Raw genomic sequence first — 144,179 nt, forward strand, 5'->3', positions numbered from 1 at the left:
GGCAAACCCTTTCCCGGCCCGGAAACGCAGCCAAAGGGCTTCTAAACCTCAAAATCATACTAGCGTGACTTGATTGGCAGCTTATTGACCAATAACAAGCCCCGTGCCACTAAAAACCCGTTTTGGCCCACTTCCTTTGGCCCGATCGCTCCCAAAAATTTTCTGTGTCCGTTTGGTAACTGTCCCCCGCTACATGCCAAATTTCGTCTCGATCCGCCCGCCAGTTGTCTGGGAAATGGTAACTCGAGTGGTCTGCCCTACCTATCTTCGACTAGCCCTTTCCGACTTACGCGCAAAGATTTCTGACCATTACTGTGCATACGCACTAAAGTGCTCTGTGTTGCCTGACCATCGAGAATTACGACCGACAACAGAGGCGAAACGATTATCAAAAGAGTTCGCCCCAAAAATACAACAATTCGTGACCTCTTACTGATAGCCGTCACCTCTATAATGGTCCGCCTTTTCGACGAGATGACGTCCCATAAATTAATACTTCTCGAGCAAACCCGGAAGTAAAGCAAATGAGCAAGACACTACCGCAACGACCAACCAGAAACACCCGATTCGGAAGACGTCGAAGTTGGCGACGAAAATGACGAAGTCGCTGATATGCCAGTAATATTTCAGAAGCTAGTAACAAAGCTCACTTTGACTCAAACGTTTAACTTGTACCAAACCTTTCAACTTGTTTTTAACCTTTTTAAGACGACTCGTTTCCGACACGTTCGTTGCGAATTGTATATAGTGTGTATCTTGCAATGTATCGCCTTGCATTTTTTATTAATCGTCTTGTAATTTATTTCGTTTTCTTTCAACTTATTATTGTTCGATTATAGAAAAAAAAAAACTTACTAAAACAATTAAAAAAAAGTAAAAACCATGCAGAAAAAGTGTGTAGTGTAAGTACTTTTTATGTGTGAATATTTGTTAATAATCAATGTATTGTTTTTAGAAACCATGATTTCATTTGCTTCATACAGAATTTGATACATGTTCAATCTCAAATATTCAACGTTTCAATAACCTATCAATCCATTCATTATTCAATTTTACAGGATTCGCTATTACTTTATTATTTAGCTTCAAAGTTGTCTCCAGCATCAATTTGGTCATTTTTACAGCTTGAGCATCAAAACAATTTTAAATTTAAATTCTAAGTAACGAATCCTCCATTTTGTTTTTATTAAAAGTCCCTTCCTTTAATTAAACGTGATCGCAATTTTGACTTAACTTCATGTCCCTTCCTTTAAGTGTGGTCGACATTTTGTTTCAATATTTCGTTGCCATTTCACTTTTACAATAACAAGATTTTAAGGCAGCTCATAGACTTCTTTGAAATATTTTTTCTCGTATTTTATTTCTCACGTAACCGATTTAGCTTCACTCGTTCGACTACGCCATTATTTACGATATCGTACCAATGTCTTTTTATTATAAATATTAATTCGTTTTTTTCCTTGTTTTTAGATTTCCACTCTCGGATACCGGGCCTCACAAAATTTAAATATTAGCAACCTACTTTTTTACTGTCAGTGGGGAGGGTGAATTGGGAGCGAATGTGGATTGTGACTATGAATTTAATGTAGTTAACCCCTTCATATTAATAGTATGACGTGTGCTCCCGGCCTTCGTTCGGGAGTTGAAAAAAAAAGTGTGTTTTTCATGTTCTCATGATACTGACTGCTTTGGATTCGACAATATAACTGTATCAAGGTTTTAGGCGTATATTTCAATATATCTGTATTTGGATTTAATAGGATTGTGCACCTTTACGATATATGGACATTTGGCATTACAGCACATTGTGTGCTTATTGACTTCTGAGGAGTTCAGATTGAAGTTATATTCTATTAAACATGTGTCAACCCAATAACACGTGAGTTGACACGCAGACAGACCATTGTCTCCTATATACTCCACCACCAATCATCACCCAGGTCGTTCAACCACCAAAACGCTATGGTTTTTAAATATAGACGGGGAGAATGATATGAGAATTAAATTCAGGTATTCCTGTTGCATTGTGCTACACTTTGTGATCCTTTCGTTTATATTCCACCATTATTGCATTATCCTTCTTTGTAATGTGATCACTGATTATCGTCAAGCAACAACAGACTGCACCCGCCTTACTGCATTAGGAGCTCTTACAAGTACAACTACTAGATTATACGATGTTCCGATTGAGGTTGGCTATACTTAGTGATCAATGTTATTATGCTGTATGTTCTCGTGTTTAGGTTAAGATGCATTTTTAGTTTCTTAAGCTATAATTTTGTTTATAATAAATAAACTGTCACAACACATTTTGATATACGAAAACGGAACCAGTGTAGAAGTACAGAAAGCATGAGTCGAGAAGAATGGTTACAATATTTCGTAAACAATAAATGCTAACATCAGAACTAAAATCAGAGCTTGCAGATACTCGCAACCCGACTACGAAAAACGTTCAGCAACTTTAAAAGTCGGTGTATTATATTTAATTATCTCAATGGGAACAATGTGCCTGTATATCGATCGCAAGTGAACAGTGGACATTGGAATAAAATAAATGAACGAGTCCGGCAATGCGCCGGGAAAACGGGGAATCATTAAAAGATCGGATAACACATGCCATCGTATGAAAACCACGGTGTAAAAATCTATGAGATCAGAATTTCTACTTTTCCTTGGCAAAACATAGACAGACTTGATAAAACGTTGTAGATTGTATGAAAGCGTGCAACACTTTGGAAACAGTATGATTGCTTCTATTGGTATATTCCAACAGTGTCTTTTTTATTTCTAGTTCAATGTTAACATATTACAGATTGCATAAGATTCTCTCTTATTAAGTGCTTTTTTTGGTTTAGCCTGCAGTCACTCATGAATGGAAAAATAAGGACCAAAGTCAACCGCTTTTCGGGTGTAACTATAAAAAGGAAAATATTCTTGGCGCTCGTAGCACTGTCCTCAATTCCATTTACAAATACCCGCCGACCAACACAACTTTCAAATCCTAGTGTGTACGAGTTTAAAATAAATTAGGCGATCCCGGAAAATCTTCACGCAACTTCACCCTACTCGGGTTCGTGACCCACAGTTCGGGAACCACTGCTATGGGCAATTCAATCTCGGTGATGGAGGGTGGACTCTACCGCCAGAAAAGAAACTAAATGACACAATATTTATGCGTGATACAATACATTGCAAAATAAACGGAGTAGTCACATTTCATTTGTAAGTAAAATAGTTTTAATACCAATTTTTTTTGAATAATTTACTGAGCTTTCATAAGTACCCAGAAGGTGTCGATTCAGTCACTCGTTAGGACTGTAGATGGTGACCTATCGCGCCCCAGAAAACTATGAAACGCCATATGTCAATATTTTGTGGAGTCTATATAAAAGAATAAATAAACAGTTTGTATTATTTTTTGTTATAGCCGACAATTATGGTTTTAGCAAATGACAAAATGAAGAAAGCATATTACAGAGAAATGCTACAATCTTTGGCGTCAAATAAATTGTTGCTATTCTAGGTCATTTGGGACATGGAGCTCCGACAATAATGCTGTGTTGTCAAACGCACCCTACAAATTTTAGTAAATTTGAATTCGCTGTAACACAAAAATTCAACCGTTATATAGCCGAGATATAGCCTTATAGATGACAAAATAAAACATTTTTATAATTTCAGTAATAAATGTAAAAAATAGCGTGGATTATAAATGATATTTCAGAAATAAGGTCATCAGAAAATTTCTAGTCACTGAATTTTGGAGGAAAATTTGAAACATAAATTTTATAATGACATCAATATCTAATGTTAACATTCATTGTGATTTTCACAAATGGGATAGACAAACAGGTGTGCTACAGAAAAATGTTTTATTTGTAGTGTCAAATGAATTGCAACTAATTTATGCAATTCGCCAAAATGAAAATCTAGCAATCTAGCATGGACACTCGGAAAATGATCAGTTTCACGGCGTTTTATTTCAAGAAAAAATACAAAGGATACAGAAAACATTCGATTCAAAACAAGCCCTTGTTTTAAAACAGCGTGTTTTTCAGAATTGATACAAACAAAACCTTAGCCGCCTAACTATATTCTGAAGAATATTCTTCATTATGGTATTATTTAAAGCACTTGTTTGCCAAATTTAGATGGTGAGTTGTCCCCTAATACGACTGCCTTTGGATTGTGGCAGGATCGTGAGCTATGTTTTGTGATTTTTTTTACTATTTTTTACTCAAAGCGTCTCCTTGAAATATCGGGTGAACAATCCTGTTAAACTCTTACGGCTTTGGTGTAGATATGCCTACTGGTGCGATGGAGGTAAAAGTTAAAGCAATACTTTTTTCTTAATTATTATTCCGACAGCGTGCGCAATTGCCAGAACGCAACATTGCGGCCCAGTTTCACTGCGATGTAAGGGGTATTTCATAAAAGATACAAAAAGAATTTGATATAAAACAAGCCCATATTTTTGAAAAAAAATAGTAATGTATAGGCCTAAGTGTTCTTTCGTGTTCTATTACTTAGAATTATGCCATTCGATTGTGAAACTTGATAAGGTATACATAGACAATTACCAACTCAATATCTGAATGGCTTAGGTTGAATATATGTCAAATCGTGCAAAGGGAGAAGAGACTCCTAACATAGGAATCCTGCATCAGTTATAAATCAGAGTTTGTGGATAATATGGTGGTTAATAGTAACTTCTGTTGAAATTACATTGGGACGCAATTTAGAAACATAGACGCTGCCGTCTTTCGCCTACGACAAGAAAGACCGGAGACAAATTACAATCACCGTGGGTTCGAGTTCATGTAAAGGCATTTGAAAAGTTTTCAATTAGAGAGTGATATGTTAGACAGCAAACACCGTTGTAATTAGAAACTACTTACACTACGTGATGGTAATTTTGTTTGATTATCCGGGGCAATGTTCCAAATCCTCTTCCCTAACAATTTCTTCAGGCATTTGTTATTTTAATTCGACGCTCAGTCGGATTCTTTGGTCTCGAAATGGATGAGAATATGTTACAACATGTGAAATTTGTGCGGGACAGATGGACAGTAAAACGAAGGAGCGGCGATGTGCTTTCAGACGACCGTGCGGTGAGTTCGGTTGAAGTGTGTGTTTATCTTTTCCCTTCGTATTTTGCGTGAAACTTACCTTTTTTATTGGCTGAAAAAATAAACTTGACTTGACTAGACAGCGAAGTAAATCTTTGGGGAATTGAATTGCCTGAAGGCATTCACTATAAAAGTGAGAACCGGCATTTGTCCTGAGAGCAAAATGATACCAGACAACAGAATGAAGAATTATGGTTGCATGTAAGTGGTATATGAAGGTTCATTTTGTTCATGGTGGTTCGGGCCTCACTCGCTGTCACACTGTTTTAGAAACGTTGAGATTTTCATGCTCTCCAGCAAAGCTCATAACACATTATGGACGTATTACTTTTTGTGTATATACTTTGCACTAAGATTCAATTTACTACGCTCAACAGCGTTACTTTATTAAATACCTATTAGTTCTCTTATTTCCTAGTTTGGTAACGTCTAGCACGCGTTTCTTGTACTAGGTTATATAATGCCTCTGGTCTCATCACGAAAGCCCACCCGAATCCTGGCTCTATTTACGAGTTCATGATTCCGTAAAATGGCCACTAGAGACAGCCCCCCTAATATTTTTCAGAAATAAACGGACTTATCTGCAGATGGATATATTTCTGTTTCCTGGGCTTATGAAGGAATTTTTATGCTCAACCATGTTTTATGTTTATTTTACATATTTTCGTTATGTTTTTTCTAAAAAATATTTATAATAAATGATACAATATATTTCTTTGTTAAAGTCAGCAGTTTACATTCTAAACATAATCAGCGGGAGGAGCATCGCCACACTGCGCGACGTACTGGCGCATTGTTGACCTGTTGCCTGTATTCTGGTATTGCTGTATCGCCACTATCGCGGTGTTGTTGCCGGTCTCTCCCCCGACTTTTTGGAAAATTGGTTCTTCATCCGATAGTTAAATTATTTTACTCAGGTTTATCTAATATTTTTCTTGAATGTGACTTAACAATATTGCTTGTAGACGTGGGATCTTGGCAACAGCTACCGTAACGTTCAGACGTTAGATAGCTTTCGGCCCTTCGGTAGACCATTCCAGTCAGCCGGTACCGGTATAGGCTAAGTTAACAACACAATGGATGAATTGTATCCCAGCTTAACACGTGCAAGTTTGGATCAGAATTACCTTCATGCAAACTCGTAAGTACCGATTTATCATTAAATACCGAAATATGCTAGTTGCTATGTTTTTTTACACTTTTACTTTGTTTGAGGTGGATTTTTGATGCTACTTTTTAAATTGGAATCTCATTAGTTCGTGACAGTGGGATTCAGAGATTCAAGATATGTTCTTTTAATTCTAGCCATTACATAGATGTACTGCCATATTTCAGTAGGGCATAGTTCTCCGATTCCAAGATGCCCACCCATTTGGTTTATTGAAACAAACTCTACTTGGATCTGCTTTGAGGGCATCTAGCATAGCGGCAGGTCACCAAATCGCGCGAGATGATTGTCTCAATAATAATTTGAAATCGATCATGTGACCAGAATTGTCTCGAAGGTTAAGATAAAATTTCAGAATTTTTTTCTTCAGAGTGCGATATTTTATTCCGAGATTCCGATGGTGACTTGTTTTGATCGCCTACTTTTAGTTTGTTGTGCAGTGCCGTTTTGAACCGATTCGAAGACACAGACTGCTTTGTAAAGGGTTGATCTGCACTTACTGTTATATTTGATGTCTTTCAATGTTAGAATGTGGGGGCTATTCTTGGAATGTCAGAACTGTGCCGTACTGTATTTAGATCATTCGTTTCATTTTGATTTTCTTACAGCCTTATGAATCCAATGCATCATTGAAAATTTCAATTTTTTTCAGGACAACTCATGAGTTTCTTTTTGGGGCACTTGCTGAGCTAGTAGATAATGCAAGAGATGCGGACGCTACAAAAATAAATGTTTTCACAACAAAAAATGAAGATGTTCGAGGTGGATTCACTCTCAATTTTCTCGATGACGGAGAAGGTATTTCTAATCGTTTTTATTTTCAAACTACAAACTGAAAAATAATGAACTGAAATACAAAATAAATTTTATTCCTTTTTCATGCTTTGAAGCTTCACTTTTTCTTTTATCATGCAGCAGTTCTTTGCCCTACCATACGTTACTAGTGTAGATAAATATGTTTGGTAACTATTTCAAACATGATGTAATTTAACATTCGGAGCTGAATAGAAACTCAAAAGGCATTAATTCTCAACCAACAAAGAAAGGTTGCGTATGGCAAATATTTTGTCATCCAAATTTGGATCCTTCAATTTTTTTTCAATCAGTGGCCATTAAGTTTGAAAAAGTCAGACATAAAGTTTCCTTGACTACACAATGATATTAAATTGTATTCAGTAATACCAGACCCAATATTCATGAACAAATATGTTTTCACTTTAGATAGGATTTTTAGATATCTTCTGGCTTTGAATAGGCCATTATTTTTGGTTATGCTTGGTTTTCAATATGCAATATTGCTAATCTTACTGTATTATATTTTTCAACATTAGGAATGGATTCAAATGATGTTGCGAACATAGTACAATTCGGTCGTTCTTCAAAACGACTTTCCAGTGATAACATGATTGGGCAATATGGAAATGGTCTCAAGTCGTGAGTGTTTTTATTAGATTTTTCCTCGAAATTATGCAGTATGTTACAGAGTCAGCCTTGAAACAGTTGTTGTAGCAAATAAGAGGCATCAGTCATTTATTCAGAGCAAGATCATAATTATGCAATGCCGAACAAAAAAGATTTCAGTCCTCCAAAAAAATCTAGCTCTTTACATATCATTATTTGCTTGTATAGAGCCTTATTCGGCACCATGAACACCATAAAAAAATCAACATCTTTGTTTTGAACTCTATATATGGAGATATGGATTTTTATTCTGCATACTGAGTATTTCATTCTAGCATAACTATCAAATTATTTACATGTTGCATGGTTTGATGAACAGTGATTGAGCAATGTTCGTATTAACCAGTACTCTATTCTGAGACATACAGCCTCTATGCTTATTTATATAAAACATCTCTCCATTTCTCTACTTACAGAGGTTCTATGAGGATTGGAAACGATTTTATGTTATTTTCGAAACGGGGAAGATCGTGCACTTGCTTGATGTTGTCAAGAACATTTCTCAACAGAGAAAGAATTTCAAACATTATTGTTCCAATGCCAGTATGGGATGCTGACAGTAGGAAACCTATTTATGATACCGGAGGAAAAGCTAAGGTTTGGAATTGGATATTCCATTTTTGGGCAAGAAGTTGAAGTTGACCCACAAATCATTTTGCAAAATGGTTTTTGTTCTTGTTAGGGTTGTGTGGGGGAAAAAACTGCTCTTCCCATCAGCTAAAGGTGCAATTAATTTTCAATTTTCAGTATATAGAGATGGAACAATGTGCTAAACAGCGGTGTGCAACCTGCGGCCTGTGGGCCAAATGCGGCCCACAAGAAAAAATTGTGCGGCCCGCCTGCAACTATCAGAAATCATTTATTAAATAAAGGTGCAGCCTGCAGTTTCACCCTGTTATTTGTATCTGGCCCTCCTTTATTGAAGGTTGCACACCCCTGTGCTAGAAGGCTGTTACCGTACTTTTTTTTTCAAATATTCTTAGACATATGGTATTTTATCTCAAGTTTTGTTAGTTCTGGATATATTGCTCTAACCATGAGTAATTTTATCAAGCTATTTTGCCCGCTTTTTTTTACAAACCCAGTGATCAGCTATGTAAATTGCTGCTTCGAATAGATTTTTTTCAACTTTGAATTCTGCTCTAGTTATCTTTTTCTTCTGATTACAATCTTTCTATTCTCAGTACGACATGGAGATAGAATTGATCAAAAAATATTCACCATTTAAAACAGAGAGAGAAGTCATCAAACAGTTTGACAGTATTAAAGACAGAACAGGTGAACTGAGGCAATTACATGGTATTCTGGATAAGGTCTGGGGTTGAAATTTTGATTCATCAGAACCCAAATTTCGAATAGAATCTCAAAGAGTTGACCAAACATTCTAAACAACGGATCAAAGAAAACATACAATCTACAAAGGCTTTGTCATCACAATTTGTTTTTTGATATCATGAGTTGGAGTCGGATCCAAATTTTTATCAGTGTGATGTCCTGATCTGATGTGGAATTTTTAGTCAGCCCTAAGCTGGAGTCCTTCTATAAATATTAGTATAGAAATTTATCCAGTTCCCACGTCAGTGTTGCGGACAAATCCTTGAAAATTGATCACTGTAATTAAGTGATATTTTGTAACAAGCGGTCTCTCGTATGTTTTATTAATTACCAAGTGATTTTTGCACGTACTCTCTGAATAAGGCACTGTACAGTCAGTCACTATTATATGGTAAGGATCTTAACTTTATGAATTGTGTTCAATTAGGAACTCCCGTAGTGTGTGTACCAGGTTAGGATTAGGCCTTAATTTTATTATGATTTTCCTTATTTTAGTTCTATTACGAGTTCGGGGTCTGTCTGTGTTAGCCAAGTGAATATACTCTCCGTCCATAGGCTTCCGGTCCCTTTACACAACTTAATGTAAAATAGGCGAACAAAATAGTTATCTTCATATTGGTACACATACTTCTGGAGCGCCCCCAATTATACCCTGGGTGAGGATACTGAGAAATAATACAGATATCCAATTAGTTACTGGTTGCCATTGGACTTGAAAAGACCAAGTTAGCACTGTCAAGGAAACAGTTTGTCAGTTATGTTCACTAAAAAATGACAAACAATCTGGATATCAAATATATTTCGTAATGATTTTCACAGGTACATTGATTGTTCTCTACAATGTGAAACTTCTTGATTCTGGAAATCCAGAACTTGATGTTTTAACTGATCCAACAGACATAAGAATGGCAGAGATAGATGAAGAAGACAAAAGGTGACTTTTTACGTCTGACTTTGATAAGGTCTTTGTAGTTGAGGGTTTGTCAAACCCCACCATTGGTCCCCTTGGGGGGCCACATAGCCCATGACCAAACAAAGTCCTTCTATTTCGATGACTATATCAATTTAAACTGCACTGACTGTGATTAAATGTGATGAATAAAATGCTGAAAATGCGTTAAAGACAAAACTAAGTGTTATTATGGAAGGTCAGAGCAGACTGAATTTCCAAGTTTCCATTTTATCCGCTTTGTAAAATTTTATAAATGAAATAATCTTTGTTAATTTTCAATTAATACATTTATTCTGAAGCAAAATTTTTTACAAAAGTTTATGCAAAAAGTTTGCTTCTTTACTTTTGCTAATTCGAATCTTTAGAAAACCTTAATTTCTGGACATTCATTTTAAAATTGTAATTGATGCTTTTTGAGTATTTGAATTCTGCCCTTTCAGGTTTGGTTCTACGACAGACACAAAACAATAAATTAATTTAAAATACTGGTGAATTGGTAATCATCTCTTTTCTATGACTAAGCTATAATTGTCTTTCCATCCAGCAATTGGCCTGAAAGAGTATCTTTCAAAGCATACGTATCAATATTATATCTCGATCCGAGGATGAAAGTTTATATCCAGGGAAAGAAAGTTCGAACGAAACGTTTGGCAAACTGTCTATATAAACCCAAGTAAGTTCTGTTAGATTGCTTCTCGGTTGGTAAGATAGGAATGTCTAGAATATTTTTTTGTATTTTTCAAGTTATGCACGCTATTCAATTACTACTACTAGTCTCACTATATTTATTGGACATGACTGGAATCATATTCAATATTATTGTTGCTGGTAAAAAATTGTTTTTCTTCGTAACCAATGGGCTGTTCAATTTCAAATTATCAGTTTTCAAGGATGGATCAGTTTTCAAGGCAACACTTTTTTCCCTAAAGATTTTGTTTTAATTGTGCTATTTTTGTATATATTGTGCCATTTTTAGTTTGCCAGTGTGCCATCTTATTGGTAAAAATTGGTGTTAAGCTTAGACCTTACTTGGTACTGATGTAAATTGCTATGATGATGGGACTTGATTTGAAATTTTAATTTGAATTTTTGCCTTTTATGATAACTAATCAGAAAAAATTTGATGAAAAATTTCTATTGTTTCCTAATAGATCGTACAAATACTCTTCAACAAGATTTAAGAAAAGGTCAGAAGATGAAGTTAGAAAAGCTGAAAATGAATTTAAATTAGGTTTGTTTTTAATATAGGCATGTTGTTTAATTGTTGTTAAATTTGGATTTGAATCGTGTGCCTTATCAGTTCAGTTCTGTGAAGTCAGAGTTTGACCTGATCTCATTTTCATTGGAAATGGAGGTATTCCGGATTTGAGGTTTCACCACAGCCTTGTTGAAATTAAGTATCGATTGATAGGTTGTTGAGGAAGAATTCCTTTGCGTGGTAAATTTTTTGGTACTCCGGTAGTGTTTGTACCAGGTTAGGGTTAGGCCATGATTTTATTCCGATTTTTTCTATTTTATTTAAGGTTCGGGGACTGCCTGTGTTAGCCAAGTGAATATACCCCCTGCCCATAGGTTACATTCCTTTACACAACCTGATGTAAAGCAGGCGAACAAAATTAGTTATCTCCATATTGGTATACATACTTCTGGAACGCCAATTTTTCTTTATGGCATGTATATGCAACTATCAGATTATCTTATCAAAATTTATCTTATGTCACATTCATAATTTTGAAATTGTATCTCTTTTTAGCTGAAGAAAGATGGAGAGAGGCAGAAAGTGACAGTAAAGACAAAGAAAAGAAAGTAAGTCAGTAGTGTGCCAATACATTGAACACCGTTCATATCATTTCTGTATGATTGAAGACTTGTGTAATAATAAAATGAAAATTTTGGAATTGATAATTGCCCGAAATTTTTCTCGATTTGAACTGGTCCAATTGGCATTATGCTGGATTATATATTTTCATACACTTTGTCAGGTGTCAATCAAAGCCAATCCTAAGAAAGCCGAACTTGCCGAATTAAGAAATAAGCAAGAAAAATCTAGACTTTTGAAAAATGAGGTTAATCAATTGAGGGATGATTGGACAAAGAAAAAAGCGTAAGTTGGATTTAAATTAAGAAAACAATAAGAAAAATTATTCTCAAATATATGGACACGATTTATGTCGTATGAAATGTTTAAAAAAATGCTTGAACATCGTATGAATTTTTGCCTGTGAAATATAAACACCTACGAAATTTAGGGGGAAATATCAGCCCCTGTACAGTCAGCAAAATCGCAAAAATAGCATCCTTATTGTGACTTTTTTCATCGATTGGTTCATTCATGTGAAAGCACAATGATCCATCCACTTTTTGCTTGCTATATCATTTTCTCAATACTCCAGAGATTCAGTGAATCTGACTTTTTAGAGGAGCGATTCCCAGAAGGTGTGCTGTGCAGCAAGTTGTCAGGTTTGTCGTGAAAATTCGTGTTAAACATAACTAAAATATGATTTGAAATTTTACGTATTGTCTTTATTATAAAAGTTTTATTGCTTCCATTCTTAAATGTTGTGTATAGGAATCAATAAATTCATTCCATGTTGTTTATTTTCTGTCACATAGTGTCTGTCTGTCTCTGTTACGTAACAATAGATGTAAACACCACTTGCTGCAGTTTATTTATCTGCTTAAAATAAGGAAAAAGATATGAACTTTATTTTCATTCCTGAGGTATACATGTTTACTAACGTTAAAGGACATGAACTACGCAGTGATGATTACAATAGAGTAGCATATCTTTTTCATGCAAGTGAGCTGCGAGTATTTTCCCCTGATAATTTGGCGCCCCAAAAGTTTGGGAACCGCTGTCTTAGGGGGTGTTAACAGTGTGATACATCTACATGGAAGAAGAAAATTAATTTATTTTTCCGATAGGCCTGTGCGTGCTTGTTTGGAGCTTCATTCCTAGAACACAATACAGTAATGTGCATTGTCATTTTTTCAGGTCACTAAAAGAACCAAAGACGTTGGATTTTATATTTGGTTTCAACATTACAAATCGAAAATATTACGGAATGTTTATTTACAACTGCAACAGACTGATACGAATGTACGAGAGGGTCGGACCACAGATTGATGGAGGAGTGTGAGTGTTTAAACCTGACATAGGCAAACTCCGCCCCGCGTACCATTGGGTGATTCAGTCTTGCCTGATGACGCTGCCATAAATTTTTCCTTTGGTGCAATAGGCTTGTTAGAATATGTTCGTAGTCTGTGAAAGTTGTATTTCAGATTGCCACAGACTTTCTTGTTATGGGGACAAAACTAAGTTTCAAATTTTGTTGTTTTGGCTAAAAAATAGCTTAAGGAATTTGAGATTGCGATTAAATTAAGTTTTGGCACGAGGCTTATCGTTTTTCACTTTTGCTCTTGTAACACTAAATATTGTTCATAAAATTTAACTTTTTACGTCGCACTTACATGGCCCGCCAGTTTAGATGGGCAAAATTGGGCAAGATGGGCAAAGAACCTTGCCACCAAGTTTAGGTTCAAATCTTAGCTTCAAACCCCATGTACACCACCTCGTCCAGGGTGTAATAATTTGAGTAGGCAATGTCAAGTTGGATAGTTTGAGAGCTTTATCAATGAATTCATAAAGAATATTTTGGTTTTGTTGCAAGCTATTTTTCCATATCGTTCCACAAGGTCGTACACTTCAGCTCAAACATGCTAGTTTTTATCATTTTCGCCTTGATATAACATTTGTTCTTTAAAGATTTTCCTGCGAAAGTTGATACTTTTTATTCATGTTACGACCGAGGATCTTTACAACCAGCCACTATTATGTTCGATTCATGTGGCCATCTTATTATATCTCATGTTCATATGTTTTACCATTGTTCTTTTGATTTTTGTAGAAATTGTTCCGGTGTTATCGGAGTCGTCAATGTTCCATATCTTGTCCTGGAACCAACTCATAATAAACAAAATTTTGCCGACAACAAAGAGTACATGCATATGTTGAAGGCTATGGGTGAGTTTTTTTGAACATTTTTTAACAGCGAAGTATGTGACGAACGATGTGCTTGTATTAGATACTGGAGTTTGAGTCTGATTTGTATTTCCAAATGCCAAACAATCGGGAGTGAAGTTTTGAATACTATGAGGTCTGATTTCAAACTTCCTATTGTGGTAGTCAAATTTCAAATTCCAGACAGGAAACGAAAAAGCTTTCATGTTTTCTTAGCATCACAACATAAAAAAAAAAGATATACTCTAGATTTGTTGTCAAAAGACATTTGTTTGAGTTATTTATACAGTTTGGAAGTAGGGTAAATTTCAGCTGACTTTGCATTCCTAATTCAAACTTACCTGTTGGAATGTTGAATGTAATATAAATTAAGACTTTCTATATTTTAGAGATTTCCCAACCTTAAAAGAAGTCCTTTTTGTTTGCGCAGTGAATTCTTCGAAATTTTTCATTAAACCATTTTACATTATTCCTAAAATCAAGAATTCATAATTAATAATACCTTATAAAAAAGTGGAAATGGTTTGAATATTCAATAGGTTTGCCCGCTTTCCAGTTTTTGATTTTTATCCAAGCGTTTATCATTTTTAGGTGATCATCTGCAATGCTATTGGAGAGAATCAAAAGTAAGCGAGGGAAAAGGTGTAATGAGTTTTTGGGAAAATTTTGGATATTTGTCCTCATCTTGGTCTGATGAACCATCGAATGATCCCAGATATTTACGAGCGAGAGCGATGCACATTCCCAAAGTTATTCAATGCGGTAAGCAAAAGGTTTAATACTTATTTTTAGAGGTCTTTGTATTTATAGTATGTGAACCTTTTTGCCTTAATATATAGTTAATTAACGAAACTGTCAGTATCAGCATCAGAGAGAGAAATACTATTTCACTGCAACATATTATTACATATTTCATCACGAACCGAATTATGTACAAGTAAACATGAATATGTAAGGAACTGCTTCACAGTTTGTCATTGTTCACCCAATTTATTGCGCTTTGGTCATCTTTCAAGTTCTTTGAAAACAAGAACTCCCTGCATATTACTGTCTGCTTTGTGAGAGCCTTGCTTAGATTGAATGCATGAAAAACACTTAATAATAAGATTTATGAAATATTCAGTTGATAAATGAATTATATTTAAATGAATTTCCTTGTTGCTTTTTAAATAAAATACTCTATTTTTTGAATTAATATTTTTCTCATAGATGGGTGTCGAAAGTGGAGGGTATTGCCATTTCAGTCCAGTGCAATTGGAAAGGAACCTCCTGAGAACTGGATTTGTTCAATGAATCCTGACTTAAAACGTAATAAATGTCAATGCGCAGAAGAAAAACCTTCCATTCCTGTAGGCGAATTTAAAAAAGAAACCAAATCCATTGAACAAAAACGAGCGGAAAAAGAAGAAAAATTACTCAAAATGCAGAAAGAAATTAATAAAATATCAGTAAGTTTTACAGATTGTCTGTCTATCTATTCTACAAATTTCATTGCTACTTGACTCTTCTCCAGCCGATTTCTTGATCCCATTTTGTATGATCATTTTCAAAAAACTTTTACTACTCAGCCATTAGACTCACCCAATTTGCAGTTAAGTTCATATGTGTCTAGTGGAGGGTTAGTTACTATTTTTTTTTTGTTTATCTTCAGAACGTTTATTTGTCTTTAGAACATTTATTTTGTCTTCAAAATTTTTTTTTTAACAAAACGATACCATAATATTATTGTAGCCCAAATATGTTGTGAATACCAAATTTCATTCTTGGTGGTGTTCGTGGAGTTTCTAGAAATTAACTTTTATTTTTATTGTTTGGACTCCAATTGCTTCAAGATAACTTGTATGTCTTGGCATCTTTTTGATAAAAATAAATGCACATATTGGTCCTAGCATGCAAAGCCCTAATGACAGTGTTTCTCAAAGTAAGTGTCCCAAGATAATTTTGTGTGCATCACAATATATCAATCCACTTTCTATATAATTTCTTATTTTCTTGTATTCATAAAACGGTAAAGTTTTAAAAATTTATGTTGTCAGCAAAAACTGGTTGGGTATATTGGACAATCAGCTGAATTATGATCATTTATGTTCACAAACAACAATCTCACCCAACTGATTTTAAATTTTTTCTTTCCATCATTTTAACTACAGGAAGAAAATATATCGTCAGTATGAAAAGTTTGGGAACATCTTGCTTCAGCATTAAACTAATAATTGTGTCAGTTGTTTCAAATTATATTTCTTTTTTACAATTCACAGAAACTTCAAACCGTATCCAGTTCACGAGATGCTCAACGTAAACTTTCAGATGTCTCGTTTTCTCCTCCTAGAAGACAGTCAAGCAGATCTAGTCGTAGGTCGCAGGAATCTTCCGAAAGTGAAGAAGAAGAAGAAGAGGAATACAGAGCACCATCGAGAAGAAGAATCAAGAATGAGGAATATGATGACGATGATGAGGTTCGTTGTTTTCCATTTTTTAATTTCAGAACAGCAAAGTAGGGCGGGAGACGTAGATGAAATCGGGCCTTTCGACTACGAATTAAGAACAATTCGACGATGGTTTCAGGTTGATAAATGTCCTGAGTCCGACTTCAGCTCCAAATTCAGAGAAAATTAAAATTTTATGATAAGTCTCCTATAATAATTGACTGCAAAGAATGCTTGTTAAGCTTGATGCCTTTTTGGTTTCAAATTAATGGAAGTTTATTATCAGTTATCACCATTCAAAGCATGAAATTCCGACAACTACTTCTTACTGGGAATTAAATATTCACTCTTGCCTCCAGGCATGCCATACTCCGCAGCCCCGAGTGGAGTACTGGGTTAGGGCAGGGATTCTCAACTTGTATTTTCTCTTTTTCTCCCCTGGCAAATTCCCAAAGTAAAATTGGACCACACAAATTTCTTTTTATGAAAGAACTGCCACCTGGCTGGAAGGTCTCCCTAGCAGAACTGAGAAGTCTGTAATAATGTGCAATCTACTTTAACTGGGTTTAAAAAAAATGGATTTGACTTCCGACTCCAGTTCTGAACACAGAGAAAATATAGTTTTGATAATAATAAGATTGAGTATACAATTTCCCTTAGTAATCTTAATGCTTTTCCAATTTCTGAAGAAAATTTTCATTCCTTCTCACCATTGAAATTATAAAATTTGGACTCCTACATCTCCGAGGAATTCAAAATTTCGACTTTTGACCCCAGTAAAAACATGTCGAACTCTTGCTCAAACCCTGCAGTCTTGGGTGAACAATGTGTCAGAACAGGGATTCTCAACTTTCATTTATAGGAATCATATAAAAGCGTTACGGCCTTATTTAACCTTTTACAGCCTCCTCCACCACCATCTCGACGTGGGGACTCAGCCATAAAGAGAAAACTTCCTCCTCCTGCTCCCACGAGTAATTACAAAACCCCGCCAAGAAAACTTTCTGCAGTTATATCAACTCCTAATCATGTTTCTTCATCAACATCAAGACAAAGTAAAGAATATATGCCGGCAAGAAAGAAAGTCAGTACATCTTGGGTTCAAACCCCATTGTTATAAGCTGTGACAAAACAAAAAGTTTTGGTTCATTCAAAATATTTCAGTTGCCCAAGTTTCTTGCTTGCTTGGAGTGGAGATGTGATACACATAAAAGACCCTTTTTATTTATCTTTTGGTATTATTTTGATTTGGATCTTTGTGGAAAATTGTGCATATCATGATATTGGTTGATATTGGTACAAATTTTATGTATTTAAAAAACTACACCAACTTTACGGTTCTTTAAAACAGTTCAGATTATATCCGAACAGAAATAGAATATTTTTATGAATTTATTACAAAGCTTTATATAACGTTTTATTCTATTTTATATTCAATTCACTTTGTTCAGGCTGCCATCGAACAAGATGAAGAATCAGAAGATGAAGATCTGGAGGATGAAGATGATGACGCTCCAAGTAAAGTTATTTTCTGATTTTTTATAAATATTCTTTTAAGATATTCACAGAATTAATTTACTAAATGTTTTTTCTACCAGTAATTGATATTTTTGAACCACTGAGGTGTAATAACGAGCATGCTCGTGTTTCTTGACACGACATGCAAACAATTAAATTAATCATTACGTTGTTATACTTCCAACAAATGTCCAAAAATTTAATTATATACTGATCATTGTGATCAACTATTCACCATATCATATTTTGTGTGAAGACGTTTTTTTCCTTTCTGACACCGAGAGTTGATTACAAATAAATAACTTATGGAAGGCATCATTCATCAAATTTGCATTTTTTGATTCCTTTAGTTCAAACAGTTATCGGACAAATGGTTGAAGTTGATATCAGTGGGAAATGGAGGGCTGGTCGTATCGTTTCAGCGAAAATTACTAAATCAGAACCTACAAAATGGAGAATTAAGTTTGATCAACATCCACAGGTATGCTTTTTTATGTTTTAGCTATTTCTGAAATTCAACAATATCAAACACTGTAAATAAGATCATTCTTTGATCAATGACTTTTTATAATGCAGTGGAGCTGAAATAACAGTTCCATCGTTCCTTCGAAATAATGTGAAAAATTAATGTAATCAAGAACCTAAATGAAATATTCTGTTCAATTTTGACAGCCTGGTTGCAAAGTGGGGCCAAGTGTATTTAATTTTTTATTCAGGACCGATTTGACAAGTGGTTGGAAGAAGGGTCAGATCATCTACGTTTTGTGAATGACGTCAAACTAGCTAATGGTATGACATTGCATAATGACAATCAAGAAGCTTCTGGGACAGCATGTGAGTAAGAAGTATAGATTAGGGTTTTTTTAAACTGGACCATCTAACCTCCAAGTACCAGTAATATAATTTGATAAGTTTATCGAATTCATTATAAGGGTAAATAGAATAAAAGATAAACTGGAATTCCATTCTTATTTTTTATTCGTCACCTCTAACTCAGGGTTTCTCAAACTGGGGTTCGTGATTACTGCACAGGGGACCGCAACGATATTATGAGAGACATATAAATTATAATCTTATCGCATTGCCGTAAGCCATCCAGTATTTACCATCAGTATGTATTGATTCAGACTTTAATGCGTTTTATTTCATCAAAAGGTATCCTTTTTCGTAGGTCAGGCACAGAAATTGATACGACATAGGATGGGGGTCCATCAAAGATGAGATTCACGAACAGGGGTCCACGCCCCAAAAAATTGGGGAAACCCTGCTTTAACTCATCTGGTAGGGACCCAAACTACCAATGCAATTAAAATATTTACAACGGAGATCAACGGGGCCACATGAAAAGTCTTGGGAACGGGCCACAGATCAACAATTGTTCTTTCCTTGACCTATGACCTATTAAGCTCTTTTGTCTTTGTGGTTCGCAATTAACATGTCTGAACATATTTTATTCCAGCAAATGAACAGCTTCCTCACTCATCAACAGATTCTGGAAACATACCAGCTGGTGGTCAACTTGTTACCGAGCAACATGAAAATGCTTTAGGAAAACTGAGGTTCCGTTTTACTCTTTTTAATATTGAGTTTAGAAATGGGTTGTGTCATTTGCACCATAATAATTGAAGTGATTCAAGAGTCTTCCTGCACACTAACACAAATGTATTTTCATAGCTTTTTGTCAGACAAAGATAACACCTCCCCGGACATTAATGCAAGCAAAATTCTTCAATCATTTATAATTGTTATATTTATTCTTGCTAAGTGTCCTTGCATGCATTTATGCATCCGAATCCACTGGTGCGAAAACATAAAGAAGAATAAGTAGTTTGTCCCGCTGAAACCCAATCGGTATCATTATTAGGACAATCTAATATTGCATAAACTGGAATTGGCTATGAATGCTGTGACCTGTGATCATGAAAACTTTTTAGGCTAATGTACCATTGCAATTGCCTGGCCTTTTGTCTGGATATATCGCGGCTCTCATTCTTTACATCAGTGGTGACGTAACTGTGGCCCGCCAAAGAATTTTGTGTGGCCCGCGAAGCATTCAGGCGATTCGGTGTATGTTTGCCATGAAGTCATAAACTTTTGAAAACTGTACACAGAAAACAGGACCGCCAGTATTAATATTATTCCTGCAATGCTATTTCCAATCCATCTATTTTTGTTGGACTGGTAAAATGGCCCGTGATAGCAAATAGATTCGTCACCCCTGCTCTAAATCCTTGTTGAATTGCAGTTTAGTTTGTTTGCATAGTCATACCCTCCAATTAAATTTCGCAGTGGGATTTCCTAATTTTTTGTACAAACCTCATGTTTATGCAGCATTTTATATTTGTTTCAGAACTTGCCTTCGTTATTTCCTCCCTCCTCAGTGGAAAATGCCAAAAGAGGAAATCAACAATTTATCTCTTCAAGAACTCGTCGATTTTCCAATGGTAAATTAACAGCTCAATAAAAAATTCATTACTTCTTATATCAGAAGCTTCATTGTAGTTTCTTTATGCGTACTCAGGGTGGGGGGAATTGTTGAAAGTTGGAACCCCCTTTTTGAAATGTGTAAAAACAAAAATTTCTTTTTGTTTCATACATAGCAATTTTTTGTAGCTTCAACGCTTTTTAGACCCATTAGCTGTTACCGTCTATTTTAACAATTAGAAATTTTAGAAATATATAATTAGAAATATTGTGATCTTTTCCAGTAATAAAATGTGGCTTAGCTCTACTGTAAATATTATACCAGGATTTCTTTGTTGACGGTTTAAAGGTTTAGAGATTCCCACTTGTCAATGATTTTTTTTCCAGTGCTTCCATTCTCATAAATTACATTCAACTCAAGCTATTTCCCAGGCAATATTTTCCTGAAATTTTTCAAGTCTTCTAAACTTATTGATAAATTAGTAAAACTTGACTGATTTTTACAGGATGATTTCTTTGATCATTACGAAAAAGGTCTTCGAAAACTTGTCAGTAATTTTCGCACACAAGCTGATCAGCAAAGATCAATAGCAGCCAATGCTAAAAAGGAATTGGAAACTGCCAGAAAATTACTGCTCAATGTCTTGAAGAAAGTTGATTCAGTATGTATTGTTGTTCTCATCACCATTCCTAGCTTGCCGATTAGGATATGTATTGTAGAATTTTTTTGATTACGGTTATTCAAATTAATGATTTTCTTAATTACGATTAGGCAATTTTCTAAGTTATACAAGGTGTCCTGTGAGGGCCAAAACAATATATGGTATCAATAAATTCCCTTTGCAATTTCAAAAAATGTTAAGACTTTATGGACAGCCTATATATTGTTGGAAAATTAGTAAAAACATGTTACAAAATACAAATATTCATATGTCTTTTTATTTAAAAATAATGTATCTTGAATCATGGGTTTATTTCTTCTCAAGTATTTGTTTCCCAAGTATTATACCGAAGCCAGTACTGATGTGTTTTAAATACAGGAATCTCTTACCCTACTTTTCCAATTTGTCCTTATTTTGGGGATTTGTGTCTATTAAAATGAATTTGTCTATGTTTTTCAGATTAGCCCAGATCATTAGTGGTGATAAATATAACTGAATGCGCTCGTTTTTGGTCTCAGGCAAATAGAATAAAGATGTTAATTAGAGTTCATCATTGAATTTGCGGAATTTTACTTCAATGTTATTTAGGAATTAAAAATTTAATTCTCACAAGGCCATTTTCCCATTTTCAGAATACTCCTGAATTAGAAGGTGAAGCGTTGATGTCTCATGCTCAACAGTTCGTTGATGATCATACATGACCGGTCCTCTGATCTGCTCTCTACCTATATTCTGGCCCAGCAAGAAGAAAAAAATCAATATGCTAGCCATTCTACTTTGTTGTAGTCGTACTACATAGCTGCTATACAATCAGCTTCTATTTCATCATGAAACATTCATTTTTTTGTTCATCATCAAGTTTGACCAACCATGTTTTTAAATGTTTCAGGCTTAAATTAGAAAAGTCCATTAGCGGCTTAATCGTTTTAGTTTTGAATGGAGATTATGTGAAACAAAATTGGGTTCTTCCAGATTCGGGTCTTACAAATTCTGAATCTTCACAATATTTGGACGTCGGAAAGCAGAGGCCGGTTTCGGAGTTAAGTTCCATTCAATGCTCTATTTTTAACAATGGGTAACAAAACTTTACTTAAAAAAGATGAAAAAAAATTGGCTTCAAAAACTCTCCCTTAGGCAAGCCTGTTCCAGTTCATAACTTTGACCATGAAGTGTGGAATTCCGACCCCCGAATGTTCAAATAAAAGTAGGACTCCTCGTAAGACAAGTGATATACTCCAGACCAAGGTGCTGGAATCTAAATTCCTGGGATTGGGGTCTGAATTCCTAACAGTCAATTTTGGAATGCTTGCATACAGTTTTTTCAAATTTAAATTTCTTGTGGTTTGGAGCTGGAGTCAAAACGTCCTTGAAATGGGAGACCAAGTCAAAGTACTTGTTAAATAGAAGTTGTTTATGCTATAATTGTGTTTATGGCTCATTATGGTATTTTCGTTAAAATTTCTGTGGTTTATATTCGTTCTGCACCATTCTGTCTTAGTTTATTTCTCTTCCGATTCTCCACCAATCAGGGAACTAGAAGTATACAAATACTAATTGCAACATTCGAATATTATATTATCTGGTATCCCCAATTCCTATAGCATACAACATATCATGTTTTTTTGCAACAAACTAGGTTTTTAAGATGTTAACAAAGATTGTATACTTCTTGATCAACACGTCTCAGTCCATAGGTTCGTGTTCAATATTTCTTTGAAACTAGCATTTCTTGGTATGAAAAATATTTTCTCATGTGTGAATACCTTTAGCTGATTTTAGCATCGGTTAATAAGAGTGTACAAAAGTTGCCTTTTGTATATTTTATGTAATGTTTTTAATAAACAAACCCAACATATACCAGTCTCGATATTCAAACTGCGGAAGACATTGAAAGATTAGCTGGTGTATACCCGTACATAATACTTAAAATCCCAATCAGCAGCCTGTTTTTCTGAATAAGGTAACCGAATGCAGGTGGTGTGGCTCCCTAAACTGCTGTTGTAAATGCTAGCGAGTGTGAGGTTGCGAAAATATACACCTGGTGATTCTCAATTTGGATCTTAGCTTGTTTCTGCTGCAGTCCAATTTTGATGAATGAAATTAAGACTTTCAATGATGATGAAATGAGTCAAGGCTTGCTTGCATACACAAGTTTTCATTTTGCTGGAGTCAAAATTTTTTACGATCTGCAGAATCAAAAGAGTCTATTGTAAATTTTTTTAATCCAACTCCCCTCCCCCAAAGTCAGTATTATTATCCTACTGACCCAACACGAGTCTATTTCTGGCCAAGTCATCTCACTCGATGGGTTGCTGCTATAACATATTCTTGCCCCCATAAAACATCCGATTATTCTTATCTACTCAGCCCTACAAAAATTTGGGAAAACCAGGTTTAACAGTTTTTTATTGTTGTCTCGTAATGACAGAAAAAATAATAGATAAAGTTAATATCTATTTCTTCTGTTGAGCTTTCAATACTCTGACAACAATCTTCTGTTCTTCGACCAAGAAAGCACGAACAATTCTTTCACGAAGTGCTTTTGAACACAAGCATCCACCGTATGTCCTGTAATAAGTGTAAATTATTAGCTTATATAAATTTTATTAGCTGTTGGTATTTCAGTGATCGACCAGAGTTTGGAGATGCGACTCCTTCACTTCGGAGTGCTTTTTTATTTGCATTGATCAAATTCTCACATAAAAAAATAGTTGACAATCAGTTTTTAATTTAAACAATATTTACAATTTGATTACGAAAGGTGGATATACCTCAAGAACCTGAGAAAATTTTGTCTGAAATCATTACCACAAGCAAAAGGATGTCGCATGAACTCAATTGTCAATAAAAACATGCCAGTTCCAACTGCTGATAGCAACATCTTTAAAAAAAGTGTTTGAAAGTCCAGTCTGTCATCTTTTTGTTGATGACAATTACCAGTCATTGCATTTAGATGACACAAAAAATAAGTAGTGCCTTAAGTTAAACTAGATTTGAGCACTGAATTATTGAAAACAAATTTCCACCTAGTAACGGTCTTGAGACGACGTGTTCTTGACATCAACTGCTTGGGCCTGCCTGGTTTGATTCCAAATAATTTTCTTTTTGTTTCACCACATTTTGGAATTGTGCCAACCTGAAATGAGCAGAGTTGATTTGTTAACTCTTTTGTTCCGTATGACGAATATATTCGTACTACCATCCTTGTTCATAATAGTTATTTTCGGACTATTTTATGTTCATGTTTTGTGAAGTATTCCGCACTAACTAAATCATTTTGAGCATCCAACTATGATCCGTGCTTGATCTGTCAACATTTTTTTTTTGTAAATTTTTTATTTTACTACTAAGTGAATTTTATTTGTGTAGGTATTTCAAAGCTTAGAGATACACGAAAGTATTTGTCATTACTTCAAAAATAAGTCATTTGAACAAGCGGGAAACAATTTCGCGCACATAATAAACAAACAAAGATTCCAGACAACTATCGTGGACATGCTCTCACATATCATTGATTGCTTCGCTTGCGAAGCTGAGTCTAGTTTTTCTGCAAAGGTGACGTAACGCTCTTTCAGAAGAGCGCTTGGAATTTCGTTTCTTTGTAACATGTTTCTTTGTTTTTTAAAGAGATATTGGGGGTGTTCCTTGTACGTTTGGTTAACTGGTCATTACATATTATAAAATGGTACAAAAAGTCGATTGTATACAGCGGAAAAAAAGGGTTGATAAACTGGGAAAATTAAACAAAGAAGATCTTTATTGTAAATTCTGAAGATCCAGATTGTGACCCTTACATATACTTATGGAAATTAATGCTACTATATTGTTGCTAATAATAAGGTTCAATTCATATGGTTTATTCATATATACTGCTCAAACTGTCAAATGATTTCATAACCATTTTTCTTCTGTATAATTTTTACAATGAAATCCATGTCGAAGTTCGGAATAGAATTTAAATTTATAACAAAATACACCAATTAGACCGCTCAAAATACAGAATTCTATAATAAAAATATCTACAAACAATTATTATAGTATAGAATTGACATTACTTTCATTGCCCAAATTTTCAGACCACTCAAAAATTATTATTCCATAAAAAAAATCTTTGATGAAATTTACCTTCTTTGTTCGTAAATATACTAGACGTCCACCAGGTGTTTTAGAGATTCTTCTTGTATTTGAAGTTGTGTTGTACGGGTTACGCCTACGATATCTCAATCGTTGAACCATTGTGCCTGTAACGAGTGCATAAAATATGTAATATAAGAATTAAATACCGGGGCATTTGTGGGATACTAATACTGTAATATTGATGCATATATAAATGTTTCACTCGTACAAGTTTTTGTAGAAAAAATTGACAAGGATAAAATGAATGAAATGTAAAAAATTGAAAATGTAATATAAACCCTAAGCCTGTACTCATTGAAGCATGACAAGTCAGAATAACCTTACCTAAAATACTGACTTAAAAACTGTTATTTCAAGATATTTTGCGTCGTTTTTTGGCAAAATTAGTTCGAGGTCAAAAAGCACTTGACAGCTTTAGCTAGCTAGGCACATCATGCTCATACACCAGGGGCAGGGCAACATCCCCTGAACTGGTCCAGTGATCTAGCTAAAATTGGAGATGATTGCTTCTGCTGTTCTCAAGCCTTTTGTTTTATCGACTATTGCTGTTAGCCTAGTCTTTTTTTGTAATAAAATAGATCGACAAAAACATTCTAAACAAGTGTATCAATACAGTCTGGTCATTCTTCTTTGATTTAACAGTGAAAATGAATTAAGTAAGGCTGGAATGTTTTATTGACAGGGCAGCCCGAGAGAAAACATAAAATTCAAAGCTTATTGAAGCAGTACAGCGATTTAATATGATGAAATACGATCCTATCAGGACGTTTTCACATTGTGGACAAAAAATACTCATAAATTCCATGTTTAAACCCACCTTTTCAACTGTTTTTTCATCAACAGAAAAACCAGCAACACAGTATCAGCGAACGCCTAGGAAAAGAGGCATGACACGATTGTTGATTAGTGGCGCCACCACGCGGTGCCGTTGGAACACGGAAGCTGCCTTGTGTATTTCTACGATGCCACATCTATTTGTAATTATCGTGAACGGCGTCGTTTAGAGATTTCAAGAATCTAATTGGATAGGATAGGATTTACAAATTTATCCCGGAGGAGAGGAAAGCCGATAAGACGGCTTAATATGGCAAACCACGGCCTCTCGTCCGGTTACCAGTCCAGGTTGGGTATGGGAATAGTTAGCCAATTATTTGTTTTTTCGGAAGCATGGGCTTGATGGTAGAGGAAGCTGTAATCGACCAGCGGTTACGTGAACCACCCTACGGCGGCGAGGAGTCCAGCAATCTTCTCGCACATGATCATTCGTGGAGATGTTTCTAATTCTCGAGTTCCTTGAATCCTGGTTATTACCTGTTTTATCCATGTATTTTATGCTATCTTATCCTATTCCTACCCGGCCGTCGTCGGGTGCGGACGTGTCTGCTTGAAAAGACTAGACTAAGACACTAGAGAATGCCGCGCGCTATATGTTTCGGTATTTGTATGGGGTGGTGTCGGCATGAGCAAAGCACATTCACCGGAATTAGGGAAGTTTATGGATATAAGATTGGTTTTGAAGTTGGATGGTGGACGATCTGTTACGGATCTGGTTGTGGATGATGGAGGAGAGCGCAGACAAGATGGGACCACTGCGACTGTTCGAATGGTGGTCGTGGAAATTCGATATTGATGTTGGAGGTATTGGAACGGATACAGTGATTTTAAACTGAGCTAATCGAGAGCGACAGAGGAACCCGATGACCCAGTTCATGATTTGTGCATCGCGTGTGATGGAACATTCAATCTATTTGCCGAGCTTGTTTTTTAGTAACAATTTTTTGTCACTGTGTTATTTTTGCAATGAAATTGAACTAGGCCTACAACACCACCATTTTACGTCAGCGAGTGTTTTTTATTCTATAGTTTTGCAGAAAAAGCACTGTTGTGTTACACATACACGTCTCACATTTTAAATTTAATTCAAAAGTATTGCCCGATTTTATATCGTGTTTTTGTTTTAGTGTGTTTTGACTGGTTTTGGTGAACGGGCACGTACGTTTTTAACTTTTCTATTAAGTTATGCCCGTCCTCTAGGTCTCTGTATTTTGTTTGTCCGTTTGTTGTTGTTTTGTTTCTTCAGATTCTGTTTATCCGCGCTCTGTTCTGCGGGAAAAGCAGATGTGCGTGGAGTCTGACTTTCTGAGAATCAAATTTTTAATTGCTTGCTTACGCCATGCCAGTGATCAGGACAATGGCTGATCCCGTTTGAGTAATTAATACAGTATATTATTTTATATTTATTTTCCTTTCTATATATATATCTGATGAATTTCTACAATAAGTTGCATCGTTGGTCGTGGATTTTAAGAAACATGCTCATAATCGGAATGTTTTGCTTTTACAAACCACTCATTAAACATATATATTTGTTAATATTTTGTTTTCCGAAAATACTACTTTTTTTTCTTATAATATTTTTTGAAGTGTTTTGGTGTTTCATTAACTTTTTGTGCTCACTAACCTGAATCAGCGAGTTTTTAAGGTATCGCTGCCTGAAGACCTTATAAAGTCACACAACCTAAGTTAAATTCAATGTTTTTTTCTTATGATACGTTTATTTTGTGCTGACGAATAAAATTATGATTGATTGATTTGTAAATTTAATATTTTAATTCTTTTGAAATCGTGCTTCCCTTTATCATGAAAACAATATACCCTGCCACCCATACAGCTATCTGTAGTTTGTCAGAGTTTACTAATGCAGTTTACTTAAGTATTTTGAGACATAAATATTTGAATCTTCATCCAAAATTGCTCATTTAGGTTAGTAAAGTATAGATTTTTTCCACTTTGGCCTGTAAATAATCTCTGAGTATAATAATAATTAGTGTCACCCAGTTTTGTTTGTTTTCGAAATAATCCACAGATTTATACATATTCTCAATGAAGATATGTTATAGCTCCATGAAATTTAAATTGACTCCCTTAAATATATTATTTTCATACCGTATCCAGAAGTGGGGATAAACGCCGGATTAACAATCTTACATAAACTAATGCTGAGGATTTTGCACCTCGAAAGCAAATTTCATTCCCAATTGACACTATTTACGAACAACTCGAGACGTTCACGCCTTCACTAGAGCAATCACTACATTACTTGAAACTGACATCAAAATGTTTCATTCATGAAAGTATTTGAACATCTCCAAGCTCATGCGAAACGACGAATAAATATACTAATAACAAAGTTTATTTAATATCGTAAAATATATATGAGATATTTTTGAGGTTCTGTATCTGTAATGGCATACTTTTCAGAAAAAGAAGTTTATCAAATTGATTTCAAATACATGAATCTTCACTGGCACTGGACGACATTGCCGCAGCCAGGTGACAATTGAGTAACATGAGTTGTTATAATTGTTTATTTGATTTAGGCTGGTCTTCCACGGAAAACATCGTTGTTACCGATGGACGTCTCACTACACTCAGAGCAGCTTCCAACTGTCTGACTGTGGTAAAGTGAACAATCTAAAATGGATATAATAAATCATTTAAAGCGGGAAATTTGAATAATTGAACAATCCCAAGAAAAACTAATTCAACTCTGCGAGAACGCCTATTGTGAGGTGATCTAGTTTCGAACAAGGTTATACAACTATTTTACTATGATATTTCTATTCTTATGTTTTTATAATATGTACATCTGACTTCCCGAATACTTGCCTCTATTAATGCCAGTAAAATGGCCATTGCAGTAACAACAAGCAAGTTTTCGTTTATAAATGATTCCACTTTATCTCTGCATCCCTGCACAAAAGAATCTTAACGTCAGTTTTTGGTTATCACAAAAAAGTTCCAAAATAAAACGTAAATCAAAATAAAAAAACAATCCACTGTATTTCCGAAGTCGAGCATTGTATCAATTATTCTTTGTGAACAATATTACGACAGCATGTCATTTATTGTGTTTATGGTCAAAATCAATTGATTTGAACACTGAGCGTTGGTCATATAAATTCAGCAATACTGGACAAAAGCACTAGTTTAACGGAAAGACAAAAGTCGGCTTTAGAAATCGAAAAGCAGAGACAGGAAATAAGCATTTTGCGCGCTCGCATCGTAGCGCCGCTCTCTGCAATGATTTTAAACAATTGGCAATACTCAATTTTACAAAACCTTTGTGTAAATAACATCCTCAGGTTTAGATGTGTCAAGGTGACATTTTATTCGATCTTCATTCGAAAAAAAACTATGGCGATTGATACAACAACTGTCTGGCCACCTGTCTGAAAGGAAATTTATTTTAGTTCTGTTTTGTTCTTCCCGCCGCGATAAGTTTTACCCTGGCGCTGTCAAATCAGAAGAATCTTAACTGGGTCAACATACAACCCAAATTGGGCATTTCCTTTTTTTCTTCAAAAATAACGTAGTTCAATGGGAGATTTTTCGAGATAAACATATATAAATTAAACGTATTTATTATAATATATTTTGTTAGAACCAGCATGTTGCGATCACAGTCTTACTAGGGTTAACAAATTTCTCAAATAATTCTACTAAAATGAAGAAAATTAACCCTTAAACTTCTGTTTGTTTATGATTGTGGCCGAAAGTTTCAGCAATCTTTTTTTTCAATAATCTTTTTGTCACACTGTAATAACGGTTTTATGCGTACCTTTTTTAGGATTGTTGGTTTGCAAAATCCACCATTTTGATCCATCGGGATATTTTTCAGAAACATTTGAAAAATCTTTGTATCCTTCGATCGAGTTGAAACCACAACATTTCAACTGAAATTTAAAAAAAAAAACATACAAATAGATCAGATTTGTAAGGTAACAGATGAACGTACCTTTTTATTTTAAATATAAATTTCATTCATTCAACCTTGCCCTAAAGTCACTTACCCCACTTTGAACTGACTTCCAAGCAACAGATTGCTGATTGACAGCGTTGTCACCCAAATACATTTCCATTAACGATTTCTTCATATAATAATCGATATCAGCTTTGACCTAAAAAAAAACAATATCCACTAGTAGGTATTCATAAATTTGTGGCTGTCAGGTTCCATAGCAAATATTTAAAGAAAAAAAAAACGAAATCTTCTCACCTCAAATCTCAACCAGACGCTCAAAGCCCCGACAGTTACAAGCTGAACGAAGAGTACAACCAAGAAGAGGAAAAACTAAATAACAAAAAATAGAATACTATTAAAAATATATATAGGGAATTGGAATATGATTCAGATTTAATTTAAGAAGAGAACAGACGTGCCATACTCCATGGCGTGCCAGATTTGTCCCACAATTTTCATTGATATATTTTTTGTACTCGAATGCCAAATTTAATAATATATACTCATTTTCTGCAATAACGTACACTCGTACAGTATGTCGTTATTAAACGATGGTGTTTTCCCTCGACATTTGAAAAGGTCCGCCCTGAATGTTCAAATATTTCTAAGGGAATATGCAGATAAACATATAAATTTTATATGTAATATAACAGTCACGTTTATATATCAAATTGAAATTGTGACTTCATTTAATCGTAAATATGATTTAATTGACGATCATCAATTCCTTTGCAAGGCAAAGAAAAATAATGTTCTTGTCACTATAATCATGACTTACCAATCCCAAAATATACTTGTTATTTGAAACTGCAGCACAACACCCAAGATAGGCCAGAAGAACTGTACACACGCCAGTAGCTCCAATTATATACATACAAATTTCTATATTATTTCGAGTCATACCAGATGCAACGATCGACATGAGATTTTGGTTTGCTGGTACAAAAGTAAACCAAACTGAGTAGCATACCAGGAAAGCTCCCAGAATCTTTAACAAAAAATTTAACTGATTATGAAAAATATATGCATGACTAAAACTATATCATCAGTTGCCAGGTGTAGGAAACGACTATCTGCCTAAATGGTAATATCTACCGAGGCCATATCAACTAAGGTGATTTATGCCAAAGTGATTCTAAAACAACAGAAAACTTCCCCCGATTTAATGCGTAACTGAGAGACAAAAGACGTTCAGGTAAACACCCCTATATACTAAAAAACGTTAGAAACAAATATAGGCTACTTTTATTGTGGAACGATACAAAACCTTATATATATTTATATATCAACTTTTGCTGAATCATGAAACTTGTTAGAGTGATATAAATTGTTATAAATGGAATTTAAATTTAATATTGGAAAGAATCGATTGTGTCATTCTGTTCTCGACTCTTCTATCCCATTCATGCCTGCTCGAGACAGCTGTTACATATGCGTTACAAGCATAACTTCATTACACGACGTTCTATACTAGACACTTGACCTAGGCGAGCTAAGAGATATTTGTTACTTACGAAAAATAACATATTGAAGACTACTAACGCATATCTTCCGCAACTTATCCATCCCTCTTGTCCCTGGGTAAGATTTTCATTTTTTTCGAGCCATATAATGCTAAAAAAGAATTACTGCCGTTAGCTAACGCTAACCATATTCTAGTATATAGTACGAAACTCACCTTGCCGAACCCTTTTTGTCCATCCTTCGAGACAATCCATTATTTTCATCCCCGTTATTCATGATTGAATATAAACGGTAGAAAAGACGTAAGAACGATTGAACTTAGCCTAGCGCAGAAGTGCGCATACATGCAGGAGCACGACTCGTTTATTCAAGTATCTTCGAATACACGACGTCACAAGAGCACTTGTTTCATTTTGTCTGTGATATAACAATCTGACAAGACACTTATAATATGCTGTCGCGCTTGACAAGCCGTAATCGTCATATTTCACGATTTCTATAGTCAAAAAGAAATAGATGTTTTAATTTTTTTGTATGTTGTTGGTATGAGTTTAAAACGGAGTTATAGGCAATTCAATTGATATCAGTTACTGCTATAGTTTTGACTTTTTGCTCGAAAGTGGTCAAAATCTAAAGTTGGGAACAGTATTACAAAGAAAGGCGACTACCTGAGATAAGATGAGGCGAAGTTAACTAGATTTCTTTAGCAACAGACCGAGCCTTACAATGTTTAATGGTCTGGTTATTTCGAATAAAATTAAAATAAAAATGTAGTTCAGAGCCGTAAATAATGTGATCCGCCATTCCGATCTGTTGGTACGCATTTTTCTGATTATGCGGTACCAGATACTAGTCTCAATTTTATAGTTCTTAGACCGACAAAGGACCCAATAACCCTTTCTGCAGCACTAAGAACTATATAATTGAGACGGTACTCCTGAAGTATGCGCACCAAGATGTCGCATAACCTGAACCCTAACCTGGTACACAACCTGAGTTCAGGCTGTGCGCCATCTTGGTGCGCATACTTCAGGAGGTCCCCTTTGTCTATCACGAGGCTATTTAGATAGCATACTTTGTCATACCTAGCAATGGTTGGCTTTTTTTTAATTTGAAACATCGACCAAGCATTTTTATATTAGCTTTTGCGTTTTTTGAGAAAATTCGCACGAAGAGGGGTCACCCACACTTACTCGGAAAAAAGGAGAATCCCCCCGAGCAAAGTTACGGAACGACTAAGATGCCAAGAGCTTCTGCATAGATTCAATTTTTATTGCAAAATTACTAAAAATTGATGGCAATTAAAACATTAGTAACGGTATTGAAGAATTGTCGATTGGTAAAAATGAAGACACTTTTTAAAGTCTTGCACGCGTGTCGTCATTTTCATGTTTCTTCGTGATCGCAGGTATCTTTTCCATCCAAAATTTCACGTTATTTGGTAACAAATTTTCTTTGGTTCTCATTTCATGGTCTAGTTCGATGTATTTTCCGGGAGTGGAATACATCGGCCAGTGAACATCAACAGTCTCACCAACGTTTGGGTTTCTGAATGTGAATACCAGAATTTACAATTGAAAATTATTTCTAACTTGCAAGTTGTGGAGAAAGCACTGTGAGGCAAGTTTAAAGATAACAAGATACTATTTTGGTGCAAGCTGGTCTATTCTACGCACTCCAGAAATAATAACAATTATTTGGTCGGGTTCGGGCATCAATTTTCGGGCTCAGACTTCAAAGATCGATCTTCAAAACCTACAACCTTGAAGCTAGTATAAATATACTACACGTCATTCTTTGAACTACTCACCCCGTTTTTGCAAAATTTGTTATATATCTCATGCATTTTTTACTCAGTTCCTTCTCTTCCTCCGTAAATCTCGCGCCTCTACTTATTCCACCAGGAACTAGCGGCGCTCCCCACATCATGTAAATGTCGTCAGAGTGATCGCAAAAACACCAATCTGGTTTTTGTGCAACATTTGGCCCATATTCAGTATCATGATTAAATTTCACTTGATACGTTGCGTAGTAGAAATAGACTGGACAACCCGCTTCTGTTGAAAGTATCAAAAATATTTCAGATAAGGTGAACAGTGATTGCGAACTTAACCGAGTGGTACTCTGCCGTGAATAGACTCGAAGCGGCGGTAAACCAAGTAAACAAAATTTGTACTCCCGTGGTATATGCACCAGGTTAGGGTAATTAAATTTCCAATTTTCCTTATTTTAGTTCTATTACGAGTTCAGGGACTGTCTGTGTTGGCCAAGTGAATATACCCCCTGCCCATAGGTTTCAGTCCCTTTACACAACTTGATGTAAGTAGGCGAACAAAATTAGTTACCTCCATATTGGTACACATACTTCTGGAGCGCCAATGTTTCTGCAAATGGCAGTAACTATTTTATTTAAACATGCACGATAGTCTTTTAAATCAAAGGATGCCGACGACAGATATGCACAAAAATATCAATCACAGTCAGTTTCATAAATTGACACAATTTCATAATTAGAGTACTTGAGTATAGTATGTGAAAAGTTTGGTGTGAATAGGGTGTGCTTGATATAAACAAAATAGAAATTAAATAACGTAGAACCTAATATGCTATAGTTAATATTAATTTATAGATAGTCAATTCATAAACATGTAATAAAATACTAAGAGAAATTTACGGATATTTCATTTTTTTGTTTGTACAGAAGAATTACTGAACTAGGGCTTAAACTTTTTGCGGATGTGTTTGTTGATAACGCAGAATGATGTGCAATATTTTTCAAGTTGTCATTTAACGTTTTATTCATTTAACGCCGACTGCTATTTCCAGTAAAATCAAACTGATGGAAAAAAAACGTTACTCTATGCTGGACTAATTTTTTTAACACAATTGTGTCAATTACCTGTGTGGGCTTTCGCCGTAGTCACTGCTGGCGCAACAAACATCGAGTCGGTGTAAATATCACCATACACTTTACTGTATCGAAATTTATCGTTTGGATCTTTTTCATAGAAATCAATGCACGCATCTTGGCATTCCTCCAAAGACGAAGGCTGAAAATTACAGAATATTAGTCGAGAAAAGATGAGGATTTTTGTTTGGTATTAGACTGCCGCTACTAACCAGTTGACAATGTGCGATTAAGGAAAAAGGAAAGGGTAATCATGCCACCAAAGAGTGTGAGGATAGCAAACGACGGGATATTAGGTGTGCTATATTCCATCAGATTTTATTTAAGTTTGAACTGAACAGTTTCAGGCAGCCCATCATAACCCAAACACTTTTTTATGATACAATGCCACAAAGGAAACTCATAAAAAAATGAGTGGAAATGTAGACATTGTGACTTAACGTTTTCATCAGTGTTTTACGAGATACAATATTAGTCGAAGCTTCATTATATAAACAATGAATGTATCTTATAAATAAAAGATATATATCGTTTACTTGCTTTGTGCCAAAACTTAGACAATACGGAAACCCGTTGCCTTTTTATATCTTTGCGCAAATATTGGCCAGATAGACGCCATTTACCGATATGTTGAATTGGACACGCATACGCCGGTATGTTTATAATATATAATCACACAATTTAACGGCATTTAATAAATGGGCGTGCAATAATAACGTTTTATCGCTACGTACCATAAATAACGTCACAATTGACCTACTTACGCTCATTCTTGGCAAGAAGTTTGTCAACATAACCTTCGCGGCTTGTTTTGTCATTCCCTCGACAAACCCAGGCACTCGAGCTAACAAAGTAAGCATGCCTTGTCCTTCAGAATTATTACATCCAATAATGTATGGCAGTTTATTAGCCGGTCCATACGCCAGCGATTTCAAAGGGTCTTCATGTACAAAAACCCCATCTATTGTGGGATTAAAAGCCATAAATCTCTGAAACAAATACACAAATGTTAAACTTCATTACAAGTACGTCATTCGACTTTTGTATTAAATGCCTAATCCAACTTTACCATCCTCATGTTGAAGTCCGCTTTTACTAGTTTTTCCGCTGGTATATTCTGCAGTTTGTTTAAACGTTCCATCGGATCAGTTTCATTGATGTCTAAAATCTCCAGAAGATTTTCTCGCGCCCTGGTCAGATCACGTTTGAATATTTCTGAATATGAGTGAAACTATTTTTTAATTTTCCTTTGGTGCGGGGGCATGACCCGAGATAGATGAAAATGCGCACTTATATGATAACTTCGACAGCGGAGTACGTCTGTAGAGCGAAGATATTGTTAGATATATATCTAACGCTACGTTTATCTGGCTTTGCTTGGAGCAAATAGCACGAGTGAGCGTCTTATTACTTATTGATCTCGATCGGAAAGTATGTTGATAGGTATTTGTTTATCTGTTAGACACTTTCGTATGTTACGCGATATCTCACGAAAGCGAGGTTGCATCTGCTCCAAATTTCGCATGTGCATTCATCATATCTCGGCCTGTTGATTTTAGATGAATTATGTCGTATAATTAGCGAGTTATTACTTGATTAGTGATAGGACACGCGGTTAGAAGTTTTACATACTTGCTAATGTGGATTGACCGCTATGGCTTATTGCCTTGTGAAACAGACCACTTGACATTGATGAATTTACGTGGTGATTGACGGAGCACCCTCCAGCACTTTCTCCAAATATTGTCACATTGTTTTTGTCGCCTCCAAAAGCTTCAATATTATTCTGTACCCACCTGAAATGCCGCACATTTATTTTAGTTTTTGTTTTTCAGTTTATTGCCAAGCCTGAAGTTAATAAGTTCGTACAACAAGCACAGTGAAAAAATATAATAAGTATCATAAACAAACAAAAGTACAATAACTCACTGCAGTGCCATTCTCTGATCCAGTAGTCCAGCGTTTCCAGTACACGGTGAATTCCTACCCAAGGAAAAGAATCCGAAAACTCCGACTCTGTAATTGGGAATAACAACAACCACATCATGAAGAGCAGAGAGCACTGTTCCGTCGAACATATCTGCAAATCCCATTTGGAAAGCTCCACCATAAAACCATACCATAACCTAAAAATATTATTAAGTAGTTCAGTAATCAGTAGTTTATTTTTTCACAACACATGAAATACACTAAATGCATACGGAATGTAAAAGGAAGCAAAAACGGATAATTGGAGGTGAAAGGAGTCGCGAAAACCAAAATTGGTTATCGAGCAGCGACACCTGAGCTAAAGTCTAATAAATGAATCATAAGATTCATTTCAATTTCTATAGTGCTGACTGAACTCTATAGATTCTTTTATCGGCGCTCCAGAAGTATGTGTACCAATTTTACATCAAGTCGTGTAAAGAGAAACCTATAGGCAGGGGGGTATATTAACTTTGCTAACACAGACAGTCTCCGAAATCGTGGTAGGCTAGAACTAAAATACGTAAAATCGGAATAAAATTATACTCTAAGCTTATACTCTAAATTATACTCTATTAGCCTGGTACGCATACTACGGGAGTAGTTATTATATTATTTTGTTAGTTGTCTAATTTTGACTACCCTTTTATCCATATAAAATATATAGTTACACGAAACTTACCGGGTGCTTACCATCTTGAAAATCTACAGGCGTATAAATTGAAAGACGAAGACAATCTTCTGTCAATCTTTCTTCCATTTTACCGATTCCATCAAACAGACTTGGAGTGTAATATTGCATCTCTTCAGTTTCAAATGCAGTTTGCATAGGGATGTTGGTCCTCATTGTGCAATCTTGTATTCCGCTCCATGGCAGTGCTCTAATAGGTAATTTTTAGAATCGATGGAAATTACTCGCATTGAGCGATTTGACCAAAAATGTCCAATGGTTTGACTCAACGTTGTCCCATCGTATAGTTTTATTGGGTTATCAAGTACTTGGGTATAGTTTACTCCACTCGAACCTTAGTACAATTCATTAGGACAAAAGGAAAGAGATCTCAAAAACATTTTAGGTCGGCGCTAGATTCCTATACACCAGCGGTTCCCAAACGGTGCGAGTTGCCAAGTGCACCGCGAAAATCAACAGAATTGTATTAAACATAACTAAAATATGATAGAAAATTTTACATATTGTGTTTATTATAAATTACTTCATTTTTTTCTTAATACTGTGTATTTGAATCAATAAATTCATTTCAAATTTCTATGCGTTTTACTTTCTGTTACGCAGTATCTTCCTCTATTGTTACGTAACAATAGAGATAGACACTACTTGCTGTATCTGCTGAACTGAGTTTAGCGAACATGAGTGATTTTCTAGCATTTAGCATAGCAAAATCAGGCAGTGATGAGGAAAAATTTTGACTTTTTGCCTTTATTTCTTACATGCCTACATGTTTACAAACTTTAAAAATCATAAAGTACAAGACATTAACTATCGCAAAATTTAGTTTTATTAAAAAGCGGCATTTTTTCGTGTAAGTGCGCCCTGGGCTTTTTCTGATGATTTGGCGCCGCGCGAACAAAAAGTTTGGTAACCGCTGCCATACACTATACCAAATTGGTATTCTTTAGTTGTCGGGAACGAAAATGTCATTTCATTCAACCTCTGCAATATCTCGAATACGTCATAACATACTTGTTAGTGTGCTACTTACTTTTCCGGGGGCATAAAGCGGCGTTTTCCTGTAGGTGGTCTTCCATATGGAAGATTTCGATATGAAAAGATAGCTTTGGATGTAAATATCTTGCTTGCAGAACCGCGAACTTTGCCAGCTTCAGTATCAACGACAGGGCAATCCATTCTTACCGCACTCGAATGCCAGCGAATTTTCGACAACACATCGACGGCTAGTAAACAACGACCGCGGTTTATGTACAAAGTTGCTAGTCTCATATTCTGCGGAATCAGCACAAACGGCATCTTTGTAAGCATATAATGCCGCACTGAGTTTACTTGGTATTTATGGTTTCGTCAGAGAATTAGCAAATAGAAATTGGTGAAATATTAACTTTTGTCGCGGATGCAGACATGGAGGAAAGCTAGGTACCGTACACAGTAAACACAAATACCGTTTCTGTCAAAAAATATACAGCTTAGATATTTTAGTATGTTTTCAGAATAAAATTTCCGACAGCTTCAGAGTCGTATCATTTAAATTGTATGCATTATTTATGTGTAGACAACTTTGTCAACGAGTTCGCATTCTGCTAATTGCCATAACTTGATCATTGGCGATCCTAACCGCACAACGCAGGTTTCGAAATGAACATCCCATCAATGTTAGCCGATCATAATTTTGTCGTAAATGCGTCTGTGAATTTACAAGTGTGAAGAGAAATCGTATTCGGGCTTTATTTCATTAATATCAATTCGATTTAGTTTATCTCATCTTTCAAAGACGAATCTGCAACTGTTCGTAATATTCTGTAATAAGTGTCATTTTAGAGAATTGTAAATTGCAATGAGTTTTGTTCCGGCGATTACTTCACAGAATTACAAAGACAGTAATACAATTTTGTTGATCATCGTTTACAAACATATCGCGCTGAGAATGCTTAATCTAATGTATAAAATGGTAGACATAACTTAGTCCTACTACAACCTGAGGTCTACCACAATATGTCGTTTACCCGTGTGCAGATTCAGATCCTTCCTCGGCCTTGTTAACATCGATTAAGGGCAATTCAGAATGTTAAAGAAGTAGTTTTTCACTCTCACTTTAGTACAAGCTTGGGGTAGAATTTACGCTATAATCTTGTTCTCTATTTTCACGTATTTGTAGCTATTTATTAGTTTATTCGTCGTAAAACAATGGTTGATAATAGTGCTTTTGATCGCGACAATGCTGTAAATAAGTTTCGAGACTATTTAAGAATAAAGTCTGTCCATCCGGATCCCGATTACGCATCTGCGGTTGACTTTTTGGTGGAATATGCGAAAGAATTACAGTTAGAATTCAAGCGCGTTGAGGTTGGAAAAAATCGGAAAATTATCGTAATTATGACACTACCAGGAAATAATCCGAATCTGTCTTCCATTCTTCTGAATTCCCATATGGACGTAGTCCCGGTGTTTTTGGAAAATTGGAAGTGTGATCCTTGGGCTGCAATAAAAGATGATAATGGCGATATTTACGGCAGGGGTGCTCAAGATATGAAAAGCGTCGGTATACAGTATTTAGAGGCAATTAGAATTTTGACCAAAATCAACAAAATGTCATTTGAACGAACAATTCATCTCACATTTGTTCCAGACGAAGAAATTGGTGGCGGACAGGGGATGGGTATGTTTTTGGACACTCCAGAATTTGAAGCGATGAACGTTGGATTAGCATTAGACGAAGGACTTGCAAATCCTGGCAGCAATTACTCCGTTTATTACGGAGAACGAAGCCCGTGGTGGACTCGTGTTATATGTAGAGGAAATCCTGGACACGGATCCAGATTTATACAAAATACAGCTGCAGAAAAGTTGCAGAAAGTGATGGATAGTTTCTTGGAATTTCGTAAAACCGAGGAGAAACGACTGAATTGTACCACTTGCATGTGCCTTGGTGACGTCACATCAGTAAATCTAACAATGCTCCAGGGAGGTGTACAACCTAATGTCGTTCCAGAAGAATTCGCTGCTACTTTTGACATACGTATTCCGCCGACCGTAGACTTGAAAGATTTTGAAAATAAAATTTCAAAATGGTGTGAACAAGCTGGGAAAGACGTAACATTTGAATTTTTACAGAAAAGTACGATTCAGTCAATAACAAAAGCCGATGATTCAAATCCGTGGTGGAAAGCATTCACCTCAACTTTAAAAAAGAGAGGAGTTGAGGTTACGAAGGAAATATTTTCCGGAGCTACTGATGGCCGTTATCTGAGAGAACGAGGATATCCAGTAATTGGATTTAGTCCGATGCGGAATACGCCGGTGTTGCTTCATGACAACAACGAATTTCTCAACGAGAATGTGCTCATTGAAGGAATAGATGTATATTGTGACATCATTCCAGCGATTGCGAATTTGAAATTCTAATGTTGGTTAGAAATATTTGCCAATTTTTCGAGACAATCTATCTGAAGATTTGCAAGTGCATTTCATCCATCATTTCATAAAATGTAACGATTAACAATCTTGTTTTTTGAATATTTCGATTTATTGTTAATACCTCCTCAATTTTCCTTTACTCCATCTTTTATTTAAAAACTCATGTCCACCGCATCAATCAGTGTTTAACATTTCAGCCAAGGACAAACTGGAAATTTTATAAGACAAAGTAATGTCTTACGGATCGGCTGTTGCTTGTCTGAATTCTTATTCACAGGGAAAGTGTGAAAATACCCATGCAAAGTTAGCAAATGAATTGCTCTGTGTATTTGTACAAATGTTTTATGGTCGCTACATATTTCCGATTGTATTTTGCTGTCTGTCTGTAGCAGTTTTGCTGTGGTCAGTCATAGAAAACACCAAGATGAGAATACATTTGTTTCATTCTTAAAATTCTGTTTATACAGAAACGACGTTTAATTATTACTATATAATGCATTGTGGTGAATTTGACAAAGATTTAGCTGTTCAAAAATTTCAAGAATATTTGAAAATAAAGTCTGTTCATCCTGATCCCGATTATGCTTCAGCTGTGACGTTCTTGGAAAGATATGCGAAGGAGTTGCGACTAGATGTAAAGCGAATTGAGGTTGGAGCTAATCGCAGGGAAATAATCGTTATGACGATACCAGGAAAGGATCCTAGTCTTCCTTCCATTTTGCTAAATTCTCATACTGATGTTGTACCGGTATTTCTTGAACACTGGAAGTACGATCCATGGGCGGCTGTGAAAGATGACAAAAGAGATATATATGGACGTGGCGCACAAGATATGAAATGTGTTGGCATACAATATTTGGAGGCAATCAGAGTGTTGAAGGTTATTAGAAAGGAATCTTTCCAAAGAACAATACACATTTCATTTGTACCTGATGAGGAAATCAATGGCGGCCAATTGGGAATGAAACTATTTTTGGACACGGCAGAATTCAAAGCTTTGAATATTGGTTTTGCCTTGGACGAAGGACTAGCGAACCCGGACAATAAATATTCCGTCTTCTATGGAGAAAGGAGTCCGTGGTGGGTGCGGGTCAAATGTCACGGAAACCCTGGTCACGGTTCTAGATTTATTTCGAACACCGCCGCGGAAAAGGTACAAAAAGTCATCAATTCGTTTTTATCTTTCAGAAGCTCGGAAGAATCTCGTTTAAATGGCGATTCGTGCATGTTTCTCGGGGATGTGACTTCGGTAAATCTCACTATGCTAGAAGGTGGTGTGCAACCAAACGTCGTGCCTGAAGAGTTTATAGCAACTTTCGATATTAGGATTCCCCCTTCGGTTGACTTGAATGCATTTGAAGATAAAATTACGAGTTGGTGTAAAGAGGCTGGTGATGACGTCACCTTCGAATTTTTGAGTAAAAACAAGAACCAGAAAACTACCAGTACAAAAGAGGATAACCCATGGTGGGCTGCGTTTGCCGGAGTACTACAACGTAGAGGTGTTGGAATAGTAAAAGAAATATTTCCTGCAGCTACCGACGGTCGTTTTCTACGAGAAATTGGCTACCCAGTGATTGGTTTCAGTCCAATGCGGAATACTCCAATATTGCTACACGATAACAACGAGTTTCTTAATGAAGAAATATTCTTGGAGGGAATTGAGGTGTACTGTGAATTGTTGCCTGCTCTTGCTAATTTGAAAATGTAAATTTGTTTTTAATTTTCAGTTGTGTGACACAACGACAAATCTGTCTTCATATCCTTAATTGACAATAATTTATGCAAAATTAAAATATTCGAATTAAAATATGTATTTTGTTTAATAATGTTGTTTTCTTTTCGTAGAGGTCTAAAGTTGGTCACCCTTCGGAAATTCAAAATCTGTGATTAAGGGTACACAAGCGACTGCATACCCAATCCAGATGCAAAACTGGAACATATATTTGGTTAGATGCTTTCGCTCTGTCGTTCGACGTCAAACTTACACATAGTGCAGTACTTTCACCATTCTGCCTCAAAAGATTGCTAAATCATAGTGTGACTGCGGCACGCATGACAAATTTATTCGTTACAATTAATAATTCGGCCATGATTGTAAAGAATATCATGTTGCAATTTTCCACATCGAAATTGAATTACTCATATACAATTATTTAATTATCAAGTTGTCATTGTTTCGAAGGTTTCAACTCTTGACTCGAATAAGTGTCGTGCGAAAATACCCACTAAACTCAAGGCGTTTTTAGATGGCTATATTCGCGAATTAAAATTTCCAGATGGGCAATGTGGTTGACTTTACATCAGCTTGGCTGCCGTCCGAGACGTTGGTATGATTATTAATTACCAATTACGGTAATTAGGGATTATCGGAATGTTGATTGGTCGATAGCGTCGTCGGTTTTGGGCGGGAAAGCCAAGAAGGCAACGTGCTATCTTCCCACAGTCACAGCATGACGAAGAGCGGGAAGGTTGTTTTGTTCCTCAGCTACGTCGTTTCTCCTAAGAGGGTGAGTGTAATGTTTCTATTATCTTGCGCCAATTTAGCGATCTAATTTTTAACCTTTTTTAAATGATCAACTTCCAGTAGGATTGTTAATGTGTCAACATTTCGCAACCGCCTTTATTTAGGAAATTTTAATCATCTTATGGGTTAGATTTTAACAGACTGACTGCCCAATTACTCATCATTTTTTATATAATTTACATTTGAAACGAGAATAGTTACTTAGTTGACACGAACTATCTATCTGAATACTCCCAATAAATATGTAAATAGACGTACTTTTCTCTTGGAATAAACACTTATTGCAACAAGTCTTTCTATTGTTGGGTAAATTTTGTGAATTGCTTGCAAAATGCAGAGGGCGCATAAATTCTCTGCTACAGGTAAAAGAGTTGAGAAGAGCGTTACCAAATCACTGTTGAGCTGTATTTGTTATCGGATTGTGTAAATCGAGTTTCGCTTCAATTTATTTTATGTTCTTGCTACTTTAGGGCAGCTAAAGACAGTCCGCCAATATTTAAATTACTACATCAAAATTTTATGATTGGCTTCACATGCTGCCGTTACGTTTAATTGTACGCTCTTGTACAAAATTCTATCCAATTGAACTCGTCCAATCAAATATAAACGAGAATCGATAATTAAAATAAAGATTTGAACAAGCCAAAATAAAAGCATGAAAGCAGTATTATCGAATTTCATTTTAAACTTATAAGTAAGTATAAATTCCTCTCCTGTTAGTTATAAAGAACAAAATATATTCAGCCTCAATATACTTCGTGAAGGGGCTGATGGACGCATGCGTAATAGTTATGAATATGAAGTTAACAAAGTTCGTAAATTTTGTTGTGTTGCATGTCTCTTCGTACATGTAGTCTTATTTAGTAGACGCTAAACCTAAATTTAACATTTTTTCTTGAATTCTATTCCAATAGGAATCCCATGTGATGGGATGGGACAGAAAACTATGTCCCATGGACAAGCCTGATAAATTCTATATAGCGAATAATATACGAAGAAACTCAAGATAAGAACCTACCCCCTTTGTGCTATTTTCTAATTGTCACTGCTATGGTATATATTCAAAAAAAAAAACGCGAGCAGCAAGAAATTTGAATCCACGATCTTAAATCAAAATATTGTATATCTTTCTGTTACATACATACTTTCATTCAGGATTCCATAGTATTTCAAGAGGAAGAATATATTCAAGGACACGAACCTGACCAACAAAAGTAAAATATAACATTTCCTTGTATCATCCATATCAACATTATTCTGGTTATCAAGTTGGAACATGGCATATTTTTGTCTGTTTTGAAAAGAGAAGATTTCGTGAGTTGCCCATCAACATCATTATTTTATGGGAAAACATTATAATAAATAATAGGATAAATTGAAGAAAAGAAGTAATGTGTTCTGCATTTCATGCAACTATATCACACGCTAACTCATATATTCTAAAAATACCTACTTAATATTAATTAGGGTTCATTCTTGTAATGCAGGCTTTGTTAAAATAGTTTGCCCGATTGTGCGCGATTTTCACTTCTAAATTATGTGTTCGGGCACAGTTTTTATGCAGATTTTTTTGTAGTCTTAAATATCTCTCCTCCACATTGTGAAAAATGCTAAATAACAGTTAAAACATATTTTGCTAGAATGACTTGCTGCGGTTCGTAACTTGTTTCTCATTTTCATGATTGAAAATAACTTTTCTTGCAATTGAAATAATCTTTCTTGCTTGAATTTTAGAAATTGGAAGATTATTCAGTTCGAGTCATAAGGAAAGATATCATGGACATATATATATATATATACATATATATTCATGTATGAATACAGAAAAGTGAAGACGCAGTTTCTCAGCGAACAAGTATGTTGAAAGAAAACCTTTTTATGTACAATTTGGGTTTTATTATTATTTATTGTTTTATGTTTTTTGAAATATTGCTTATTCTATGACGTATGTTTGATTGAAAGTTCTGGCATTGTGGCACAAACTATAGAATAAGGATTATTCGCGACTGAGCTAATATCTAACGCTTTCTTTGTACGAACAAAACCTCCATCGTTTCCCATGAATAGATATCTGAAGTTAATTCTAAATGCATTATACGTTATTGTTGATTTTCTTTAAAATTAGAAAGTTTGACTCACTTTATTCCTATTTTTCCAATTTCTGTCAATACTATGATAAGTTGGTCACATTTGGAACAAACGATGTAAACTATAAACGGCTACCTGAACATGAGTGCAATGTTTAACTCAAATATATATATAGACACACTGACTAAACGCGGTACCGGTATGCAACTTACACTGAAATCCGTTATCTGATAATTTAAAAGCTTCAAATCCATTTGCAAATATGTCCCACTGGCGCACCAATGTACATCGATGAAACCGCATAACGGAAGCCGTCCAGCACGGTGAAATAAAGTTGTTGTTTATTTAAAAAAAAAAAATTAGGAATTTCAGACCCATTAGGAGACTTATATTAATATTACGCGATCCAATCCAGCATCGATATACTATATGTTATATGGAACGTTATCACACACTGGTTTTTAAATAATCCCACGCTTTTCTTAATCTTAATCAAGTTTCTTAATCAAACCAACAACGCAATCGTATTATTATTATTATTTACGTTTCCGTCCAACTTGACTATAGATATTATTTATACATTTTCACTAATAATATTCTCTGTACTCCGTATTGGCCTGGTTACAATCCATCTGGCACTGATCAATTACGAAAATAAATCAATGACAGGGAGCCTGTTTTTATTGATGCTTACCCACGCGCTTAGTAACAAAATAATGAATTGATAGAAAAGAATACTCGTAAGACTTAGGTAGAAACCATTTTGTTCTGGGAAACGTCAAGCATATTTTTACCATATGAAAAACATCAATTAACGTCAACTAATATGACAACGCTAAATTTAATATTAGTTACCCACCCAAAGTCTGATTGCGTAAGAATATTTCCATGTCTGATAAAATATAATGAACGTTAATTTGGCATAGACTTAAACAGCATTTACTACAATCTGGAATCGCAGATTCTCAGATATTCGAAATTACTACTTCCAGCTCTGTAGGAATTCCGTATACGTAGCCAGCCCAAAGTTTTGGTGGGGGACAAATATCGTAATTTTAAGCAATGACATTGGGTTTGGGACACCACTTGAAGCAGAAAAAGATCACATTTGATCGTCATGTCTTCATCCGTTTCATACAGGAAGAGGAGGCTCAGTCTCGGCAGTTGTCGCTTGTGGCATCATAGCGATCAATTGTTTTACTACGATTTATTCTCACTTTACTGCAGGTTTTTCAAGAACTTTATAATTCAGAATTTTCTCTCGCTTTGAAATAGATTGAAGAGAAACAAAGTAAGTACGACTATGTTTTCATATTGTTTGCTATCCGTGTTGAAACACACAAAAGCGCAAAGTATCGACAGAAAAATTGATAAAACATAACTTTGCATTTTAAATATATATTTTCAGTTATTTTCTTTATATATATATATCTATACATTTGATAAAAGACTTTTATTGGTCATAACAGTAAAAAAATTATTTCTTCGCATAACATATTTGTCAGCAAAGCTACTGGTCGCAAAATATTATTAATAATAAATAATTGTTAGATATATATATTTGCCTTCAGCGTTCGAAAGATAATTTAAGCAAGTCTGTTAGCTCAGATCTACATGGGTACCGTGAATAAAGTAGGCCCACTGTATTGCTATCAAATTTAAGATTTTACAGGTAAAATATACTCTTAATAATTTAATAACTGCTTTATAATTTTGGTGGCAGGAGAACAATGACACAATTACAACGACAGAAAAGAAGAAGCGTCAAAAGCATTTATTTTTGATTCACATATATATTGGTTTCTGTGTTTTCTTGTTTTGTATTGGTTTACTTCTTTATATTGTTGCGCATGCTGCGTTGGCGGCTCGCTTATTTTGGCTAGGATGAAGTTTTGTCTCGGTTCCCGCACCGCCATCATTACGAGTTTTGAACTCCATCCTTGCTCCCCTCAAAGGTATTGCACTGTTTGACGTTTTTACCATTTTTGTCTTGTGGGGGAATGTGAGAATTAGAGGTCTGGCCCCGAGGCATTTAAAAAGCACTCGCTCTTAGACTTTCGGTGGAGGGAATTTCAACTTCCGAATTAACTCACCCGAAGACCGAATTTTGACTTGAAACATGAAAGCTTTAAGGACGCTCAGTTAGTGATAACCTCTGTCTAGACCAGAGGTTTCGACTTTGTTTACCGCCGTTAGGAAAGTTTGGAATTGTAGACTCTCATATATTCAACATTACTACTCACAGCTCCCTAGAGATTCCGCATACGTAGCATCCTTGGGATGAGGGACAAATATCGTAATTTTAAGCAATGATATTGAGTTTGAGACACCACTTCTTTGGGCAGAAAACTACCACATTTGATAAACGAGAGAGCTGTGCTCAAATATATGGACACGTCCCAAGGTGTCGCTATTTTTTATTCTGACACATAAAAAACAAATCTCTTGAAGTCCACAGAAATTTTTGAAATAAGTAAAAGTAATAGCCTTCTGGCAAAAAAACTATCTTTAACCACTGAAAATTCCAAAGAAATTGGTCCAGTATTCAAAGAGAAAAGCGATTTCATCATGACGAAAGAGGAGACTAACAAGAACAACAACATGATATTGAAACGATCGTTATGCACACTGACGTGTCCAATAAGCAAACCAATTAGACAACTACTCTGCTCCATATTTCCAAAAATAGACCTAGCCACAGTTTGAAGCCCCACTATTCTCCTCGGTTACCAATTCACGATGACGGTGCAGCACACATAAATCAGAAAGGCAAGCTGAACCGATTAGAGCAGCTCAAGCCGTTGACATTCGCACAGACGTCGTCTCGTTTAACAACTCTGCTACTCTGGTCTCTGAGCATCGTTAGATTTTTCAAGCCATCTGTGTTCCTAGGTTTCCTGTAAATGAAGTGTGCCCGCGAGTGGTTCCATTAGTGCCGAATACACTTTAAAAAAAAATAACAGAAGAATCTTTTTCCAGAGTAGATTTCAGAAGGGAAATACTTCGCCCTCGTCTCACTGTTGGCATCTCTCACCCAGAAATCAAGAGACTCAAGTAGCCTACTCGTTTGAAGTCGCATTTGAAGATTCGGATACTCTTGTACTTTCCCAGATTATCTGGCGAGGGAGAAAAGGAGATGGTAAACTCGCGCCTTTCAGGCTCCTCGCAATGCGTGCCATTGTTGTTGCGTCTGTCCAAAGCTTCTGCAAATCGTATGCCAGAGAGGTGGCAAAAGATATTTGATTAAATTGTTTTTTAAATTAAATAAATTAATTTAAATTAAATTTCATTATGTATTAAAATGAGTATGCATGAGTGGGCGATTTAACAATATAATAGTTCGCGCCAATGGAACATTTGTTAGGTTAATTGCGAAACTTTTATTTTTTTTCAATGGACATTGTGCAAAGTCGTGATGGGAGATTTGCTCTGCGGAAGCACATTGAAACAGTTTTCCGTGAGACTTTTTGTAACAGAACCGGCTGAAAAATATGACTTTTGTGATGAAACTGGCTGACAAAAAAAAAAATTGAATCCCACCACTGACTGAAATCAATTTTATTTATCTTAATTATTTTTGTACAATGTGTACTTTCGGTTTGTGATAAAATAAACTACTGACTGACTGGGCTATATTATATATTTGGGTAATTTACAGTTTAATCAACACGCATGAGGTGAACGATTGGTTGATGGTGTTAGCGTGGAAAGATTCTTCCTATACTTAATGAGCATATATGCTATGTTCATTGCTATACTTTATCCTTGCAAAATTTTCAACGCTGATTTTGAGAGTGTTTCGGAAAGTTAGCGCTTACAAATTGGCTCACAATTCAAAACAATAAACCACGTGGCGCTTATAGGTACTTATAGCTAAGTTTGGACTAGTCTATCGTAGCGTTCGCGGTATCAAAATTGATTATTGCACCTAAACTAAAGGTCATGAGAAGACATATTGACAATTAAGTTATTTATTTACAACTATATTTTGGATAAATAACTAAAAACAGACGAATAACTCGCAAAACTTTCAAAAATATCGAATGTTTACAATCAGGCTCGAATATCTGTCTGAGCGAAAGAAGTTGCTGAGCGGCGGCATAAGTTTCAATTGTTACACCTTTGTAAACTTATTGCTGATTTGCAATTGTTATGGAAATGAACAAGGAAATCGGTGCTCGGGGAAACGACTGAAATATGTGTTAGATTTTACATTCACTAGGTCGCGCAAAATGTTATTTTTAAATGGTGGTTCCCCGCGAAGACGCGTCCGTTGATTTCACTGGCGAATGGCATGAATCGTTGCAAGATATCTGTAGCAAGAATACGAGTAACTTCGAAACTGTACCGGTACGGTTGCTGCAGTACCACGGTATACAAAAACTACAGGTAACTTACAGGTAATCAAATCAAACACATGGAATTATTTTTAATTAGGCACAGTCTATTTGCAATGCCACTCCCTCCTAACTTTAGCATAGAATAATATATACAGATATAATAAAATAATAGTAAATAATTTGAAGAGTTGTGATAAAAAAGTGTTTCTTCAGATCTTAGAGATGGTAGTTCGAGAGGAGCTTGTTCAGACATACATTGTAATATTGGCTAATACTGTAACAATACAAAAACTTTTAATTATAAACCAACGCAGCAATGTCTGAATGCTGGAATGTGGGACATTCTATCAATAAAAGTTAAACCAAGGATTAGACATATTACTGGATATGATTTATGTGTACCAGAATTTATATCTCATTTATTTCAAAACTGTGCTTTTACACAAAATGTGTATGATTATGTTTTTTCTGTTGTATTACTGTATTCAAAATAAATGCAGTTATTTTTAAAAGTGTCATAGCAAGAATTAGAAAATCCTTTTAGGCAAGGAGAAATATAGAACAATTGAGACAACAACCTAATTTCATAGAAGAGCTTGACATAATATGTAACAACCTATGACTTTTTCTGCTATCTATAATTAAAAAACATGAAAAAATAATTTAAATATACTGATAAACATGGTGAATTTCATCTGGAATCAACAATGGAACACTATGGATTACTTGACAATACTGAATGAACATATAGAATAACTGAGATCTTTGTTCATGTATATATTTGTTTGTTTTTTGTATGTAACTTTATGTATATAATTTATTTATCATTATCATTTATTTATTTGAAAATAATATAAATACTGAAAAAACAGACAGAAAGATTTATATGTCACTAATTCGTAGTTAGGAATATTATTTAGTTTTTCTAGCCAAAATGAACCAATCATTAGTGTTGCCTGATAACAAAGCGACTCAGTTTCTCGATATACTCAATTCACTTGGTTGTCCATACACACAAGATGTGGAAGCTTCGTATATGAGTGAACTTCTTCTGAGTCAAGGAGAGCACAGGATTCATCTACTTCTATGGATATTTGGTGGAATTCATCCAAATGTTGAAAAGATTGTTGGAGCTCAGGATATCATTATGAGACAACAATCTGATCTTGGAGTGGATAAAAGGATTCAGTTGTTAACAAGTTTAGCATCATTTTTCGGCTTATGTAGACCGGAAGATTTGGATCTTATCAGAGGTCGTGCAACATTAAACAAACAGGTTTCCTTTTGGAATAAATTGTTTGACATAACCAGACCTTGTACGAAGGGTACTCATGAAGCTGACAATGAGATCATGGATATTTTAACAAACCCAAATCAAAATATGATAGTACAGTCGACATCCAAACAACTCGATCTCTTGCCTCATAACCTCAAAAAAGAAATGTCAATGGTTTTAACAACTCAAAAGAAGTCAAAACCTGGATTTCAAGAGATTGAAAAGCATTTTGAAAAAGTACAAGAAAATCTTGAACACTACGAAAATAAATTGTCAGGATTATTGAAAGATGTAAAATATACGAATCCTGATGATAAAACAGCTCAAAGCAGTATAGCTTGTACCCTTAGTCTTACTTTGAATGATTTGGATCAAATGTTAACAACATTTGAACAAGTTTTTGCCAATAATTATCTTCCTTACTGCAATAAACACAAAGAACAATTTGGAAATCTAGGATCTGTTGTACAGATTGTCAATAAACAACTAATTTATGTTGTTCAGACCTTTGAGAATCTCCAAAGCATACAACAATCAATTGACGCCACTGTAGAATGTTTCAAAAACTGGCCGAAAATGAAAGAAAAAGTTGCAGGATTTACGTCAACAATTGAATCATTTTTGTATGATTCACTTCAATGTCTAGATAAATTATCACAAACTGGGAATATAGAATCTATGTTGGAGAACGGCTCAAATACACACATTCATGCAGAAAGCAATTCAGTATCGAAATTGCATGATACCATATCTGAAATATCTACAATAAAGTGATTTGTTTGATTCATTCTGCTTGCTGATTGTAAATTCTCATAAAAATTTGATAATACTTGTCTTTCAATATGAAGTTATTGTCGAATTGCTATTATTGATAAGTGAGAATGCTGTTTGGTCTATATTCATTTAATATTCTGACTATGTTTCCCATACAATTTACCCTTTCGAAATCTGTCATTGGTTTTCTTGTCAAAATAGAATTGTTTATGGTTCGATATTTCATATATAAATAGCCATTATTAACCTTAGGCTTAGAGTGCTCTATATATGTATACGTATTCTGTATATATATTGTGTGGACAAAATCAATGTAGGCTATTTACTTTTTGATATTTTTTAAGGTTATTAAGTCAACTGCTGCTTACAATGTTAAGTTTGTTTAAAAATCTTACACAATGTCAGTATACAAAAATTGGTTGCATATGTAATGCTATAATTACCTCCAAGCTCAATTTGGGTACTGCACAATCTATGTTTTCATCACAAGAAGAACGCCATGTAAAAAAAATCAATTTGAATAACAAACAATTCAAAGATTGGTCTCAGGAAGATTTGGCAATGATGACAGAGACAGAGAACTGTATTCCACTAGTAGAGGCAATTATGAGCAGTCCTCTTTTTATAGAAGATTGGGAGAAAATGCCAAAAAGTAATCTAGATAAATATGCAATAATGTCTGATGCGTTTTCTCATGAAAGCATCCAGAGTGTGAACGTTATTTTGAAGAACACTGTAGATCCGATGAGAGAAGTAATTTTGAATCAATGGAAAAAGAAAATGATAAACAAATTGGGAGAAAATGGATTTTCGGACTACCAAAATAATAGCATGAAAGGGGGACGTTGTTTTCACAAATTGCTCCAAGATTATTTAAGGAAAGAAATCTCAATAGAAGGTATGTGTAACTAAGTTTATCTTAATTGCTGCTTCATATATGAATAAACATACAGAGTTGTTATGCCTCTTTTCATGTTTTTTTTTACTGCCTTGTATAGCTGAACTTAATTTGTCACCAGCATTGCAATTTTAAAAAGGCTCCTGTTTGTCGATTTCTGTCTGCCTTTGAGTGAGTCGAATCCTCTGTGGAGTGGCTTTTTACTAATTGATGTCTCAACTCTTCATTGTCCAGGGTGGTTCGCATAAGCACGGCTTTCATTCAAATCTTTCTTCTGCCATCTTATCACCATAACATCCCAGAAAAAATCTATTCTATTCATTTTTGTCTCGTGAAGGTGGTTAACAGCTTGAGATATGTCTGGGATTTTTTCCTAACACATTATTATATTTTTTGAAATTTTAAAGTAAAAGAATAAATGTGTATCACACTGAAATAAAGCAGTGTTATACTGTGTGATGAATCAGGCAGAACCATTTAATATGTAGGTATTTGAGGTCAACAATATTATAATTGTTAACTACTACTGTATTTTGCCATTTCAAACCATTATCTGGCTAGTCTGGGAGAGGTGACCAGAGTTCATATCATTAAGTGTCTTATTCAACTGAATTATGTGCGAGAGAAATAATGGATTTTTCACTGCCATAGGGTGGTATAAATAACTGCTGATCGGTTACAGCACAGTCAAGTCTGTGCATCTGAAACGAATAACTGGCTAGCTAATCCTTACCTGACATGGACTGGTAAGCGGAGAAGATACCGTGGTACGCCACATGATTAAGCCGTCTTATCGGCTTTTCTCTTGCCCAGGATAAAAATGATATCTTGTCCTATTTTTTAAGGTGATGGATCGGATGAGTGGAACAGTGTGAAACCAATTCTGCATGAAATTCCTCCTGAGAGTGCTCATAGTGTGGAAGCCAATGTGATTCATCCAAAGTTGTTCTACAGTGGAAGATTGGATTGTGTCGTAGAATATAAAAACAAACTATGCATTATAGACTGGAAATTAGCTTCCAAGCGAAAGGACAATTTGAAGGATTTATATGACGTTCCCTATCAGGTTGCGGCATATGTTGGGGCCTTCAATATACTTAACGACTCTTCTACACAAGTTTCTAATGCAATCATTGTTAGAGGTTATCGGAATGGATCGCCAGCCAGCGTTCACTATTTAAATGACTTTGCAATAGAATTTTATTGGAAAGGGTGGCTGAGAAAGCTTGCCAGAAACCATGCAAGACAACTTAGTGCTCAATTGTCACAAGATAGTTGATGATACTTTACGAAAATTTTTGTTTTGAGATTCAATGGTTGAAATATTCTACGTTTTTTTATCGAATTTTAATAAGAAGTCCTGCAAACTGGCACAAACTTATGTTGAGGAGCAACGATGGATTTCTAACATATCATGCACTGCTGGGTGGAGTTATCAAAACTAAGTCAATTTGTTTAGAACAATAATAACCTTATCAGTTAATATATTTCTAATTACAAATATTAACCTGAATTTGAGAGTCTAGTTACCGCCATGTTTTGCAATTTAAGAGCCTTGATGCCAAGACCACCCTGTGCTCATGTTCACCTGATATTGATTGCAATGTGATCAAATAGCTGAATAACAGCCTACTGTGATTTGCTCATGAATCTGCCATCTTCATCTTTTATATTATAATGAAGGTTTCTTAAAAAGTTTTTGATAACAAAGTATGAAATTGTGTAAGTTGGATCAGGATGGATGGATTTGTTATATCCAGTGGTGGGATTCATACGGTTCTATAGAAACGTCTCACAGAATTTTAAGAGATCAGCGAACCAGTTAGAATTAATGGTTACTGTCAATGTTCTATTTATAACAGAACCGGCTGACAAAAAACTTGAATCCCACCACTGGTTATATCCCCCAACAGTGGGCGGTTAATTTATCCTTGGGGAGAGAAGGTAATAAAACGATGAATATTGCATAAGCACTGGTAGTAGTCCCAGGGTGAGGGTGGTTGAGGGTCGGAACCTCATAGTAATTCTTCGTAGCTTGGAACACCTTTTTGGATTCCAAGACTTGTGAACACCCACTTTTTCCAGCCGGACTAGCTAGCTGTTGTGGTCGGACTTGGCAATTTCAGAACCTTACTTTAAAGATTCCGAGCTACACCTCTGCCCGAATCCATGATGGAAGAAGCTCTATTATCAGTGATAACCTATACTAAATATGATTTGAAAAAGTTCGTCCATGTGAGTAGGCGTTAAGGTAATAATGACCCGCTGACGCCATAACAATTTGTTAAGCATAAGGTGGAACAGTATAAGTTGGAAACTCTCTAATTGGCTTGTGACAGTACAACCAACTGGGCCTTATTTGCGCAGCAACCGGTCCAGATTATATAACGTGGTTGCTGTTCAGGAGGATTATATGAGCACGGATTGAAATCCAGACTTTGAAAACGGTTAAAGATATGAAGGTTTCTATAAGTCAGACCAAACTCTTGCCACTTTTTTAACACTATTTTACTACAGAACATCCACAAAAATTCGAAAAATATTCTTTATTTAGAAAGAAAAGAATAGAAACCTTTTTTAAGTAGAACTTCTAACATTTTCAAACATATCAACAACATTGATCAAGGCTTTACTTAACTCTTCGGAAAGTATTTCAGTGAAGTTGACGCAATCCTTAGAAATACTTGCAAACACCTTACCGTGGCATTCATGATTATGGTTGAAAAAACATGGACGAAGAAGATTGCTGACAAAATCATGTGTTATATCTGTAAAATTATGATTGATAGCAAAAAGAAAAAATGAGGCATTGGATGAAGTACCGTGAGGTTGTGCGGACAACTTGCTAGAATTTTGGCAAAAATCATTTTTAGGAATTGCAAATGATACGTCTTCCTCAAGGATCTGGCTTGTGGCCACTCCTGTTATATCATAATTTTGATTTTCTTTTTGGCTCTTGAGAACAGCAATTTCTCTTTCCATGTAATGTTTATTGAAAAATCCTTTATATTTTTTGTAAAATTCAGTTCTTTTGTCCTGAAGAAGCCAAGCATCCAGCACTTTTAATATTTCTATTTCAACTGGAAGTTGTTGTCCCGCATTGCAACTTTTGCCAATGAAGTTGCTATATCTGGAATCTGATGATGATATAACCTGAAGAAAAATTTTCACTCAATGATTTTCACCAATAACATAACTAAAAAAAGAGACCACAGAAACGAGATTTGACATTTTTTTGCGCTTCTCGAAGTCGGAGCCTAAATATATTTTTTCGTCTGAAACCGCAGCGTTTGTGTTCCATTCCCAATTCCAGATGTCGGATAAGACATTAGCGCGACTTCACGGCCATGCATCAACTCATGTTATATTATTGCGTGGTGTAATTTGCTATTAAATGTTTAATTCGCCAACAATTTTAACAAACATTATTCCTACCTCTGACATTATATTCCTCATTACTGTACAGTCGTTTTCATCGCATCCATACATATTATGAATAATGTATAACGCTGCATCATAAAGCACATCTCGGATTGTAACTTTCTTCTCTGTGGATTCCCTGATAGAGTAAATGCATTAATGCTTATGTTACTTCGATATATTAAATTTATTCATGAATTAGAATAGATCATGTGCCGTCCGCACTGCTGTACAAAGACAGCGGCACTCCAGAAGTGTGTGTACCAATATGGAGGCAACTAAATTTGTTCGCCTACTTCACATCAAGTTTTGTAAATGGACTGGAACATATGTGCATGGGGGTATATTCACTTAGCTAACACAGACAATCCCCAAACTCGTAGTAGAACTAAAATAAGGGAAATCCTAATAAAATTATGCCACAACTCTAACCTGGTACACACCCTATGGGAGTACCCAAGCAGCAATATACAGAATAACCATTGACTTTTGGTTTGACTTTGAAGAATCGCATTTGTTAAAAGACACAACTGTATGCCAGCAATTCGAAGTTGAAGGCGAACCTGTATTTTCCACTGAGCATTGCTCCAAACATTGGCGATTTTCCACTTATTATATCAGAATGGATAGGGATAGATGAAACAGCTTGCGAAGAATTATTTTTCTTCTCTGACGACATTTTTCGTGCTCTCGTATTATGATGATGTTGATGCTTTTCAGTCTATTGTAATGAAAAGAGAAATTATATGATTGATTATGCAGGCCTGCCTAAATGTATATGATAGCTAGAATTATTAAGAAAGTTAAGATAATATTGAATTGTCAAATTAAATAGATGGTATTTAGCTGGGAACTGTGTATCAATTTTATAAAGATAGAACTAGAGTGGATAGCCATATGTGGTGTAGATTTCATACTACTATATAATGTTAAAGAATCTTATCGCAATGTTGTATTATAAAATATATATTTCAGCGCAGCATCTGACCCAGACATGAAGTATTGAACTGGGCTCAAGTGAGACACAAATATGATAAAAATTAATGATCAACATTAAACACGCATTATAAAGAAAATGAAATAACCTTTCTTCTGTCAACACACTTTACATAGGTTTGTGACAGTGAATATTTCTAAATTCGATAAATCAAACTTACTTTAGATGATTGACCAGAAGTAAATATAAGATTTCTGTCAGGTTCAGATGATGAACAATGAAGAGAATACGCACATTCAGAAACATTCTCATGTGTCCCTGACAAATAAATGATCTCTATTAAAATTTCTAAGACAGCTATAAAAAATCCCCAACTTTATTGCACGAAAGATAATAATGCTTTACAAATACTTGACTGCGATTAGTACCTTGTTTATTAGGTAGTTTTTTTGATAGATTGATATATCACATAACAAATCCATCCTGAAGGTTCATTTACTCTCACTTTGTATCCTCTAAAAAAAGTTATTCTGAAAAATTGGGCCAAGTCGAGTCTTTAAAAAAGTTTTCCCACCTTTTCCTTCAACAAGAATGCTGAACGGTATCAAGTCTTCATGATCAAGTTTCTCTTCACAAATTTCAAACAAGTCTGGACTTTCATTGTCAAAATTATTTTCCACTTCAGTTCTGTTGCCATTTATACGATTTCCATGTCCAGCGAGTTTATGTAAAGTGTAAGAAGCAGATTGAAAGATGTAATTCGTAGATGCATAATTTATGATGGCATCACATAATATGTAAAGTTTCTTGCGATCCAATATTGTTCGAAGATTTGAAATTACGTATCTGAAAATAGTTAGGACAAGCTGAACATAAAATCACTTCAATTTTCACCAATTGGATGAATCTACCAAGCACTATAGACAACTAACATCACACTGCTGATCAGAATAGAATTTTTCGTAAGTGAGGAAAGTCAAACTACAGCCTTTTGATCTTCAACATTTCAGGTCACGAATAATCGAAATAACGCTTGAAAAAGCTGTAACTGACCAATGATTATGTAAAGCAAGGCTGGGGACTAGGAGTTTCAGATCTTCAGTGGTAATAAAGTGAAGAGTACTTTCCGGCCTGTTATAGAAAGTTTGCATATAAATGAGTTTTTGTTATCAAAATTGGATTTTCCGGAATTTCAAAGCTGATTCATTTACGTGAAGATCATATCAATTCTCTTGTGCAAGATCATTCCCCATAATATTCAAAGCTGCTTCATACTAGCACAGTATAAGGAGCAGAGCATTTTGGGTAGACTCTGGTTAATTAAAGTTTTCTCCATAACTATGAATTAGACTTAATGCATAAAGGCGAATTTTTATAAATTGAAAATTTAAGAGTGTTAATATAGTGTTTGTTATATTCTTTTCCATGAATCAAAATGTTAAAATTTTTGAAGCAAAATAAGTTACATTTATGAAATTATTTACAAATATTTAACCCGAGACATATCTATGAAGTATATCAATGGTATAATTACAGTTAAAAAATAGGAATCTATGGTAATAATACTCACTTTAGTAAAGAATCGGACATATTTTTTCTACTCTCCAGAGATCGACTACACCAAAGAGATAACAAAACTACAATTGAAGTTGCTGCAATTGCTTCTGAGTCTGTTCCTGAGAATAATAATCATACTTAGTATTCTTTTGAACATCACAGAATAAGATTAAATTTTGTAGTTAGTATTCTTCTTAGTTTTACTCCTTTAACATGCTTCGCAATCAACATGATGTCATAAAAAAGAATTCGAAACAAAAAAGAAGATACCTGTCCTGCTGTTCAATAAAAAACCTAGTTTTGGTTTTAACAGATTTCCATCATTTATCTAATTCACCACATTTAATAGGACAGAACCAATAAAACATATTAAAAAGAATGCAAAGCAGTTAAAAAAATATTTACCTTTAGTAATCATTCTCTTCAATGTGTTTGCCCCATACACTGATGAATGAGATAGCGAAATATTATGCCACATGTTACTGAGTGGATCTTTGTATTCAGAAGTTTTTGTCATGTTGCATTTTGTGCAGAAGTCCTGCAAATTAAGGAACACATTATACTCAGAAAACTATCTTCTCAAATAATTAGTTAGAATAATATAGCACCGTCGAAAAATTGTAACCTTTCAACCCATAGTTAAGAATTTCGATAAATATTCAGAACGAATAATTATTCAAGGGTTTTATGTTTCAACAATATCTTTTATCAATATTATATGGTGGTCCAGAAGTGTGTACCAATATGGAGGTAACTAATTTTGTTCGACTACTATACATCAAGTTGAGTAAAGGGACGGAAGCCTGTGGGCAGGGGGCATATTCACTTGGCTAACACAGACAGTCCCCGAACTCGTAATAGGACTAAAATAAGGATAATCAGAATAAAGGTACACACACTACTAAATCATATGTAAAACCATAGCTGGTTACCTGGCCATGTCGAGTAAACATTTAGTTGTTCCAAAATTCATTTACAGGCGACCCAAAAAAGTAGAACTAAGGTCATTCGAAACAAAGTGTCCTAAATTACTGAAAGTTTCGGATACAATCATACACATGTAGAAGTTAACATATTATATAAATTGCCTTTATTTTCGTAGAGGTAATTAGAAAATTCTGTTTTATTGGGTCATTGTGTATAGTGATAACCCGTATTTGCTTTACGTCATCATTATAAGATATAATGTCACGCAACCTCAAAAATGAAATTCAAAATATCTATACACTGTGAAATGGTAAATACCATTTACAAATTCCATTAGGCATTTGTATGAATTTACCTCTGAATCATTATTTAGATCAAAAGTATCCTTATTTATCATTCTCTTGTTAGCTTCAGCATCGACACATGTAACAAGTAGTGAAGTTACAATTTGATGGAAACAATCGGGACATGAAGTAAGACGATCTATAATTCTGTTCAATCTGAAGACAAAAACTTTGAATTTCCGGTACTTGAAAGAACATTAACATAATTCATGCACATAATACGCAGTTATAATACAAGTTAATAAAAGTTTGAATAGCTGAAACTCAACCGATTGCATTGTGGGGCGTTGTTTATTTTGAATTTTTAATTGGGTCCGATATTTGACAAAGAAGTAAGTAAATGCAAAAAGCCTGAAGTAAGACAAAGACAATTATGGTAACAAACATGGACTGAAAAAATTAAGAGACACAAAAGTATCAAAACAGTGTTATAAATAAACTGAAATAAAACAACAAAAAATTTGAGTGAAATATTGGGCTCGCCTAGTCTCAGAAAAAAAATTTGACAAAACGATTCATAGGTCCACTTTGCATTTGAAAACCCGTTTTAATAATGAATAATTTCAGATCTAAATGGAATTAGAGCAACTAATATTTAATCTAAGACTAACAGAATTATAAAGAAGCATAACACTTGCATAGAAGGATAGCAGAATATGGTATCATATTATTAAACTCGAAAGCTTATAATTTATCAGATGTCTGAAGAACATGGTTGGAATAAGATTTAAAATCAAATTACCGGTACTTATTACGAAATTTTTGCCTCAGAAAAAAATTCATAAAATAAAGATCTCAGTCAATTAAATAAAATCCTTTTCAATTACAAAAAAGCAATCTGCAACCTCATAATTGAAATAACATATCTTACTTTGGATCAAGCTTTCCTGGGTATTCCCTGATATAAGTGATCATACAATCCGTACAATTTTCTTGTTGAGCAAGCGACGTCACGTAAGCATCAGACACTTCACAGTAATGACATAACAAACATAGAATGACTTGGATGGGAGTCACAGGCTCTGGACCGGTCAGTGCGCAATCTTTGGTGTGGTCAGCAGGGGTAGCTTTTTCTTTGAGAGATGGTAAGGGATTAGACATGGTTTTTGTAAGTTCAGGTGCATTTTGATCTGTTGTTGAGGTCGTGGGTTGTTGTGGAACAAAATCCTCTGTGATTTCTTGAGTGTTAGTAGTATCTGTTTCGTCTGAAGAAATAGAATATCATTGGAATGCCATATGAAAATGTCTTTCGAATTAAAACAAAGATGATCATCCCCCTGCCTTCCAAGACATAAATATTCAGTGAATTTTATTTACAATATTATTCATTCATCACATATATTCAAAGAAAAATGATCATAGTTGCTCAAAAGTATAACTGATGTAGATAAAAACTGAAACAATTGGGAGAAAACAATCTCTCTATGCTTTGCTGGACACAAATATTTTATTTACAATCATACTAATATATTTTAATGAAAAATAAGCAAACTAACGAAGAACAAATAGTCCAATTACTAAACCTATCCAAAGGATAACTTTTTAATTACATTTACACATAAATCACTTTCCAATTGAAAGAACTTTCAAATTCTAAATTTCAAAATTGTATCTGAACAATCATACTCTAACTATTGCACTTTTATTAAGCAAAAACAAACCCAATCTTCTGACAGCTCCTGAGCTTTTTCGTCTACGATTTTGTTTCCATGAAGATGCAGAAGTCGCACCAGTTGTGCTAGAAGTTGATGTACCAACATCTCTACCAGCATGTTTCAAAACCAATGGTGATACACTGAAATTTCATCAAAGGCATATTGTAATGTTTACGTACATATTTTGAATAGCATTTAATAAAAACAAAGAAATGTAGGAAGATTTTAAGAGACAATCAAAATATGATGGTTCATATCAGAATTTAATTGGAAACGTTGTAAAATTATTCCAAGTTTTATAAAAATATATTTCATGAGAATAGTGTTCATTACACTGCATTAATTTCAACTGATATCCCGAATCCGGACCTTGTTTCCTGATAACCAAACCTTTGCTTTATTGTGATTCCGCCTAAGTATTTTCTAGATAGCAATAGCTTGAATTGTTCCAAGCGTCACGTCAGCCACCGTCTACTGACATCCGTGGCACAAATAAACCTTATATGGTGCTCCCGAAGTATGCGAACCAAGATGGCGGACATCGGAGCGTAACATGGGTAACAGGTTATGGTTAGGCCATAATTTTTTTCCAATTTTCCTTATTTTAGTCCTATTATCAGTTCGAAGACTAGCCAAGAGCCTCCCGTAGTATTTATACCTAAAATTATGGCCTAACCCTAACCTAGTACACATATTACATTCTGATGTCCGCCATCTTGGTTCGCATACTTCGGGAGCCCCCCTTATATATCTCAGAATGTTTGTGGTGCTTGCAACAGTATGTTCAATAATTTATTTACATCCACTTGGGGGCCTGAAACCTTGCTTTGAACAATTTTGCAAATAAAATGATTAAAATCTTTTCAAATTTTGTTTTGAATAAATTCTTCATATTCTCACCTGCAAGTATCACTGACAAATTGTAAGAAACTCGGACTGCAAGCTGAGTTCCCTATATCAGGAAGAGTTAACTCTGCTGATGGAGAAGATGAACCTGAATAAAGTATAATGTTGAGTTTACCACTCTGAGGCAGATTCTGCTCATGGTTTTTCATATCTATCCCATGGTTTGGAAAGCTGACAAGAGAGAAAATTAATATGAAGAACCACAGCCACTCGTCAGTTACCAGTATATACTAGGTGTGCCAACTGGCAAGCTCTATTAATTCCTTCTATTATGAGAATACATAATAATTTAGACGTACCTACATTTCTAGAGTCTAAATAAACATCCAAAATACCTATAAAAACTTCAAGCACAAGCAATGACAACAGATGGGGCTTATCATATTATTGTAGGAATGTTACAAAACGCGCTTTTTCGCGCCAAAAAATGTACGCACCACGTCTGCTAAGTACCGTAACGCCGTGTCAGAATACCGCTCATAAAAACGACTACGGACTGCCTGCTGTTGTTTGGAATTCCATGAAATTTGGACATAACTTAGATAAAATGCGCAACTATGATTTGGTATTTGAATTTTTTCATTAGCGCATAAATTTCCCAACATTCGGGGCTTTTAAAAATTACGCTAAAGTTATACGTACTGCAAATTAATGATATTGTCTATGGACACCAATAAAATATATATGGACGCATGTATGTCATTCCTAACTTGATACTTACCAATTTTTATGAAGTTTGTTCAATCAGAACATCGTTAATTATTACCCGCAACGAGGCACTGTCAAACTAATATGCTCAACTCCAGGGTTGATTTGCGACGATCTTCCGACGGCCTCAATGATCGTTGCCAGAATAAAATCCTGAAGTAATCTGAATTTTCTTAGATGTGACTCACATCGAAAAATTAAAGATTGATATGTGTTTTTTTTTCATATTTATTAAAGTTCTTATTGAAAAAAGTCAATTCGCATACGTTTACGAAACGGTACAAATTAATTCAAGGCACGAGAAGTATGATCTTAGCACGCGTCTGTCAACGCGCATCAGTTATCGACTGAATGCCGACATTTTCCCTCGCAGCGATTTCTCTCGTTTTGCGTTTCACTAAGCGTGGTAAATCTCCTACGAGTTAAGGAATATTAAATGATAATTAATCGTTCATTAAGGTCGGATATGAAAAACGCTAAATCAGTTAATTGCCGCGTATGCGGGGACTTGCGTATTGGGAAAGTCGTTGCCGACCAGAGGTTATGTAAAGTTCAGAAACTTTCTCGTACATAATTAATTGAAAAGCAGCTAATATCGTTAAAAAGAATTTGCAAACTTTTTTGCATTAGGTTCTTCTATTCACAATAACTTTTCGTTCAAAATTTTTTTCGATTACCTCCAAAAATAGCCGAGATACATTCTGTTGTTTATCGGTCTGACATTCTCGCGGTCACAGTTTTTGAGTCGGCGCAATACAATCCTTATGGAAAAAATTGGCCTATCGGGCTGTATTTAAATGCAGATATCTCCGTTAATTCTTGACCATTTTTCGCAAACTTGGTATTGTTTTCTTATTTTCACTTAGATCTATCCACTGGTGCAGTTTTTATTTAAATCGGATGAACTTTAATTTTTTTGTAACATACCTAAAATGTACTGCATTTTAGAGTCTAGGGTTAGATCTGGCAAGCACAGTCACGACTTAACATTCGATGTGTAACGTATTGGTGAAGAAATATAAAAATTGCCAAAAGTTTTAAGATTGAAACGTACATATAATAATATGAAATAACAACTGCAGAATAAAGAACAATATTTAAAATAAATTGCTCAAACCTGCAATTGGTTGAATATTTACTGGTATATTGGAACTAGTGGTCCCGTTATCATTATCCAGAGATCTGAAATTCAATAGAATAACCAGCAATTCAAGGATGATTGAAAATAATGTAGTAAATATAGATAATTTGGCATTCAAAAATATTTTTTGTCATTTAACTACAATTAAAAGAAATTAAATATATCTTTTTCAAAGAAAAAATAAAATCACAATTTCATTTCAATTCTTCCAGGAAATAGAATTTAAATTAGGTAAAAAGAATAATCGTTAAAATTCACATTATATATTATACCTTGATCTTATTCTGTCATTTTCTTTCAGATTATCTATCTTTGCTCGTTTGGAAACTTGTCGTAAATCCTTCTCCATTCTCGTTCTAAATTCCTTGTTTTCTTTGATCTAAACAAAAATATCAAAATTATTTTCCTCATTTTTACGAATATATCCACAGTTTACACAACATAATAATATAAAGATTTTTACTGATGGACTTTATTATTGTCAATTTTTTTCTCACAACCATCGAGCCTCTGTATAAGCATATGCTGACACATAATGAGTGACCAATTTAGACGAACGGGGTTATTTTCAACACAATTTCAATATTTAACCTGCGCAACTTAATTTTAATGAGTCAACAAGTAGTCAAGCATGTGCAGATTTTCACTCCTAAGATATGTTATACAAATTTGGGGGCTCCCGAAACATGCGAACCAAGATGGCGGACATCGGAACGTAACATGGGTAACAGGTTAGGGTTAGGCGATAATTTTTTTCCTATTTTCCTTATTTTAGTCCTATTATCAGTTCGAAGACTAGCCAAGAGCCTCCCGTAGTATTTATACCTAAAATTTTGGCCTAACCCTAACCTAGTACACATATTACATTTCGATGTCCGCCATCTTGGTTCGCATACTTCAGGAGCCCCCATGTTTGATCTGGCGGTTAACGTTGATTATATGCTATATGTATGTGACTTACAGCCAACATCAATTAAAATAAATCTTTATGTTATTGCTTTGCACAACAATTCAATTTGAATAAATTTAAATGATACCTGTGTAAGAGATTTTTCATTCGATGAGTTTGAGCCATTGGAGCTGGATGAACTATGTCTGTTTCGTTTTTCTGTGTTGGAAGTTTCTGTGCAAACAATATAGACTAAATAAAAATAGCAAATCCCAGATAATATTAAAAAAATTTCATCAACATTTGGTCTAGGATGGACCAAATATGAAATAAAATGATTTATATACAATATGGGGTTTGTGAACATTCAAATGTGACCTATTTCTACACAAATATCCCATCTCAAATTCATACAAGTGACATCAACGGAAATACTGGTCATTGTGGTCAAGTCAGCAATGTCGATTAGGCAGCAATTAGTGAATGAAAAGGCCTTAAATCTTGCTTCTGAATTAAAAGTTTTGGGATACATGTTTTGCATGGAATTGTCATTTTATGAAAAGCAACAAATATAAGACATAATTCCACTCTTTAACGGCAAAAAGTTCGAAAAATTTTACTCTAATCCTTACCAGCAGAGGTCGAGGTGTAAGCATTGGTCATTGGCAACAACGCAGGTGAATGCATTTGATCGAATCCATCTCTGGATGATGAACTTTCGTCTTGATCAAGAGGTTCATTCTCTTCTAAATTATGTAAATATAATAATATAATAACGAGGACTTTGGTCAGAGACCGAAGACTCGAAAGTTAGGCGATCCCCCAAAACAGAAACTCCGGTTTCGATCCATCCGCTCTTTGTCCACGGCGACACCGTGTGTCTCATCACTAATCAATTAATAACTTGCTAATTATACAACATAATTCATCCAAAATCAATAGCCTTCTGGTCCGAGATATGATAAATGCACATGCAAAATTTGGAGCAGATTCAAACTCACTTTTGTGAGATATCGCGTGTATCTAACAGACAAACAAACAGACAAATACCTATCAACATATATACCGAACAAGATCAATAAGTAAAAACAAAGTGAGCAAATGACTGTAAATAAACTTACTATCCCAAGTTTACAAGCGAGTAATTTTTTCACTATCTGAGGATTCGATTTTTATAAGATGTTTTTTTTCCCTCACTCAAACAAGGGGCTTAATAAACAATCACTGATACATAAAAAGTTACTAATTTTGAAATAACCGGCATTTTTACAGTTCGTCATTGCCTACCAAATTCATTGCACCCTAGACGAGGTGGTACTTCCTAATACCACAGCTCAATTCAATATAAATATGAAAACCTTACTCTAATATGTCTTTGATATAGACATACCTTCGAACACCTCATGTGGAAAATGATGAGATTCTTCAGAAATGATGTCAGAGGGTGATATCGATCTGGGTACAGTGGGGGTATCTGGTGGAGTAGATTCCTCAGCAAAATCCCCCGGAATTGGACTAGGTCCCTGGGGTGACCATTGAGGTGAGCAAGAAGTCTGCTCAAACTTTGATCTCTGGGGAAAAAAAAATTGGAAAATTGATAATTAAAAATTCAGTACGGAGCATACTATTAAGGATTTCATTAAAATTTGAGCTAGGTCAACTTGCTAAACTTAAGCTATAGTAAAGCGCTACCAAGCCCAAAAACAGGCTCTAAAAGCAGTTAGAAATTCACATGCAAACTATCTTCATCGGCTGCGGAGCCAAAGTAGAAAACTTTTGTTAAATAAGCAATGGGTTGACTAAACATTTTCAATAGGCAATTAAAAAGACTAGCAAACACAGAAGTTTTTATGAACAAAATTTGTCTATCTTGAAGTTGGGATCAACATTTTCGCCAACCAGGTGTCGAAGAACTCACAGCCATGTTCATAGATAAACAGATATAATTTTAAACAAAAAATGCATGTTACTCAAATACTGGCCTCAAAACAAAATAGAAGGCAGGGGATCTCAAAAACGAACACATACAAGTTTAAAATGAAATGCAGTTTTGTGTAATATGCAAAACCAAGCAATAGTTTAACAAGAATATCGGTCGAAGACTGAAGAATTATCGATCGAAACTGCGGTTTCGATTCATGACTCTATAGTGACACCGCGTGTCCCATCACTAATTAATTAATAACTCGCAAATTATATGACATAATTCATCCAAAATCAATAGGCTTCTGGTCCGAGATATGATGAATCAAATGCAAAATTTTGAGCAGATTCACGCCTTCGTGAGATATCGCGTGCATCTAACAGACAGACAGACAAATACCTATCAACATACTTACCGATCTAAAAATCGATAAGTAATAAACTTGAAATACAATCACAATTATCTGGACAACAAACATTTTTCTCAAGTTACCCATTCCAATTCAAATTCCGTCAAAGTTCTGAAGGTCAGTTCAATATCATTGGTATTTTCATCTTCTTTTTGTACATTGGGACGTTGATTGAATCTAGTAGGAACATCACACGATAACGAATGTCTTCTATCAAACTTTTCATTGTCATCAACGCCGTGTCCATCCCAAATCATTTTTACAGCTTTTGAACTTGTATTTTGTTCTTTTAAAATAAATGTTAGGCACAGAAATCGATTTGACGAGTGAACCAAAAATAAATAGTAAACGAGAATATCGGTCAGAGGCCGAAGACTTACTCCATAGTGACACCTTGTGTCCCATCACTAATTAATCAATAACTCGCTAATTATACGACATAATTCATCCAAAATCAATAGGCTTCTGGTACGACATATGATGAATGCACATGCAAAATCTGGAGCAGATTCAATCTCGCTTTCGTGAGATATCGTGTGCATCTAACAGACAGACAGACAAACAAACAGACAGACAAATACCTATCAACATACTTACCGATTAAAATCGATAGGTAAAAACTTATGGCAACACAAAACCTGACATCTTTAAATATGACAGGTATATTTCATCAAGCGACAAGTCGATGCAAAAAACTTGTTTTCAAGAATAAAGCTAAAATACCCAAAGCAGTGGCTGCTCTCCCAGAGCTGTGAAGTAGAGTCTGAGGAAACTCACATACGACCCAGGTTTCAGGACGGTTAGGAAAAAGAACTATCGCTTAAGAGTCGGACTCTGTGACTTAATAATAACAAAAACTTTGGCACATGAATACCATTTTCAATGAATCGGTAAAACGCTTGGTACAATTAATGCTGTTTGAGTTTTAGCTCGACTTATTACTTTTCGATCTTAAGATCGGTAAGTATGTTGATAGGTATTTGTTTGTTTGTCTGTTAGATGCACGCGATATCTCACAAAAGCGAGGTTCAATCTGCTCAAAATTTTGCATGTGCATTCATCATAGCTCGGATAAGAAGCCTATTGATTTTGGATGGATTATGTTGTATAATTAGCGAATTATTAATTAATTAGTGATTGGACACTTGGTGTCACTATGGAGTAAGACCACTGTTTTGGGGGATCCCCTAACCTTCGATCGATAAGTCTTCGGTTTCCAACCGAATCCTAGTTTTATCACCATTGAAAATTTGCAAGTTTCATTACAAATTCCGGGTAATACGACTCCGACACACGCTAAACTCCGACTATAAATGGTTTAAAACGACAAATTCCAGAATATTTTATTCCACAATACTTTTCATCAGTATCATGAATAAGAACTTGGTGTTAAATTTTCAAATCAGATTTGTGAATATTTTTCTTTTCTCAGTTCTCGATGTTTAACGCTCAATATTGAAAAATTTATCATTGCCGCTAATAAAAACTATCATAACCAGCAATTAATATTTTATTTAGGCCTCAAAACTTTGCTGGGCGCAGTGATGTAGTGGTATTATAGTGCACGACATAACCGTGTAAAGTATATAAAGTTGCTATATAAAAATCATTACCTGAAAACAGTCTCTGTTCTTGTATTGTATATTCTTTCAATTTATTTAACAATATGTTGAATATTCCACTATCATGGAGGATCTATAAAAGCAGTATGTTTATCATCCAGCTGGTAAGAAAGCTATAATACAAGATGATTGAAACTTAATCAAAAGGGACAAATTGAAATTGAAATAATTTAAATATTTTCAGTTTCCGAATTCATATCGCTGGATAATTTGAAATTTGCATTTCATTTTAATTCTGAACAACTTACTGCAGTGTTTCCAAACCAAGGCGGATTCCTCTCCAACTTTGTTTTTTTCAGGGAAGAAATAGAGAAGTATTACTTTGTATTTAGTCATTTAGTAGGCTATCATTGTAATGTATTTATAAATCATAAACCATTAAAACTGTGAAAAAGCCTGAGTGCGAGTTGCATGTGATGTAACATTAGCTAATGGCTCTTTATGAACAAATGATGGGAACTCCAAAAAAAAGGCTATGTCAAAAACATGAATCACAACTAAACTTCGACTAAATAACTGAAAGTCCTTTTATAAAATCAAATCTGAATTCAATATAAATTACATCATTTGTCATATGTAAACTCGGAAAAAATATGTAACGCTAAAATTTACAGTGACTTTAGCTATAATTGCGAGAGGGTTGACCTTGCTATTCTCTTACTTTTAATCCAACTTCATCATATACAAAGCATAGAAGACTTGTTAATATGAAATTATGCACAGTGATCCATCGGTTGTCTGATAACAATCGAATAAACAAAGAAAGAGCGTCCATAGACCTCAACCTTGCCCTGTAATAGAGAAAAATAGAATATGAAAAATAGAGAAAAAAAATTGTATGTGACATAAAACAGTCCGTTTTGAAATGACTTATCATTTACTAACTACCGGTAGTTAATTTTGACGTACAAATAAATGCTTTACATGTAGGATCAAATTGACATAGCCCTTAAAAACAAGTATCCCCAAAGTTCAGATTCGAAGGACATAAAATGCTTTCAATAATAATGACATCCAAAGCAATGGGTTAGAACTGAGACCAGTTTTTTTAACCACAATGGCTACCCTGCAGAACTTATTGAATAATCTCTTTCAATTGTACTATATCTCTATTATTGTTTTCCAGCAATCATAAAGACTTCATCTCACCTATTTATTGCCTCTCGACAGCAATAGCATAAGGCCCCAACAATTCGAAATGAATTTTCCTGTAAAGGTCCTTGCATTTTTCTAGAAATATTAATTGAATCCCCCAATATATTTTTTAATTCATCCACAATACATTCCAGAGCACCAGAATTTCCAAGCATTGGTCGAGCACATCCTTGTAATGTCAGATTTATCAGGATCGACAAAGCCTCGGATTTGTCTTTTTCTGAATCTGAAAACAAATTGCGAGAAGAAAAATAATAAATAATACACAATGTGCTTTAGTTTGGATAGAAGCACATATGATAGGATTTACATATATTTATCCGAGGGAAGAGAAAAGACGATAAGACGGCTTAATCATACGGCGAACCAAGGCCTCTCGTCCAGTTACCAGACCATGTTGAATATGGGAATAGTTAGCGGGTTATTTGTTTTCGGAAGCATGAACTTGATGGTGGAGAAAGCCGTAAACGACCAGCGGTTGCGTGAATCACCCTGAGGTGTCAAGCAGTCCAGCAATCCTTTCGCACATAACTATCCCCACATGGGATTCGAACCCGCGAACTCATGCAGGGTAATCAAAGGTGGGGCGGCCAGCGCATTCCTAACGCTTAGCACGGTGCGGCACATCGCCAAGCCTTTTGCAATTCAGAAATTAACTAGATTGTTGAGTTATAAAAATTGCTTTCAAAGAACCGCTTTACAGAGGCTACAGAGACTTGTTCACAGAGGACAACTATAAAATAATTACCTTCTTTACTCTCCCTAACCACATGCACAAGTTTTCTTATTGATTCTCCATCATTACTTAGCATATGATCTGCAAATTCTATAGTACAAGATTGGCTTATGGCTGCTAATGCACGGATAGCAGAAGAGACAACTTCCTGGAATAAATAAAATATCTAGATAACTGATTTTGAAATTTAGGTTCGGTGCATGGGCTTGGATCAAGCTGTTGTGACACAGATGGCCATGCAACGATGAAAAGTACTAGATCACAATGATTTCTGGGTCCAATGCCCCCTGTAGGTTGTATCAGGCAGCCAACGTGCCACAACCCAGCCGGCCAAGTCAACATTCAGATTTTCCCCAATCAAACATAAAATTCTAATCTGGCAGTTTATGTTAAAAAGGCACTCAAATGGGGAATTTACATAATGTTTTTTTGCTCTTGTCGCCCCACAATTTTTGACAAAATAAGGCTCACCAAAAGCTGATGTAGGAGTCAGCTGACTGATGAATATTTTATCAGTCAGTTGAGAGTTGCCAAACTTCTGTCAAAGCTGATGTTAACAAACAATGCAAGAACTCAAAATACCAAGAATCTCAAGCTCAGGCTATATATTAAATTTGAGAGGATAGAAGTAACTTACATTCGTATCAGAATTAAAACATTTCGTCAACACATGAACAGCGTTATTTTGTATCAATTTTTTCCTGTGGCTTGTTGTATTGGCAAGATTTTTTATGGCACGCAATGCACTGCTCACACAGTCTTCCGTTGTCGTTGGGTATTTGATAAGTTTTAGTATCAGTTCCGCAGTTCCAACCTTCAAATAGATTATGTAAATAATGTAAACAACAACACTTGAGTTGATGAATTAAATATTGAAATGAAATCACAAATACATTTATCTCACCCCATGAATTGTCTTGGAACATTCAAGATTGTTTGCAAGATTTGCAATAGATCGACATGTGCGGGTAATGATTGTCGGATGTTTTATCGTCTGAAGAACCTTAACTGATTTAAAACTTGGATTATAATATAATACAGATATATCACAATATGAAGCATTGCGAACATCTATTTAAAACAAAGCATTATTCTGAAGACGACCACGGCTCCCGTTTCCAACTACTGATTGACAAAAAATTTGACTCCCAACTCCGGTTCCTGATTCCAGGTTGAAAGAAATATTTGTGGAATCAGGGACGTCGGCTCAAAACTCCAAGAGAACCAAATTTTGACCACATACACTTTTGTATATGCAAGCCTTCTCAATTCAATTAATGGACTTAATTACAGAAACTTAGAATCAGCAATCTGGAATTTGGCTTCCACTCTGACGTCAGCGCCAAGATGAGTCGGCTTACGCTACGAGCGAAAATTTATTATTCCTATAAACACTCAAAACGATATTTTGAGGTCGTGATTTTCAACTTGATTCGAACCTGGCTTTTAGTGCTAAAAATCAGAAATCAATATATTTATATTATATATGAACCACAGATAAACAATAAATTACAAATTTTGCACTCACCAATAGATGGAATTCCTTGGCATTCAGAAACCTGTAAATTTGAGAACATTTTTAAAACAAAATACCAGAACATTCATTTTAAATAATCCGCCTGTCAACATCTGAGAATAGGTTAAAAAAGTTTGGGATCAACTGAAGAACATAATGCCAGTTGATCCTTCATATGACCTGGACTAGTTATTTGGTAGGGTTAGATGGTCTTGAGATTCTACAGTTGGTCTAACTTGGGGTGGAGATTCTTCAGTTGGGTACCCTGGGGGGGGATATTTTCAGTTGATCCAAAGTTTGAAATTGAGTAAATAGGCAGCAAATTTTCTTTATACCAAGAGTCAATTCAGCCTTTAAAGATTGTTATTTAAATTTCATTTCATTTTAAATTTCATATTATCAAAGTTTGGATACTCTGTGTGGATGTCAGTACCATCAATTAAATATTCAGGAGAAGCCTGGGGTCTGAAACCAAGAAAAGATCTAGAATCACCAAAAAATATTATCACAGGTTCCAAGGCAGGAATGCATAATAATAAATTGCACATTTTACAAAAAACTTGAGTGTAAAATTTCCTTGTATAGATTCAACTTACCTTTTTTCTAATAATATCTTCTGTTAAACAGTTTGCCAATATACTGATTGTAACATCGAGAATTTTTTTGTTCGGTCTCTGAATAAGTTTGAGAAAACATTCAATTCCTCCTTCGCAAAGAATATCATTTATTCCAGATTGACGTTTAGAAAAAGGACGAATCTTCAATAAAGCATCAACAATAACCGAATCTGAACTTGATGAACTGTTAATACGATCGATCCAACGCTTAATGTTTTTAGACTGAGCCATGGTGATTTTTCAAGAACATTTCATGAAAATAACAGCAATTTTTGATGAAGTTTTCTACTTCATAGGCTCTTTCAATCCATTAAGTCAATTTTAATGATTAACGTTTTGCCCTTGAAGAATCCAAGAGCATGTGAATAATTTTCCTGGAAATGTGATGAAATTAAGAATTTAATGCGAATTTGCTCAAGGCTCCAACATTAGGAAAGTGAATAGGCCTACAGAAATCTGGAAATAGGTAACTAAACTCTGAAACTAAAGAGTTGCAAAAGACCAAGTTCTAAATGTCATTATGTGGATCCACCAGTGTGGTAGTGCCCCAAGGTGACATGTGGCACGAGACATATATAAACTGCCAGAATCAAAATACGACTTGATTTAGTGAAGATATAAACGATTAAAAATTACATCAGAAGTTAGCCGGTTTTACGGTATGTGAATTCACTGGCACAGGGGTTATCAATCTTCAAGTGTTACGGAGCCCATAAAGAGGTTGACTATTAATTGCAAAGCCCCACAATAAATTAATAAAAATGAAAACAAAAAAGGCGCATTTCAATAAACGCCGTAAGCACTTCCAGTTGGCGTGGCACAAACATTTTTGCATAGGTCATTCCTAACCCCCATCTGGCTATGTCATCCAAAGATTACATCACTCCGTCACAATCACATCATAGAGCTCGCCAAGCTACGATTGCCCAAAATGCCATCTCCGCCGACGATAACGAACTCGCTAACGCCATCGATCTTTCTCATATCGGGATCGTTACGAAGAGGAAACTAGAGAAATAGCTTGCTTGATTTCGGGTGATCGTCTGCGCGTTTTGGACGTAATTTTTGGATGGCGTAGCCAAGTGCAGAAGTGGGGGTTAAAAATGACATATGCCAAAATGATTATGCAACGCCAACTAGAAGTACTTGATGGCGTTTAGTGGACTAGCCCCCAAAAAAGCACATTCAGACATTGTTATTTACTTAATATTGTCCCAGAGATAACTAAAATTACTTTGTTTAATGATTTGCTGCTTTGTATTTAAAAAATATTCAATATTTTACTGAGTAAACGAATAGCTCGCGGAGCCCCTGGGTTTCTTCAAGAACCTATCCACTAGCAGAATAGTGCTCAGATACGACATGTGGCACAACACTTCTGTTATTAGAGTCAATATTACTGTTGACTGTATTACAGGGAAACCTGGAAACATCTAACATCTTTGTGCATATGTCTATATGTGGGAGAGAATTCTTAGTTAAACTAGAAATGGAGGCTCACAGTAGCTCGGTAAGAAACTATAAGCAGATTAACAATAAAATTTGGTGAGCATCAAATGCTAATTTCAGAATTTTCTGAACATCAAGAATTTTCACTCAGAGTTGCAATGACAGAATGAAAACATACCGTACATACAAAACCCAACTTTTGGCGCGGCGGTGTGGCTCAACGGGCTAAGCGTTAGGAATACGCTCGCCACCGCACCTCTAATTACTCTGCGTGGGTTCGCAGGTTCGAATCCCATGCAGGGATGGTCATGTGCGAGAGGATTGCTGGACTCCTCGCCGTCGTTGGGTGGTTCACGTAACCGCTGGTCGGTTACGGCTTCCTCCACCACCAAGTCCATGCTTCCGAAAAAAACAAAACAATACAGTAAAACTAATCCCATACCCGACTTGGAATGGTAACCGGACGAGAGGCCGTGGTTCGCCATATGGATAAGCCGTCTTATCGGCTTTCCTCTCCCCCGGGATAAATATGTAAATCCTATCCTATCCTATCTTCAGAACTTGTAAGCTAGTGTGATGATGTGAATGTGATGTCAAAATCTTCATTCTAACCTCTACCTATAACAGTATAAAGAATCGAAACCTCAAAATTCAGACAACTCCCGAACTCGCGATAATCGCCTCTTGTTCGTTCCCGCTTGTCAGACTGTTGTTTGTCGGAATTTTAGATAGATAGATAGATAGATAGATAGTTTATTTCGAAAACTCCATAACAAACCTAAATTAAAAATGGAGAATTCTGGAGGGCAAGCAAAACCTACAAAAAAGTTTAAAACATGAAGTATCTCATGTGCCTGCCCACCAGCACGCACACAAAAACACAAGCCCAATTAAATGAGGCTTGGGCCAAACTTAAAAAACAAAATACACGATAGTAATAACTTTCGGGCTGTTGTACTCTCTTTCAACAATTACGTTGATGATGACCAATACCTACAACCTCATGCAAAGATGATGTGGGGAGTGGAATGTAATAAATTTGCGACGATAGTCATACTCATGAATCAGTAATCAGTAGTTTATTTTTTCACCACACATGAAATACACTAAATGCATACGGAATGTAAAAGGAAGCAAAAACGGATAATTCGAGGTGAAAGGAGTCGCGAAAACCAAAATTGGTTATCGAGCGGCGACACCTGAGCTAAAGTCTAATAAATGAATCATAAAACAATGAAAAAAGTCAAACAATAAATAAAAGAATATAAAGAAGTGAAAGCCATGAAAGCTTTAAGAAAAACCAAGCCATGAAAAACTACACTGATTGCTTGGTTGGGCATTGCGGAAAAGGTGATAAGTGGTTTAATATACAAACAAACGCAAAACCATGGCGGCAAATTCGGTGTGCGGACACTCATAAAAGCAATTATTAGGAAAAACACTAATCACACGTGACGATTTTATATTTTTATAATTCGTTTTATAATTCGTATATACAATATGACTTATTGAAATGGTGGTAATTAAAACCATGATATTCAAAATTCTAAAAAAAATGAATAATAATCTTGATTTAATTCGGTAATTAATAATATAAAAAAAATAAAAAAAAAAGGAATTTTGACGATTTTGCACAAAAGCCTGCTGCACTGTTTTCTCGAGAACCGACTTCCTCGTTTACTTCCGTGATATTGGCTAATCAGCAAAATGCCAAAGGTGACGCACCGATACCGTAACAATTGCAATTTTTGACCGCTCAGACACTTTTCCGTCAGACCTATTTCAGACATAAATGTAATCATTACCAGATTGTTGTAGTTTTGCTAGCAGTTTGTAAGTTTTTTTTTATTGTGTTTAAAAAAAAAAGGAATTAAATTAAATTTTAATCGGGCCGTGTAGAATTCCTAGAATAAAAATAGCCTTCTGGCGACTTCTTCCATCTACAAGCACTGAAAATTCGAAATTGATTGTTGCAGTAGGACATTGCACATTATGGAAAATTCGAAATTGATTGTTGCAGTAGGACATTGCACATTATGGACATCATATGGTTATAATTGTATGGAACTAATGGAAGTTTTTGGAATCTGGAGGTTAGAAAATAACATGCATTTTTTTGCATGGTTTGTGAACAATTTCTCTTGTGTCCCAACCACAATCTCTTCTTTCTCAGGTCTTTCAACTAGCAGTCTAATGATATTTAATTAATATTAATCAATATTTACACAATTCAACAACTTCCACTCAAAGGTGTAAGGTAGTTTTCTATTGATTCCTCATTTGCAATCATTGAATATTGTACTCGCAGATATATTTTTCGTTTTTCAGGACGTCATGATGATCAATTTAAATGCTATCTATGTCAACATGAAAGGTGTATACATCAACAAAACTTGCAGACTGATGAATCATCCGTGATGAATTTGAGCTGACCGCAGTGATCAACAACCTCAATTAAAGTTACTTGCCTATAATCCATGACCCTAGAAACTTTACTTGAACCTTAAACACCATATATATTCCCTTAACCAATTTTCCTACCTCTGTATCATACCGCCCTAATTAATTTTAATTATGATTACCGGTACTGTTATTGATTAATAGTATTTAAAATAATTTGGACGTTATTTGGCTTGTTGTGGCTTCTATTTGATGAGTGAAGCAGGTCTAGCCCACCTCTTCATACATCTAACTTGGCAATTCTGATTGGGCAATTTGGCAGTAGGTGACTCCATTTATAATCAGCTTGACGATATCTTTTGAGGAATATTTTTCTATCCACAATACATTACTCTTGTTGACTAATTCGGTATCCAATTTGGCAATCCTCATGAAATTATTAATTTGGTGTGGCAAAAGATTTTATTCATTTTTTTTTTATTTGTTTGTATATTTTCCTTCCTTTTTACATTAAATTGTCTCGCCTTTTTCGCTTCCGACAGTATCATGTCTCGATGATTGTGTGTATGTGTGTGTGCGTGCGTGCCTTAATTAGTTTTTTTTTTTACTTTTGGGTGAGCGAACACGTACTACTTCTTTTATCAATACCTTTCCATCTAAAATCTGTACGTTTCAAACCTTACTCTAGGTTTTGTTCGCTTTCCCGATTCTATAATCAGTTACTTTTACTTTTATCTATTTTTTTTATCGTCTATTGCTGATTATGGAGTCGAAATAAACTTATACTTATACTAACAGAACTGCAGAAAGCTGGAAAGTGAATACCATACCGGTACGGTACCATACCTTGCAGCATCGTCCAAAACAATGAAGAATGGCATAAAATAAATCAACACTTCAGAATATCAAAGTTAAAGAGGGTTCATTATATGCAGCTCTTTGCTGGCACGGGGTTACAATTTTAAAGACAATTACAAATTCTTCAATTGCACGCGTGCCACAAAAGTCATCTTATTTCAAAGGCTCAAGTATTCATGTTGGATTTCTTGATTTCAAACAAGTGATGTCCTACTTAGCACTGAACAATGTTTTACAATTAGGATAGGATTTACATATTTATCCCGGGGGAGAGGAAAGCCGATAAGACGGCTTATCCATATGGCGAACCACGGCCTCTCGTCCGGTTACCATTCCAAGTCGGGTATGGGATTAGTTATATAGTTTGTTTTCGGAAGCATGGACTTGGTGGTGGAGGAATCCGTAACCGACCAGCGGTTACGTGAACCACCCAACGACGGCGAGGAGTCCAGCAATCCTCTCGCACATAACCATCCCTGCATGGGATTCGAACCTGCGAACCCACGCAGAGTAATTAGAGGTGCGGTGGCGAGCGTATTCCTAACGCTTAGCCCGTTGAGCCACACCGCGGCGCCAATTAGGCAATGCATACATATGGCTCACTAATATTTCAAATGAATATAACTCATTTCTTTTTTTTATTATGAGCTTTATCCTTACTCAGTAGATATTATTATTATTTTTTTTCTTTTTACTGCCAATAATTTATATATTTTTAATCACATTTTCAACCACTTTACTTGGATTATGTGGCACTTAGGACACAAGCATATTTTAACTTTTCTTCAGTCACATATTTATTTTTGCTCAAAGGTATTTCATTGTGTGAGTGTGTAATTGAACCTGCTTTTATTGTTTTGATAAATTCTTCTACATCTTAATGTTGCTTACCAGCATTGGTAGTTGTATGAATATTGTTTTGGCAAATGGTTCCAATGTATATAGCTATTTTGTATTTTTCCCAGACACACTGCCCTAATCTTTTTTGCTGTGTTCACTACTGGTCATGCTTTGAATTTGCGGCTATTTCAAGCCTGTCTGTAGGCAACTATAGCACTTTATTTTTGTGCTTTTCGAACAACATCATTCTATGATGGCTAACATATTTTCAAGGCCCTATTTCATATCCATAAGGAGCATGACCCCACTTGCATAGCACTCTTATTGAAATTTGCTGTGTTCAATATTTGTTAGCAAACTTATCAAAGAAATAATCTATGGAATCAATTTGGAATTATTTTAGTGATTCTGCAAATTTACACTTTATTTCCAATGTTCAAAACTTCATGCTGCCTTTCATGCATGCTTTTTTTTATCTGGTTCGTACATTTGATAACTTATTGGCGAATTTTTTATGTATTTGAAAGCAAGATGTTTCCTACAGCTATTTACTTATTTAGCAATACACAATCTAGAATTCCAGACCCAGAGTTTGCTGCATTCAAATATTTGAAAATCAACTTCATTTATATATAATATATATGAAAATGGGGGTAAATTCTGGTGATTACCCTAATTGGACGGAAGAGGTCGTCAGAAGTCTATTACATTTTTTTATCTACATAAATTTTGTTATATTTTGTGTAAATTGTCCACGGATCCCTTAAAAAGCATTGCCCGATTCTGAATCGTGTTTTTTGTATTCTTGTATTAATAATTTTTTTCGGTGGGCGGGCGCGTACTTTTACGTTTTTTAACTTTATTTCAAGTTATGCTCGCCTTCCAGGTATCTCTTCATTTTGTTTGTTTGTCCAGTTTTTGTGTTGTTTTGTTTTTATGTCAGAGTACCGAAATAAATGATTGATTGATTGATTTTATCCAACCAGTAAAAACAAACACAAACAATATTCAAAAAAGAGGTAAGTATACATTTTCACTTTGGAATGGAAGCCGCGAAGAACCAAATCTGGTTATCGAGCAGCACCCAAGGTTCACTTTTAATATCTAGTTAAAAAGATCGGGTAATTTGATTGAAATAGTCCAGTGGCGGCGCGTCAATAGGGCCAACCGGGGCAATGCCCCGGTTGTTTTTTCGGTATAATAAAAAATATTCGAAAAATACCTCAATATCGGTTGCACCAATGACATTGGTTGCACAATGTCATTGGTTGCACAGACTGTCTACACTAGCCATATTCTCCCGACATGGTTCATTTTTCGCTCGCAAAGCCTTCGCCGAACGTCGACGGGGCGACGCCGATTTTGCCCCGGTTGCTCATTGTATATCGTATTTTCTCTTTTATCTTCCACTCGCCGCGTTTGTCTCGTTTGTTTTCTGTTTCTCTTACTAAATCATCGGGGCTAGCCCCGAAATTATGACGACACAATGCCGACGTTTCTTACAACAACGTGTTGACATATTCACGCATTCCTTCTCGTTCGTTGGTTGCTTGAAGAGTTGATAGTTTCCTCGCCTTCGTTTTTGTCGCTTGTTTCGCTATTTGAATCAGTTAGACCCCTTTAGTCCATTTGCTTTCGATTTTCCACATTCCTTTTGAGCTCCTCACTTCTTTCCGGCTTCGCATTTCTTAGGCTTAGACCTCATAATGAATAAGGTTGATGCACTACTTCGCACTCCGTTTTCGCAGCTGCCGCTGGAACAAAAATTAGAGGTACAACGTCTTGGGCCTTATCAACCAAAAAATTGTTCACTGGAACAATCCCATGACGGAGGAAAGCGTCGGCGTACATTCTGCGCAGAAACTTGGTATAAAAAACACGAATGGTTGTGTTACAGCGAGGACAAAAATGCACTTTTTGTTTTTATTGCCTACTTTTTGCTACCGCCCGTGACTCACGTTGGTGTAAATTTGGTTTTAGAGATCTTAAACATCTTTCCGAGCGTGCCAGGGATCATCAATCTTCTATGGAGCATCTGGACAATGCAGTAAAATACCGAACATTCGGAAATGTTAATATTGCAGCACAGTTGGATGAAGGACGCGCGGTTTCTATTCGTCGGCACAACCAAAACGTCGAGAAAAACCGCCATGTTCTCGGTCGATTGATAGATGTTTTGAAGTTCATTGGTTGTCACGAGCTGTCCCTCCGTGGGCACGATGTACGGGCTGGCTCTTCTAATGGAGGGGTATTTTTGGATATGGTGGAATACACCGCATCCCTAGATACAGTATTGAGAGATCATCTTGATGCCGCAACTGTTTCGAAAGGGACATCTAAGGATATCCAAAATGATTTGCTCGACTCGATGTATAAAATTTATTTACAACATTTGGCTCTGGAAATTGAGAATTGCCAGTTCCTTTCGACTCAGTCTGACGAGACAACTGACATCACGTACAATTCCCAACTGGCTGTGATTTTTCGGTTTGTGAAAGATGGTAAACCTACCGAGAGATTTCACAGCTTTGTACCAATCGTTGATCGCACGGCTTGCGGGATATCGGCTGTACTGAAAGAAGTGTTACAGCCTTACAACGCGAAGTCAAAATTGATAGCTCAAACTTATGATGGCGCGGCAGTCATGAGTGGGTCGAAACATGGTGTTCAAGTTTATATAAAAAAAGATTTTCCTCATGCGCATTTTTTACATTGTTATGCACACCAATTTAACCTCGTTATTAAAAATATGTGTCTTGATACGCCTCTCGTCCGTATATTTTTTGCAAATGTTTCGGGGTTTTCTTCATTTTTTTCCGTTTCGCCGAAGCGCTCTGACCTCCTTCGCCAGATATGTAGCCGCCGTCTCCCAGCTTGTGCACCAACACGTTGGAACTTCCAATCACGCGTGGTGCAGGGCGTGTCCGAAGTTAGGTCTGGGCTCATTGAGTGTTTCAATGGCATTCAGAGCTCTCCGGTTTGGGACGAACGCTCTGTGAGGGAGGCGGCAGGTCTAAAGCGTCTGCTAGAAGATGGTGAGTTTTCATTTTTTTCTCGCTTTTTTCTCCACAATATTCTATCACGTGGATGTATTATACGGCGCATTGCAGTCAAGGCTAATGGATGGAGCGTCTGTGCAGTCGTGTATTTCAGACTTCTGCGATGCTGTATCTCGTATCCGGGAAACAATAAAATACGACGACACATGGAGTGCTTCTTTACGGCGCGGGCAAACAACGCAGCGTTTGATTTTGTCTGCAAAGGAATGCTGTGACATTCTGGTGAATCAAATAGGCGATCGTCTGCGCACTGAACACCTTGCCGCGTTCTCTTTGATGAACCCCAAAAATTTTTCAAAATTTGCACGTCAATTTCCCATCCATTTGTTGGCTACTGTCTCCAAATTTTACCCCATGATAAACGTGGGTAAATTGGAAAATGAATTACGATGTATATACACCAATCAAACTTTTTTGAACATCACATCAACTTGCGCGCTCTATGGGTTCCTCATAAATAACACTCTAGTAACTACCTTTGCGGCGTCTGCAAAATTTCTGGACATCATTTTGACGACGCCTATTTCTCCCGCCGACGCAGAGCAAACATTCAGCACGCTGAAGCGTATTAAAACGTATCTCAGAAACACAATGAAGCAAGATAGATTAAATTCCTTGACTGTTTTATCCATTCACAGAGACGTCATTTCTGGGATGCATGACTTTAATCAGCGCGTTATTGAGCATTTTGCTTCCAAGAAACCGCGGCGTGTTGCATATATGTTCAAGCAGTAGAAGTCTAGCAGCATATATATCTATGAGTGAGCGACGCATGTCCTTATCTTTGCATTACCTTTCCTTTCTTCATAGTAACGTTTTAAACCTTATTTTAGGTTTTGTCTGCTTTCCCGAAGTTTCTGTTAATATGTCATTGTATTTATCTGGGTAAATATTGCCTTTCCTTTTGAAAGAGGTTTCAAAATAAACTATGTCTATATTTATTAATCCCTTGACTTGGACCGGTTTTAAAGACACTTTCTTATCGTAAAAAATTGTCGCTTTTGCCGATTGGTTGTTACCGATGGAATGGTTTTTATACTCATAAAATGATGGGAGAACTTACAGCGCTCATCCTGTCCCCGTAGATGGGGGTGACTTGGTCCCGCAGTAGCTTGCCCCGGTTGTCAAAATGACCACGCGCCGCCACTGTGAAATACTGTTATTGGCGGGGAGTGCCATATGGTTTTGTCGATTTATATAACTAAAATATATTATTAGAGATAGATAATTATTAGACATTATTTACGAGATGCATAAATCGTAGACGAACGGGGGGATTCAGGAACATAATATTTATTTAAACCATGCTGGTCTGTCGAGTGCGCAAAGATCAACACCACTTTTGATTTCCATATGTCTAGGTCAATTCTGGTAATTTTATTCTCCCGTTAATCATAGTTTGTTAGCTAAACACGTCCCTAATCGAAGGCCATGCTCTTTATACTAGACCTATATATTGAATATATGCAAATGTAGTACAGTTGCGTTATTTCGCTGAAAGTCAATGTGCGCAAATGTTCATGGGTACAAATATCCCAGCATGCAAATGCCGTTGGGTTCGATCGATATGCGGAGCCTACAGTCGTCCGTCCATTCATACCTTTACAGGTGGTTGCTAGCTACCCCACTTTTGGCCAAAGAATGTGTATTAAAGATCCTTATTTTTTTTTTCGAAATTGTCAATACTCAATTCATCTTTCAGTTCCTAATAGCTGACCACAAAAGACGATGTGGTTACATACGATTCAATTGGGCATTCATTATATCACTTATGGATAGATTAAATAATAATTACCTGATGTCAGTGGCATGACAGGAATCAGTCCTCGACGTGGACAATATTTTCTTGCGCATTTCAAAACATGTTTTTCTGTCGTGAATAATATAAATGCTAAGGCGTTTTAGTTAACCTAATTAGTTGAAAAGGATAGATGGAATGAGTTGTTCAACTGATTTATTAAGACGATCTGATGAATTTTGGTTTGCAGTATTACTTACCGGTATTAGTGTTAATGATTTTAGGAAGGTAACTCTGAAAAATGACTCGATTTAGTGTGATTTATCGTTGTTTTCTAGACGTTTTGCTGCTTATATGCTGCAATACTGCATATGTCGTCGGCTTTGAAGGGAATTGTCCAAAACACCCAGGTAATGTACAATAATACTCCACTTTTTTACTAATAGTAGAGATTTTTCAAGCACTGTGCGCTTGAAAATTAACGCCTGTCTATCGCTTCGCTTCCATTGCAAAATGAGTCGCCTGAAATCTCAGGGCCGTTTTTGGACCAGCCGCCGAGAACGTAGCTAAAGTTGGACCTATTAATGCGACTCAACATGACGCTAACTCGGGCTTTTCGCTCCGAACAAGGCCAGGTGAGAGCAGCCACTAATTTCTAACGATATGTTATTGACGAATCTCTCAACAGGCTCACTTCGCTGTCGTGGTTATACAAGCATGGTCCCCTGACCAGGCCTATGGAAGGATCCACATTACGTATATAATTTATCATTAGTAATCGGCAATCATCAATACAATATAACTTAGAAATTCATTTATCTAATACGTTTGCAGAAAACTATGGAGAGACTAAAACAATCTCCAACATCGAATATTTCTACAATGTTTCAAGAACAAGTGAAGACAAAATCGAAGTTTCTCTGGTAATAACGTGGGATGTTATCGGCAATCATGGTTAGTCCCTACCTAAATATTTTAAGCAAAGCGGAGGCAGAATTATGTCAACTCAATTTTCTTGTTTGTGTATAGGTTCAGAATCCGATGGAATACTATTTAATACGGGCAGTGCTCTAAGTAGTGAAAAAGCAGAAATTTACACAAGAAATACGCAAGCTTTGACAAAGTTGGTTCATTTTGATGTTGGAATTCTTCCCGATATTTAACAGACCAATTATTATTTTGGAGATTTATATCACGACTAACTTCGAACAAAATTGAGTATACCCTCGAATATACTGATGTACAAACTACGACCTTAGTAAAAGCATTAACCTAACTATTTTCTTTGATTCGTCATAATGAACCTGTAAAAATATGTTAATTATGACTCATGGTTAGATATCACAAGGCTTTAGAAAACTTTTTGTCACAAATTGAGCCTTCCATCACCGAAGTATGAATATTGCTCCTCATTGATCGACCAATGCCGAAATGCAATTAAGTTTTTGTAAATTTCATTTTTAATTCAATCAGATTCTAAGTGGGGAACTCAAATTCTACAATAACTTTCTAAAAACATTTGAATTCGCAACAAAGTTATTTTGTAACAAATATCCTATTTTTTCATAAATAGGAATATACCACGAATCAAAACTAAAGATAACTTTTCTGTAAAAAAAACAGCATGTCTTTTTCATTCAGGGAAGAAGAACAAATTTGCAAAGACTTACTATTTTATAACAGGACAAATCTCACAGACGACAAGTTAAACATTCTCTGTAGACATAATGGAAACCGTTACGAGTGTCTAAATTGCACAACAAATAATCTTTGTAACGCAATAAATAATTATGCATATTTAGACAAGGTAATGTATGTCAAAGATTTGTGACATTCTGTTTATTCTCTTTTGTAAAGAACATTATACGATTTGCTCCAATATAGGTAATTTCTCATTTGGAAATCACTCTTTTTTGAATACAATCTTTCTCATGGCTTTTATCATGTAACAGGAAATTTTGAGGAACTAATTTTGAGGAAAGATTTATCCTTTAAATGAGTATAAATAAGGTGCGAAGTTGTCCGCAAAGACGCCAGTGAGTGACGAGACTGGGTTTCATCGAAAGGACGTTATGTGGTCCTTGATTAAAACGAGTGAAATCCTTGTTAAGTTTGTATATTTCAATCCTCAATTTAAAACGACGTAACGACGATAAAACCATTTATACAAATCGAAATAAAACGGTAAAATAACTTCAAGTTGGAATGTCAGACAGAATCTTGCGTCTTTGATGTGTGTCTTGCCGCAGCTAAAAGTTGAGTGCCATCAAAAATTTAAAAGCACAAAACCAAGCGTGGTCAGCATGACGAGGCGCCTATTCATTAGGCGAAGGGAAGTAAAAACGAAGCAATATTTTCTGGCCTCACGCAATATTCTTTTGCATAGGAGACTCGTCTCCTGCAATGGAACAATGTGCAATTCGGCCAGAAGCACGATATCGTCCTCAGAACTTATGTAAATTACACTTTGAGTGAAAAAACTCGAATGGATTTATACGGATTTTGCATGCATGAGCTTGTTGAAAGACAAAATATGAACGAGTTGGAAGCTTCAAAACTGTGCAAACATTTGGAATTTGATTCTGGAGGTCACTGCATTCTTTGTATTTGACGAATAGAAATCAGCACGACACGATTGTATTTATGCGTCATATAATTTAGAGTTCATTTGTAAAAATGAAATGCAACATAATTCTTAGTCTTTCTAAACTTCCGTATTTTATGATTTTCAAAAAGTTTGAAGCTGCTTCACGAACGAATTTTGAAAATTACTAAAATTAACATTTATAGAATAAAAAATTATCAAAACATAGATATATACTAAAGTTACTGATAATATAATTGTATTGTTTTATTTTATGGATTAGTACATCTTGTTACTCAGCGAGTACGGTGGTTTCAATTGATCATTCATGACAGTCTATCCACTTTTATATATATTTAGGCGATTACTGTTCTGGACCAGTATCAAGTCTTGTTATGAAACCGAAATACGATCTCGCAAACAATTCAGCTCCGATAGAAGTATCTTGGAATCTTCCACTCGATATTGCAAAAAATTCAAAAGTAACTTCTTTCAGAATAAAATTGAACGGTCAAGAAGGAATTGAAAAGGTAATCTCACCAAATGGTACAATTATTTTCAACTATTGTAAATATTACTTTAATTGCAAAAATCTCTAATTCGTGTAGACAATATGGTGTGCCGATCATCAGTGCTTACAGTTTAAAGTTACGGGCTAAACTGCTTTTGCCAAAAACTCAATAATAAAACAGCTAATCCGAAGGCGTTGGATCCTAGGTATGTTGAAATAGCAAGATAATAAAAATTTGGGAAATCCAATGCCCACAACTTAACTCAGAAATTAATAAATTCGGTAGAAATCGCCAATACGAGAAGATTAAAGTTTTCCCAAAATGTACTAACTAGTTGCCTGGGACAGGGCTACTCAACTATTTTCACCAAGGATCTGTATACAAAATTTAAAAATATATTGGGTTCTGTCATTCCAGAAAATATATATATTTATATATACTATTATGTAAAAAAAAAACTTCAAATGCATCGTTCAACAAAATACAAAAGCAATGCACAATGTCGTTCCTTGGTATTAACTGGAAGAAAACGATGATAATGCTTACAATACGAGAAGCAGATGTGATCCGAAATGAATAATCGAAGGGTCCCGATTTGGACCCCGGTCTGCCAGTTGAGCAACTCTGGCTTAGAGGATGATTGTACTGATTCTTATTAGAGGTGAAAAGCGTATGAGAAGTTATGCACCTGTTCTAGACCCAAACAATTTGAGCCTTCTCATAATTCCATAGGTTAAATTAATCTAATTCCATAGCATATTTCGTTGCGAAGAGCATTGATGTGTTGTTGTAATTAATTCCCGCTAATGCAAATATCTTGTACGTTATAGTTTTTCGTTACGGAAACTTTACGCAATCAAAAACAATTCACATGGAAAACAGATCTAGAAATTAATGCAAAGTATTATGTAGAAATCATCCCACTGTGTGGAAAAAAGAAAGGTTATTCTATATCCGATAAAATCGTGTTAAAAGGTTTGTATGTTTCTCTAATGTTTAATATTATTTAAACAATCCAGTAATATGCTTTTCGTTCTACTTAGAACATTAAAAGTACAGACGTATACTGGAAATCTTCATCGAAAACACAAATTCCATTAAGGAAATATCTTGTTGTATCAAAATAATTCTAAACAGTACCGGATATATCAAACACGCCTTAAAACATTGAAACAGCATTAATGCAAATCATCACTTTGTATAATTTCAACTTTTCAAATTTATGGACAAAGTACACGATAATATAGTACAGGGAGACCCAGTTCTATAGACAGAACCCCGGTCACTTGGAACCTATTCTAGTGAGAACAGAACTTTTGTGCAAAGCATCGAATGAATAAGGGAACTTTTGGGCACAGCAATCATACACAAACAGAAGTGCAAATCTTACACGAATTCACTTCATTTTTGTTAATTAAGAAGTATGGGTTCTGCTTTTGGGCCACCCTGTTATATAATGTGACAATCAGAATAATTCATATTTCAGATATTGACGCATGCAGTCCGCCGGATATTCCATCATACTGTGATGTGAATGCAAGATGTATAGATTTCGAATCCACAAGTAAAGTAGCAGCGAGATGCCAATGTGATCAACTTTACGCTGGAAACGGGGTGAATACATATTGGAATGGCTCTGGTTGTCGACTTGATTGTGGAAAAATCAAAAATCATTTATGTAGTAAAACTGCTGTATGCTCGAATTCAACATTAGAATGCACATGTCCAAGGTCAGTTGAGAGTACTTAGAAATGGGAAAATCAAATTTGATAGAAAGTATAATAGTACGTTGCACATCATCGCCAAATTTCAGCAAAAAATGGGTCATAAACTGATCTGTACCAAATATAATCTGAGCACAGCTTGGGCAATATTATGCAAATCTTAGTGAATATTGTCGCTTTAAATGCATAAAATGATTGGTCTCAAATATCAATTTAAACGAATACATTTGCGCGCACAGAAACGAGAAACTGCAAGTAAATTATTTCCAATTGACACAATTCATCACGAAATTGTTTATGATATATCGAATTACACGGAAAACCAAGAATTTTATCCGACGCACGAGGAGATCAGATATAAACCACGAAATTCAATGGTAAACCTTGTGTCAGCCTACGAGGAAACGAATTCCGTGCTCACACAATTTAACCGCAGGTCGCATTTCGGCTTCCCATGAGCTCAATACTGTTTGACCTGAGCGTTTTCTGCTTATATGACCGCTGGAGTAAAATTCCTTTACTTAGAAATCGGGTAATACCTATTTATCCCACATGAATGTGTTGAATATTCATAAAGTAATTGACATTTTCTGAGAAATAACGCAATACAGTTTGCGAACGACGATCTTCCGATCACCTTTAAATTCCGTTAAATTCTTTTCTACGCTTATATTGGAACTGTCCATTCTTTCCTCACCATTCATTCAATGTTTGGACTCTTGTCTAGTCTTACACACAAGTCGCACTCCCGCTTTTATACATATTAGTTCGTTTATAAAGTGTGCACAAATCGGTACTCCCGTAGTATGTGTACCATGTTTGGGTTAGGTCATAATTTTATAGCTATTTTTTATTTCAGTTATATTACGAGTGCCTGTGTTAGCCAAGTGAATATACCCCCTGTCCTTTATGCTTCAGTCCCTTTACACAACTTGATGTGAAGTAGGCGAACAAAATTAGTTACCTCTATATTGGTACACACACTTCTGAAGCGCCGAAAATCAATACCATAGCAATAATAAAGAACTAAATACTATTAGTAATACTTCAGTAAATACAAAGCAACTCCCCCACCCCAACCCCAACAGCCCCCGGTTGAGAAATCACCTTGCTGTCGAAATTCCCAATCTCGTTTATATATGTTTTTTTCGGTTCCATTACATTTGAACCCACGTACATTTGAACCCATGACAATTGCACCTGTATGCGATTGCACCTATGGAATTTTTTTTTGTTTTACGGATAGTTAAACCCATGGGTTTTAGCACCCGCATATAGATTGAACCCGTGGATATACGCATGGGTTCAAATGTACATGGGTTCAAATGTACGGTCACCGTTTTTTTCCATCGTGGTTAGTTGTTTCATTCAAACGCATGGTGCAGTATTTCGCATCGTTTATAGACCTACTCTAGGCGTCTACTACGCCTATCCATGACGTTATCATTACGTAAGTGATGTCATGTATTCTCTTCGTATTGTTAAGATTGTCATTTGGCGATGGATTACTAAAAGGATCTGGATGTACCGGGAACGAAATTTTCATTCTTCCAACAATTGCATTTCTAATAATTGTTATCGTGATATGCTTCGGAGCCAGGCGCTGGAAACAACGGTAATAAACTTTATTTGGTAGTATTAGTAGTATGATGTGAATACCTACGGTAAGTAGAGATCAGAAGACGAAGTGCTACGACAGTCATCCAATTTTAATAATTCGTTACTAGCTGTCGTACCAAATGATTCTCGGTTCAATTCCAGAATTTTTTTCACCATGTTAAGAGAAATCGTCGCTGAGCATATGTCGGGTACTGGGACCGAGGCAAAGATTTAACAAAGAAGACTTTAGTTCATTCAATCGGACTATGAGTTGCCAAAGGTTCAGATTTACAGCATTTTTAACCTTCGAAAATTATGACAACAACGGGGCATAATTGTTCGGGGTTTTATTTGCAGAATCAATCCAACTATGCCACGAAGAAATTACGCGGACATTATTTACCAGATTAAGTTATGGTTTAGATAAGAATCATAACAGTTGCCACACATTTCGAAAAAACATACCTTCTTATTATACTATCAGTTGGTGCTATCAGTTCGCGCAGGTGGATCCCTATTCTTAAAATGCAAGGATGCTTCAAGAATAAATATGACTATTCCATGTGATTTGAAAGTTTGGCTGCCTAACTAACGCTGATATATTTCAGTAACGTTTTGTGTTATCGAGGTCAGATTTCCAGAATAGCTGAAATACGCTTATCTGAAAAAACGTTTGTGCTAGACGTATATTTGTGTTAGTGTGCAGCAGACCTTTAATCACACAGACTAGACTTTTTCATATTACTTGTAAACTTAATCTATGTTTATTTCATTTATTATAGCAACGAAATGAGAAAAAGGTCTTCAATATTTGTCGTAGCATACGAGAATGACGAGGGAGCGAAACTTGGTACCGTAAAAAATATTTCAACTGTTTTCGAAAAATGGGAAGTGGATCGTAAAGATTTATTTCTGGGAGGTAATTAGTATTACCCTGTAATTAATGATTCCGTATTTAGGTTTTATTACCTTTTAACAAAGTACAAAATCCACGATTAATTTGGACTTTATTTTACGAGTCATGCTTTTAGGGAAGTCATGCATTGTTTCTTAATACTATATTGTATAGAATATTTTACAACTATACATTAGAGCTTGGGATATGGAAATACGGAAACCACTGTTGTCACATAGGTAGCCGTGACCTAAGGCCAGACCTGAAATGACGCCTTTAAAAAGAGAATACATGTAAAACTACTTAAATTACCATAAAGGACCAAAAGTGTTTCAAATGGCCAACCTGCATTTGACTGTTTTTGTTATATTTACAACCATTTAATCTGATTTTCAAAATAAATCGGTAATATGTGTACGACGTATACTGACGAATGTGCACGAAAATTCCGATGTTGTCAATACGCAAAATTTCCTTTGAATGTCTACTTGAGATTGCTAGAGTTCTTACGTCAATTTTTCAAGCAGTTTATTGCACTTGTAGTTTATTCAATGTTATTAAAGTTTCAATTTTAGCTTTTTTTTTAATATTATTCACAGTTGAAATTTTTGTACATATTTTAATTTTTTTTCAACGGTATAAAATAAAGACGATATTTTTCTAGACGTTTTAGGAAGAGGGAAATTTGCTGTTGTAAATAAAGGAATTCTAATAACTAGCAAAGATGGCGTCATGAAACACATCGATGTTGCAGTGAAAACGCCTTCGGGTTTGTCATTATTAGATTTATTCTTATAGGGTTTTGGGTATATCGAGCTCCCTAATTTGTTTTGTACGCCTTTCGTTTAGTGCAGAGCCCTGTACAAACTGCCACTGATATCTAACGATATGTAAGGTATTATCATTTATTTGGAAAACCGGTATCTGTCCGGTTCGGCACTGCCTACATAATTTATTACACATGGATGAGGTTGAGACTTGGGATTTGAACCCGGATGTGTAATATGCGATGCCAACTTAATTTGTCGAACTCTTTAACCGTTAGTCCTTGAGCCGTCAGAACGGCTAACAAGGAATTGTCGGTGAAACATCTAAGCAAAAATCTGAGCAGTGATATTTGAATTTTTTTTGCATATTAAATGAGGAAGTGATCTCACTTTCTTGAGAATCCTGTAATTACATTCAACTGAACCAACACGATTTGTTTTGTAGATTATAGTTTCGGAATTGTCGTTGAAAATTTGAGATTGAATGTGATCTAATAACCATTTTTTATCAATCCAATTCCAAAGCGACGATCAATTACTTTTCTATGGTCGATATGGCAGTCATTTAGCAAAGATTACTTCTAACTGCTACTTACTGATTACTTTTAACTGCTAGTTTACTATTTTGAAGCATTTTAATCGTGTATTCAGACGGAAGACCAGATGATGAGTTTCTCAGTGAAATGCATCTTCTTATGTCTACGGAGAAGCATAAAAACATTGTCAGTGTAATTGCGTGTTGTACTGCGGATTCTCCTATTTTGCTGATAACTGAGTACTTAATGTACGGTGATTTGCGCAACTTCCTTTTGGAAGCAAGAGAGGTATGATACAGTTGCTCCCATTTTTCGTATACATTTCGTATATATCATATACAACCTGCTCAAGTCTGCGACTCCCGGTCATCTGTTTATTTGCCTAGTTTTGTAATAGAGCTGCTGCTTTGTATTTTTACAGTAGCATGGACTATACCCAATTGCTTGTGGGTTATGACATCCTCCACTATTTAAGTCATTGTATTTTTAACGATCAATTCGCTAAATATTCCCGCAGTCGACCTGAGTAGTTAACCGAACAAGAGACTCAGAATATTTACAAAATATCCCACCTTCAGAGGCTTCAAAAATTATGCCACACACTTTTATGAAAATCCCATGCCACATATATGAGGTGGGATTCATGTTAGGTTTTAGGTTAGCATAGATATAATACTTCGGCTAAAAGGTTAGAGTAAGAATAATATGAAGTTGATAAAATTGGCAGAAGTGTAGAAAAGCGAGATACCCCTTTTTTGAGACTCGCTAAATTAAACGAAAATGCGGATGCTATGTATGCACATATGTGTAACAATTCTAACCTTTGATTATTTAACATTAATTCAGGATAAAAACTGGAAACGGGATGACACATATCTATTGACCGATTCGGATATTTGTAGAATTTGTAAACAAATTGCTGATGGAATGCAACATCTAGCTCATAATAGAATAATACATGGAGACCTAGCTGCAAGGAACGTACTTGTTGGAAAGGTTTGTTATATGTTTGTCGTATAAAAGTTCAGTGGAGCCAGTCATCGTTAGATTTTAGCAATAATTACACCTTCTCACCAGTGGTGAGATTCAACCTTTTTGTCAGCCGGTTTCATCACAAAAGTCATAGTTTTTCAGCCGGTTCTGTTACAAACAGAACATTGACAGTACTAGTAATTTTAACCGGTTCGCTGATCTCATAAATTCCGTGTGACGGTTCTATAGAACCGGTGCGAACCGGCTGAATTCCACCACTGCTCCTAACTACGTAGATATATCAGGTTTTCTAATTTTAAGTATTGAAGTAGCGTTTTATGGCGCCAGTTATGATATTTTTGATTTTCAGTAACTTCCTAACAATTTTGGAAGTTTTCAGAATCAAATTGATACTCTCATAGAAAAACTATAGCAATTGCTCGATTGTTTTGTGGTCAACTGCAGATTCACGATAATCGCCTCTTTCGCACATATGAATGACCGCTTACACATAGTGCGATTTTAGGTCCAATACCGAACAAATAAAACACCAATACCAACGTACAAAGCTTTATTTAATTGATGTTTTTATTCGAATTTTTTTATGAGGCGGTTTCATACTTCCACTCTGTACCATGATAACGTAGTGAGGTACAATTATGAAAAATCTAGAATCTTTCTGTTTCAGCATTGCCCTCCCAATTTATTTTGGTGAGTGTGGCAAGCACAGTAATTGAATCCGACATTTTTAGCTGCTATGTCAACATATTAACTACCCTCGCGTCCACATATGCCACAAAACTAGGATTTTTTATATATTTTTCTGTCTTAAAAATATGCATTCACAATAAAACAGGATCTTGTCTGCAAAATATCAGACTTTGGTTTGGCGAACGATGTTTATAGATACGGAGAAATAAGAAACGCGATGGAAAGAAATGTTCCTTTCAAATGGACGAGTCCGGAAAGAATGGAACGTGGAAAAGTACCTATTACTTGGCGAAGCGACGTGTGAGAGACCTTAATACACTCAAAGTTTAGTTATTTCCATTGTATTCATTCCAAACATTTGCATTTTTTGTGGCCACTCAAGTAATTCATTAACTCGAATCGGGCTAGACCTAAGTCACCATTCATCAACTAAACTAACCGTCAGTGATTGACTCAACACAAGACCCAGCCTGTGACTTCAAGGGATACCGGGAATCACTCACGCATATTAACCTAGATTAACACGATTCGGAATATTTGATCGTTTCGATTTCATGCGAGCAAATCCGTTTTCCAGACATTTCAATCCTGTCCAAAAAAATTGTTCAAATCAAGATTCAAATATCTATATTCAAAATGAGGAAAATCACTAAAAGGTAGAATTGCCCGCGACTACGAGCCTGTATTGCAATACCAACATTTGGGATTTGAGAATACTTAACGAGATCTGAGCTCAATTGCCATTAAAAAACAGCCTATTTAATTTTCTACCAGATGGTCTTTCGGAATCGTCATGTATGAAGCAATCACTCTCGGTTCTTCTCCATTTCCGAATATTACTTCGACAGATGATTTGTATTTGAGGCTTAAAACAGGATACAGGATGGGTCGCCCTATGAGCTGCAGTAAAGAGTTGTAAGTCTCTGTATTCCTCAGTTTGTGATGGGCTTTTGGGGTCAGTTATGTCATTTAGTTATTAAAGTTCCAACATTTCATAAAGTCAGTTTGAACTCCACCACGACACAAATAAATGACAACCCACAACAATTCAGAAAAGTTGCCAAAATTTCAAACGAGGTTCAAGCATGCGGTATAATACAACCACTTGAAAAATCGGCATAAGAGCATTTTGCTGTAAAACAAGTATTTGCAATAAAACAGTTAGATTTTTGAAGTACTTTTTTATTTAAAAAATATTAATTATATAAGAGCATACCCTAACCCAGGCCTGGGCAAGTTGCGGCCCGCGGCAACGTTTTATCCGGCCCGTGAGCAAGTTTCTAGATTTAGACGTTATATAATAACATTCGACTAAATTTCCTTTAAAACGACGATTGTTTTCGTCATCTCGAGGTGTTATTTAGAACGTAAACACCTTTACGTCGGCGATTAGTCTCTTCAAGTCACAAATTTTCCTCAACATATACATGTCTTGTATACGGAACTGTGCAACCATTGAAAAAAACGAGTTATCATCGGCGACGAGATGCTAAAGATAAATAAAGGAGTGAATCTGCAAGCAACCCAAATCTAGATTTGGAGAGGCAATATAAAATACTAAAAAATGAACAGAAACAAGTTATGATCAAACGGCTCGCAACAGATTAAAAACGCTTTTGTGAAAATGGAAACTAAAAATTGTCTGGTGCCCACGGCGAACATCTTAATTGCATAGCCTTCGTGGGCGCGATGTAGCCTACCTTTTGATCAATTCTAAAACTACCGACGGGGCATGATTTATCGTACGTATTTAAATGTGTAATAAAATACAATAAAAACACGCAATTGACTCTACTTAGTCCGGCCCGCCACTGCATTTTGAATAATTATTCAAAGTGGCCCGATACCAAAAATAATTGCCCAGCCCTGCCCTAACAACTTAACTGTTTTTATCACAAATAATTGTTTTACAGCAAAATGCTCCCGCGGCAATTTTTTATGCTATCACAAATACATGTTTTACAGCAAAATGCTCTTGCGGCGATTCTTCATGCTATCACAAATACGTGTTTTACTGCAAAATGCTCTTGTGGCGAAATTTCCTACAAAGAAATTTCCGGACACGACTGTGGACACCTATCCCGTCACAAGTTTTATATATGGCACTTACTATTATTTAACGATAAATTCTTGTTTCAGTTACGAAATTATGAAAAGTTGTTGGCAATGGATTCCTTCAAATCGTCCTTCGTTCAAAACACTTTCGGATATGCTGAAAAGAAATCAGAATATTCCTGGAACATACGTCAATATTCAATGTGAATAAAAATATGTGAAATAAAGATCTGGTGGAACTTAGTAAATAAGGATCTACTCGGACAAAAAATTCAAATATAACAAGCAAAAATATTGATTTTTTGTCACTGTATTTTTGAGTGTGGTATATATATGCAGTGATGAGCAGGAAAAATCGTAACAACCATAACGTAACTAATTCGTGAAAATATATTATATTTACAGTCCACGGACGCTTTCCCCGAGTTGTGTTTTTCCTTAAAAAATGACATATTTTCATAAAGTTCATCGCCATGTAACATTTGAAACTTATCCAGCAGACCAGACACTTATTTTAATCAGACAGATTTTCAGGCGCGATTGTGAATATTGTCTTGTTTATTTATTTTTGGGTTTCGATAATATTTCCAAAATACTAGTATAAATAAAATGAATTGCCAGAATATACGACGCTAAAATCTGTTGTCATTACTTTATAACATCTGTTTGATTAATTTTGAATAAAATGGTGTTTTTGAAGCGCTCAACCTGCCGGTACTTGAAAACCCTTTTCAAAATAAGCGTGGAAAATATCATAATGATTAGATATAGACGTTTTCCCTATCTTTGTCCCCAGAAAATTCCTCCTCATACTTCACTTTTGCACACAATTTTACGCCTGTTTTGAGAGTGTTGTGGAATGTTAGCTTTTTTAAACTGGTTTACATGTTTGAAACCAAAATTTATGTTAGAGTTATTCGTAACAAATACTGATAGCTAATTTATCCCAGTCTTATCTATCTCATAGTCTGCGAGCCTTTGTAGCGAATGTGCATTGTGTAACTATGGATTATAATGTATTTAACCCTTTCATATTAATAGCATGTAATATTCCACAAAATAGGCCGCATTATGTTTCGCAACAGCGATAATGCATTCGCTCCATGTATTGCCTTTCTCGTTTCGACCACTATCGTTTCCGGTTTGCCGAGAATGCTCTATAATATTGTGTTTTGTTTCACTCGATATATGACTTGTGATCTGACCGTAATCTTACTGCATTAAGAATTAAGTGTGTACAATTTTATCTGTATTTGGAATTTGGATCGTGCATCTTTTTTTTAAATAATATACAACAATTCGACAATCAATATCGCGATCTTAACTTCAACTTTAACCTTCAATCACATGACACGAAAACTTCACTCTCCCCTAGCTGATTTAAGCCAATGCTCACCCAAAGGTGCGTTACCAAGTTAATTTTTTTACTGTCGAGGGGGAATTGTGTAGCGAATGTGCATTGTGTAACTATGGATTATAATGTATTTAACCCTTTCATATTAATAGCATGTAATATTTCACAAAATAGGCCGCATTATGTTTCGCAACAGCGATAATGCATTCGCTCCATGTATTGCCTTTCTCGTTTCGACCACTATCGTTTCCGGTTTGCCGAGAATGCTCTATAATATTGTGTTTTGTTTCACTCGATATATGACTTGTGATCTGACCGTAATCTTACTGCATTAAGAATTAAGTGTGTACAATTTTATCTGTATTTGGAATTTGGATCGTGCATCTTTTCAATAATATACAACAATTCGACAATCAACATCGTGTGCTTATTATCACCTGAGGGAATCCAGATTGGAGTCACATTCCATAACACGTGAAATTAATGGGAATCGAACTTTGAATATTAGGGTGAACAGTCTTTATCCCTAAGACCGCATCTTGTCTCCCTATACCTTATTTATGATCACTACAACTGAAGTAAAGATTCCGTGGGGAAATACGAAAACGAGACAATGTTTACAACCTTACTTGAATATCTGTCTGATTGACAAAAGTGTCCAAGCGTCTGCAGAAATTGTAACCATGTCTCCCTCAACCTCTCTATCTATGACGCGTTGCCTATCTACACAACCTTCCTATCCTCGACCTACTACCCCATCTCTTCCAACCTTCCTATCCTCGACCTACTACCCCATTTCTTCCAACCTTCCTATCCTCGACCTACTACCCCATCTCTTCCAACCTTCCTATCCTCGACCTACTACCCCATCTCTTCCAACCTTCCTATCCTCGACCTACTACCCCATTTCTTCCAACCTTCCTATCCTCGACCTACTACCCCATCTCTTCCAACCTTCCTATCCTCGACCTACTACCCCATCTCTTCCAACCTTCCTATCCTCGACCTACTACCCCATTTCTTCCAACCTTCCTATCCTCGACCTACTACCCCATCTCTTCCAACCTTCCTATCCTCGACCTACTACCCCATTTCTTCCAACCTTCCTATCCTCGACCTACTACCCCATCTCTTCCAACCTTCCTATCCTCGACCTACTACCCCATCTCTTCCAACCTTCCTATCCTCGACCTACTACCCCATTTCTTCCAACCTTCCTATCCTCGACCTACTACCCCATCTCTTCCAACCTTCCTATCCTCGACCTACTACCCCATCTCTTCCAACCTTCCTATCCTCGACCTACTACCCCATTTCTTCCAACCTTCCTATCCTCGACCTACTACCCCATCTCTTCCAACCTTCCTATCCTAGGCCCACTGCCTATCTACCTCAACCTTCCTATCTTAGACCCACCGCCGTACACTACCCCCTATTACCCCATGATAAACGTGGGTAAATTGGAAAATGAATTACGATGTATATACACCAATCAAACTTTTTTGAACATCACATCAACTTGCGCGCTCTATGGGTTCCTCATAGATCACACTCTAGTAACTACCTTTGCGGCGTCTGCAAAATTTCTGGACATCATTTTGACGACGCCTATTTCTTCCGCCGACGCAGAGCAAACATTCAGCACGCTGAAGCGTATTAAAACGTATCTCAGAAACACAATGAAGCAAGATAGATTAAATTCCTTGACTGTTGTATCCATTCACAGAGACGTTATTTCTGGGATGCATGACTTTAATCAGCGCGTTATTGAGCATTTTGCTTTCAAGAAACCGCGGCGTGTTGCATATATGTTTAGGCAGTAGAAGTCTAGCAGCATATATATCTATGAGTGAGCGACGCATGTCCTTATCTTTGCATTACCTTTCCTTTCTTCATAGTAACGTTTTAAACCTTATTTTAGGTTTTGTCTGCTTTCCCGAAGTTTCTGTTAATATGTCATTGTATTTATCTGGGTAAATATTGCCTTTCCTTTTGAAAGAGGTTTCAAAATAAACTATGTCTATATTTATTAATCCCTTGACTTGGACCGGTTTTAAAGACACTTTCTTATCGTAAAAAATTGTCGCTTTTGCCGATTGGTTGTTACCGATGGAATGGTTTTTATACTCATAAAATGATGGGAGAACTTACAGCGCTCATCCTGTCCCCGTAGATGGGGGTGACTTGGTCCCGCAGTAGCTTGCCCCGGTTGTCAAAATGACCACGCGCCGCCACTGTGAAATACTGTTATTGGCGGGGAGTGCCATATGGTTTTGTCGATTTATATAACTAAAATATATTATTAGAAATAGATAATTATTAGAGATTATTTACGAGATGCATAAATCGTAGACGAACGGGGGGATTCAGGAACATAATCTTTATTTAAACCATGCTGGTCTGTCGAGTGCGCGAAGATCAACACCACTTTTGATTTCCATATGTCTAGGTCAATTCTGGTACTTTTATTCTCCCGTTTATCATAGTTTGTTAGCTGAACACGTCCCTAATCGAAGGCCATGCTCTTCTTACTACACATATTTATTAAATAAATGCAAATGTAGTACAGTTGCGTTATTTCGCTGAAAGTCAGTGTGCACAAATGTTCATGGGTGCAAATATCCCAGCATGCAAATGCCGTAGGGTTCGATCGATATGCGGAGCCTACAGTCTTCCGTCCATTAATACCTTCAGGTGGTTGCTAGCTACCCCTCAGGTGGTTGCTAGCTACCCCACTTTTGGCCAAAGAATGTGTATTAAAGATCGTAATTTTTCTTTCGAAATTGTCAATACTCAATTCATCTTTCAGTTCCTAATAGCTGACCACAAAAGACGATGTGGTTACATATAATTCAATTGGGCGTTTATTATGTCACTTATGGATAGATTAAATAATAATTAATTGATGTCAGTGACATAAACAGGAATCAGTCCTCGACGTGGACAATATTTTCTTGCGCATTTCGAAACATTTTTTTCTATCATGAATAATATAAATGCTAATGCGTTTTAGTTAACCTAATTAGCTGAAAAGAATAGATGGAATGAGTTGTTCCATTGATTTCATAAGACGATCTGATGAATTTTGGTTTGCAGTATTACTTCTTAGTATTCATTATTTTAGGAAGGTAACTCTAAAAAATGACTCGATTTAGTGTGATTTATCGTTGTTTTTTGGACGTTTTGCTGCTCATATGCTGCAATACTGCATATGTCGTCGGCTTTGAAGGGAATTGTCCAAAACAGCCAGGTAATGTACAATAATACTCCACTTTTTTACTAATAGTAGAGATTTTTCAGGCACTGTGCGCTTGAAAATTAACGCCTGTCTATCGCTTCGCTTCCATCGCAAAATGAGTCGCCTGAAATCTCAGGGCCGTTTTTGGACCATTCGCCGAGAACGTAGCTAAAGTTGGACCTATTAATGCGACTCAACATGACGCTAACTCGGGCTTTTCGCTCCGAACAAGGCCAGGTGAGAGCAGCCACTAATTTCTAACGATATGTTATTGACGAATCTCTCAACAGGCTCACTTCGCTGTCGTGGTTATACAAGCATGGCCCCCTGACCAGGCCTATGGAAGGATCCACATTACGTATATAATTTATCATTAGTAATCGGCAATCATCAATACAATATAACTTAGAAATTCATTTATCTAATACGTTTGCAGAAAAATATGGAGAGACTAAAACAATCTCCAACATCGAATATTTCTACAATGTTTCAAGAACAAGTGAAGACAAAATCGAAGTTTCTCTGGTAATAACGTGGGATGTTATCGGCAATCATGGTTAGTCTCTACCTAAATATTTTAAGCAAAGCGGAGGCAGAATTATGACAACTCAATTTTCTTGTTTGTGTATAGGTTCAGAATCCGATGGAATACTATTTAATACGGGCAGTGCTCTAAGTAGTGAAAAAGCAAAAATTGACACAAGAAATACGCAAGCTTTGACAAAGTTGGTTCATTTTGATGTTGGAATTCTTCCCGATATTTAACAGACCAATTATTATTTTGGAGATTTATATCACGACTAACTTCGAACAAAATTGAGTATACCCTCGAATATACTGATGTACAAACTACGACCTTAGTAAAAGCATTAACCTAACTATTTTCTTTGATTCGTCATAATGAACCTGTAAAAATATGTTAATTATGACTCATGGTTAGATATCACAAGGCTTTAGAAAACTTTTTGTCATAAATTGAGCCTTCCATCACCGAAGTATGAATATTGCTCCTCATTGATCGACCAATGCCGACCAAGTTTTTGTAAATTTCATTTTTAATTCAATCAGATTCTAAGTGGGGAACTCAAATTCCACAATAACTTTCTAAAAACATTTGAATTCGCAACAAAGTTATTTTGTAACAAATATCCTATTTTTTCATAAATAGGAATATACCACGAATCAAAACTAAAGATAACTTTTCTGTAAAAAAAAACAGCATGTCTTTTTCATTCAGGGAAGAAGAACAAATTTGCAAAGACTTACTATTTTATAACAGGACTAATCTCACAAACGACAAGTTAAACATTCTCTGTAGACATAATGGAAACCGTTACGAGTGTCTAAATTGCAAAAAAAATAATCTTTGTAAATCAATAGAAAATTATGCATATTTAGACAAGGTAATGTATGTCAAAGATTTGTGACATTCTGTTTATTCTCTTTTGTAAAGAACATTATACGATTTGCTCCAATATAGGTAATTTCTCATTTGGAAATCACTCTTTTTTGAATACAATCTTTTTCATGGCTTTTATCATGTAACAGGAAATTTTGAGGAACGATTTATCCTTTAAATGAGTATAAATAAGGTGCGAAGTTGCCCCCAAAGACGCCAGTGAGTGACGAGACTGGGTTTCATTGAAAGGACGTTATGTGGTCCTTGATTAAAACGAGTGAAATCCTTGTTAAGTTTGTATATTTCAATCCTCGATTTAAAACGACGTAACGACGATAAAACCATTTATACAAATCGAAATAAACGGTAAAATAACTTCAAGTTGGAATGTCAGACAGAATCTTGCGTCTTTGATGTGTGTCTTGCCGCAGCTAAAAATTGAGTGCCATCAAAAATTTAAAAGCACAAAACCAAGCGTGGTCAGCATGACGAAGCGCCTATTCATTAGGCGAAGGGAAGTAAAAACGAAGCAATATTTTCTGGCCTAACGCAATATTCTTTTGCATAGGAGACTCGTCGCCTGCAATGGAACAATGTGCAATTCGGCCAGAAGCACGATATCGTCCTCAGAACTTATGTAAATCACACTATGAGTGAAAAAACTCGAATGGATTTCTACGGATTTTGCATGCATGAGCTTGTTGAAAGACAAAATATGAACGAGTTGCAAGCTTCAAAACTGTGCAAACATTTGGAATTTGATTCTGGAGGTCACTGCATTCTTTGTATTTGACGAATAGAAATCAGCACGACACGATTGTATTTATGCGTCATATAATTTAGAGTTCATTTGTAAAAATGAAATGCAACATAATTCTTAGTCTTTCTAAACTTCCGTATTTTAGGATTTTCAAAAAGTTTGAAGCTGCTTCACGAACGAATTTTGAAAATTACTAAAATTAACGTTTATAGAATAAAAAATTATCAAAACATAGATATATACTAAAGTTACTGATAATATAATTGTATTGTTTTATTTTATGGCTTAGTACATCTTGTTACTCAGCGAGTACGGTGGTTTCAATTGATCATTCATGACAGCCTATCCACTTTTATATATATTTAGGCGATTACTGTTCTGGACCAGTATCAAGTCTTGTTATGAAACCGAAATACGATCTCGCAAACAATTCAGCTCCGATAGAAGTATCTTGGAATCTTCCACTCGATATTGCAAAAAATTCAAAAGTAACTTCTTTCAGAATAAAATTGAACGGTCAAGAAGGAATTGAAACGGTAATCTCACCAAATGGTACAATTATTTTCCACTATTGTAAATATTACTTTAATTGCAAAAATCTCTAATTCGTGTAGACAATATGGTGTGCCGATCATCAGTGCTTACAGTTTAAAGTTACGGGCTAAACTGCTTTTGCCAAAAACTCAATAATAAAACAGCTAATCCGAAGGCGTTGGATCCTAGGTATGTTGAAATAGCAAGATAATAAAAATTTGGGAAATCCAATGCCCACAACTTAACTCAGAAATTAATAAATTCGGTAGAAATCGCCAATACGAGAAGATTAAAGTTTTCCCAAAATCTACTAACTAGTTGCCTGGGACAGGGCTACTCAACTATTTTCACCAAGGATCTGTATACAAAATTTAAAAATATATTGGGTTCTGTCATTCCAGAAAATATATATATTTATAATTTTATATATACTATTATGTAAAAAAAAAACTTCAAATGCATCGTTCAACAAAATACAAAAGCAATGCACAATGTCGTTCCTTGGTATTAACTGGAAGAAAACGATGATAATGCTTACAATACGAGAAGCAGATGTGATCCGAAATGAATAATCGAAGGGTCCCGATTTGGACCCCGGTCTGCCAGTTGAGCAACTCTGGCTTAGAGGATGATTGTACTGATTCCTATTAGAGGTGAAAAGCGTATGAGAAGTTATGCACCTGTTCTAGACCCAAACAATTTGAGCCTTCTCATAATTCCATAGGTTAAATTAATCTAATTCCTTTGCATATTTCGCTGCGAAGAGCATTGATGTGTTGTTGTAATTAATTCCCGCTAATGCAAATATCTTGTACGTTATAGTTTTGCGTTACGGAAACTTTACGCAATCAAAAACAATTCACATGGAAAACAGATCTAGAAATTAATGCAGTGTATTATGTAGAAATCATCCCACTGTGTGGAAAAAAGGAAGGTTATTCTATATCCGATAAAATCGTGTTAAAAGGTTTGTATGTTTCTCTAATGTTTAATATTATTTAAACAATCCAGTAATATGCTTTTCGTTCTACTTAGAACATTAAAAGTACAGACGTATACTGGAAATCTTCATCGAAAACACAAATTCCATTAAGGAAATATCTTGTTGTATCAAATTAATTCTAAACAGTACCGGATATATCAAACACGCCTTGAAACATTGAAACAGCATTAATGCAAATCATCACTTTGTATAATTTCAACTTTTCAAATTTATGAACAAAGTACACGATAATATAGCACAGGGAGACCCAGTACTATAGACAGAACCCCGGTCACTTGGAACCTATTCTAGTGAGAACAGAACTTTTGTGCAAAGCATCGAATGAATAAGGGAACTTTTGGGCACAGCAATCATACACAAACAGAAGTGCAAATCTTACACGAATTCACTTCATTTTTGTAGAAGTAATTAACAAAGTATGGGTTCTGCTTTTGGGCCACCCTGTTATATAATGTGACAATCAGAATAATTCATATTTCAGATATTGACGCATGCAGTCCGCCGGATATTCCATCATACTGTGATGTGAATGCAAGATGTATAGATTTCGAATCTACAAGTAAAGTAGCAGCGAGATGCCAATGTGGTCAACTTTACGCTGGAAACGGGGTGAATACATATTGGAATGGCTCTGGTTGTCGACTTGATTGTGGAAAAATCAAAAATCATTTATGTAGTAAAACTGCTGTATGCTCGAATTCAACATTAGAATGCACATGTCCAAGGTCAGTTGAGAGTACTTAAAAATGGGAAAATCAAATTTGATAGAAAGTATAATAGTACGTTGCACATCATCGCCAAATTTCAGCAAAAAATGGGTCATAAACTGATCTGTACCAAATATAATCTGAGCACGGCTTGGGCAATATTATGCAAATCTTAGTGAATATTGTCGCTTTTAAATGCATAAAATGATTGGTCTCAAATATCAATTTAAACGAATACATTTGCGCGCACAGAAACGAGAAACTGCAAGTAAATTATTTCCAATTGACACAATTCATCACGAAATTGTTTATGATATATCGAATTACACGGAAAACCAAGAATTTTATCCGACGCACGAGGAGATCAGATATAAACCACGAAATTCAATGGTAAACCTTGTGTCAGCCTACGAGGAAACGAAATCCGTGCTCTCACAATTTAACCGCAGGTCGCATTTCGGCTTCCCATGAGCTCAATACTGTTTGACCTGAGCGTTTTCTGCTTATATGACCGCTGGAGTAAAATTCCTTTACTTAGAAATCGGGTAATACCTATTTATCCCACATGAATGTGTTGGATATTCATAAAGTAATTGACATTTTCTGAGAAATAACGCAATACAGTTTGCGAACGACGACCTTCCGATCACCTTGCATATTCCAAAAACATAAAAACTTCTTGTTGTTCAACTCAGTCAGTAACAAACCTTGTTCATTTCCATTAAAGCAGTGTTTCCCAACTTTTTTTCGTTAAATTCTTTTCTTCGCTTATATTAGAACTCTCCATTCTTCCCTCACCATTCATTCAATGGACTCTTGTCTAGTCTTACACACAAGTCGCACTCCCGCTTTTATACATATTAGTTCGTATTTAAAGTGTGCACAAATCGGTACTCCCGTAGTATGTGTACAATGTTTGGGTTAGATCATAATTTTATAGCTATTTTTATTTTCAGTTATATTACGAGGGCCTGTGTTAGCCAAGTGAATATACCCCCTGTCCATATGCTTCAGTCCCTTTACACAACTTGATGTGAAGTAGGCGAACAAAATTAGTTACCTCTATATTGGTACACACACTTCTGAAGCGCCGAAAATCAATACCATAGCAATAATAAAGAACTAAATACTATTAGTAATACTTCAGTAAATACAAAGCAACTCCCCCACCCCAACCCCAACAGCCCCCGGTTGAGAAATCACCTTGCTGTCGAAATTCCCAATCTCGTTTATATATGTTTTTTTTCGGTTCCATTACATTTGAACCCACGTACATTTGAACCCATGACAATTGCACCTGTATGCGATTGCACCTATGGATTTTTTTTTTGTTTCACGGATAGTTAAACCCATGGGTTTTAGCACCCGCATATAGATTGAACCCGTGGATATACGCATGGGTTCAAATGTACATGGGTTCAAATGTACGGTCACCGTTTTTTTCCATCGTGGTTAGTTGTTTCATTCAAACGCATGGTGCAGTATTTCGCATCGTTTATAGACCTACTCTAGGCGTCTACTACGCCTATCCATGACGTTATCATTACGTAATTGATGTCATGTATTCTCTTCGTATTCCTAAGGTTGTCATTTGGCGATGGATTACTAAAAGGATCTGGATGTACCGGGAACGAAATTTTCATTCTTCCAACAATTGCATTTCTAATAATTGTTATCGTGATATGCTTCGGAGCCAGGCGCTGGAAACAACGGTAATAAGCTTTATTTGGTAGTATTAGTAGTATGATGTGAATACCTACGGTAAGTAGAGATCAGAAGACGAAGTGCTACGACAGTCATCCAATTTTAATAATTCGTTACTAGCTGTCGTACCAAATGATTCTCGGTTCAATTCCAGAATTTTTTTCACCATGTTAAGAGAAATCGTCGCTGAGCATATGTCGGGTACTGGGACCGAGGCAAAGATTTAACAAAGAAGACTTTAGTTCATTCAATCGGACTATGAGTTGTCAAAGGTTCAGATTCAGAGCATTTTTAACCTTCGAAAATTATGACAACAACGGGGCATAATTGTTCGGGGTTTTATTGCAGAATCAATCCAACTATGCCACGAAGAAATTACGCGGACATTATTTACCAGATTAAGTTATGGTTTAGATAAGAATCATAACAGTTGCCACACATTTCGAAAAAACATACCTTCTCATTATACTATCAGTTGGTGCTATCAGTTCGCGCAGGTGGATCCCTATTCTTAAAATGCAAGGATGCTTCAAGAATAAATATGACTATTCTATGTGATTTGAAAGTTTGGCTGCCTAACTAACGCTGATATATTTCAGTAACGTTTTGTGTTATCGAGGTCAGATTTCCAGAATAGCTGAAATACGCTTATCTGAAAAAACGTTTGTGCTAGACGTATATTTGTGTTAGTGTGCAGCAGACCTTTAATCACACAGACTAGACTTTTTCATATTACTTGTAAACTTAATCTATGTTTATTTCATTTATTATAGCAACGAAATGAGAAAAAGGTCTTCAATATTTGTCGTAGCATACGAGAATGACGAGGGAGCGAAACTTGGTACCGTAAAAAATATTTCAACTGTTTTCGAAAAATGGGAAGTGGATCGTAAAGATTTATTTCTGGGAGGTAATTAGTATTACCCTGTAATTAATGATTCCGTATTTAGGTTTTATTACCTTTTAATTAATTAACAAAGTACAAAATCCACGATTAATTTGGACTTTATTTTACGAGTCATGCTTTTAGGGAAGTCATGCATTGTTTCTTAATACTATATTGTATAGAATATTTTACAACTATACATTAGAGCTTGGGATATGGAAATACGGAAACCACTGTTGTCACATAGGTAGCCGTGACCTAAGGCCAGACCTGAAATGACGCCTTTAAAAAGAGAATACATGTAAAACTACTTAAATTACCATAAAGGACCAAAAGTGTTTCAAATGGCCAACCTGCATTTGACTGTTTTTGTTATATTTACAACCATTTAATCTGATTTTCAAAATAAATCGGTAATATGTGTACGACGTATACTGACGAATGTGCACGAAAATTCCGATGTTGTCAATACGCAAAATTTCCTTTGAATGTCTACTTGAGATTGCTAGAGTTCTTACGTCAATTTTCCAAGCAGTTTATTGCACTTGTAGTTTATTCAATGTTATTAAAGTTTCAATTTTAGCTTTTTTTTTAATATTATTCACAGTTGAAATTTTTGTACATATTTTAATTTTTTTTCAACGGTATAAAATAAAGACGATATTTTTCTAGACGTTTTAGGAAGAGGGAAATTTGCTGTTGTAAATAAAGGAATTCTAATAACTAGCAAAGATGGCGTCATGAAACACATCGATGTTGCAGTGAAAACGCCTTCGGGTTTGTCATTATTAGATTTATTCTTATAGGGTTTTGGGTATATCGAGCTCCCTAATTTGTTTTGTACGCCTTTCGTTTAGTGCAGAGCCCTGTACAAACTGCCACTGATATCTAACGATATGTAAGGTATTATCATATATTTGGAAAACCGGTATCTGTCCGGTTCGGCACTGCCTACATAATTTATTACTTTAATTTATTTACTCACTTTCTTGAGAATCCTGTAATTACATTCAACTGAACCAACACGATTTGTAGATTATAGTTTCGGAATTGTCGTTGAAAATTTGAGATTGAATGTGATCTAATAACCATTTTTTATCAATCCAATTCCAAAGCGACGATCAATTACTTTTCTATGGTCGATATGGCAGTCATTTAGCAAAGATTACTTCTAACTGCTACTTACTGATTACTTTTAACTGCTAGTTTACTATTTTGAAGCATTTTAATCGTGTATTCAGACGGAAGACCAGATGATGAGTTTCTCAGTGAAATGCATCTTCTTATGTCTACGGAGAAGCATAAAAACATTGTCAGTGTAATTGCGTGTTGTACTGCGGATTCTCCTATTTTGCTGATAACTGAGTACTTAATGTACGGTGATTTGCGCAACTTCCTTTTGGAAGCAAGAGAGGTATGATACAGTTGCTCCCATTTTTCGTATACATTTCGTATATATCATATACAACCTGCTCAAGTCTGCGACTCCCGGTCATCTGTTTATTTGCCTAGTTTTGTAATAGAGCTGCTGCTTTGTATTTTTACAGTAGCATGGACTATACCCAATTGCTTGTGGGTTATGACATCCTCCACTATAGTCATTGTATTTTTAACGATCAATTCGCTAAATATTCCCGCAGTCGACCTGAGTAGTTAACCGAACAAGAGACTCAGAATATTTACAAAATATCCCACCTTCAGAGGCTTCAAAACTTATGCCACACACTTTTATGAAAATCCCATGCCACATATATGAGGTGGGATTCATGTTAGGTTTTAGGTTAGCATAGATATAATACTTCGGCTAAAAGGTTAGAGTAAGAATAATATGAAGTTGATAAAATTGGCAGAAGTGTAGAAAAGCGAGATACCCCTTTTTTGAGACTCGCTAAATTAAACGAAAATGCGGATGCTATGTATGCACATATGTGTAACAATTCTAACCTTTGATTATTTAACATTAAATCAGGATAAAAACTGGAAACGGGATGACACATATCTATTGACCGATTCGGATATTTGTAGAATTTGTAAACAAATTGCTGATGGAATGCAACATCTAGCTCATAATAGAATAATACATGGAGACCTAGCTGCAAGGAACGTACTTGTTGGAAAGGTTTGTTATATGTTTGTCGTATAAAAGTTCAGTGGAGCCAGTCATCGTTAGATTTTAGCAATAATTACACATTCTCACCAGTGGTGAGATTCAACCTTTTTGTCAGCTGGTTTCATCACAAAAGTCATAGTTTTTCAGCCGGTTCTGTTACAAACAGAACATTGACAGTACTAGTAATTTTAACCGGTTCGCTGATCTCATAAATTCCGTGTGACGGTTCTATAGAACCGGTGCGAACCGGCTGAATTCCACCACTGCTCCTAACTACGTAGATATATCAGGTTTTCTAATTTTAAGTATTGAAGTAGCGTTTTATGGCGCCAGTTATGATATTTTTGATTTTCAGTAACTTCCTAAAAATTTTGGAAGTTTTCAGAATCAAATTGATACTCTCATAGAAAAACTATAGCAATTGCTCGATTGTTTTGTGGTCAACTGCAGATTCACGATAATCGCCTCTTTCGCACATATGAATGACCGCTTACACATAGTGCGATGTTAGGTCCAATACCGAACAAATAAAACACCAATACCAACGTACAAAACTTTATTTAATTGATGTTTTTATTCGAATTTTTTTATGAGGCGGTTTCATACTTCCACTCTGTACCATGATAACGTAGTGAGGTACAATTATGAAAAATCTAGAATCTTTCTGTTTCAGCATTGCCCTCCCAATTTATTTTGGTGAGTGTGGCAAGCACAGTAATTGAATCCGACATTTTTAGCTGCTATGTCAACATATTAACTACCCTCGCGTCCACATATGCCACAAAACTAGGATTTTTTATATATTTTTCTGTCCTAAAAATATGCATTCACAATAAAACAGGATCTTGTCTGCAAAATATCAGACTTTGGTTTGGCGAACGATGTTTATAGATACGGAGAAATAAGAAACGCGATGGAAAGAAATGTTCCTTTCAAATGGACGAGTCCGGAAAGAATGGAACGTGGAAAAGTACCTATTACTTGGCGAAGCGACGTGTGAGAGACCTTAATACACTCAAAGTTTAGTTATTTCCATTGTATTCATTCCAAACATTTGCATTTTTTGTGGCCACTCAAGTAATTCATTAACTCGAATCGGGCTAGACGTAAGTCACCATTCATCAACTAAACTAACCGTCAGTGATTGACTCAACACAAGACCCAGCCTGTGACTTCAAGGGTTTACCGGGAATCACTCACGCATATTAACCTAGATTAACACGATTCGGAATATTTGATCGTTTCGATTTCATGCGAGCAAATCCGTTTTCCAGACATTTCAATCCTGTCCAAAAAAATTGTTCAAATCAAGATTCAAATATCTATATTCAAAATGAGGAAAATCACCAAAAGGTAGAATTGCCCGCGACTACGAGCCTGTATTGCAATACCAACATTTGGGATTTGAGAATACTTAATGAGATCTGAGCTCAATTGCCATTAAAAAACAGCCTATTTAATTTTCTACCAGATGGTCTTTCGGAATCGTCATGTATGAAGCAATCACTCTCGGTTCTTCTCCATTTCCGAATATTACTTCGACAGATGATTTGTATTTGAGGCTTAAAACAGGATACAGGATGGGTCGCCCTATGAGCTGCAGTAAAGAGTTGTAAGTCTCTGTATTCCTCAGTTTGTGATGGGCTTTTGGGGTCAGTTATGTCATTTAGTTTTTAGAGTTCCAACATTTCATAAAGTCAGTTTGAACTCCACCACGACACAAATAAATGACAACCCACAACAATTCAGAAAAGTTGCCAAAATTTCAAACGAGGTTTAAGCATGCGGTATAATACAACCACTTGAAAAATCGGCATAAGAGCATTTTGCTGTAAAACAAGTATTTGCAATAAAACAGTTAGATTTTTGAAGTACTTTTTTATTTAAAAAATATTAAGTATATAAGAGCATACCCTAACCCAGGCCTGGGCAAGTTGCGGCCCGCGGCAACGTTTTATCCTGCCCGTGAGCAAGTTTCTAGATTTAGACGTTATATAATAACATTCGACTAAATTTCCTTTAAATCGACGATTGTTTTCGTCATCTCGAGGTGTTATTTAGAACGTAAACACTTTTACGTCGGCGATTAGTCTCTTCAAGTCACAAATTTTCCTCAACATATACATGTCTTGTATACGGAACTGTGAAACCATTGAAAAAAACGAGTTATCATCGGCGACGAGATGCTAAAGATAAATAAAGGAGTGAATCTGCAAGCAACCTAAATCTAGATTTGGAGCGGCAATATAAAATACTAAAAAATGAACAGAAACAAGTTATGATCAAACGGCTCGCAACAGATTAAAAACGCTTTTGTGAAAATGGAAACTAAAAAATGTCTGGTGCCCACGGCGAACATCTTAATTGCATAGCCTTCGTGGGCGCGATGTAGCCTACCTTTTGATCAATTCTAAAACTACCGACGGGGCATGATTTATCGTACGTATTTAAATGTGTAATAAAATACAATAAAAACACGCAATTGACTCTACTTAGTCCGGCCCGCCACTGCATTTTGAATAATTATTCAAAGTGGCCCGATACCAAAAATAATTGCCCAGCCCTGCCCTAACAACTTAACTGTTTTTATCACAAATAATTGTTTTACAGCAAAATGCTCCCGCGGCAATTTTTTATGCTATCACAAATACATGTTTTACAGCAAAATGCTCTTGCGGCGATTCTTCATGCTATCACAAAGACGTGTTTTACTGCAAAATGCTCTTGTGGCGAAATTTCCTACAAAGAAATTTCCGGACACGACTGTGGACACCTATCCCGTCACAAGTTTTATATATGGCACTTACTATTATTTAACGATAAATTCTTGTTTCAGTTACGAAATTATGAAAAGTTGTTGGCAATGGATTCCTTCAAATCGTCCTTCGTTCAAAACACTTTCGGATATGCTGAAAAGAAATCAGAATATTCCTGGAACATACGTCAATATTCAATGTGAATAAAAATATGTGAAATAAAGATCTGGTGGAACTTAGTAAATAAGGATCTACTCGGACAAAAAATTCAAATATAACAAGCAAAAATATTGATTTTTTGTCACTGTATTTTTGAGTGTGGTATATATATGCAGTGATGAGCAGGAAAAATCGTAACAACCATAACGTAACTAATTCGTGAAAATGTATTATATTTACAGTCCACGGACGCTTTCCCCGAGTTGTGTTTTTCCTTAAAAAATGACATATTTTCATAAAGTTCATCGCCATGTAACATTTGAAACTTATCCAGCAGACCAGACACTTATTTTAATCAGACAGATTTTCAGGCGCGATTGTGAATATTGTCTTGTTTATTTATTTTTGGGTTTTGATAATATTTCCAAAATACTAGTATAAATAAAATGAATTGCCAGAATATACGACGCTAAAATCTGTTGTCATTACTTTATAACATCTGTTTGATTAATTTTGAATAAAATGGTGTTTTTGAAGCGCTCAACCTGCCGGTACTTGAAAACCCTTTTCAAAATAAGCGTGGAAAATATCATAATGATTAGATATAGACGTTTTCCCTATCTTTGTCCCCAGAAAATTCCTCCTCATACTTCACTTTTGCACACAATTTTACGCCTGTTTTGAGAGTGTTGTGGAATGTTAGCTTTTTTCAACTGGTTTACATGTTTGAAACCAAAATTTATGTTAGAGTTATTCGTAACAAATACTGATAGCTAATTTATCCCAGTCTTATCTATCTCATAGTCTGCGAGCCTTTGTAGCGAATGTGCATTGTGTAACTATGAATTATAATGTATTCAACCCTTTCATATTAATAGCATGTAATATTTCACAAAATAGGCCACATTATGTTTCGCAACAGCGATAATGCATTCGCTCCATGTATTGCCTTTCTCGTTTCGACCACGTATCGTTTCCGGTTTGCCGAGAATGCTCTAGTCTATAATATTGTGTTTTGTTTCACTCGATATATGACTTGTGATCTGACCGTAATCTTACTGCATTAAGAATTAAGTGTGTACATATTTATCTGTATTTGGATCGTGCATCTTTTCAATAATATACAACAATTCGACAATCAACATCGTGTGCTTATTATCACCTGAGGGAATCCAGATTGGAATCACATTCCATAACACGTGAAATTAATAACGTGGGAATCGAACTTTGAATATTAGGGTGAACAGTCTTTATCCCTAAGACCGCATCTTGTCTCCCTATATCTTATTTATGATCACTACAACTGAAGTAAAGATTCCGTGGGGAAATACGAAAACGAGACAATGTTTACAACCTTACTTGAATATCTGTCTGATTGACAAAAGTGTCCAAGCGTCTGCAGAAATTGTAACCATGTCTCCCTCAACCTTTCTATCTATGACACGTTGCCTATCTACACAACCTTCCTATCCTCGACCTACTACCCCATCTCTTCCAACCTTCCTATCCTCGACCTACTACCCCATCTCTTCAACCTTCCTATCCTAGGCCCACTGCCTATCTACCTCAACCTTCCTATCTTAGACCCACCGCCGTACACTACCCCCTATTACCCCATGATAAACGTGGGTAAATTGGAAAATAAATTACGATGTATATACACCAATCAAACTTTTTTTAACATCACATCAACTTGCGCGCTCTATGGGTTTCTCATAGATAACACTCTAGTAACTACCTTTGCGGCGTCTGCAAAATTTCTGGACATCATTTTGACGACGCCTATTTCTTCCGCCGACGCAGAGCAAACATTCAGCACGCTGAAGCATATTAAAACGTATCTCAGAAACACAATGAAGCAAGATAGATTAAATTCCTTGACTGTTTTATCCATTCACAGAGACGTTATTTCTGGGATGCATGACTTTAATCAGCGCGTTATTGAGCATTTTGCTTCCAAGAAACCGCGGCGTGTTGCATATGTTTAAGCAGTAGAAGTCTAGCAGCATATATATCTATGAGTGAGCGACGCATGTCCTTATCTTTGCATTACCTTTCCTTTCTTCATAGTAACGTTTTAAACCTTATTTTAGGTTTTGTCTGCTTTCCCGAAGTTTCTGTTAATATGTCATTGTATTTATCTGGGTAAATATTGCCTTTCCTTTTGAAAGAGGTTTCAAAATAAACTATGTCTATATTTATTAATCCCTTGACTTGGACCGGTTTTAAAGACACTTTCTTATCGTAAAAAATTGTCGCTTTTGCCGATTGGTTGTTACCGATGGAATGGTTTTTATACTCATAAAATGATGGGAGAACTTACAGCGCTCATCCTGTCCCCGTAGATGGGGGTGACTTGGTCCCGCAGTAGCTTGCCCCGGTTGTCAAAATGACCACGCGCCGCCACTGTGAAATACTGTTATTGGCGGGGAGTGCCATATGGTTTTGTCGATTTATATAACTAAAATATATTATTAGAAATAGATAATTGTTAGAGATTATTTACGAGATGCATAAATCGTAGACGAACGGGGGGATTCAGGAACATAATATTTATTTAAACCATGCTGGTCTGTCGAGTGCGCAAAGATCAACACCACTTTTGATTTCCATATGTCTAGGTCAATTCTGGTACTTTTATTCTCCCGTTTATCATAGTTTGTTAGCTAAACACGTCCCTAATCGAAGGCCATGCTCTTCTTACTACACATATTTATTAAATAAACGCAAATGTAGTACAGTTGCGTTATTTCGCTGAAAGTCAGTGTGCACAAATGTTCATGGGTGCAAATATCCCAGCATGCAAATGCCGTAGGGTTCGATCGATATGCGGAGCCTACAGTCTTCCGTCCATTAATACATTCAGGTGGTTGCTAGCTACCCCTCAGGTGGTTGCTAGCTACCCCACTTTTGGCCAAAGAATGTGTATTAAAGATCGTAATTTTTCTTTCGAAATTGTCAATACTCAATTCATCTTTCAGTTCCTAATAGCTGACCACAAAAGACGATGTGGTTACATATAATTCAATTGGGCGTTTATTATGTCACTTATGGATAGATTAAATAATAATTAATTGATGTCAGTGACATAAACAGGAATCAGTCCTCGACGTGGACAATATTTTCTTGCGCATTTCGAAACATTTTTTTCTATCATGAATAATATAAATGCTAATGCGTGTTAGTTAACCTAATTAGCTGAAAAGAATAGATGGAATGAGTTGTTCCATTGATTTCATAAGACGATCTGATGAATTTTGGTTTGCAGTATTACTTCTTAGTATTCATTATTTTAGGAAGGTAACTCTAAAAAATGACTCGATTTAGTGTGATTTATCGTTGTTTTCTGGACGTTTTGCTGCTCATATGCTGCAATACTGCATATGTCGTCGGCTTTGAAGGGTATTGTCCAAAACAGCCAGGTAATGTACAATAATACTCCACTTTTTTACTAATAGTAGAGATTTTTCAGGCACTGTGCGCTTGAAAATTAACGCCTGTCTATCGCTTCGCTTCCATCGCAAAATGAGTCGCCTGAAATCCCAGGGCCGTTTTTGGACTAGCCGCCAACAGCGTAGCTAAAGTTGGACCTATTAATATGACTCAACATGACGCTAACTCGGGCTTTTCGCTCCGAACAAGGCCAGGTGAGAGCAGCCACTAATTTCTAACGATATGTTATTGACGAATCTCTCAACAGGCTCACTTCGCTGTCGTGGTTATACAAGCATGGCCCCCTGACCAGGCCTATGGAAGGATCCACATTACGTATATAATTTATCATTAGTAATCGGCAATCATCAATACAATATAACTTAGAAATTCATTTATCTAATACGTTTGCAGAAAAATATGGAGAGACTAAAACAATCTCCAACATCGAATATTTCTACAATGTTTCAAGAACAAGTGAAGACAAAATCGAAGTTTCTCTGGTAATAACGTGGGATGTTATCGGCAATCATGGTTAGTCTCTACCTAAATATTTTAAGCAAAGCGGAGGCAGAATTATGACAACTCAATTTTCTTGTTTGTGTATAGGTTCAGAAGCCGATGGAATACTATTTAATACGGACAGTGCTCTAAGTAGTGAAAAAGCAGAAATTGACCCAAGAAATACGCAAGCTTTGACAAAGTTTGTTCATTTTGATGTTGGAATTCTTCCCGATATTTAACAGACCAATTATTATTTTGAAGATTTATATCACGACTAACTTCGAACAAAATTGAGTATACCCTCGAATATACTGATGTACAAACTACGACCTTAGTAAAAGCATTAACCTAACTATTTTCTTTGATTCGTCATAATGAACCTGTAAAAATATGTTAATTATGACTCATGGTTAGATATCACAAGGCTTTAGAAAACTTTTTGTCATAAATTGAGCCTTCCATCACCGAAGTATGAATATTGCTCCTCATTGATCGACCAATGCCGAATTGCAATTAAGTTTTTGTAAATTTCATTTTTAATTCAATCAGATTCTAAGTGGGGAACTCAAATTTCACAATAACTTTCTAAAAACATTTGAATTCGCAACAAAGTTATTTTGTAACAAATATCCTATTTTTTCATAAATAGGAATATACCACGAATCAAAACTAAAGATAACTTTTCTGTAAAAAAAAAAACAGCATGTCTTTTTCATTCAGGGAAGAAGAACAAATTTGCAAAGACTTACTATTTTATAACAGGACAAAACTCACAAAAGACAAGTTAAACATTCTCTGTAGACATAATGGAAACCGTTACGAGTGTCTAAATTGCAAAGAAAATATTCTTTGTAAAGCAATAGATAATTATGCATATTTAGACAAGGTAATATATGTCAAAGATTTGTGACATTCTGTTTATTCTCTTTTGTAAAGAACATTATACGATTTGCTCCAATATAGGTAATTTCTCATTTGGAAATCACTCTTTTTTGAATACAATCTTTCTCATGGCTTTTATCATGTAACAGGAAATTTTGAGGAACTAATTTTGAGGAAAGATTTATCCTTTAAATGAGTATAAATAAGGTGCGAAGTTGCCCCCAAAGACGCCAGTGAGTGACGAGACTGGGTTTCACTGAAAGGACGTTATGTGGTCCTTGATTAAAACGAGTGAAATCCTTGTTAAGTTTGTCTATTTCAATCCTCAATTTAAAACGACGTAACGACGATAAAACCATTTATACAAATCGAAATAAAACGGTAAAATAACTTCAAGTTGGAATGTCAGACAGAATCTTGCGTCTTTGATGTGTGTCTTACCGCAGCTAAAAGTTGAGTGCCATCAAAAATTTAAAAGCACAAAACCAAGCGTGGTCAGCATGACGAAGCGCCTATTCATTAGGCGAAGGGAAGTAAAAACGAAGCAATATTTTCTGGCCTAACGCAATATTCTTTTGCATAGGAGACTCGTCGCCTGCAATGGAACAATGTGCAATTCGGCCAGGAGCACGATATCGTCCTCAGAACTTATGTAAATTACACTATGAGTGAAAAAACTCGAATGGATTTCTACGGATTTTGCATGCATGAGCTTGTTGAAAGACAAAATATGAACGAGTTGGAAGCTTCAAAACTGTGCAAACATTTGGAATTTGATTCTGGAGGTCACTGCATTCTTTGTATTTGACGAATAGAAATCAGCACGACACGATTGTATTTATGCGTCATATAATTTAGAGTTCATTTGTAAAAATGAAATGCAACATAATTCTTAGTCTTTCTAAACTTCCGTATTTTATGATTTTCAAAAAGTTTGAAGCTGCTTCAGGACCGAATTTTGAAAATTACTAAAAATAACGTTTATAGAATAAAAAATGATCAAAACATAGATACTAAAGTTACTGATAATATAATTGTATTGTTTTAATTTATGGCTTAGTACATCTTGTTACTCAGCGAGTACGGTGGTTTCAATTGATCATTCATGACAGCCTATCCCCTTTTATATATATTTAGGCGATTACTGTTCTGGACCAGTATCAAGTCTTGTTATGAAACCGAAATACGATCTCGCAAACAATTCAGCTTCGGTAGAAATATCTTGGAATCTTCCACTCGATATTGCAAAAAAATCAAAAGTAACTTCTTTCAGAATAGAATTGGACGGTCAAGAAGGAATTGAAAAGGTAATCTCACCAAATGGTACAATTATTTTCAATTATTGTAAATATTACTTTAATTGCAAAAATCTCTAATTCGTGTAGACAATATGGTGTGCCGATCATCAGTGCTTACAGTTTAAAGTTACGGGCTAAACTGCTTTTGCCAAAAACTCAATTATAAAACAGCTAATCCGAAGGCGTTGGATCCTAGGTATGTTGAAATAGCAAGATAATAAAAATTTGGGAAATCCAATGCCCACAACTTAACTCAGAAATTAATAAATTCGGTAGAAATCGCCAATACGAGAAGATTAAAGTTTTCCCAAAATGTACCTGCCTGGGACAGGGCTACTCAACTATTTTCACCAAGGATCTGTATACAAAATTTAAAAATATATTGGGTTCTGTCATTCCAGAAAATATATATATTTATATATACTCTATTATGTAAAAAAAAACTTCAAATGCATCGTTCAACAAAATACAAAAGCAATGCACAATGTCGTTCCTTGGTATTAACTGGAAGAAAACGATGATAATGCTTACAATACGAGAAGCAGATGTGATCCGAAATGAATAATCGAAGGGTCCCGATTTGGACCCCGGTCTGCCAGTTGAGCAACTCTGGCTTAGAGGATGATTGTACTGATTCTTATTAGAGGTGAAAAGCGTATGAGAAGTTATGCACCTGTTCTAGACCCAAACAATTTGAGCCTTCTCATAATTCCATAGGTTAAATTAATCTAATTCCATAGCATATTTCGTTGCGAAGAGCATTGATGTGTTGTTGTAATTAATTCCCGCTAATGCAAATATCTTGTACGTTATAGTTTTGCGTTACGGAAACTTTACGCAATCAAAAACAATTCACATGGAAAACAGATCTAGAAATTAATGCAGAGTATTATGTAGAAATCACCCCACTGTGTGGAAAAAAGGAAGGTTATTCTATATTCGATAAAATCGTGTTAAAAGGTTTGTATGTTTCTCTAATGTTTAATATTATTTAAACAATCCAGTAATATGCTTTTCGTTCTACTTAGAACATTAAAAGTACAGACGTATACTGGAAATCTTCATCGAAAACACAAATTCCATTAAGGAAATATCTTGTTGTATCAAATTAATTCTAAACAGTACCGGATAAATCAAACACGCCTTAAAACATTGAAACAGCATTAATGCAAATCATCTCTTTGTTTAATTTCAACTTTTCAAATTTATGGACAAAGTACACGATAATATAGTACAGGGAGACCCAGTACTATAGACAGAACCCCGGTCACTTGGAACCTATTCTAGTGAGAACAGAACTTTTGTGCAAAGCATCGAATGAATAAGGGAACTTTTGGGCACAGCAATCATACACAAACAGAAGTGCAAATCTTACACGAATTCACTTCATTTTTGTAGAAGTAATTAACAAAGTATGGGTTCTGCTTTTGGGCCACCCTGTTATATAATGTGACAATCAGAATAATTCATATTTCAGATATTGACGCATGCAGTCCGCCGGATATTCCATCATACTGTGATGTGAATGCAAGATGTAAAGATTTCGAATCCACAAGTAAAGTAGCAGCGAGATGCCAATGTGATCAAATTTACGCTGGAAATGGGGTGAATACATATTGGAATGGCTCTGGTTGTCGACTTGATTGTGGAAAAATCAAAAATCATTTATGTAGTAAAACTGCTGTATGCTCGAATTCAACATTAGAATGCACATGTCCAAGGTCAGTTGAGAGTACTTAGAAATGGGAAAATCAAATTTGATAGAAAGTATAATAGTACGTTGCACATCATCGCCAAATTTCAGCAAAAAATGGGTCATAAACTGATCTGTACCAAATATAATCTGAGCACAGCTTGGGCAATATTATGCAAATCTTAGTGAATATTGTCGCTTTAAATGCATAAAATTATTGGTCTCAAATATCAATTTAAACGAATACATTTGCGCGCACAGAAACGAGAAACTGCATGTAAATTATTTCCAATTGACACAATTCATCACGAAATTGTTTATGATATATCGAATTAAACGGAAAACCAAGAATTTTATCCGACGCACGAGGAGATCAGATATAAACCACGAAATTCAATGGTAAACCTTGTGTCAGCCTACGAGGAAACGAATTCCGTGCTCTCACAATTTAACCGCAGGTCGCATTTCGGCTTCCCATGAGCTCAATACTGTTTGACTTGAGCGTTTTCTGCTTATATGACCGCTGGAGTAAAATTCCTTTACTTAGAAATCGGGTAATACCTATTTATCCCACATGAATGTGTTGAATATTCATAAAGTAATTGACATTTTCTGAGAAATAACGCAATACAGTTTGCGAACGACGATCTTCCGATCACCTTGCATATTCCAAAAATATAAAAACTTCTTGTTGTTCAACTCAGTCAGTGACAAACCTTGTTAATTTCCATTAAAGCAGTGTTTCCCAACTTTTTTTCGTTAAATTCTTTTCTTCGCTTATATTGGAACTGTCCATTCTTTCCTCACCATTCATTCAATGTTTGGACTCTTGTCTAGTCTTACACACAAGTCGCACTCCCGCCTTTATACATATTAGTTCGTTTATAAAGTGTGCACAAATCGGTACTCCCGTAGTATGTGTACCATGTTTGGGTTAGATCATAATTTTATAGCTATTTTTATTTTCAGTTATATTACGAGTGCCTGTGTTAGCCAAGTGAATATACCCCCTGTCCATATGCTTCAGTCCCTTTGCACAACTTGATGTGAAGTAGGCGAACAAAATTAGTTACCTCTATACTGGTACACACACTTCTGAAGCGCCGAAAATCAATACCATAGCAATAATAAAGTACTAAATACTATTAGTAATACTTCAGTAAATACAAAGCAACTCCCCCACCCCAACCCCAACAGCCCCCGGTTGAGAAATCACCTTGCTGTCGAAATTCCCAATCTCGTTTATATATGTTTTTTTCCATCGTGGTTAGTTGTTTCTTTCAAACGCATGGTGCAGTATTTCGCATCGTTTATAGACCTACTCTAGGCGTCTACTACGCCTATCCATGACGTTATCATTACGTAATTGATGTCATGTATTCTCTTCGTATTGTTAAGATTGTCATTTGGCGATGGATTACTAAAAGGATCTGGATGTACCGGGATCGAAATTACCATTCTTCCAACAATTGCATTTCCAATAATTGTTATCGTGATATGCTTCGGAGCCAGGCACTGGAAACAACGGTAATAAACTATATTAGGTCGTATTAGTTAGTATGAAGTGAATAACTACGGTAAGTAGAGATCAGACGACGAAGTGCTACGACAGTCATCCAAATTTAATAATTCGTTACTAGCTGTCGTACCAAATGATTCTCGGTTCAATTCCAGAATTTTTTTCACCATGTTAAGAGAAATCGTCGCTGAGCATATGTCGGGTACTGGGACCGAGGGAAAGATTTAACAAAGTAGACTTTAATTCATTCAATCGGACTATGAGTTGTCAAAGGTTCAGATTCAGAGCATTTTTAGCCTTCGAAAATTATGACAACAACGAGGCATAATTGTTCGGGGTTTTATTGCAGAATCAATCCAACTATGCCACGAAGAAATTACGCGGACATTATTTACCAGATTAGGTTATGGTTTAGATAAGAATCATAACAGTTGCCACACATTTCGAGAAAACATACCTTCTCATTATATTATCAGTTGGTGCTATATGGCAGGGCTACTCAACTATTTTTACCGAAGATCAGCATACAAAACTTCAAAAATATTTGGGTCCGGACTTTCCAGAAATTATATTTAAACACGCACTTCCTCGACAGACTAATGATTATTAGCTATATAAGATTGTTTATTATGGCGTTAGAGCTCTTTTCATATATATATTTAAACCTATAAAAGTGATTTTACAAAAGGAAACTTCAAAAGTGGGGCTAATGATCCAAAATGAAGAATTAGTCGCGGTCCGAATCGAATACCCGAAAGGTCCGGATTCGGACCGCCAGTTGAATAGCCCTGCTATATGGGACCAACTATTCCTTCGCGCAGGTGGATCTCTATTCCCAAAATGCAAGGATGCTTCAAGAATAAATATGACTATTCCATGTGATTTGAAAGTTTGTCTGCCTAACTAACGGTGATATATTTCAGTAACGTTTTGTGTTATCGAGGTCAGATTTCCAGAATAGCTGAAATACGCTTATCTGAAAAAACGTTTGTGCTAGACGTATATTTGTGTTAGTGTGCAGCAGACCTTTAATCACACAGACTAGTCTTTTTCATATTACTTGTAAACTCAATCTATGTTTATTTCATTTATTATAGCAATGAAATGAGAAAAAGGTCTTCAGTATTTGTCGTAGCATACGAGAATGTCGAGGGAGCGAAACTTGGTACAGTAAAAAATATCTCAACTGTTTTCGAAAAATGGGAAGTGGATCGTAAAGATTTATTTCTGGGAGGTAATTAGTATTACCCTGTAATTAATGATTCCGTATTTATGTTTTATTACCTTTTAACAAAGTACAAAATCCACGATTAATTTGGACTTTATTTTACGAGTCATGCTTTTAGGGAAGTCATGCATTGTTTCTTAATACTATATTGTATAGAATATTTCACAACTATACATTAGAGCTTGGGATATGGAAATACGGAAACCACTGATGTCACATAGGTAGCCGTGACCTAAGGCCAGACCTGAAAAGACGCCTTTAAAATGAGAATACATGTAAAACTACTTAAATTACCATAAAGGACCAAAAGTGTTTCAAATGGCCAATCTGCATTTGACTGTTTTTGTTATATTTACAACCATTCAATCTGATTTTCAAAATGAATCTGTAATATGTGTACGTATACTGACGAATGTGCATGAAAATTCCGATGTGGTCAATACGCAAAATTTCCTTTGAATGTCTACTTGAGATTGCTAGAGTTCTTACGTCAATTTTCCAAGCAGTTTATTGCACTTGTAGTTTATTCAATGTTATTAAAGTTTCAATTTTAGCTTTTTTTTTAATATTATTCACAGTTGAAATTTTTGTACATATTTTAATTTTTTTTCAACGGTATAAAATAAAGACGATATTTTTCTAGACGTTTTAGGAAGAGGGAAATTTGTTGTAAATAAAGGAATTCTAATAACTAGCAAAGATGGCGTCATGAAACAGATCGATGTTGCAGTGAAAACGCCTTCGGGTTTGTCATTATTAGATTTATTCTTATAGGGTTTTGGGTATATCGAGCTCCCTAATTTGTTTTGTACGCCTTTCGTTTAGTGCAGAGCCCTGTACAAACTGCCACTGATATCTAACGATATGTAAGGTATTATCATTTATTTGGAAAACCGGTATCTGTCCGGTTCGGCACTGCCTACATAATTTATTACACCCTGGATGAGGTTGAGACTTGGGATTTGAACCCGGATGTGTAATATGCGATGCCAACTTAATTTGTCGAACTCTTTAACCGTTAGTCCTTGAGCCGTCAGAACGGCTAACAAGGAATTGGCGGTGAAACATCTAAGCAAAAATCTGAGCAGTGATATTTGAATATTTTCTGCATATTAAATGAGAAAGTGATCTCACTTTCTTGAGAATCCTGTAATTACATTCAACTGAACCAACACGATTTGTAGATTATAGTTTCGGAATTGTCGTTGAAAATTTGAGATTGAATGTGATCTAATAACCATTTTTCATCAATCCAATTCCAAAGCGACGATCAATTACTTTTCTATGGTCGATATGGCAGTCATTTAGCAAAGATTACTTTTAACTGCTACTTACTGATTACTTTTAACTGCTAGTTTACTATTTTGAAGCATTTTAATCGTGTATTCAGACGGAAGACCAGATGATGAGTTTCTCAGTGAAATGCATCTTCTTATGTCTACGGAGAAGCATAAAAACATTGTCAGTGTAATTGCGTGTTGTACTGCGGATTCTCCTATTTTGCTGATAACTGAGTACTTAATGTACGGTGATTTGCGCAACTTCCTTTTGGAAGCAAGAGAGGTATGATGCAGTTGCTTTCATTTTTCGTTACTACCATATACAACCTGCTCAAGTCTGCGACTCCCGGTCATCTGTTTATTTGCCTAGTTTTGTTATAGAGCTGCTGCTTTGTATTTTTACAGTGGCATGGACCATACCCAATTACTTGTGGGTTATGACTTCCTCCACTATTTAAGTCATTGTATTTTTAACGATCAATTCGCTAAATATTCCCGCAGTCGACCTTCACCTGAGTAGTTAACCGAACAAGAGACTCAGAATATTTACAAAATATCCCACCTTCAGAGGCTTCAAAAATCATGCCACACACTTTTATGAAAATCCCATGCCACATATATGAGGTGGGATTCATATTAGGTTCTAGGTTAGCATAGATATAATACTTCGGCTAAAAGGTTAGAGTAAGAATAATATGAAGTTCATAAAATTGGCACAAGTGTAGAAAAGCGAGATACCCCTTTTTTGAGACTCGCTAAATTAAACGAAAATGCGGATGCTATGTATGCACATATGTGTAACAATTCTAACCTTTGATTATTTAACATTAATTCAGGATAAAAACTGGAAACGGGATGACACATATCTATTGACCGATTCGGATATTTGTAGAATTTGTAAACAAATTGCTGATGGAATGCAACATCTAGCTCATAATAGAATAATACATGGAGACCTAGCTGCAAGAAACGTACTTGTTGGAAAGGTTTGTTATATGTTTGTTGTATAAAAGTCCAGTGGGGCCAGTCATCGTTAGATTTTAGCAATAATTACACCTTCTCACCAGTGGTGAGATTCAACCTTTTTGTCAGCCGGTTCCATCACAAAAGTCATAGTTTTTCAGCCGGTTCTGTTACAAACAGAACATTGACAGTACTAGTAATTTTAACCGGTTCGCTGATCTCATAAATTCCGTGTGACGGTTCTATAGAACCGGTGCGAACCGGCTGAATTCCACCACTGCTCCTAACTACGTAGATATATCAGGTTTTCTAATTTTAAGTATTGAAGTAGCGTTTTATGGCGCCAGTTATGATATTTTTGACTTTCAGTAACTTCCTAAAAATTTTGGAAGTTTTCAGAATCAAATTGATACTCTCATAGAAAAACTATAGCAATTGCTCGATTGTTTTGTCGTCAACTGCAGATTCACGATAATCGCCTCTTTCGCACATATGAATGACCGCTTACACATAGTGCGATTTTAGGTCCAATACCGAACAAATAAAACACCAATACCAACGTACAAAGCTTTATTTAATTGATGTTTTTATTCAAATTTTTTTATGAGGCGGTTTCATACTTCCACTCTGTACCATGATAACGTAGTGAGGTACAATTATGAAAAATCTAGAATCTTTCTGTTTCAGCATTGCCCTCCCAATTTATTTTGGTGAGTGTGGCAAGCACAGTAATTGAATCCGACATTTTTAGCTGCTATGTCAACATATTAACTACCCTCGCGTCCACATATGCCACAAAACTAGGATTTTTTATATATTTTTCTGTCTTAAAAATATGCATTCACAATAAAACAGGATCTTGTCTGCAAAATATCAGACTTTGGTTTGGCGAACGATGTTTATAGATACGGAGAAATAAGAAACGCGATGGAAAGAAATGTTCCTTTCAAATGGACGAGTCCGGAAAGAATGGAACGTGGAAAAGTACCTATTACTTGGCGAAGCGACGTGTGAGAGACCTTAATACACTCAAAGTTTAGTTATTTCCATTGTATTCATTCCAAACATTTGCATTTTTTGTGGCCACTCAAGTAATTCATTAACTCGAATCGGGCTAGACCTAAGTCACCATTCATCAACTAAACTAACCGTCAGTGATTGACTCAACACAAGACCCAGCCTGTGACTTCACTCACGCATATTAACCTAGATTAACACGATTCGGAATATTTGATCGTTTCGATTTCATGCGAGCAAATCCGTTTTCCAGACATTTCAATCCTGTCCAAAAAAATTGTTCAAATCAAGATTCAAATATCTATATTCAAAATGAGGAAAATCACTAAAAGGTAGAATTGCCCGCGACTACGAGCCTGTATTGCAATACCAACATTTGGGATTTGAGAATACTTAATGAGATCTGAGCTCAATTGCCATTAAAAAACAGCCTATTTAATTTTTTATTAGATGGTCTTTCGGAATCGTCATGTATGAAGCAATCACTCTCGGTTCTTCTCCATTTCCGAATATTACTTCGACAGATGATTTGTATTTGAGGCTTAAAACAGGATACAGGATGGGTCGCCCTATGAGCTGCAGTAAAGAGTTGTAAGTCTCTGTATTCCTCAGTTTGTGATGGGCTTTTGGGGTCAGTTATGTCATTTAGTTTTTAAAGTTCCAACATTTCATAAAGTCAGTTTGAACTCCACCACGACACAAATAAATGACAACCCACAACAATTCAGAAAAGTTGCCAAAATTTCAAACGAGGTTCAAGCATGCGGTATAATACAACCACTTGAAAAATCGGCATAAGAGCATTTTGCTGTAAAACAAGTATTTGCAATAAAACAGTTAGATTTTTGAAGTACTTTTTTATTTAAAAAATATTAATTATATAAGAGCATACCCTAACCCAGGCCTGGGCAAGTTGCGGCCCGCGGCAACGTTTTATCCGGCCCGTGAGCAAGTTTCTAGATTTAGACGTTATATAATAACATTCGACTAAATTTCCTTTAAATCGACGATTGTTTTTGTCATCTCGAGGTGTTATTTAGAACGTAAACACCTTTACGTCGGCGATTAGTCTCTTCAAGTCACAAATTTTCCTCAACATATACATGTCTTGTATACGGAACTGTGAAACCATTGAAAAAAACGAGTTATCATCGGCGACGAGATGCTAAAGATAAAAAAGGAGTGAATCTGCAAGCAACCTAAATCTAGATTTGGAGCGGCAATATAAAATACTAAAAAATGAACAGAAACAAGTTATGATCAAACGGCTCGCAACAGATTAAAAACGCTTTTGTGAAAATGGAAACTAAAAAATGTCTGGTGCCCACGGCGAACATCTTAATTGCATAGCCTTCGTGGGCGCGATGTAGCCTACCTTTTGATCAATTCTAAAACTACCGACGGGGCATGATTTATCGTACGTATTTAAATGTGTAATAAAATACAATAAAAACACGCAATTGACTCTACTTAGTCCGGCCCGCCACTGCATTTTGAATAATTATTCAAAGTGGCCCGATACCAAAAATAATTGCCCAGCCCTGCCCTAACAACTTAACTGTTTTTATCACAAATAATTGTTTTACAGCAAAATGCTCCCGCGGCAATTTTTTATGCTATCACAAATACATGTTTTACAGCAAAATGCTCTTGCGGCGATTCTTCATGCTATCACAAATACGTGTTTTACTGCAAAATGCTCTTGTGGCGAAATTTCCTACAAAGAAATTTCCGGACACGACTGTGGACACCTATCCCGTCACAAGTTTTATATATGGCACTTACTATTATTTAACGATAAATTCTTGTTTCAGTTACGAAATTATGAAAAGTTGTTGGCAATGGATTCCTTCAAATCGTCCTTCGTTCAAAACACTTTCGGATATGCTGAAAAGAAATCAGAATATTCCTGGAACATACGTCAATATTCAATGTGAATAAAAATATGTGAAATAAAGATCTGGTGGAACTGTAATTTAGGAAGCAATGCGAGTTGGGGCAACATTTCGCTTTATTTAAGTCAACAAATAATTTATTAGTAAATAAGGATCTACTCGGACCAATAATTCAAATATAACAAGCAAAAATATTGATTTTTTGTCACTGTATTTTTGAGTGTGGTATATATATGCAGTGATGAGCAGGAAAAATCGTAACAACCATAACGTAACTAATTCGTGAAAATATATTATATTTACAGTCCACGGACGCTTTCCCCGAGTTGTGTTTTTTCTTAAAAAATGACATATTTTCATAAAGTTCATCGCCATGTAACATTTGAAACTTATCCAGCAGACCAGACACTTATTTTAATCAGACAGATTTTCAGGCGCGATTGTGAATATTGTCTTGTTTATTTATTTTTGGGTTTTGATAATATTTCCAAAATACTAGTATAAATAAAATGAATTGCCAGAATATACGACGCTAAAATCTGTTGTCATTACTTTATAACATCTGTTTGATTAATTTTGAATAAAATGGTGTTTTTGAAGCGCTCAACCTGCCGGTACTTGAAAACCCTTTTCAAAATAAGCGTGGAAAATATCATAATGATTAGATATGGACGTTTTCCCTATCTTTGTCCCCAGAAAATTCCTCCTCATACTTCACTTTTGCACACAATTTTACGCCTGTTTTGAGAGTGTTGTGGAATGTTAGCTTTTTTCAACTGGTTTACATGTTTGAAACCAAAATTTATGTTAGAGTTATTCGTAACAAATACTGATAGCTAATTTATCCCAGTCTTATCTATCTCATAGTCTGCGAGCCTTTGTAGCGAATGTGCATTGTGTAACTATGGATTATAATGTATTTGACCCTTTCATATTAATAGCATGTAATATTTCACAAAATAGGCCGCATTATGTTTCGCAACAGCGATAATGCATTCGCTCCATGTATTGCCTTTCTCGTTTCGACCACGTATCGTTTCCGGTTTGCCGAGAATGCTCTATAATATTGTGTTTTGTTTCACTCGATATATGACTTGTGATCTGACCGTAATCTTACTGCATTAAGAATTAAGTGTGTACAATTTTATCTGTATTTGGAATTTGGATCGTGCATCTTTTCAATAATATACAACAATTCGACAATCAACATCGTGTGCTTATTATCACCTGAGGGAATCCAGATTGGAGTCACATTCCATAACACGTGAAATTAATGGGAATCGAACTTTGAATATTAGGGTGAACAGTCTTTATCCCTAAGACCGCATCTTGTCTCCCTATACCTTATTTATGATCACTACAACTGAAGTAAAGATTCCGTGGGGAAATACGAAAACGAGACAATGTTTACAACCTTACTTGAATATCTGTCCGATTGACAAAAGTGTCCAAGCGTCTGCAGAAATTGTAACCATGTCTCCCTCAACCTTTCTATCTATGACACGTTGCCTATCTACACAACCTTCCTATCCTCGACCTACTACCCCATCTCTTCCAACCTTCCTATCCTAGGCCCACTGCCTATCTACCTCAACCTTCCTATCTTAGACCCACCGCCGTACACTACCCCCTAATTAGTCTCATTCAATCATCTCATTGGCATACTCGAGCCGTATAAAAACCTGATAGTTTGCATAATCACAGGCAAACAAGGTAGCGTGTGATGACCGTAGCGTATGGTGGAGCATGGTTAGACTAAGTAGGGCGTAATATAGGGGGCGGATCGAAGATAAGTGGGTTGAGGGAGCTAAAGCAGTGGCATTGGATAAGAAGTTTGAGGGGGATCGTCCAGTGGGTCAAAGAGATGGGGAGGTAGGCAGTGGATTGAGGGGGATAGAGGAGTAGATCGGGATAGTAAGGTTGGGGGCGGTAGGCAGTGGGTTGGGGGACGTAGGATAGGAAGAGATAAGGTAGTGGGTCGAGGATCAGATGGTTGGAAGAGATAGATCAGTCGGTCGAGAATAGAAACGTCGAGAGACATAGGCAGTGGGTTAAGGCAGATAGGACAGCGAGTCATAAATAATGGGAAGGTTGAGGTAGATAGGCAGTGGTTCTAGGATAAAAAGTTTTCAATTGCAAAAATTGCAATTGTTTCCCGAGTCACCACCCATGTAGTGAAGACGGACTTTTCTTCCGTGTTTACCATTTTGCTATTTCAGGGCGCCTTGAAAACCAACAGCGTTGCCACTCTACAACATGCTTTGGAGTCAAAAGTCTTCAAGTTGACGGAGACGTAATTCCATACCTTCAATAGTGATAATAAAAGTCGAAATGATCGTCAGAAACTCATAGCATGAGTTTACAAAGCGTTTCTAACAGTGTATTGAAGGCGGCTTGCAAATGCGGCGCGGCGCATCGTGCTAGGCGGTATGAATTAATGAATACGCTCTTAACCACTTTGATGACCCTGCGGAGATAATTATGTTCGAGAGTATTGCTAGCCGTAAGGTGGTTTACTTCACCGCTGGTAGGTCACGTCTTACTCCGCCAAGCTCATATGAAACAAATCCCTGGCTAACTAATCCCATATCTGACATGGACTGGTAACCGGGCGAGAGATCGTGGTTCATCATATTATTAAGACGTACAATCGGCTTATTAGTAAAATGTTATTATGCGCCGCTTCAACCAACACAGTGGAAGCTCACTACATCACGACAATCCAACGGACTACATAGCGAATCTTAACCGCTAACATATCACAAGGTGCACTGGATCTTAATTTGAAGCAATCCGATAAAACTAGACTTTGTATTAATTTATTTGCGAATATGAATTACAGGGGTATACATGGCAACGAAAACACCAGAGAGCAGTAGAGTACATAATAATGCACCTAGTTTTGAAGAGGGTTCTTGAGCGATTGAAGAAAGAAACGGCTGTGAATGAGTAGCAAAATGAAAAAATGCCAAACAAACATTTTCATCCAATACAATTATGCTTATTTGAAACAAATTTAGTTAGACGTTTATAAGGGATTGAAAATCACATCAGAATAGTACAGATTCAAATGAATTAATGAACTATCACGATAAAAATGAATATGTGAAACATTTTGGCAGCAAATAGTCGATTTCAAGCTCAAGAATATGACACAGTTGAATGTTAAAACTTTCCACTAGTCCATTGAAAGACTAACCACAGCAAACATAAATTCAATATAATAATAATAATTAAATAACAATAAGTACGATAAGGCATCGAAATATTGCTGAGATGCTAATGTAACAGAATCAGAGTTGTAGCAATTAGCAATATTAATCGTTATTGCTTAACCAGTTTCATCACAGCATAGGGCATACAAAATTGATTTCTGACACCATAATCCAATTTTCTCCAAAACCACAGAAAGTTAGAGACCCATTGACAAATGAGAGCATATATATAGCTATGTAAATTATCCAACTTTGCAAAATAAAACATGACCACACATGAAGTTTCTCATTAATAAGCGTAAGTACGAAAAAGCTGAAAATACCAGAAAAACTATTCATTTAAAGTATATCTAATTATTTCAACAATTACAATCAATTGACCAATTATTTTGATATTTTCCATCCCTCACATCCATACCTGCGTATGATACTAGCAAGATATGTGATTGCATTTGCAAACACTGCAAAATAAAACATGACAACACATAGAATTTCTTAGTAAATTTTTCAAAGGTGAGTAGAGAAAAATCTGTACATACCAGAAAAACAATTTATTTAAAGTCTGTTTAAATCATTTCAACAATTACAATCAATTGAACCAATTATTTTGACAGTTTGTACCCCTTATATTCAAGCCTGGGTGTAATACAAGCAAGATAATATGTAAATGCATTTGCAAACACTGTGAATTATTGATGATCTGATTGTTACTCGCATGAATTAAGATGAAATTTAAGTTTCAACAGCTAAGTTCTTCTATGACTTCAGGAAAATAAAACTGTTTACGACAAGAAAACTGCAATAAGAGGAATCGATCCTCAAATTGGATTTGATTTGTATTCATTCGTTTTTTATTATGAGATTAAAAACTCAGGTTCCAAGAAATTTATATCAATTATTCATACTATAATACCAAACTGAAAATTTATTCAAGATAATTTCACCATAGGAAAGTGATGTTTATTGCTTTCATCGGAAATCAAATCAAACCTGTCGAGAGCAATTTCTTAATATACCTGGGAGTACACAAGTTATGATATGTGGCAGCTTAAATACTTCAGGCTGATGAGCAAATGGAACTATAAGTGTATAAATGACCTGGCAGCATAAAATCCTACATAAATAGGCCATGCACCTTGAACTTGAAAATTGCATCGTTTCGTTTTATTAACGTTATAAGTAATCAGTCATCATCGTCCTCTGCCATTTCTTTTGCTAAAAGTTCTCTTGCTTTTTTCATTTCTTCTTTCATATTGTAATGTTTCTTACGAGCAGCTTCAAATTTATCTTTCTTCTCTGTAAATACAACAATCACTGTGGTGTGGTTCATGAAATAAATGTTGAAAAATCGCTCCCGACTATTATGGTATATTGACGGTGCTCGAGAACTGTGTGTACCAATAAGGAGGCAACTAATTTTGTTCGCCTACTTTACATCAAGTTGTATAAAGGCACTGAAACCTATGGGCAGGGAATATATTCATTTGGCTAACGCAGACAGTCCCTGAACTCATAATAGAACTGAATTTAAGAAAATTGGAATAAAATTATGGCCTAACCCTAGCCTGGTACACACACTATGGGACACGGGAGAATCATATTGACTTTTCCAAATAAACATATAGAAATACATGTCGTGGGCGAGGTGGCCAAGTGTTTAGGGTTGCAAGTTTTATGCATTGCAGGTACAAATCCAAAGCAGACAACGCCAGACAACCTCATCCAGGGTGTAAGGCACTAGGAAAACGATGCTGAACTGCAAAGATCCCATGACTACATTGTCCTTTTAAAATTGAGTGGTGGAAAATATTAATGACTGCTTATACCGAGCCTTATTCCATATAAATAAATCATATAAAAAAGTGCTACATCATCTTAAAGAAAGGATTAATCTCCTATCGAGTACAAAACCCAATAGAATTCCAGTTACATTGAATTTGTTTCCCATTATCAAGTATTGCGGTAAATGAATCTTATCTGAATTTGCTCATAATTTTCATTTAAGAGAAAGCCTCATTTAAAAATATTGTACATACATTTAAGATGGTTGAAATTGTGTGAGACTTATATTTACTGAAATTTAATCAACAGATACACTATGAGAGTGCAGAACAAATCAAATCAACCACATATTTTGTGGGTGCGCCTCGTAGTTACAGTAAATCCCTGGACATGAATACATTGGCACTGCAAGTTGAAGACCCCCCCATTTATTAACTCGGTTATGCAATGTTAAAACTGGAATGTTCTTGTCTTTTCGAAAAAATATCAGTGGCTTTTTGTATCAGTGGCTTTTTGTACAGAGCCTTGCTTGAAGAACAGGCATGAATGCATCACACAAAAAAATCAATTCAAGGGATGTAAAAGTTCATACGTTTAGCTTGTGGTGACATAAATTTATCTTCATCCTCATCACCACTGCTTACTGTTCGAGCTCTATGATGGTGATGGTGAGATTCTTCAGATGACGCTAACCTGGAATGAGAATAGTATTGTGGTAAACAGGATTCAAAAATACAAAATATTATCAATGTACTCGGTACAAGAAATAAGGCATATCAAAATAGGGAAGCAAAAATTTTTTACAAGGCTACCAAACATATAATTGCTGATATATTCAAAATTGGGGTTTATTTTATAGGCAAGAGAGTGATACACGTTAACCACTGGTTGCTAATACCACCTCCACTACTATTACAAAAGGCCAAGAATTTCGAAGAATCAGTGACAATTTCTAGGAAAAAAAATGAACTGGTAATCAGATGAGACATAGTAGACTGCATTAGGTGAATAAGCTATCGTATCAGATTTATTCTCATGGGAACAAAATTTAATCGAATGTAAAATATATAACCCATAAATGTCTTCAATTTGTTAAAAATATAAATAAATTTTTTATTATACTATACAAAACTATTTGGTACTCGCGAAGTATGTGAACCAAGAAGGCGGATACCGAAACATAGTACGTGTACCAGGTTAGGGTTTAGGCGATAATTTTATTCCAATTTTCCTCATTTTAGTTCTATTACGAGTTCGGGGCATAGCCAAGTGACTCCTGCTGTATTTGTTCCTGAAATTATGGCCTGACCCTAACCTGGTACACATACTCCGTTCCGATGTCCGCCCTCTTGGTTCACATACTTTGGGGGAGTTCCAACCATTTTACTATGCCAAATAAAAGAGTTCGAATTGTATTACAAAATTTTAACAACATCGTTAGGTAATAGTAGGAGAAGCAGAAAAATAACAAAGCTCCACAATTAACCTTCTCGCTAGCTCATCAGGATCAACTGCTTCTGGTTCAACATCATCCCTGTCATGTCGATAAGGAGTTTTTGGTTCATCAATTTTCATATGACCATAATCCTTGTCTGGAGGATGATATGTAGCAAGTATATTCATTTCATCAAATCTTGCAGCATCTTTGCTGTAAACATTGTAAGAAAAGTTAAAATCAATGGCTGAAAACATGTCTAAAAATGTAACATTTTCTAACAATACAAATAGGCGTTTTTTCAAGTTAATACCCCATCCACGCATTCTGTATAAGTCTTGGAATTATCAACCAAATAATGAAATATTTCTACATTTTTCAAAAAAGTCCCTGGGAACTATGATTTCATCCTAACTGTGGCAACAATTTTATTTCATAGGGAATAAGCGCATACCAAACTACATATCCCCTTTTTAATTAGCTGACTGAAAATTACCTATCGGATGCGATACTTATAACATAAACTATGTCTAAACTGTTGCCAAATCCTTCCATCTAACAGGAGGGTTGATTTTGTTAAAAGCAAGATAAAACCCATGTAAATCTTAATAATGATTTGAAGAAATTGTTTTCATGGGTAACGTTAACTCTCTTTGACATAGTCAAACTTGATAAAAGTAGCGAGTTTATCACATTTCTCAGTTCAAAAACAGCCATATCCCATCACTACCAGCAAACGATAATAATATCAAATCAAATAATATTTATTTTCAACAAAACCATAAATAAATAAAATGAAAGATTTGCTTAGAAACTAAATTGTTTCAAAATAAACGTTTGGCATGAAATCTAATCTGAAATATTATTCAATTTGTTTTGCTCGCTTTTCAATTTCCTGATAAACCATCAGACTTGCAATTGCATCAAGGGCAGCATATTCAAGCTGAGCTGAAGATAACGGATAAGATGTCCAATCTCCTTTCCTAATATCATCTATCTTTGGCAATTCTTGGCCAAAAAGAAATGTAACAAGCCGTGCAAGACTCCATTTTTCACTAGATCTTGTAACTTTGTTGGCAAAATCTCCCAGCTCAAGCACTCCACTTTTTGGATAGCAAATATCAAAGTCTCGACAAAGTTTATAAAGATCTCCTTGCACGTTGAGACCAACTTTAATTATATCATTTCTTTCAACCAATTTTTTTAGGGATGTTGGAAGAAAGCCAATGCACGAAATATGAAAAACGAAACATCTTCGCATTGGGTCATCACATATTTGAATGACTGCGGTAGGTGGTTCTTTTTCACACAAGTATTTTACAGGCCATTCAATATCAAATCCAATATATGTTTTAGCATTTATGCTATCCAAAAAGTCACTGCAAATTGAATTACAATCATTCTCGTTATGTGAGTAAATGATTTGACAAGTTGAAGGAATCTTGAGAATAGGAAATGTTATCTTTGAATTGCCTTGCCCCTTCGCTTTTCCTTTTTGCATCCAGGCAGGAAGTTTTCTCACTTTTTTGCTGTCAATTCACAATTTTATAGAAAAAAAACGTTAGGGCCAGTAGTGTATTTAGATTTCGCTTGAATCTGGAATGTCTGAAACAATGACAAATTGAAAGCCAGCAACTTAATCAGACAGTTTTAATGCTCAATACGCATCCTATTTCAGTATTTTCTGTGCATTTTAATTGGATGAATGAGATTAACATTAAGATCTTTATCTCTTGACCTCATAAAATATAGTCGAGAATAAATAAGCTAAATATTGAATCCCTGCAGTAAAGAATCAGCAAAGAGAAAAGTGCTTCAATTTGAAAGACAGTTACAATACCGGTACGGTACCGGTACCGACTGACAGAGTTATATAATTCTTTTCTTTTTAAATTAAAAAATACAGAAATAGGCTACTGCCTATTTCTAAATTAAAAAATAAAAATAGGCCTAGTTCACTTAACACTTGAAACTCACCTTTTAAGGTCAATTTGATCATGATTTGATTTTGAAGTTTTTAATATCCCTCTTACTGGAGTCCCATCAGACTTTGATGTAGTCGCCATATTTTCAATGAAATGTAACACTGCCGTAGTTTATAACTAATCACAGGGGTAGAAGCAGCAATAACTGCGCCAAACAAGAGAATATGAAAGATCTATCTTTTTCTTTCTATGCGAACGACAAAGACTGGAAGACGGCACGAACACAAAGGCAACTACGAGAGTTGCAAATGCCGAACCTTGACCTCAATAACTGAATTGTTGTTGATCTATCTAAAAATATAATATTGCGCCACCACAAGGCATTAAGCCAGATTAGTCCCACACCTTTTTGACAAAGACAACGTTCACTGCTCTGTGTTCACTGGATAGGATTTACATACTCATCCCGGGGGAGAGGAAAGCCGATAACACGGCTTAATCATACGAACCACGTCCTCTCGTCCGGTTACCAGTCAATGTCGAGTATGGGATTAATTATCCAGTTATTTATTTTCGGATGCAGGCACTGTATTTTCTTTCGAGCACTTAGCCTGTACCAGTACGTGCTTTCCAATCGTAAATCGTATGAAAGAAAGGATAGTATAAAAAAATTTATCATGTGGGAGAGGGAAGCCTATAAGACGACCTAATCATATGACGAACCACGTCTAGTTATCAATCCATAACGAGTATGGGATCACGGTCGGCTTACCATATATAAGTGTATATATATATGAAACAAAAAAAAACGGGACAGCGCGGATCGAAGAAACATTATTTCGACTCCTAGGCTTTGTAATATTCAACTCGTTAGAAAACATGAGTTTTTTTCAGCATTTCGAATAATTTAACAGCGGTAGAGCTGACATTTGATGCTGAATTAAACTATATATTATTGGACACGTAGTGGACATAGCGATCCAATGAACTAGTGAAGTGAGTTGCAAATAAGTGATATGTGGACTTCTTTCATTAGCAAAAAAAATTGAATCCCGTCTAAATTACGGTAATTAGCAAGTTATTTGATTTAAATGAACGGACTTAATGGTAGAGGAAGCCGTAACCGACCAGCGGCGAAGAGTAGGCTAATCAGTGATTTATTTCTTCATCATGCTGAAAGTACTAACTCTGCATACACAAATTAAAGAAAATACAAATAAATCGCACTCCGGAATGAAAGGAGACGCCGAAAACCAAAACTGGTTATTGAGCGGCAGGAGCAATCTTCTCGCACAAAATTATCTCCTACGAGATTCGAATTAATTAATGGTGTGATTGCGAGCGTATTCCCAAAGCCACTCCGTCGAGCCGAGAAAGTTGTTAAAACGTTTAGGAACAGAGAAACTTAGTCAGTCAATCGTCTGTCATCATAAAAATCTGTGATCTGTGTCAAAAAAATGATACAGCAAATAAGTACCATTAACGTTACCTGTGTGACAGGTGTTGTGGGGAATCTACAGGGATCTTTCAGTGACGACACTACAACGCTGGTACAGGTTTGGTGTAAAAAAGTAACTGCATATGCTACAACTATGGAGTAGTTATGATAGCAAACAACAATCACGGCAAATATTTGCACTGACGAAATTCTTGAAAAACAATGCATACAAAATACAAAGAAATAATTTATATTTTGAAAGAGCTTACTTTTTTGTTGGGTTGTTGTTGCGACTAACTAATTATTTATCGATTCCAAATTTTTTACTACTCAAAAAAAAAAGTTGTCACTACAAAACCAACCGCGGTGTTGATGATTTATACCTATATTTAAAATATAAAAAACTCTTGGATACCCTAAATCTCTAAAATAGGTAAATATTTATGGTCATGAATAAACTCTGGCTCAGTAAAGTTTCATAGCGATCAATAAGGAAAAACAAGGAAGTTGGATCCGATTATTGGAGGACATATCCAAAGGTACAACGCAACAATCGGGGTCGGTGATTCCTACAAAAGAGATGATAATTGTTGATATATATATATCAGGGATGTGCAACTGGCGGCCACAAGCCGCCCCGCCAAGTTAGCACTCAGATTTCCCCTTTTTAAGCATAAATCCTAATCCGACAGTTTAAGTTTAAAGGGGCGCTCACGTGGGTAAAAATAAATGTTATTTTGCTCTCGTCGCTTCAATTTTTTCTACAAAACGATGCTCATAAGAAGCAGATGTAGAGTTCAGCTGATTGATGAACATTTGACCAGTCAGTTAAAAGGGTTGCTACAACTTCTGCCAAAGCTGATGTTAGCAAACTACGCAAAAACTCGAAATTTCAAGTTTTCCACTAAAACGTTACAAATATAAATATATTGCATTGTGGGAATTTTTTAATTCGTTTCATATATGGAAAACCTAAATTTTTTGTGTGGACAAGCTAGATGTCTCTATTTGGTTATATGACCCACCGATAAAAAATGCTACACACTCCTGCTATATCCTATTGTTTAGTGTCCCAAAAAGGCTTTGAATCGTGTTTCACTGCATTCGATAGTCAAATTTCAACCTGGTTAAAATAGTATACACTGTAAAGGGTACCGTTGTATGTAAGTAACCACAGTGGAATCATAGACTGATATTTCTCTTAATAAAAAACAAAGTTATGGAGGTGATTAAAGTCGAATATGCGCAGTAGCTAATTTCCCTGTACCTTTGTGCTGAAAGGTTTATTATGAATATAAAAAAACGTTGGTAAATTTGGCAAAACAGTGTGTTTCATACCAGTGAAATATGCTGAATATCCGACCACTTAGTTCTTTGATTGTGTATAACTGGGTATCGATGCTATGATTTTTAGTTTAAGGCCATCGATACATCCTTTTGACAACAATGTAACTAACTAAATTGTCCAAGTAAGATCAAAACGTTTTTCACCAAACAACGAGTTTGTAAAAGAGATTATCTTTATGTAAATCTCGTAACAATGAGCGAAACAACAAACGCCTCGACTTTATTTTTCTTTCGAAATAAGGAGCTTTGTCATCAGTCCAAACTTGCTGTCAAATTTACTATCCTGAAATGTGAAAAACAGCAAAGTTAATACAATTTTACAGTAATACAACCATTTTTTCTTTAGAATGAAAGAAAATAAAACATATGTTGAATGCAATCGAATGTGAAGTTCACCAAATGATAGAAAGAGAAAAATGCAATGTCGAGGATTCATAATAAATATCAATATATTGTAATTTTTAACACCAAAACTATTGCGAATTTTGTGACAGTATATGTATAAGGAATGTTTACATCCTCTTGAAGTGAGCACTTCCTTAAGTACCCAATATTTGATCAGAATCACTTTTTGATATATGGAATACAGTGAAAGTTATATATAAATTTATAAATATTGACCAAATTTCCTCTCACGATTGTTAGCCTTAGGAGTGTAAAAGAAGTGGATTGAGTGGTAGTTTGTGACATTCACTATTTTACACTTATCTCGATGTAGACTTTACATCGTGTTGTCGGGAAACCATTCTGTATGTTAGTACAAAATAAAAATATACAATTGTTTCCTGTTCCATATTGTGTAGTAGATGACTTTTTTACAAATCGTTTTGGTCAACAAGGTTAAGGTGTATAAGCAGAATAGTGCACGAGGCAGAACCTTTTGAAACTGAGTGGAACCGTATGTCACGTATTTGAAGTAATAAAACGGTACTCCCGTAGTATGTGTACCAGGTTAGGATTAGGTCATAATGTTATACCGATTTTCCTCTATTTAGTTCTATTACGAGTTCGGGGACTGTTTGTAATAGCCAAGTGAATATACCCCCTACCCATAGGCTTCCGCCCGTCCCTTTACACGACTTTTTGTAAAGTAGGCGAACAAAATGAGTTACCTCCATATTGGTACACATACTTCTGGAGCGCCAATAAAACACCTGTCGGTCATTTTTCGTAACAGAAATGGAGGAAAATAATATTCAACAACTCTTAACACCAGGGAGAACAGTACAGCTTGACTTGGACAATTATTCTGCTGCAGAAATACCGGTATCTTCGACAAAGAACAGAAGTAGGAATGAGACACCACGGCATCAACCTGTTTGGTCAGGTTTGGAGTGGAAAAGCAAGTAGGTTTGAATTTGATAAATTGTGTATGATGAATAAACGATTCTAAATTAAATTTGAATATTTCAAAATATTATTTATTTGTTTCATATTTTGTTGTACTGCAAGAAATCTTATTTTTAATGAAACAACTTCATGGGTGGAGCTGATTTAACAATATGGTGTGATCGTTGTTTTCATGTTTTTTTTGTGTGTGTTTGTTGCAGATATCGATTCTGGGACAATAATGAAATGTTCATGTACAGTCAAATGAAATTGAAGTACTGGTTGGAAAATAGAAAAGAAAAAAGTTATGAACCTTATCTTTCTGCACAGGAGTTAATAGCTCGATATCTAAGGTTGGTACCGATATTCTAAACTAGACTATAAGTAACAAATAATTCAAGTGCAGACTGATAGCCCTAACCTAATGATCATTATCACGGGTTCGATGGGGGTGGAGTGAATAAATTCCCCCCAACTAAAGTTTTTCTTCCAATAAAACATCACATAACATTTGATTTGGAATTTTGCTTGCAGTGTTCCGTACAAAATGAGATATACCCTCTACTAGTTACATGGTATAGCCAGTGGTGGGATTCTGGGTATTTCGCGCGGGTTCCCGCGAACCCATCATTGAAATATCGTGATGATCAGAGAACCCATCCTCGTGGTTAGTTCGGTTCTTAAATGAGGAAATCTGTTGTTAGTGAGTTCGATACAAAATAGAACCTGTTCTCAAAATTTTGAATCGCATTATCGGTTATATCAATATTCTTTGTAGGCCGCTGAAATATAGACAAAAAAATATTGACGACGAATCGTCGGTTGATACTCGAAGTAAAAGTTCAGATCGAAGAAGCGCAGTGGTATTAGGTCCGGAATGGTGGACGAAATTACCTGCTCTATCAAACGATGAACTTTGTACGCATTGCTGGAAATGTGCAGCAGAACAAGGTATGTTTTGAGATATTACTTAATGTGCCATTTGTGGCATTGAGACTTTTTTTTATTATTTTGAAAATATTATTAGACGCTCTAAACACCAAAACCACTGTCTATATTAGCCCAATTGAACTCTACGGAACAGGCCATTCAAATGGCTCTTAGGGCTACAATGATATGAAATTTCCGGACAAGTCATCTCATTCCATTCTAGTATACCACGGAGATGATGTTTTGGAACCATGCTAATAATGTTACGGTTATTGGTTTCCAACCATGTTCTACCAGTGCAGTGCATGGTTTCCAAAGTCTTACAATCAAACCTGTAATATTATAATATATTTTTAAATAAACTCAGATACACGGATATATATTTTTATAATAATTGAGTTTCACCAGTGTTCCGTGAAAGACCCTCAGGTGTCCCGCGTCAAATTGTAGTTTCCCGCTTTTCGATTAGCACATTTTATGACAACAAAAATAAGCAAACAAATAAATATAGATAAAATCAATTGCACAGAGGTTCCTCGAGCCTTTGTTTATCGGGTTTATCTGCTACACCAAATGTTGAAAACCACTGGTCATAAAAATTCCTCATATCTCGCTTTAATTTCGCACCATCAATATTTAGAAATTCATCATCATACCTCTCAATTTCATCTCTAATTTGTGGATTAATATCTGTTATTTATCGTTGAAATATAGCCGAATATCTTACCGTAATATTTTATTGTCAGTGTCAATGAAAGAAGCGGAGAAAAACTATACAACTGTGATGAGTGGAAAAGTTGAAAAGGAACTGAAAGTAATAATACAAAATTGGAGAAAAGATAAAGCAATGATGGGATTTTTGAGTCTGTTTGGGGGAAATTTTTACATCAGTGAATATGAAAAACTGAATGAAAGCTAATCCCATTATGGAAAACAAAATTATCAAGTGCGATAAAAAACTATAACATTCATTTTTATCTGTTAGCTAGGTATGCACTATTATACCCAATATTGAAATAATGAGAACCCCTAGAACTCCCATTGTAAAATATTTAGGTAGTTTGTGAAAGGTTTACGAGTTCAAACTTGAGTTCGAATTTGGAATGCTCAGATTGGCATTTTATTTTGTAGCATCATTCAAGTTGATAACAGCGTTTTACAGATTAGACATTTCTACATTTTGGCATGAGATAAAGACATATCTGTACTCTGTTCTGGAGAAGTAAGAATGCTTAGAACTCCACACTGATTTTCATTGTTCTGCAACTAAATACCGTATTAGGCTATGCTTAATCACTCATTTAATAAAACACTAACTGAGAACTGAGTTTGCTTTCTTTCAATATTGATTAAAAATTATAACGTGAGTTTGAGGCCCACATATTGTGGTTTCATATGTTTGCTATATCTGAGAAGTCATTAGAAGCACGTGCAATCGAATTTGACGAACCCGGCCTAACTAATATTTCTGCGGCGTTAGACTTCACGTAGTCGAAGATATGTTCTTTCATTTTTTGGATATATTCATATCTATTAGCGTATTAGTCGCATTTATAGTATTTTTTGGTATAATAAATTTTAAAAGAGTGCAATGCTTAATATATGAAGGCGAAGTCAGCGTACCGGTATCGGCAGGACAAGTATCGAGTTTGCAAAAACAGATCAGCAGAGAAGCGTGACGGAGGCGTGAACGTGACGCAGAAAAATGTGTTCCAGCGAATTAAATAAAAAAGCAAGAGAATCGACGACTACGAGAATTTAATGAAACGATCCGTATATACCCCGTGTCAAAAATATATATATAACTGTATTGTTTGATTTGTCTTCTAAATTTACTGCTCCAAAATTAAGTCAGCATTGACGCACTCGATGTCAAGATATCATACAGCTACTCCTCACTTTTGAATTCTGATTACGAGAATACAATGAAAAGTATATTAAGTTCAACGTCTTTAATGTAGTTCTATCCAGTGATGAGCTGGAAAAATCGTAACAACCGGAACGCACTTAAGAAAAGTACCGTATAGGATGAATTTACATGGGGTCAAAGGTAGGGGATATATCTATTACACGTTACTTCTGAACTAATTATTTGCGTGATGTTAATTACGAATTATATTGTAACAAAACATAAATTAATAACTAGTTTAACAAGAGAAACTAGACTTTTTGTACCATAATTTTTTTTTAACAACCGGAACGCAAATGCAATAAAATGTCCAACAACCTGAACGCCGTTCCGGCTACAGCTCACCACTGGTTCTATCACTTGGACGCAGGCATCTACTTTCCAAATGCTGATACTATCAGCTATTATCGTTCGATAATATTACTCGTTTGGTTGATGAATATGTGGCAACCCTATTTACTCGATTCAATGAAATATCAATACCATGTCGAGATTTATAAACCTTATATTGCTTTCAAATTGAGTTTAATATAAAATAAATTACTAGCGTCGCTAGTGTTGTGGCAACTTGCGCAACCCATTTTCATCTTTCTCAAACTGACTTGAACCGCACAAAGATATAGAAAACTATAATATCGTCTTTATTTTTGAAATCAATTTCATTTGCATTGAAAGCACATATGGTGAATTATTTAATATACTGACACTTCGACATCTCAGTATAACTGACTTCATAAATGTCGTATACAGTGACGTCATAGTGAGATAAATTTGAAATTTGTTCAGTAAAGGTGATCTACAAATTGAACATGGAATTATAACAGCCGAATAATTTACTGATTTTTATTTTAACTATATATTTCTAATACTGTTTATTTTTTTGTTGACTTGCAAATTGGATATTGTATTAGTACACACCGAATCAATACAATCTAATATATTTACCCTCACTTGTGCACTTTGTGATTTCACGAGGCTACTCAATTTGCATAAGT

The 144,179-nt window shown here is 35.6% G+C and overlaps 14 protein-coding genes, 1 long non-coding RNA gene and 1 pseudogene across 17 annotated transcripts in view; 10 read left to right on the plus strand and 6 right to left on the minus strand.

Annotated features, from left to right (window-relative positions):
- The first annotated feature begins 5,904 nt into the window (after positions 1-5,904).
- LOC120342348 (ATPase MORC2A-like) lies at positions 5,905-22,954 on the plus strand. Its single transcript, XM_039411139.2, has 23 exons — positions 5,905-6,273; positions 6,953-7,098; positions 7,632-7,734; positions 8,178-8,358; positions 8,946-9,039; positions 9,916-10,030; positions 10,593-10,721; positions 11,200-11,279; positions 11,802-11,854; positions 12,031-12,152; positions 13,044-13,184; positions 13,957-14,072; positions 14,661-14,831; positions 15,279-15,517; positions 16,328-16,525; positions 17,400-17,579; positions 17,947-18,013; positions 18,364-18,494; positions 18,730-18,847; positions 19,473-19,572; positions 20,364-20,457; positions 20,944-21,099; positions 21,732-22,954. Exons 1-23 carry the CDS (start codon positions 6,209-6,211, stop codon positions 21,798-21,800), a joined length of 2,868 nt encoding a protein of 955 aa, XP_039267073.2. The 5' UTR covers positions 5,905-6,208; the 3' UTR covers positions 21,801-22,954.
- Positions 22,955-23,488: 534 nt separating this feature from the next.
- On the minus strand, positions 23,489-26,193 carry LOC120342604 (large ribosomal subunit protein eL34-like). The gene is made up of 4 exons (XM_039411517.2): positions 26,054-26,193; positions 25,225-25,340; positions 24,126-24,235; positions 23,489-23,667 (listed from the first exon to the last, which is right to left on the minus strand). The coding sequence occupies exons 2-4, from the start codon at positions 25,333-25,335 to the stop codon at positions 23,553-23,555; spliced, it is 336 nt and encodes a 111-aa protein (XP_039267451.1). The 5' UTR covers positions 25,336-25,340; positions 26,054-26,193; the 3' UTR covers positions 23,489-23,552.
- Positions 26,194-28,593: 2,400 nt separating this feature from the next.
- LOC120342978 (CD82 antigen-like) lies at positions 28,594-31,877 on the minus strand. The gene is made up of 9 exons (XM_039412037.2): positions 31,719-31,877; positions 31,555-31,654; positions 30,819-31,028; positions 30,296-30,370; positions 30,090-30,197; positions 29,858-29,972; positions 29,359-29,468; positions 28,906-28,989; positions 28,594-28,710 (listed from the first exon to the last, which is right to left on the minus strand). The coding sequence occupies exons 1-9, from the start codon at positions 31,778-31,780 to the stop codon at positions 28,594-28,596; spliced, it is 981 nt and encodes a 326-aa protein (XP_039267971.2). The 5' UTR covers positions 31,781-31,877.
- An 884-nt stretch (positions 31,878-32,761) lies between these two features.
- On the minus strand, positions 32,762-38,382 carry LOC120342859 (carboxylesterase 5A-like). The gene is made up of 9 exons (XM_039411846.2): positions 38,102-38,382; positions 37,063-37,261; positions 36,342-36,538; positions 36,045-36,208; positions 35,482-35,627; positions 35,177-35,401; positions 34,404-34,554; positions 33,315-33,561; positions 32,762-33,052 (listed from the first exon to the last, which is right to left on the minus strand). Exons 1-9 carry the CDS (start codon positions 38,377-38,379, stop codon positions 32,863-32,865), a joined length of 1,797 nt encoding a protein of 598 aa, XP_039267780.2. The 5' UTR covers positions 38,380-38,382; the 3' UTR covers positions 32,762-32,862.
- An 849-nt stretch (positions 38,383-39,231) lies between these two features.
- LOC120343197 (aminoacylase-1A pseudogene) lies at positions 39,232-41,061 on the plus strand (annotated as a pseudogene).
- On the plus strand, positions 40,982-42,683 carry LOC120343198 (aminoacylase-1-like). The gene has a single exon (XM_039412333.2). The coding sequence runs from the start codon at positions 40,982-40,984 to the stop codon at positions 42,197-42,199; it is 1,218 nt and encodes a 405-aa protein (XP_039268267.2). The 3' UTR covers positions 42,200-42,683.
- A 241-nt stretch (positions 42,684-42,924) lies between these two features.
- LOC120342323 (uncharacterized) lies at positions 42,925-46,651 on the plus strand. The gene is made up of 4 exons (XR_013474862.1): positions 42,925-42,998; positions 44,171-44,229; positions 44,750-44,870; positions 46,331-46,651. It is a non-coding gene; the product is annotated as an uncharacterized LOC120342323 (long non-coding RNA).
- A 3,195-nt stretch (positions 46,652-49,846) lies between these two features.
- On the plus strand, positions 49,847-51,837 carry LOC120342321 (HAUS augmin-like complex subunit 7). Its single transcript, XM_039411101.2, has one exon. The coding sequence runs from the start codon at positions 50,378-50,380 to the stop codon at positions 51,491-51,493; it is 1,116 nt and encodes a 371-aa protein (XP_039267035.2). The 5' UTR covers positions 49,847-50,377; the 3' UTR covers positions 51,494-51,837.
- On the plus strand, positions 51,562-54,293 carry LOC120342322 (mitochondrial genome maintenance exonuclease 1-like). The gene is made up of 2 exons (XM_039411102.2): positions 51,562-52,391; positions 53,237-54,293. Exons 1-2 carry the CDS (start codon positions 51,863-51,865, stop codon positions 53,668-53,670), a joined length of 963 nt encoding a protein of 320 aa, XP_039267036.2. The 5' UTR covers positions 51,562-51,862; the 3' UTR covers positions 53,671-54,293.
- A 638-nt stretch (positions 54,294-54,931) lies between these two features.
- LOC120342279 (uncharacterized) lies at positions 54,932-74,856 on the minus strand. 2 transcript variants are annotated; one of them, XM_078110900.1, is made up of 25 exons: positions 72,834-74,856; positions 72,250-72,280; positions 71,626-71,729; positions 71,359-71,535; positions 70,734-70,869; positions 69,980-70,211; positions 69,492-69,621; positions 68,822-68,903; positions 67,292-67,494; positions 66,266-66,446; positions 65,508-65,621; positions 65,024-65,109; positions 64,259-64,365; positions 63,963-64,027; positions 62,132-62,225; positions 61,238-61,371; positions 60,448-60,781; positions 59,588-59,732; positions 58,711-58,843; positions 58,319-58,424; positions 57,323-57,594; positions 56,969-57,066; positions 56,375-56,532; positions 55,827-55,950; positions 54,932-55,544 (listed from the first exon to the last, which is right to left on the minus strand). In XM_078110900.1, exons 1-25 carry the CDS (start codon positions 73,083-73,085, stop codon positions 54,969-54,971), a joined length of 4,074 nt encoding a protein of 1,357 aa, XP_077967026.1. In that variant the 5' UTR covers positions 73,086-74,856; the 3' UTR covers positions 54,932-54,968. The 2 variants fall into 2 exon arrangements, with proteins under 2 accessions (XP_077967026.1, XP_077967025.1); XM_078110899.1 differs by having other exon boundaries at positions 67,292-67,497.
- Positions 74,857-83,374: 8,518 nt separating this feature from the next.
- On the plus strand, positions 83,375-97,372 carry LOC120343370 (uncharacterized). Its single transcript, XM_078111217.1, has 16 exons — positions 83,375-83,608; positions 84,033-84,152; positions 84,228-84,321; positions 84,840-85,005; positions 85,585-85,786; positions 86,143-86,312; positions 87,125-87,269; positions 87,781-88,024; positions 89,505-89,633; positions 90,400-90,536; positions 91,177-91,281; positions 91,931-92,103; positions 92,662-92,811; positions 93,644-93,798; positions 94,273-94,413; positions 95,638-97,372. The coding sequence occupies exons 1-16, from the start codon at positions 83,500-83,502 to the stop codon at positions 95,762-95,764; spliced, it is 2,367 nt and encodes a 788-aa protein (XP_077967343.1). The 5' UTR covers positions 83,375-83,499; the 3' UTR covers positions 95,765-97,372.
- A 2,584-nt stretch (positions 97,373-99,956) lies between these two features.
- On the plus strand, positions 99,957-113,414 carry LOC144421058 (uncharacterized). Its single transcript, XM_078111218.1, has 16 exons — positions 99,957-100,157; positions 100,582-100,701; positions 100,777-100,870; positions 101,383-101,548; positions 102,113-102,314; positions 102,671-102,840; positions 103,661-103,805; positions 104,323-104,566; positions 106,132-106,260; positions 107,026-107,162; positions 107,811-107,915; positions 108,380-108,552; positions 109,108-109,257; positions 110,090-110,244; positions 110,720-110,860; positions 112,085-113,414. Exons 1-16 carry the CDS (start codon positions 100,049-100,051, stop codon positions 112,209-112,211), a joined length of 2,367 nt encoding a protein of 788 aa, XP_077967344.1. The 5' UTR covers positions 99,957-100,048; the 3' UTR covers positions 112,212-113,414.
- Positions 113,415-115,382: 1,968 nt separating this feature from the next.
- On the plus strand, positions 115,383-129,129 carry LOC120342893 (uncharacterized). Its single transcript, XM_039411932.2, has 16 exons — positions 115,383-115,585; positions 116,010-116,129; positions 116,205-116,298; positions 116,820-116,985; positions 117,565-117,766; positions 118,119-118,288; positions 119,095-119,239; positions 119,757-120,000; positions 121,371-121,499; positions 122,589-122,725; positions 123,363-123,464; positions 124,110-124,282; positions 124,836-124,985; positions 125,818-125,972; positions 126,430-126,570; positions 127,794-129,129. The coding sequence occupies exons 1-16, from the start codon at positions 115,477-115,479 to the stop codon at positions 127,918-127,920; spliced, it is 2,364 nt and encodes a 787-aa protein (XP_039267866.2). The 5' UTR covers positions 115,383-115,476; the 3' UTR covers positions 127,921-129,129.
- A 1,537-nt stretch (positions 129,130-130,666) lies between these two features.
- LOC120342695 (protein phosphatase inhibitor 2-like) lies at positions 130,667-136,662 on the minus strand. 2 transcript variants are annotated; one of them, XM_039411642.2, is made up of 4 exons: positions 136,284-136,611; positions 134,358-134,519; positions 133,464-133,564; positions 130,667-132,385 (listed from the first exon to the last, which is right to left on the minus strand). In XM_039411642.2, the coding sequence occupies exons 1-4, from the start codon at positions 136,370-136,372 to the stop codon at positions 132,273-132,275; spliced, it is 465 nt and encodes a 154-aa protein (XP_039267576.1). In that variant the 5' UTR covers positions 136,373-136,611; the 3' UTR covers positions 130,667-132,272. The 2 variants fall into 2 exon arrangements, with proteins under 2 accessions (XP_039267576.1, XP_039267575.2); XM_039411641.2 differs by lacking the exons at positions 130,667-132,385; positions 133,464-133,564; positions 134,358-134,519 and adding an exon at positions 134,526-135,835 and having other exon boundaries at positions 136,284-136,662.
- Positions 136,663-140,102: 3,440 nt separating this feature from the next.
- LOC120343326 (uncharacterized) lies at positions 140,103-142,724 on the plus strand. The gene is made up of 4 exons (XM_039412465.2): positions 140,103-140,362; positions 140,567-140,698; positions 141,124-141,296; positions 142,022-142,724. The coding sequence occupies exons 1-4, from the start codon at positions 140,196-140,198 to the stop codon at positions 142,192-142,194; spliced, it is 645 nt and encodes a 214-aa protein (XP_039268399.2). The 5' UTR covers positions 140,103-140,195; the 3' UTR covers positions 142,195-142,724.
- Positions 142,725-143,878: 1,154 nt separating this feature from the next.
- LOC120342757 (uncharacterized) overlaps positions 143,879-144,179 on the minus strand; it is a 17,094-nt gene continuing 16,793 nt past the window's right edge. The window contains exon 6 of the mRNA XM_039411723.2: positions 143,879-144,179. This exon is cut by the window's right edge and continues 354 nt beyond it. The gene's annotated coding sequence lies outside the window, so the exon portion shown is untranslated.

Source organism: Styela clava, chromosome 3, assembly GCF_964204865.1.
Source record: "Styela clava chromosome 3, kaStyClav1.hap1.2, whole genome shotgun sequence".
NCBI classification, from domain to species: Eukaryota; Metazoa; Chordata; class Ascidiacea; order Stolidobranchia; family Styelidae; genus Styela; species Styela clava.

Coding starts and splice junctions, on each gene's coding strand:
- LOC120342604 (XM_039411517.2), bottom strand. CDS start 25,335: ATGGTTCAACGATTGAGATATCGTAGGCGTAACCCGTACAACACAACT. Junction 24,236..25,224: donor TATATTTACGAACAAAGAAG/GTAAATTTCATC, acceptor TGCTCATTTCAG/GTTGGCACAATTCCAAAATG. Junction 23,668..24,125: donor CGTCTCAAGACCGTTACTAG/GTGGAAATTTGT, acceptor CACTTATTACAG/GACATACGGTGGATGCTTGT.
- LOC144421058 (XM_078111218.1), top strand. CDS start 100,049: ATGACTCGATTTAGTGTGATTTATCGTTGTTTTTTGGACGTTTTGCTG. Junction 102,315..102,670: donor TTTGGAATTTGATTCTGGAG/GTCACTGCATTC, acceptor ATATATATTTAG/GCGATTACTGTTCTGGACCA. Junction 110,861..112,084: donor ATGAGCTGCAGTAAAGAGTT/GTAAGTCTCTGT, acceptor TTCTTGTTTCAG/TTACGAAATTATGAAAAGTT.
- LOC120343370 (XM_078111217.1), top strand. CDS start 83,500: ATGACTCGATTTAGTGTGATTTATCGTTGTTTTCTAGACGTTTTGCTG. Junction 89,634..90,399: donor GCCAGGCGCTGGAAACAACG/GTAATAAACTTT, acceptor CATTTATTATAG/CAACGAAATGAGAAAAAGGT. Junction 92,104..92,661: donor TCCTTTTGGAAGCAAGAGAG/GTATGATACAGT, acceptor ACATTAATTCAG/GATAAAAACTGGAAACGGGA.
- LOC120342322 (XM_039411102.2), top strand. CDS start 51,863: ATGTTAAGTTTGTTTAAAAATCTTACACAATGTCAGTATACAAAAATT. Junction 52,392..53,236: donor GAAAGAAATCTCAATAGAAG/GTATGTGTAACT, acceptor CTATTTTTTAAG/GTGATGGATCGGATGAGTGG.
- LOC120342279 (XM_078110899.1), bottom strand. CDS start 73,085: ATGGCTCAGTCTAAAAACATTAAGCGTTGGATCGATCGTATTAACAGT. Junction 60,782..61,237: donor AGGAGCTGTCAGAAGATTGG/GTTTGTTTTTGC, acceptor CTATTTCTTCAG/ACGAAACAGATACTACTAAC. Junction 57,595..58,318: donor ATGTCCGATTCTTTACTAAA/GTGAGTATTATT, acceptor AACTATTTTCAG/ATACGTAATTTCAAATCTTC.
- LOC120343198 (XM_039412333.2), top strand. CDS start 40,982: ATGCATTGTGGTGAATTTGACAAAGATTTAGCTGTTCAAAAATTTCAA.
- LOC120342859 (XM_039411846.2), bottom strand. CDS start 38,379: ATGCTTACAAAGATGCCGTTTGTGCTGATTCCGCAGAATATGAGACTA. Junction 36,209..36,341: donor GATCAGAGAATGGCACTGCA/GTGAGTTATTGT, acceptor GCGGCATTTCAG/GTGGGTACAGAATAATATTG. Junction 34,555..35,176: donor ACTTCTTGCCAAGAATGAGC/GTAAGTAGGTCA, acceptor TGTAATTTTCAG/CCTTCGTCTTTGGAGGAATG.
- LOC120342893 (XM_039411932.2), top strand. CDS start 115,477: ATGACTCGATTTAGTGTGATTTATCGTTGTTTTCTGGACGTTTTGCTG. Junction 118,289..119,094: donor GTCAAGAAGGAATTGAAAAG/GTAATCTCACCA, acceptor TGTACGTTATAG/TTTTGCGTTACGGAAACTTT. Junction 123,465..124,109: donor TGCAGTGAAAACGCCTTCGG/GTTTGTCATTAT, acceptor TCGTGTATTCAG/ACGGAAGACCAGATGATGAG.
- LOC120342695 (XM_039411641.2), bottom strand. CDS start 136,372: ATGGCGACTACATCAAAGTCTGATGGGACTCCAGTAAGAGGGATATTA. Junction 135,836..136,283: donor GATCAAATTGACCTTAAAAG/GTGAGTTTCAAG, acceptor GTGAATTGACAG/CAAAAAAGTGAGAAAACTTC.
- LOC120343326 (XM_039412465.2), top strand. CDS start 140,196: ATGGAGGAAAATAATATTCAACAACTCTTAACACCAGGGAGAACAGTA. Junction 140,363..140,566: donor GGTTTGGAGTGGAAAAGCAA/GTAGGTTTGAAT, acceptor TGTTTGTTGCAG/ATATCGATTCTGGGACAATA. Junction 140,699..141,123: donor TTAATAGCTCGATATCTAAG/GTTGGTACCGAT, acceptor TATTCTTTGTAG/GCCGCTGAAATATAGACAAA.
- LOC120342321 (XM_039411101.2), top strand. CDS start 50,378: ATGAACCAATCATTAGTGTTGCCTGATAACAAAGCGACTCAGTTTCTC.
- LOC120342978 (XM_039412037.2), bottom strand. CDS start 31,780: ATGAATAACGGGGATGAAAATAATGGATTGTCTCGAAGGATGGACAAA. Junction 31,029..31,554: donor TCTTCAATATGTTATTTTTC/GTAAGTAACAAA, acceptor TTTTTGTTAAAG/ATTCTGGGAGCTTTCCTGGT. Junction 28,711..28,905: donor TTTTACTGGCATTAATAGAG/GCAAGTATTCGG, acceptor TATCCATTTTAG/ATTGTTCACTTTACCACAGT.
- LOC120342348 (XM_039411139.2), top strand. CDS start 6,209: ATGGATGAATTGTATCCCAGCTTAACACGTGCAAGTTTGGATCAGAAT. Junction 7,735..8,177: donor TATGGAAATGGTCTCAAGTC/GTGAGTGTTTTT, acceptor CTCTACTTACAG/AGGTTCTATGAGGATTGGAA. Junction 11,855..12,030: donor GTAAAGACAAAGAAAAGAAA/GTAAGTCAGTAG, acceptor ACACTTTGTCAG/GTGTCAATCAAAGCCAATCC.